Source organism: Apostichopus japonicus, chromosome 19 (genome assembly GCF_037975245.1).
Source record: "Apostichopus japonicus isolate 1M-3 chromosome 19, ASM3797524v1, whole genome shotgun sequence".
Classification (NCBI taxonomy): domain Eukaryota; kingdom Metazoa; phylum Echinodermata; class Holothuroidea; order Aspidochirotida; family Stichopodidae; genus Apostichopus; species Apostichopus japonicus.
Genome location: NC_092579.1, coordinates 32,009,843 through 32,142,665, shown reverse-complemented (window position 1 = coordinate 32,142,665; position 132,823 = coordinate 32,009,843). Strand labels below are relative to the sequence as shown.

Below are 132,823 nucleotides of genomic sequence, written 5' to 3'. Positions count from 1 at the left end.
TGCCTTGAATCAGCAATTGCAGTTTTTACCTAAGTACCCAGCTTATTATAATGTACCCTCATTAAGAATCCGGAGGGGCACAGCCACTATTTCGAGGGAGAGAATTAGAAATTGTCTTTGATTTTCATTGAGATAGCAGGGGCACTACGGCAACTTTGTAGTTTTAGTAGGAAAACAAGGCTATTTACATACACTTGTGAAAAGGCACCAAGGCGCATGGTTTCCAGAGTGAGAAAAAACAGGTAGAATTGACAGAATTTTAAGAGCAACTTTTTTTTCAGTGGTTTTTTGAAAACTGTACATCAAAACCTTAACATTTCCTGCAGCTGCTCAATATTTACTGGCTCTTGGCACAAATTTTGCTGGAGTTTTGGACAATCTTAGAGCCCTGACTTTGATGATAAAGTTGTAGGATGATCAAGAGAGCACCTAAGGCATTGAAAGGGTTAAAAGGCATACCGCAGTTGTTGCTATCAGTGATGGATGATTTTTAAGCTCATTACCGCAAGAGGTATTTTGCCATCCACCTGCTTCCTGACGTACATATTTTTACATTCATTGAGTGTGTTTGGTTTTTAGCTCATACCAGCATGCTGGTGTGAGCTATTGTTACAGTGCGGCGTCTATCACTCTATCCGTCAACAATTGGTAAAACCGCTCCCACTCGCACAACGTTTGATGGAATTTCATGAAAATTGGACACAAGGACCATTGGGTATAGGGCCATCAGAGATGGTCCGAAATATGGGGTCAAAGGTCACCTGTGGGCCGTAATGGGCCATTTTGTGGAAATACACAAAACGCTTCTTCTCCTACAGATTCCATGGTACAATGTTGAGGGTTTGTCACGATAGTACTATGGAAGTTTTACCTTCAGGGTGTTCATGAATTTCAGATCAAAGATCAACTAGGGGTCTTTTGTGTCCCGGGCCCCGGCCCAATATTTTCAAATTGCTCCTGTTCGTACAGTGTATGGCCAGTGATAGTGAAACTTGGTCACAACGTTCCTCGGGATAGGAGTTACGAGGAGTGTTTGGAAAATTGAGGTCAAGTGTCATTTAGGGGGTCATCGGGGGTCATTCTTTGTAATATTTTCAAATATCTCAATCTCCTCAAGATTTTGATGGATCATATTCAAAGTTGAACTGATGATTGTTGGATTGTGTATGAATAAGGTGATGCCTAATAATTTTTGGTCAAAAGTTAATTAATTACAATTAATCCCCATTGTTTAAAAAAATCTCCTTTAATTTGTCTCCCAGTATCTGCAGTGTTTGTTTACATTTGTGGTTAAGCTCTGCAGAGGCTGTTAGTGGAATTAAAGCAGGACTGGGAGTTGTTATTAACTGTTGAACTGTAAGCGTGAGAGCCCTACAGCCAATCAGCACTTGCCGATTCTTAGAAGTCTTTGAGCCTGAGGTATGTAGGCAGCTATGGCGGGCCATCAGTCTCAAATCATTGGAGATCGACTTATACCGATTTAAATCGACATATACCAGTTTCCTTCGACATATACCAGTTTCCTTCGACTTATACCAGTTTCATTCTACATATCATCGATTTAAATCGACATATACCAGCTTCATTCTACATATCATCGATTTAAATCGACATATACCAGTTTCATTCTACATATCATCGATTTATTTTACGTATCATCGATTTAAATCGATGATAAGTAAAATAAATCGATGATATGTCGATAGTAACTGGTATATGTCGATTTAAATCGATGATATGTGGAATGAAACTGGTATATGTCAATTTAAATCGACATATCATCGATTTATTCTACATATCATCGATTTATTTTACTTATCATCGATTTAAATCGATGATAAGTAAAATAAATCGATGATATGTCGAAGGAAACTGGTATATGTCGATTTAAATCGATGATATGTAGAATGAAACTGGTATATGTCAATTTAAATCGACATATCATCGATTTATTCTACCTATCATCGATTTATATTACTTATCATCGATTTAAATCGATGATATGTAAAATAAATCGATGATATGTCCATTTAAATCGACATCTACCAGTTTAAATCGATGATATGTCGAATTAAATCGGTAGAAGTCAATTTCCGTGGACTTATACCAGTTTCTAGCGTCTCAAATTGACATATACCTATTTAAATCGACATATCATCGATTTAGCTCATTAACATATTCCAAATTAAATCGATGATAAGTAAAATAAATCGATGATATGAAGAATGAAACTGGTATATGTCGATTTAAATCGATGATATGTAGAATGAAACTGGTATATGTCGATTTAAATCGATGATATGTAGAATGAAACTGGTATAAGTCGAAGGAAACTGGTATATGTCGAAGGAAACTGGTATATGTCGATTTAAATCGGTATAAGTCGATCTCCAATGATTTGAGACTGATGGCCCGCCATAGGCAGCCAGCCAAAATGTTGGCAAGGTGTGCTTCAGGTCTGCTCAGGTAGAGGGGAGAAAGTTTAATAGGGTAGGTCAGTGGTATTGTTTGAGAGAGTTGGTAAAATAGGATTTAAAGGGGGAAAATAGGAATTATAGCCAGTGGTGTGGCCAGGATTCTGCTAACGGAGGGAGGGGGGGGGGGTTATCCCTCATGGGCCCAAAATTGGTGGAATCTGAAAAATGGCCTGAAATTTGGTGGGCCATAAAGTTTTGTGGGCCCTACATTTTTAAGCTCGAAAAGGAATGAGCTTCTGCACCATTGGTGCTCTAGTTTCTTCTTTCACCCTCTGTCTGTCTACATTGTTGGTTCTCTTTTCTTTCATCTTCCGCTGCAGTTTATTCTCCCAACAAAAGGTCGCTATAGAAAATTTAGGAGATACGGCTCAGTCCGAGTACAAGCATGGCTCATCTCTGAACACGGAGTCCAGTGGTAGCGATAGTTACAGGGACATTTTAACCAGTCATAAGTAAGTTTCACTCTCTAAACATGTTTTATTTTAAGCAAGGTTTTGTCAGCTGGCAACATATTATCTATGTTTTATTCTTTTGTAAAACAATTCAAAAATAAGAAACTGACTGGGAAAAGTAAATGCAATGTATTGAGACAAGTTATTGGATAATCCCAAACCGAATGTTTACTTACCATAAATGTAACTGGTTGAAAGGTAACGCTGTATCTTGGTAACGATATTTTAAACTATCTCAAGTTGTAAAGGATTGGGAAGGTAAATAGAAGTCAATTTGGGGTGGGGGTGAGTGGAGGAGGGGTGGGCAGCTAAAACAAGCTGCTTAAACGATATGATTTTTAAATTTACACTCTAAACAGTTGACTGTACTGAAAACTGCACAGTGCATTTTAAAGTAGACCACTATCTATTTCTTGCTGTAAAGCAGAACTGTTTGTAACCTTGTGTTGAGTTTGTTTTGATCTCATCTCCCTTCATGTAATGAATAGGGAGATGAGATAATGTACTTCACTCCACATCAAAAATGTGAGTGAGTGAGTGTGCGTGTCCGTGTGTGCGTGAGTGAGTGAGCAAAATTAAGTATGTCGCAGACTCCTCCTAGACCCCAAGTCCTGTCGAGTTCAAACTTGGTGGGTGGGAGCCTGACCATATTACAGGTAACTCATGCCTGCGCGATTGATGACGTCAAAGAGGTTGAAGGTCAAGAAATCTAAAAATTAGTTTTTAGCCATTTTCTGCATGCCAACTTGTTGGACAAAGGCATTAAACCACATTATATGTAGAGAATGAAGAGACAAAGTTTAAAGCAAGACAGATTTAGCTGTTTAGGCTTGTAGTTAATGGGTCAATTGAGTTAAAGTTAAAATTGGTCTAAATTGTGCAAAAGAGTGTGTCCTAGACTGTTAGTCCGATCAGGTTCAAACTTGGTGGGTAGGTGCCTGACCATGTACTGTAAACTTGATCTTTGGTGATTGTCTAAATGTCATAGGTGAAAGGTCAAATACCCAGAAAGTGTAGCCATTTTCTGCTTGTCAGCATGTTGGAAAAAGTCATTAAACCACAGATATGTTGACTATAATGAGACAAATTTTAAATTAGAACTTATGCAGTTGTTTAGGGTCAAGGTCAAAGTTCATTGTAGATCCATTCCATCATAAAAGAGATGAGTACCATAGATTGCCATCTTGTCTTATGTTTTAATCTTAATAGATGCTAAGATCCCATAACAAGGGAGTTTATTAGGCAAGTTTCAGGAGAGATATGATTGATAAAGATGGCTACCTTCAAGGTATGCAAGGAATTAAGATGACTAATGAAGCAATCCATGGCAGAATGAAGGTGAGATGACAAAACTATTAATTAATGGATCATTCAACTGTCAATTTGAGTATAGTTTCATTACTTTAATGTATGTTTAATTGCTTTGTTCAAGGGCTGTCCTAACATGTTAGTGTTTGATATCATGAGATGCAAGGTTAAATTGCGACTAACATGCAACATCATGTAACATGTTGAAAATTTCAAGTTTCAGTGCTTACACTACATTTCATGTTTAATAGAATGTTGAGTGAAACTACCCACTGCTGTAGGGGAGGAAACATTTGGTGTTTAATCCACAAGCTCCAGCTCATTCATTGGCGCTTAAATTTCAACTCCTACCCAGATCCCAACGAAAAGAGTAAGTGACGTCTGCTCTGTAACGCGACAATAGCATAAGAGACGGTGGTATGAACAGACCTTATGGGGAAAAATTTAACACGTCATTTAACGAAAGTGAAAATACAGTATTCCCCATCTTGGTGGGGTGGAATTCATTTCCCCCGTGGGTTGTATAACAAAAGAGAAATCTGTAAGCAACGATGATTATTAATGCATCTTTGCGTGATTGATTACTAATCCATCTTTGCGTGATTGATTATTAATCCATATTTGCATGATTGATTATTATACAAATATTGAATGGTTATGAGTGCAATAGTGCAAATATTTCATGAGTTGAAAGATGGAATGTTCCATTCAACGGGCGCAGCAGAGTTGAATGGAACAAATTACATCTTTCAACGAATGAAATATTTGCACTATTGCACGAATGGAAACCATTCATTGTTTGTTTTATGCAACATATTATATTAAGACGGGTAAAATGCACTCATGCAACCGATTGTTTTGAACAGACAGGTTTCTCTGCTCTCTTACCATTGAAAAAGTGCTACCAAAAAAGTATAACTCATGGTTCTATTTCATAGAGTGGAATAGAGCGGATTTTGCATGCAATCAACAAGCAATTGACCAATCAAATGACCAGACTACAATTAGGTGTTGTATAATAATCCATATTTGCATGATTGATTATTAATCCATCTTCTTTCTGCTTAGACGTTGAAGGACAGCGTAGTAAAATCAGAGGATTCCGTGAAGAGACTGTTAGCAGAGATCAAGATGTTAGGTCAAAGGGTCGTTCAGTCTCATAAAGCCATACAGAAGGAGGAAGAGCCAGGTACATTTTCAAGTTTCTTCCTTTTGGGTTTGGTACGTTGAGAGTACAAGATGGATATGATGCTCGCATTGTATAAAATTATTGGTAGCAGTATGCTGGAGACAGTGGGTTGTAGGACTATTGTTTGCGAGCGGGTCACAGATATGGTCATGTGCGAAGAAAGTTGGAATGAATTTCAAAACTAACCAATGAGTCGGTCTTGCGTACAAAGATTTACTTCGCTGCTAAATAAACCCGAGCGCGTTTAACAGGATCATGTCAAGCATAAATCAGGGACGTTTAAATTTGGTGAAAATGTTCTATTTATGGTAGTTCACAAGCGAGAATGTTACCTAACTTATATGGAATTGATGCCAAGTTTTTGTATTGAATGAGTGCAGTTGTTAAATTTTTTGTCTCCGCCATCCCCACCCCACCCCCGGAAAGAAGTATCCCTAACCATGATGGAATATCACTTAGTAATATTCAGTCTTACCGAAGGCGATGGAGTACAACAGAGTTGAGGAGAGTGGAATTTTCCGAAGGTTAAAGTGTCACTGTTCCCCTGACCAACACGGGAATGATGCTAACTTTGTTAATTTAGGCGAGGATAACAGCTAGGTACTTGACTCCATAAAGAACTCTGACATGTGGGTGTATAGAACAGAAAAATATATTGATACAATTACCGACTGAAACACCCGTTCATATAGAACGCGGACATGTGGGTGTATAGAACAGAAAAATATAGTGATACAATTACCGACTGAAACACCCGTTCATATAGAACTCGAACATGTGGGTGTATAGAACAGAAAAATATAGTGATACAATTACCGACTGAAACACCCCTTCATGAAATTACACCCTTCATATAAATCACAAATTAGGGAATGATTGAATTATAGCATTAGGAAATTCTAGAAATTAAGAAACTTGATCTCTTTTCACATCTTCAAATGACAATTTCAATCCAAAAGTTTGGTAACCTTCAGGTCGCTGTCACTGTTTCACCAGCTCCCGTCTTTTGGGCTACTTTCTCTTTAGGCCAGCACCCCTTGTCTCTCTTGCTCCGCTGATTGTCGAGAACTGCAGGGTACAAAATACGTTAACTAGTATTTTGTCTAAATACATGCTCTGGAATTATCCCGAGGGTATTTGTAAGACGAACCCTAACCACAGTGAACCTTCCTGCAGATGTGAATTTCCCTTTGGGATATTGAAAACGCATAACACATAACAACATAAATAATTACATAAACCCACCACCAAGTCCTAAATTATCACAAGGCTCCCAATTCTATAATGCCCCCACTAACTGCTCCAATACAACACTTACTATATGCATACTATCTCTACCCCTAGGGCAGCTTCAATGGCCAGGATTATTCTAGAACATAATCTCTGTATCTGAAATATCATGCCATACCCCAAGACACAATGCTCCTCTCTAAAGTGATCCCTGATTGCATAATCTTGTAACACATATTACTAAGTATTATTGACATATCCCCTAGGCTAGAGCCAAAGTTGCCTAGGTCGGGATACAAACCCCCACAACAACAGTGACACTTCAATAAACAAAATGTCACTGTTCACCTGTCCCCACATGTTCTTAACAAGGATAAATAATGTGACTTACTTCACTGGGCTTTGACTTGCTCTCCAGGTACAGACTGGCACCACGATACATCCACACAGAACCGGTTACTGGTCAAATTAACTCAGGTGGTGACAATAAGTAATATATGTTTTTTTGCATATAAAATGTTGGCCTCGCAGGCTAAGCTTCAAGCATCTCAACAAGCCTGAATACAACTTAGTGCCCTCACAGGGTCTTACCACAACAGCAATAATAACCAACACACCACGCCCACAAATGACACAGCCAGTCTTGTACAACTGTACCTTTCAAACCCTGGGAGTCAAGTGAGGAATATTCTCCAACTCTGAAATGAATGCATACCATGTACTGCTCAAAACAATACATAACACAAAACAAGACACAAACAAGACAAATATACAGGACACAAAGGGATAAAGCTACTTCCTTCAAGTCAGGTACAATCTAGCTTGTGCCATTCAGAGTCACTCAAGTGATACATAAGGCAATACATAACATAAAGAATACATCAAGTTTATGTACTTCGTCCTCAGATTTAGTGTAAAGTATTTTTTTGGGGTGAATATTGTAAGGATAACAAGCTCGTTCCTTTTTTCCTAGAACTGAATAAGTATTCACGCAAAGCAAATTGCTCTTTTACCCATCATCAAAGTAGCTGTGCAGTTACTAGTGTATTGGAAACAATATTATACCTGCCATAAGTTTTGCCATATGGTACTGTGCATTATTTTTTTTTGGGGGGGGGGGTTTCCCTTAAATTGTATGCGCATTGTGTCACGTTTGTTTTGACAAATAAGGCTTTGTTCTGTGCAGTGATAATCTTTCCCTATAATCCCAGAGATATAAATATAAATATATTTAGAGGAAACTCTTGAAAAAGTTTGTAACAAAATTAACGCCGAGTCAGATCAGATCTTTCTGGAAACCCTACACGTAATGAGACTAGGAGAGAATTGGTCTGGGAGGATGGGAGGGGGGGGGCGGGTTTTAGTGGAATATTTAGGAACATTGCAGTTATTGTGTGTTGTTCTCCATCTCAATTAAAGACCTGTTATTTATGTGTAAATTAACACCTAGTTACTTAGTATTTTGCTGTTTGGATGCAGCCAGGGGTGGGACCTAGATTCCCCATCTCTTTAATAGATTTTGTCTGTAACCCCACCAAAACACATATCCAGTACCACTAAACCCACTCCGAACTCTGTTGCTCCATTTACCCGAGCAAATCTTGCTATGAAATTGACTGACTTGCTACACAAATGCAAAGATATTGGGCATTTTTTTTTTCCATTAACAGAAACTCTAGTGTTATCATCAATATAATGATAAACAAAATGGAGAAACTTTCAGCACATGTATTCAAAATAGTAAACACTTACTTATTGCCTCCACTCCACCCTCCAGTTTAATATTCTGGCTTTGCTTTCTGATTATGTGCAGGTTTGAGATGTAGTACATTTCTCCGTCCGTGTTATTGTCAGATAATGAAATGAGAATAAGAATTAATAAAATTGTAAAAGAAAGTTTCCTTCCTCGACAGCATGACTTCATATCCATCACTTCTTCAGTATCTACCTAAATGACAAATGTAGGCTGAATTTTAGACACAATAATGTCGTAGTCCACCAGAACAAGGTTAATTGCTGATCCAGTTCCAAGCTATTTACCGTTAAAATATGCTAAACCTCCGGTATGTTCCTTTAAAGGCTAACTTGATGATGTTATCAGCTCTTCTAGAACAGGCTTTAATGTTAATGTTAACCCATTGCTTTACATTCTAATAACTCACTCAACCAAAGCATGTTCCTTAAACTTGATATTAAAACAACAACACCCTTGCACCCATTGAAAGAAAATTAGACACCATCTATCCAAAAGTTGACAAATTTGTACTACCACTGTAAACATGTCATTTGAGACAGGTAAATATCTTTTTTGTGATTTTGTGCTGGATCTGAGGAACTCAGCTAAATGGTTAAAGTATTAGACTAAATAGTCTTGTCACTCTAAACCGATGAACCTCGGCAAATTAATGGGTCGTTCCCTTACAAATTAAAAGTGGCAAAAAAAATCCAGCCTGGCCTAATAACGCTGTTTTTCAACCGTTCACAACAAATTAACTGAGGTTTGTTAAGCTTTGTTTCTAAAGTCATCTTTTTTATGAATTTTTCCTTCATGTCTTTCCATTGTAATATAGCTTGTAAATCTATTGCAATCAAAAAATTTTACATTTTTTTTTACATTTTATAATAATATTCTGTAACTACTGTAGTTGATACAACAATACTAGACATTTCACTAGTAGATGGGTTATAAATAAAATTTAAAAAATTGACATTTCTGACATTACATAAGTTAGGGAAATCATTAAATGTTCTTAGATCTCTGTCTGTGGCTCTGACTCCCTCCCACCAAGAAAGTGTTAATCCCCCACCCCCTCCTATTACCCAAAGCAATCCGTTTTTGCCCTTAAAATTATTGGCTATCGTTGACTCATTTGAGTCTTCAAATGTAACATGCATGATCTACACTTTATGCAGAGTTCTTACGTCTACATGGCTTGTGTATTCCTATCTAGTAATTTTCTTTCATACTCTTTTATCGACAGAACCACCTATGGTGTCCAACATGGAACAGCTCCCAGAGAGACCTCCAGAAGACTTAAATTTGTAAGAGACTTGGGAAGATGACGAAACATCAGACAGAGACAATAAATTGGAATCCCAAGCCCCTGTAGCCGATTCAGATCCTCACTCTAGTCTCATTATGGACATGAAAGCCTCCATCTTACCTCCGAGTTAAGTACAGTCTAACTTATACCAGATCAGGAAAGGCTTACAAGACGATAACCTCCTGAAGGCAGAAGAAGACAGAAAAGTTTGTTCCAATTCTGGTAGCGACGTGCCGAACGCTTCATCAATCCAAAATGACAAGCTGATGGAAGTTTCCCCCGAAGGGATTAGAAATGGGACTAAAGTTGAAGAAGAATCGGAAAGTGATTCGATCCAGCTACCAGATAGTCCTGCCGGTCTCAAACTTTCAGGATCACAAACTTTTGAGCCACCGATGTTGCAGCTTCTTAAAAGATATATTTATTATTATTATTTGTTTCATCACATAGTATTTCAAGGTGAACAAGACAATATAAGTACAAATAAGTAAAAAATGTGAAAGGAAGTCAACTAAGAAACCCTTTTGGGCTTAATCGAATTGAGTACTCCCTATCTATATGTACATGTATATATTTATATATATATATATATATATATATATATATATATATATATATATATATATATATATATATATATACATACATATATATATATATATATATATACATATATATGTATAAACTGTATATATGTAAGCTTTTCTACTTCTTTATTTTGTATCACCATGTGTGTAAATATTGAAGCACTAAGATATGCAGTTTTTTTCCTTGAAATAGCAAGAGATATAATAGAGAACACTGTTATGAAAGCTGTACTTAAAACACTTGAAAAACTGCTCTCCTAAATTTTAAGGAATAGTTTGGCAGAATTTTTTTCTGGGGAACTCTACCTTTATTTCATGCATAGTCTTGAATACTTCTGCAATACCATAAGACCATCTCTGCCCTGCACCTAAAAATACTGGGTTTTTTATTCTCTCTTGCATGTTTTCAAAAGTGCCCTTCTCAAGGGTATCATGTTGAAAATTTTCTCATATTTACAGATGGAAATTATGAAGTTATGTCAATTGAGGTCATCAGCGGCCAAAATACAAAAACCTTGTAGTCTAGTTTAGTGAATATCTGTAGCATCGGTAAAATGTCATAATTAGGTGGTAGGTCCCCCTCACTGAGCATTACACTTTGAGCAGTTCTGTTAAGAGGTCAAATGTAAATTGGAGTCATCAGCTGCCAAAAGCCTGAAATCCTTGTCGACATCAAAATCAAAGCTGCGATTATCCTCATGCTCAGAAATGTACAAGAACTGAATGTTCTATGAAGAGGTCAAAGGTCACTTAAGGTCAAATTCTGACCACCTTGATCAGGCGCGTATCCAGGGGGGGAACGCGTATCTAGGGGGGGCGTTGGGGGCGTGCGCCCCCCAGGTAAGAAATAGAGGAGAGAAAAAAAGAGAGAAGAAAAAAGGGGAAAAAGAGGGGAAAGAAGGGGAGGAAGGAAGGGAAAAGAAAAAGAAGAAATAGAGGAAAAGGAGAAAAGGAGGGAGTAGAAAAAAGGGCAAGCAACTGGGAAGAGAAAAAAGAACAGTGACATAATTACAGGGCTGATCCCTATTATACACATAGGGTAGCCAGTGACGGATCGATGATTTTGGAATGGGTGTGCGCCTCACCCTACCCCTTCCACCGACAACTCCATTTTGACGTTTTCATATTTCCTCTCTCACTAATATATATATATATATATATATATATATATATATATATATATATATATATATATATATATATATATATATATCGAAGGACATATGTCTAGTGCAGTTCGCATATAGATCCTGGTCTAATACTGAAAATGCATCATGTCTCGGTCGAGTTCGAGACCAGCCACAGTTGGTTTCATAGCACAATTGTACAATTGTTTATATGTATATATATATATATATATATATTTATATATATGTATATATATATATATATATATATATATATATATATATATACATATATATATGTATATATATATATGTGTATATATATATATATACATATATACATATATATATATACATATAAACAATTGTACAATTGTGCTATGAAACCAACTGTGGCTGGTCTCGAACTCGACCGAGTCGTCGGGAACATGATGCATTTTCAGTATTAGATCAGGATCTATATGCGAACTGCACTAGACATATGTCCTTCGATGCAACACTGCCATCCAGAGATAAAATGTTATACTCTGACCTGAATGCTAATTGTTACCCTAAACCTCGTACCGTAACTCATACAATGAATCTAAAAATAAATTCCGCATGTGATTAGAGAATTGAGCACTTCTCCTGTGAATATCATGTAGTGCATGGGGGGGGGGGGGGGACAGGCGGACGCACCTATCACTTCTTGAGATTGTTCCAATCTGCGTGAAAATGCCCCACCACCCACCCCCACAACCCCTACGCCCAACCCCTCTTATCGCTTCCCAATGGGTTACAAAACTTAAACAATAACCTTCGCCCGTAGTACTAAAACCTTGACAAAATCCGGCAACACACCACTTCATCGATAGATAACGAGTCTAGTGATCGGGCTGTGTATATATATATATATATATATATATATATATATATATATATATATATAGAGAGAGAGAGAGAGAGATCGTGCATATGGCAAGCCGTTTTAACATTTACTTCGCAATTAGACTTCAGTCGAATACATTTTACTTTATTGGAATACATTCTACTTAAGTGAAATGTTATTCCACTTAAGTGGAAATGTATTCCACTTAAGTGGAGTTCAATTTCCCTAAAGTAGAATTCCATTCCACTTAAGTGGAAATGGACATTTCTATTTCACTTAAGTGGAAATGCCTCCCACTTAAGTGGAATTGTATTTCACTTTAGTGGAAATACATTCCACTTAAGTGGAATTGTAATTTACTTAAGTGGAATACATTTCCACTTTAGTGGAATAACATTTCACTTAAGCTAAATAGTCCATGTATTTCACTTAAGTGGAATACAATTCCACTCAAGTGAACTGCTTTTCCACTTAAGTGAAATACAATTCCAGTTGAGTGGAATGCATTTCCACTTAAGTGGAATTGTATTCCACTTAAGTGGAATACAATTTCATTTAAGTGGAATAATATCTTTTGGGTGTCAATTTCACTTATGTGGAATTCTATTCTGCTTAAAAATACAATTCCACTTAAGTGGAATTGTATTCTACTTAAGTGGAATACAATTACACTTTAGTGGAATAATATCTTTTGGGCGTCAATTTCACTTAAGTGGAATTCTATTCTGCTTAAGTAAAATACAATTCCACTTAAGTGGAAATGTTGATATGTGGCTTATATATAAATACAATTTAGGGTAATGTTCGTCGTAACGCATTCAATTGCTCATCACATATGATGATGTAGTCGATCCTCGTTGCACGTGTACATTATGGCTATGGCTAATCATTCACATCTAACATTGCTGGAATGCGATCAAATAATTGTTGTTGTTACAGACACAATTCGAAGTGTTGTTTTCTCACTTGCACAGGGGAACAATCAGTATGATGCACAACAGAGGCGGCTTACATCTTGTTTAAGTAACATAGGCAGAATTCGTAACTTTTTAGATAGTGAAACTTTTGACGAAGTAAAAGATTCCATCCAAAATAAAAAAAAAGTAATACGTTCTCTAGCCCTTGTCAATGCGTTTTCGGCTGTAGCTCCAACCACTTGTAATGTATTTGCCATGGCTTTATTTTGGTAATCGTATTCGTCAGGTACCAGGTCAGGTACGTACGTACTCACCTTGCACAAATGTTAAGTGCTAGCTGGATCCAGATGGACAGCCGATATTCATTGTGCACATATCGACACCACGTACGTACACGTATCGCGGCAAGTTGTTTATAATGGCGCGCAAAGGCATGGGCAAAGTTTGGCGTTGAATGAACTAGCCAATCACATTCCATTTAAGTGGAATACACTAGCCAATCACATTCCACTTAAGTGAAATAGACTATCCAATCACATTTCACTTAAGTGGAATTGTATTCCACTTAAGTGTAATTGTATTCCACTTAAGTGAAATAGACAGGACATTCCACTTAAGTGGAATTGTATTCCACTTAAGTAGAATACAATTCCACTTAAGTGAAATGCATTTCCTAAGTGAAATACAATTCCACTTAAGTGAAATAGATTTAGCTTAAGTAAGATGCAGTGACAAGTTGATGAATTCAGCTTAAGTAAAATACAATTAAGCTTAAGTGGAATGGTATTCCACTTAAGTGAAATAGAATTCCACTCAAGTTAAATAGTATTCTGCTTAAGTGAAATTGAATTCCACTTAAGTGAAATGTATTCGACTTAAGTCGAATTGCGAGGTAAATGTTAAAACGGCTTGCCATACGTGCACTGACCTAAATGGAGTGTAACCACTCCCGATTTTGCAATTTCCCAAGATCAGGCCCGAAAAATCCCAAGAAATACCAAGAACACTGTGCTGTATGGATTTCTAGCAATATCCAGCGATATCTAGGGATGAATATCCCAAGATCTTACCTAAACTGAAGGCAGATAGAGAATCGAAACCTTCAGTGAACTGAACTTGAAACTGTGCGTCTTTCGAAATGAAAAGAATGTGGGGAATTGCACAATAAACAGATCAAAGTTATATATTTCAGTCTCATTTCAATTATTCGAATTTGTTAAGCAAACAGCAGATATCACATCATATCAGTGAGCATGAAAATGGCGTTCCAGGATGAACAGCCTTCAAACCATGGGCGCAGATCCTGGTGGGGACAGCAGGACGCGTCCCCATCAACTTTTTTTCAGTAGTGGGGACATAATATACCGTGTCCCCACCAATTTTTCTTGACCAATAGCTGCATTTCAAGTTCCCCTGTATTGAACTTTGGCGCAGTTAGATCCAGCCCAGCCCCTCGGTTCCTACGCCCTTGCTAACCACTGCGTCACTGCAACTGTTGAGAAATAATGCTAATTTTTCTTCAAAATGGAACGGAGGGTGATGTTCAAATGCTGTACAGGATAACTCAAAACGTACACCTTTATTGAACTTCATATTTCAAATGGTCTCAAAATTGGCATTATTTTCAGTGATTTATACTACATGACTCTAGGTTTGGCAGTAACTTGTGAAAATGTTTCATAGTGAAAATAAAACAATGTCATGTTACTCATTAATTATTAAAGGGTTGGCAGAGCTGCTTTTCTTGCTCAAATTGATCAAAGAATATGTCCATGTGCTCATACATAGAGCATCTGTATGTCTTTATATCACATAGGAAGACTGTTCTCTCTGGGTATTGAAACATTTTGGAATATATATTCTACATTTTGAGTCCTTAAAAGATCTTAATTCTTTTGATTGCCTTGTTGCTAAAGTAATGGTCAAGACAACGTTTCCTGAATCTGCATAGCTCATGTCGCGGAGCGGTTGAAAACTATTAATATACAACAACCAGTTAAAACAACAGTATCAGGCAGTATTTTATCACCCTCCGTTCCATTTTTGAAGAAAAAATTACGATTAAAACATTGAACACTTCTATCGCTTAGCATACAATTTCCGAGGAAACAACACCGTGAAACTGGAGAACATTTATGAATAAGAAAGGTTTGATTTGACTGCGTTGAAATAACTGGCAAGATGCGTGGAGCGCTCTCTATCGGCCTCTTTTTTGGTCAGTTTGCAACTTCAGAGGAACAATAGAAACCCGAAAAAACTTTTAAAACGAACAAAGGATTCACAAACCTTTGTTCTGCCTAAAAGATAAGCAGAGGCCAAAAGAGGCCTAAAAGATAAGCAGAATGAAACTGTTAGCAAACTGCTTATCCACTAGAGAGCCTGTGTAATAGAATGTGTAAAAGTTTCGATCCTAGCAAGATCTTCTTCAGAGGCTTAAAAAATAAGATCAGCAGAAAGTTTGGTTTATTGTAGATTTGTGTGCGCGGAATTAGCCCGATTGATACGGGGAAAGGTGATTAATTTGCTCTAGGTGGGATCTGGTGCGGTTATCTATAATTCTTTCGGAAATCTTACATACGGCTGGGAGGAGACTATTGGTCGATAGTTTTGAATTTTGGTGCGGTCTTTACTTAGTTTCGGTATTAAAATCTTTTTGGCGGATTTCCATGGGGCTGGGAAATAACCCAGTCTAAGGAGTTCGTTAAATAGTGGGAAAATATGAGAGTTAATGAATATCGGAGGGGAGTTTTTAGGCATTTGGTCATTTATGTTGTCAGGACCAGTGGAGGATGCATTTTTTAGTGGCACTATACCAATTGTTTATATCTATTTTATTGAGCAGAGGGATGTTTTTTGTTGAGACATCCTAATGGGTTGGTGTTAAAGCTGGTTGCATTTCTGATAATTGTACGGTCTATTTCGTGTTTACAGCTGATATCGTATCGGGGGCCATCGTAGATATTGAATATACTTTTAAAGTACGATTCAATTAGCTTTATTTGGTCTTGAGTTTTTGTGATGAGGTTACCTACGTTATCTCTAAGGCCTTGGTCTGTTTTACCTGTGTTTGGGGTTGTAATGGGGTTAATGATTTTTTTAAATTTTCCAAAAGTGTTTCGGGTTTTTATCATTACTTATTAAATCGCAGTTGTTTGGGACGCGGTTTTGTTCATCCGCCAATATTTGTCTGTTTATTGCTATTTAAGTTGGTTAATTTGGGTTTTTAGAGTTAGGTCTCGGGAGATGATATAGGTTCTACGTAGGCGACGTCTGAGTTTCATAAGTGTAAGGATTTTCTTATTTAGTTTTCGTTTTCTGTTTTGTTTTTAAATGACAGTGTCTTTTGAAAGTATTGAAGATATGATTGATGGGCAACGCTGTCACAGTAATTGTCGATGTAATTTAGCCAGGCGCGGCGGAACGGGAAAATTATTGGGGTGCTAATGTGTTAAGATTATCTAAGCGGAGCGCCACCATGGGTTGATGCGGAGCGTACAAGACAATTTTGGGGTTTTCAAACCCCCAGATGCCCGGAAACGGCACTTGCCGAGTGTTTTATGCTGCGAATACCTAGCCCTAAGATATGGGTCTCAAGCCTGCAATTTCTCAGATTGCACCAAAAAATCTGTAAAAGCATTGTAATTTGTATATTCGAGGGTGTTTTAAGAGAGTAGCTATTACTCGTAGTGTACTCGCAAAGACGTTTTTGAGTGTAGTAAATTACTACTTGCAATTAAATGCAATAATTAAATAAATGTCCTAAGAAAAAACAGAAAGCATTTCTTAATGTCAACAAATGGGTAATTCCAAACCATGTGCAGTTGCCAACAAATTTCTATGAACCAAGCACAGTCACGAATGCATGTACCCTATACAGTACAGGTGAAATGCTAATATTGTGTTTTTGTTCGTTTAATAATTAATTGCGCACATAGAGTCATGTTCCACGCCTTGCGTGTACTCGTAGTGTAAACGCAAATTTTGATGAGTGTATAGCGTTTAGCTGATTACACTCTTATTTAAAACACTAATATTCGATGAGGCATGATAGAGACAATCAATTATCATATCGTTTGAATGCTCTGGCTGCAATGCTCCGCACCTACCCTCCCCCCCCCCCATGTCCCTGAAGGATATATCCATGGGAAATGTGCTACCATTGGAAGGATATATCTTTCAGGGGATGTTGGAGAACTGGCTGAAATGAGGCAAATCATTGGCCTAAGACGTAGTTGTGTTGCGCTTACCCCCCCCCCCCCCGGTTCCGCCGCCACTGAATTTAGCTCGTTGTTTTGGTTGTTGTATTTTGGGAGTCTGTTTTATTGTAATTATACGTCACTTCGTTATTTGGTATGCGGTTGAGGTTTATGTCTAGCTCAAAAACGAGTGGAAAAATTGTCACTGATTTAGTCATCTTCTAGGATTTGTATCGAATGTGTTTAAGTTGCGAGGTGATTTGAGGTTACATGGGTAGTCAAGTAGTTCTGTAATATTGTTTATTGGGTTTATCCTAGGATTGGTACTTTGGCTAATTATCGTTAAGTTGTATTTATCACATATTTCTAAGAGATTTGCCTTTTTCAGAAAAAATAATGTGGGCAATTACTAGGAGTTTTGTATTTTTATTAGAACATATATATGCTATGCTGGATATGGGCTCATTTGGGGGACTATAATCATACCACGAAAGTGTCCATTAGGTATAGGTTGCATTGAGGGTGTGTTATTCTTTCGTCAAATGGCGTACCATGGGGGAGGGGGTGGTCTATCTGGCAGTGGCGGAGCGTCCATACAGTCAGGGGGCGGATACCCCCCCCCCCTGACGGACTCAAATAGACTGCTGGCGCCTTTTTTTAGCTTTTTACCACTTTATATGCTATTATTGACGTTTTTATTGCGCTCTCATCTACCTATTGACATTTATCCTTTATCTGCAAATTAGCAAGGCCCGGAAAGTGTCATTTCCGCCGATCTAAGGAGCATCTTTATTCAAAATTTTCGGTACGCTCCGCGCCAAACCCGTGGTGGCGCTCCGCTTAGATAGTTTCGAAAGCGCCCCTACAGACCGTTCTCGCCCCCCTCGACCAATACCCTTAGCTCCGCCACTGCAAATGACCCGATAGAAATACGTGTTCTTTATAAGTGCACAATTTTGAAAAACCCCTCTTTTCAGCCCCCTCTTGTCCTCTCTGAAACACCCATCGACATTAAAATTAGACGTGGAATAGAAGACACCCTTGTCTTTGTTATACACTAATTTCGTGTAATTATCTGACCGGGAAAGGCTTTTTGTTTATATGATTTCTATTTTTTTCATAAATCACAAATCATTTTTTTCCCCTGCACGCCCCCACACAGCACCCAATTCCAAAATAAACTTCAGATTCGTAATCAGCGTGTCGCGAACTACCAGAAAAGATACACATTTATCGCCTTTGCGACAAAAAGTTTTTTCACCTTTAAAAACCGTAAGCAGTTTTTTCCAAAATTTATGCCAAAATTTGACCCATTTATTCATAAATGTCAAGATAAAACTCAAGATGACAAACAAAGGTTTGATTTGACTGCTTTGAAATCACGTATCACTGGCAAGATGCGTCGAGCGCCCTTTTATTTCGCTCAGTTTGCAACTTTTCAGAGGAACAATAGAAAACGGAAAAACTTTTAGGGGCAACAAAAGATTTTAATCCTTTGTTCGTCGTAAAAGTTTTTCGGTCTTACTTTTTCAAGTTTGAGGTGCAAAAACTTGTTGTCGCAAATTCGATAAATGTGTATCTTTTCTGGTAGTTCGCGACACGCTGATTACGAATCTGAAGTTTATTTTGGAATTGGGTATCAAAAAGAAGTACTTTTTAAACTTTTCAGACAAAAAACCTATTTTTGTCGCAAATAAAAATTGCCAAAAATTGACCCCAAATCGATTTCGCCCATATGACGTGACAGGGGGTAACCGATGCTCAGGAGCCCAAATCTGCAACTCCCAGGTCCATATCTGCTTCCGTTCGGGAGATACGTGGTCTCAAAGGACCCGATAGAAATACGTGTTCTTTTTAAGTGCACAATTTGGAAAACCCCCTCTTTTAAGGCCCCTCTCTTGTCCTCTCTGAAGCACCCATCGAAATTAAAATTAGACGTGGAGTAGAAGACACCCTTGTCTTTGTTATACACTTATTTCGTGTAATTATCTGACCGAGTGACCGGAAAAGGCTTTTTGTTTATATGATTTCTATTTTTTTCATAAGTCATAAATCTGGACTTTGAAGTTTAAATATTAGAAACGAGCATTAATTCTCAACAGTTCTAGTGGAGCAGTTGGTAGTGCTCTGGACTGACAAAGTCCGTGTCTCAGGTTCGATTCCCAGACAGAGCATTTTGATTTTTTTCTCTTTTCCTTCTTCCATTCTGGACTTTGAAGTTTAAATATTAGAAACGAGCATTAATTCTCAACAGTTCTAGTGGCGCAGTTGGTAGTGCTCTGGACTCACAAACTCCGTGTCTCAGGTTCGATTCCCAGACACAGCATTTTGATTTTTTTCTCTTTTCCTTCTTCCATTCTGGACTTTGAAGTTTAAATATTAGAAACGAGCATTAATTCTCAACAGTTCTAGTGGCGCAGTTGGTAGTGCTCTGGACTCACAAACTCCATGTCTCAGGTTCGATTCCCAGAGAGAGCATTTTGATTTTCTTTTCTTTTCCTTCTTCCATTCTGGACTTTGAAGTTTAAATATTAGAAACGAGCATTAATTCTCAACAGTTCTAGTGGCGCAGTTGGTAGTGCTCTGGACTCACAAACTCCGTGTCTCAGGTTCGATTCCCAGACACAGCATTTTGATTTTTTCTCTTTTCCTTCTTCCATTCTGGACTTTGAAGTTTAAATATTAGAAACGAGCATTAATTCTCAACAGTTCTAGTGGCGCAGTTGGTAGTGCTCTGGACTCACAAACTCCATGTCTCAGGTTCGATTCCCAGAGAGAGCATTTTGATTTTTTTCTCTTTTCCTTCTTCCATTCTGGACTTTGAAGTTTAAATATTAGAAACGAGCATTAATTCTCAACAGTTCTAGTGGCGCAGTTGGTAGTGCTCTGGACTCACAAACTCCGTGTCTCAGGTTCGATTCCCAGACACAGCATTTTGATTTTTTCTCTTTTCCTTCTTCCATTCTGGACTTTGAAGTTTAAATATTAGAAACGAGCATTAATTCTCAACAGTTCTAGTGGCGCAGTTGGTAGTGCTCTGGACTCACAAACTCCATGTCTCAGGTTCGATTCCCAGAGAGAGCATTTTGATTTTCTTTTCTTTTCCTTCTTCCATTCTGGACTTTGAAGTTTAAATATTAGAAACGAGCATTAATTCTCAACAGTTCTAGTGGCGCAGTTGGTAGTGCTCTGGACTGGAGAGACACCGACAAACTCCATGTCTCCGGTTCGATTCCCAGACAGAGCATCATGTCTGCGGTTAATGTCTAGACAGAGCCTTTTACTTTTCTGTTCTTTGGAGGGAGTGGAAGTATAAATATAAGAAACGAAGTTTTTCCAGAGGGAACCGAAATGGTGTAATTGGTTATTCCATCGTTCAGTAAGCGATTGGTTTGGATTGCATCGGTTCAAGCCCCAGGTGAGTATTCACAAAAGGAGTTCTGACAAGTGGATAAGGTGAATCCCGAAGGCGGGCGGTCCCCCTCCTCCTGGCAGGTGGACAAGGTGAGCACCGAGGCTGAGAGGGGGGAGGATGAGAGGGGGTGAGGGTGCGGACAAGGTGAGGTCACCGCCCCCTCCCCCTGACAAGGTAAAGGCGCGGACAAGTGGAGTTCGCCGCCACCCCTCCCCCTGACAAGGTTCAACGCGGACAAGGTGAGTTCGCCGCCACCCCTCCCCCTGACTAGCTAATCGGGGGTGAGGGAGTAGTGGAGAAAATGTTTTTACAAAAAAAGACTAAGTCCAAACTGCAGGATCTTTAAATATTTGTAAAGCTTTAGAAACCAGAGGCCCACCTAATGGTCTAGTGGTAAAGACTTTTGCTTTTGCATCTCAAGGTCCCTGGCTCAAACTCAATCTTTGCTTTTCCTTTTACAATACTCATGTAAAAGGAAGAAAAAAAGGAACAAAAAGAATGATACTTTGAAATAACTTCTTCTTTTTAATGACAAATCAGTTCATGGACAGGATATACCTTCATCCCTCCCACCATAGTTAATACCCTTCAACTACCTGTCCAGAAACAGGTTATCCCTCATCAAATTATTATGCAAATACTAATCAAAACATGCAATACATATTTCATAAACATTCTTAGTGATACCTGCATCTACTATTGAGATGGTTGGGTGACAACAGACAGTTTCTATAATGTTTCTATTATTTATAATATCAGCCTGGAGGGCAGTTATTTAATGATACTAAGCAGTCACATGTACATATGGGATAAGCCTATGGCCTTTTTACGTCACACCAGGTGGCTATCCAATTCACACCAGTACATTCTTTTTGGACATTTTTTTTTAAACATTTGGAAGACCATTTCAACATGAGGGGAAAAAGAATTGATTTCTCCTAGATAAAAATAATAACCCCATCTTACTTTAGCCAGATAGGGCTTGAATCCATAGGTTTGCTTGACGACAAGTTCCCAACAAAAAGGAGTTGGCCTTCCATGGCTGATTGCTGATTCAGTTTACAATACCATGGCGCCCCTGCTACCATCAATAAAATTGTCTTTAACTTTCATTTATTAACTAAACCTGATTTTGAATTAATTTTAGATAACTCAATTTTTACATTTTTTGCCCTCAAGTTTGAAAAAGGAAACGTTACTACCATAGCACAAACAACATATATGTGGAAAGGTTGCTCCCTTTCATTGCTGTCTCAATCACCCCCCCCCCCCCCCCGGCTCCGACTACCACACCCCAAATTATATACACGAAGAGTGCATTATTGAAAGTTTCTTTAAATATAGCCTTATCATGCAGCAAACCTGTGCTACTGCAAACTGAAAATTCAATTCAAAGATTCTCCCTCTTCACTTTCATTTCTCCTTCTCTATCCTTCGCCTCACCACCCCCCACCCCACCCCTGGTCCTTCCAACTACCATCCATAACTCCTGCCAATACTAAATTCAGTCACCTTATCATGCCCCCATAAAGTGTCAGTCAGTCAAGCACCACAATGTTTGTAGACCAAGAAATCAACAACCGAAACCCATTTTTAAAACTTTAAAGCCCCATCAAATAAAGATGCTGTTTTTTTCTTCTTTTTCTCTAAACAAGATAAACAAGATAAACACACAAACACCAAATCCAAAATATATAAAATTCCAATTCCCATTTTGAATATTCTTCAAATTTTGTTTGCCAAGCCAGGTTAAAAAAGTGAGTGTTATTCTTTTTGGCCTTCCTTTGTTGCAATGCAAACACAGAGGTGTTTGCATTGCAACAAGGTGTAGTTTTCTATACTAAAAAACAAATAAAATCAAATAAAACTTAAATAAAAGATGATTATAGCACATGCAGGAGAAGAGTGAGAGCCCTCCCAAATACTACCGGCTTATGTATACAAAAGACCTTTTTCCGAAATCCTTTTTCCGACATCGTGGCAAATCGAGAGTTACTTTTCACCCCCGCTCCACCATCCACGCAGGAACCCACCCAGACCCCCCTGCGGGGACGATTTATTCTGTTCCAGTTTCTCATCCAAGGAGGGTAACTCTATATGGTTCAGAGCTATGTCAAAGAAGAGCGGTTTGCACGGTGACGGCTTAAAGTCCAGTGGAAATGTGGTGAAGTTGGGCTTGGCGGCCAGGTCCGGCTGGTTGGCGTTGTACCGGTCAAGCCATTCCGCCAGCGGTCGATTGTCCTTCAGACCGAGTTGCGCCATTCCTTTGCTGATGAAAGGTTCATTGGAATCTGAAAAATGAACGCAGAGAGGTTCTTGGTAAGCCATGGTTTTTTTTATGTATTCTTGGGTGGAGGGTATTTTCTATGGGTGAGGATAATCTGGAGGGTGGGGGAAGTCAATTCAATTAACTGTGAGAAATGTCATTGAATTAGGAACCACCTAAGGCCTATTCTCATCTTTGTAGTAAGTTTGTCACCTTGAGCTACGTGACAGTTCATAAGTAGGGGGGGGGGGTATATTCGAGTGGAATTTGGGATTCAAATCCCTGAATAGAGAAAGTTTACAAAAACTTGTTAATTTGCAGTCATTTTTTGTTATTGCTGTCACAAACAGAAATGGATACCCACTTTCTATTATTTGTAGATGACAGAGACTGGTTCAATCGCAGTCTACAAGGCCAGATAAACTCTTTATATTTTGGCTTTCAATTTCTTTATTCTGACAAATTTCGATAGTACAAAAGACGGCAGTTTTGATCAGGCTTTTGATACTTCCTTGTGATCCCTGAACATCATACATTCAGCTACAAGCAAAAATAACTGTTGTCTGTCCTGTCCACCACAATAATCCTATTGTAATATTTTCAGACCCTAAGGGCTAATAGGTCTCTTCCCCCCCCCCCCCCCCCCCAAAAAAAAAGGTGTGAAAAGGGGCGGTGCTGCTTCCAACCGAATGAATCTTTTCACTCATTGTTTAACCAAAGAGAAAAATTTGGGAAAGAAAACAACAGATTATTAATATAAAGGCCATATTTCTCTGAATCATTGTCTATGCTCTGATGGAATACATTTGTTCCAGTAGCAGGGTTCAATTCCAAGGTTCCAAATGGACACGGCAGTTTAATCTGCATTTTCCTGACGATCAGACCCAAAAGAGAACATCGATATGTCTCTCCACTGTTATCCCAAAGAAGAAACCTTTCAGAAACTCAAGGGTACTAAAGGATTTCTTCCTTTTAAATTAACCAGTGTCCTACACAAAATTAACAGGGTAGTAACATGATGGTCTCTGCCTGATTCCCCCTCCCCCCCACCCAATTTCTTTTCTTAAAGTTTTGGTATTCATCCTTTCATATATAGTCCATCTTGCATTTTGCCTTTTGAAAAACAAGAATCCTTAATCTTCATCCAAAGCAGCAAAAAGTTTCTTTCCAAACACAGTACATTGATTATTATTATTATTATATTATTATTAAGTACATACCTAGAATGGAGGCCGCCTGAGCAGAGTACTTCAAGTCGTTGATATCTTGCGCAAGAGTGTCCAATTCCTCTACCTATTGATTAAATGAAACCAAAATCTAATCATGATGTCTTTAGGGAGTTTAGAGTTTAGGGAGTTTTTAGGGAGTGTCACTACCCGACAAGCCCTATAGGGTTTTTTAATACACTTCCTTTCACAAGTTTTGTTTCTTATCTCCTTCTATGTCATATGTCATACTTATGTCATACTTATGTTAAAATAGAACAAAAATCAATAAATGAAATGAAATAAATGAAATTAGTTACCTTTTTTTTTTAATTCGAGTAAAAGGTTTGTCTTTGTTGTTGTTGATATCAAATCAAAAGGAGTTTAACCCCTGGTCGACCTGGCGAGAGGTCCTACGGGGGATAATAAGTTTGTTTTTATAGAATAGACATTTTTTTTTTTTTTCTTGGAAAGGTTGTCTATGTTCAGTCAGGGAATTGCTGGTAAATGAAGTCTTATATATTTATATTGGACAGGATAGCCATAATCATACCCGAGGTCAGAGTCAAAGAGTCACTTAGGGAGGGATTTCTAAAGGAGAGGAATTTTTTAAGTACTGAGAATTGTGGAGACGGAGTGGTTTCTATTGTTTGGGTAGGGAGTGGTTGTGGTTTCTATTGTTTGGTAACAATATAATCTGTATATATAAGTATACTTGGGCCTAGAACCATTTAGGAAAGGATTTTTTTAATGGAATGAGACTTTAAGTAGTAACAATTGTGAATACAGAAAGGGTTTGGTTTTGGGGTAGTGAGTTGTTGCGACTTTGTATTTCAGGGGGAGGTCTTCAATCAAAGGGTCGTTCTCGAGGTTGTTTTTGTATAACTTGGTGTTGAATTCTTCAAGTCGGGTGAAAGTAGATTTTGTGTTTCCTGCACGGAGAACGTACAAAGTAGCAATATAGGTAGGGATTTTGAGTGCGAGTCGATAAGCTGTGGTGTGGATTCTGTTTAAAATTTGTTTATTGGGATTAGAGATGGTAAGCAGGGAGATGCTCCCGTAACTGAGAATCATTTTTACTTTGGATTTATAGATTTGGATAATGGTTTTCGGAGGGAAGTTATATTTGTGTGAGAGGATTTGAATGGATTTAAGTTGGAACCAGCAGCGTCCTGCAGTTCTGTTACAAAGTAGATTAAACAATAATTTGCTATCGAAAGTGGTACCAAGGAAGGTTGCATTAGGAGTAGCAGTGATTGAGGTGTTGAAAAGATTCATTTTGGCAATATGGTTATGGTATTTTGAGTTTATTATGGAGAAATTGGCTAGGTTAGATATTGAGGGATATATTTTTGTTCTCCACATCGAGCACCACTTTTCGAGATGTGTAATTGCTCTTTTAATATTTAGTTCCGTCATATAGATATTTTTACTGGTGCTCCAAATGGCTATGTCGTCAGTGTACTGACTATAGCTGCATTTAGATAGAGGGGGGATGTTCAAATCATTAACATATAGGGTGCAGGGGAGGGGGCTGAAAACAGCGCCCTGTGGAGTCCCTGCACCAAGTGGAAAAGGTTTTGATTGTTGGTTTTTGTAGCATATTTTGGCATTGCGCTCACTAAGGAAAGAGGAAAGAAGTCTGGTGTAATTGGAGGGGAGATTAAAGTTAAGTAGTTAAATTCTTATGCCGTTGTGCCAAGTTTTGTCGAACTCCTTTTTGGCATCAAGGAAGAGGGCAGTGGTATCATGTTTTTTTATGAAGCCGATGCGAATTTATTTGGAAAGGTGGAAAGTTTGGTTTATTGTAGATTTGTGTGCCCGGAATTAGCCTGATTGATACGGGCAAAGTGATTAATTTGCTCAAGGTGGTTTCTGGTGCGGTTATCTATAATTCTTTCGAAAATCTTACCTAAGGCTGGTAGGAGACTAATTGGTTGATAGTTTTGAATTTTGGTGTGTCTTTACTTAGTTTCGGTATTAAAATCATTTTGGCGGATGTCCACAGGGTTGGGAAATGACCCAGTCTAAGGAGTTTGTTAAATAATGGGAAAATATGAGAGTTAATGAATATCGGAGGCCCACGGAGGGGAATCTTTTAGCATTAGGTCATTTATGTTGTCAAGACCAGGGGAGGAGGCATTTTTGCATATTCAGTGGCACTATACCAATCATTTATATCTATTTCTTTGAGTAGAGGGATGTTTTTGTTGAGACATCCTTAGAAGTTGGGGATAAAGCTGGTTGCATTACAGATAATTGTACGGTTTATTTTGTGTTGGAATCTGTTATCGTATGGAGGGCCATCTAAGATATTGAATATAGTTTTCAAGTATGATTCACTAAGCTTTATTTGGTCTTAAGTTTTTGTGATGAGGTTACCTACTTTATCTCTAAGGCATTCGTCTGTATTACCTGTGTTTGGGTTGTAATGGGTTTTCGATATTTCTTTAATTTTTCCAAAAGTGTTTTGGGTTTTTGTCATTAATGATTGAATCGCATTTGTTTTGGACTCGGTTTTGGTCGACCGCCGATATTTGTGTATTTATTTGTTTTTCAAGTTGGTTAATTTAGGGCTTTAGAGTTGGATCTGGGGAGATCATATAGGTTCTATGTAGTCGACGTCTGATCTATTTAGTGTAAGAATATTCCTATTTAGTTTTGGATTCCTGTTTTGTTTTTAAGGGGCAGTGTTTTTTGAAGGTATTAAAGATATGTTGGGCAATGCTGTCACAATATATGCCGATGTAATTTAGCTTGTTGTTGTGGTAATTGGCAATAGTGTTGTTTGTTATGATCCCTTTTTAAATGATGTCCAGTCTGCTTTATTGTAATTATACGTTAATTCGTTATTTTGGATGCGACTGAGGTTTATGTCTAGCTCAAAAAGGAGTGGAAAATGGTCACTGATTAGGTCATCTTCTAGGATTTGAATCGAATGAGTTTTAGTTGCAAGGTGGTTTGAGGTTATGGCGTAGTCAAGTAGTTCAGTATTATTGTTTATTGGGTTTATCCTAGTTTTGGTATTTTGGTTAATTATTGTTAAGTTGTGTTTATCACATATTTCTAAGAGGGATATGCCTTTTTCAGATATTTTGGTGCTACCAAAAATGATGTGGTGGGCATTTAAATCTCCTAGTAGTATTGTATTTTTATTAGAACTGTTTTTGATTGTGGATATGGGCTCATTTGGGGACTATAATAGCTAATAATGTGGAGAGATTTATTGTCTCTTTCGAGTACAATTTCAATTGTTTGGGTTTGTTTGGGAGGAGGGTGGCTTTGAGGTTGTTTTTTTCAGCAATAAGTACTCAAACCATATATCGAGAGATATCATGTCTGAAAGTTTGGTAACCAGGGATGCTAAGGTGGGAATTTGTATTTAGTTTAGTTTAAAGAAATGATATCCGGGGAGTGGTTGGCGAATATACTAAGTAGGAGGCTTAATTTTGGAAGGATACTGTTGATATTTAGGTGGAGGAACTTGACCGAAGGAGGGAGTGTGCTTGTCATGTAGGTGATTGAGGAGGGCTAAATATTGAAGGATGGTGGAGACGTTCCATAATTACAGTTTCTGGGATATTTAAGTTTAGGTGTTTTAGTGCTAACACGGTGGCGTAACTGGCAAGGTCGTCAGATTTAATATTAATGTTGGCTGTTTGGAAGGTGTATTGTACTAATTCAATTACAAAGGTTGGGATATTAAGTTTTTTTTCAGTGACGATTTTATTTGTTATTTCAATTTTAGGGGTAAAATTGGTTACATTCGCGTAGGTTCTTTGTTCTTGTTGTTTGTTATTAGCTTCAGTTTTAGCTTCTTTAAATTTTGGGCATCCTTTGTAAAGGGCGACATGAGTCCCTGAGCAATTGGCACATTTTGGGTTTTCTTTTGGTTTGGGACAGTCTTTAACTCTGTGGTTTTTGCCACATCTGAGACATCTGGTTTGATTTTTGCAAGTATGGGGGGTGTGTCCAAAGAGTTGACATTTGAAACATTGAGTGATTTGGGGGGGTTCGTGGTATTCTTCTGTTTTGTGTTTAGAGTATCCTAAGTAGAAACCTTGTTTGATTAGGGGTTGTTGAGGCTCTTGTTCTTCAAACGTCATTTTTACTTTCCAAGCTGTATTGTTTGTGGCATGACTAATGAGTCTTTTAGCTTGTATTGGGGTGTATTCTTGGTCTTTGAGTTCTTGTTCAATATCTTTGATTTGAATTTCAGGGTTTATGCCACAGGCTACTACGGAGAAGTTTCTTTGTCATACTTTTTTGGGGATTCTTGGTTTGGGGTTGCCTAGTTAAGTCTTTTGATTCCATGGTTTCAGGAGGATATTTGCAGTTTTAGGGTCATGGGGGGTGATTAGGATGTTGTTACTACGAAGACGGTTTATATTTGAGATCATGGCATTTGGTTTTTCTTCATTGATTAGTTTAGCAAGTGTTTATTGGGTTTTTTGATAGTTCTGGTAAGATTCCTGATACAATGATTGTTTGAGCGGACTTTTTGGTGGTTGGTTTGGAGTTTGGAGATGGGTTTATTTCAACGTATATTGGACGTTGTCTTTTTCTGCTATTTTTGTACAGGGATCCAGTCATTAATGTCTATGTCAAAATCAGAGAGGTTTAGGTTTTCGACTAAGGGGGCGGTTATAGGTGGGTAAGGGGTTGTCATATTGGCAAAACAGCCCCTCCCTACGGGTTTTAAATGGCTTTTATACAATGAAATTGATCATAAACTTTACTTACTAGAAAGAATTAGTCTCCAGCCTAAGACGGCGGACGGAAAGAATAGGAACTCCTTTTGAAGAGACACACTATGAATCGAAAGTGTACTCTGCAGCGTTGTGTTGGTATCCAAGGAGGCGTACGTTTTGTAAATGGCGGGTAAGTCATAGAGTGAAGGATGATGGGGTGGCGCTATGTCAAAAAGCTAACTGTTGATCAATATAGTCCACAGAACCCTAAGGAAAGGAGAGGAATGCACAAGAAATAGCCAGTTTTCTTCAAAGTAAGTCTCGTACATTTAGCACAAAACATAAAAAACTAATTAGCAACTAATTCCAACAAAGTTTAGACTGTGATTGAAACTTTACTGGTGGAAACATAATTAAATATGTATTTTTATGAACCTTTCTTTCTTATGACTAACCTTGACTGTATATTGCAGCTTTCCAGCTTAGCTGGTGTTTTTCCTTCAAATGAGTTTTCTTGAGTCATCTTCGAGTTTTCTGATCTTGACAACAATCAACTGTCTTTTTAATTTACCACAACCCAGACCACATTAATTGGCAACTCTTTCCAACAATATAAGGCAACAATCATCAATTTAAGACAACCAAATTACTAATTACAAAATGATTCCAACAAACTAAGGCACCGGGTCTCATTAATTTAGCACAAAACAGACCACACTAGTTAGCAAATCATATCAATAAACTAAGGCAAAACTTATAAATTTAATACAAACACACCACACTAACTACCAACAAATTATCACAGTACTCCTCTTCAATTTAGCACAAATAGACCACACTAATTAGCTACTCATTCCACCAAACTAAGGCACAATGTCTCTTTAATTTATCACGAAACAGACCACACCAAAGTACCGACTGGTTCCAACAGGCTAAGGCACCATGTCTCGAACATTTAGCACTGATCTTTACAAGCAACTGTTGAGAGGACAAGACTGATGTTCATGATACTGGCTTACAATGATGTTTCCCTTGAAACTTAATTTTTCTCCAATTTCTGTTAAATCACCTCCAGATAGCACTTCCAGATCTCTCTGTAGAGGACAAGCTTGAAGGATCTTCTCGTATTTGGTGGAGTTGAGATCTTTACCAAACAGAACGTTTCCTCTCACGGTATCATTTTGGATCCAAGCTTGTTGAGCAACATAGGCCAGAGATCTCTGATGAAAGGAGAGGAATACAAAACAAATTAGTCATTTTTCTTCAAAGTAACAGCAAAAGTAAAAAAGTCAAACCCTGTTAACAACCAAACTGTCAGCCGTGAGACAAAACATGTATACTCTTCTAGAGGGGCAATTTGTGAAAGAAATGAAATTTTATGGTCAGATCAAAGTTATTGGACACTGGTTTGAACAACTCTCAAAAAAGACCTCACTAAATACCAACTCGTTCCATCAAACTAGGTACAATGTCTTATTAATTTTAGACAACAAAAATACTTATTACAAATTCATTCCAACAAACTAAGGCAACAGGTTTCATTAATTTAGCACAAAACAGACCACACTAATTAGCAACTCATATCAATAAACTAAGGCAGAACTTATCAATTTAATACAAACACACCACACCAATTACTGACTGGTTCCAATAGGCTAAGGCTGAGGTCTTATACATTTAGCACAAAAATGTCTCCTACATTTCTAATTAAAAACTAATACCAATAAACTAAGGCACCATGTCTCAATAATTTAGCACAAAAACAGACTACATCTCATGCCAATAAACTAAGAAACCAATTAGGTTCATTTTGATGTTGTCATGGTTGCTTGGAATGAGTGGAATGTGTCACTCTGTTCAAACTATATCATGGAATTTGTTCAGCCTTTCTGTAAGAATAGTAGTTTAGCACACAAAAAACATCAAATACCAACTGGTTCCAACAGGCTAAGGCACCATGTCTCATACATTTAGCACAAAAACAAGAACACACCAAATACCCACTGGTTCCAACAGGCTAAGGCACCGTGTCTCGTACCTTTAGCACAAAAACTGACCACACCAAATACCAACTGGTTCCAACAGGCTAAGGCACCGTGTCTCGTACATTTAGCACAAAAACTGACCACACCAAATACCAACTAATTCCAACAGCCTAAGGCACCGTGTCTCATTCAATTAGCACAAAAACACACCACACCAATTACCGACTATTTTCAATAGGCTAAGGCACCGTGTCTCGTACATTTAGCACAAAAACAGACCACACCAAATACTGACTGGTTCCAACAGGCTAAGGCACCGTGTCTCCTACATTTAGAAATGATCTTGACAACAATCAACTGTTGAGAGGACAAGACTGATGTTCATGATACTGGCTCACACTGATGTTTTCCTTGAATCTTACTTTTTCTCCAATTTCTATTAAATCACCTCCAGATAACACTTCCAGATCTCTCTGTAGAGGACAGGCTTGAAGGATCTTCTCGTATTTGGTGGAGTTTATGATCTTTCAACCACTTGTTCTAAACCTGATCCAGCTTCATTACAGACATCCAAGACTCACAATTTTCCTTCAATTTTCTTCATCTTCTTCTTTCACCTGAGACAGTATTGTAAAAGATAAGAAGATTTCATATATTGGAAAGCAGATAGACATTGCAACTAGACTCATTTTTATACACTCCCTTCCTCCCCTCCCTCCCCCTGACTACCTAAACAACCCTGACTGCTGCCTCATTGATATAACAATATATAAACAAATGTATATGATTGTGGTTTAATGGCAGAAATAAACGAAACAAATACCAGAGCTTAAATATTTCTGTGTTACTATAGTAAACTGCATACCCAAACGGAAGCATTACAGAATCTTCAATGTCTCAGACCTCCAGCAGGATGTTACAGTCACAGTTCATGGAGTCTCCTTGTGAATCAGTGTGGCCAATGCAATGCTGTAAAGACAAATATCAAAGCAATATGTACAGTATATATATATATACCTTTGGTGTGACATAAATTTAAGTATTTTTTTTAAAGTAGTTTTACATAAGATCATCTTCCTGTTTGCATATGCAGATACCTTTTTGATGAATGTTTACAAACATGAATAAACTGTACCTCTATTTGTTACTAAGTGCCTGTTTATTTTTAATACTTGCAATATGACTCTTTAATAAACCTTACTAGACATTGCTATCAAACCTATGGAGTACTTCGTAAAATGCCAAAACTTCCTTTGATGTATATTGTTCACTATAATGGTCAAGCTGATTGAAAGGAATGGATTCAACACAATTTGAGAACATTTCATCAGTCAAACAATTTGGAGAGCATGTACTAGTTTAAACAAACTTAGCAAGCACATTCATGAGGAACTGGAAAATTGAAAAATGTCTGAAATAAACATCATTCTTGAAACGAGAAACTTGACAAGTGAAATAAGGACCGACACTTAAGCTACAACAAGTACACTTAGCAAAGATGAAAACTGGCTTTTCAGCCAACACACAAGTACCAACAACATATTAGTATATTCATGGTAAACCATCATGTGCTTCCATGACTTCTAGCACCTGTGTAATAATATTCTATATCAACAAGGACAGAGATACTATATATTGTACTTATCTCTCAATACTCTTAATATGTGTTTACCATGAGTTGTGTTCCTCACAGCTTTCAATCAATGTTTTCAAATTGAAAACCAAATCAAAGACAATTACTCAACAATGAGAGGTCGACTTAGCAAAGTTTGAATTCGGTTTAATAATAATCAAAGTTTCAGTGAAACAGTTCTGCAGACCATAAAATCATGCCTTAGGCATCAAAGAAGGCTATGATCTGATAAAGATATGCCAAGAGTTGGACCAATACTGTTAAGCCTAGCTTCAGGTCAAAATTATGCTAGTTGATCAAATTAATACATGTATATCAATTTAGTTGCCTACGCTAGGTAACATCAGCTTTCATGGAGAGTTTTCTCCATACTTGAACCATCACTAACATCAATTAGACCACAGAGCTAGGCCTAATTGCTTGAGAATTTCATTTTACAAAGTACTGTTGCTTGTATAAGAAGCCTAGGATAGGCTAGTTAGTCCTCATCTCTATCTAGCCTTCGCTTTGGTAGGCTAGCCTAGGTTTCCCATTTTCATTTGGTGGTAGGCCTAGCCTGGGGCCATCTGTTCCCTCCCCTAACAACATTATTTTCCTCCCACTTAAAAGTTGAACAACTTACATTAACATTTTCAGGGGAGTTAACTAAGGTTTTTCATGGGAGGCATATTGGCTAGGCTATGTGGAAAGAATAGATGTTGTAAGTGGAATAACTGTAAGAAAAGATTTAAAGGGAGAAAGGTAAAGTTAAGGGTGAAAAATAACACGGTTAAGGAAACTAACATACTATTTTCAAGGGAGGAGACTGTTGTTCTGTAGGCTCTGACTGCATATTCTTGTAGAGTAAGCTAAAGAAAGTTGTGATAGTATGAAAATAGAAAATGTGACCAGGTATCTTCCTTGTGTAACTGTTCAGTGATTGGAAGATAAAAAAGTGTTTGTGAATAGGCCGGATTGTTTGCATAGGATTGTATGCGAACATGGGGTAATATACATGCGTGGAATTCATAGTGGTAATGGGTCGTTTGCTTGTAATGGCATTCATTGTGGGAATGAAATAACATAGAAAATTTAGCCTATAGGTATGCCCTCCTTGGTTCCTCTCCTTGTTTTCCTATTTACCAGTTTCTTCAATTACTACAGGTACAAGTGTCTCTTGAAATATGTTCCTTTCTTTCACCAAACTCTCCTAAATCACAAGACACATTTACTACGTGCAGTTGCTTCACTACCTAAATTAATTCTTTCCACAGCCAAGCCGTCTTTCTTTCCTCCCCTGAAAAACATTGGTTTCAACCCCTAAAAATAATTTCAGGGAGGAAACTATTGTTTTTATTCTTGGAAGTTGGAGAAGAAACCAACGGACTTGCCTGTCATGATGGAAAAAAAAAAAAGGAAAGAGAGCTTTCATCCTAAGCTAATTTGTCCGGCTGCGAGTTAGTTTCTTGTGGATGTGTTACTGTTATTGTTAAGTGCTAGATGGCATAGCCTAGGCTATGGTAGGCTACTCTGGTAGGAATTTAAAGACATTTAGGCCTAGGCTAATTAAGTTAGGCCTAGCCTAACTGTACTAGCCTTAACCAGAAAGTAATTAGGCCCAACCAGCTAGGTCTAGTATTTTGTCGGAAGATATAAAGTGACCTACTTTACTTACGTTAATTGTCTAGTGAATAATCATATTAGGCCTAGATTAGCATTCCAACTAGTATAGACGCCAGTGCCTACGTGAGCTAGCCTATCGTTAGGCCTAAGCTATACTATTATATGATAGGCTAGCGTAATTTCTCACGCTCGCTGACTCAAACAATGTGAAGTACTAACTTGCTCCATAAAACTAATACACAACCTTCGAGCTGGCGAATATATCTGCCATTCACATTCTTTGGCAGTTACCCCCCCCCCCCATACAGAATAGGCTACAAATTACAATTACGTATGAATTGTTAGCCAACGGCTGCCAGGAAGCGAACTGCACGTACTGCTCGTGTAACCTTTCGTGAGCTTTATATACAGATCATAATTCGCGCTCCGTTGCTTAACCTTTGACCACGACCGTGTGCGTCTATGGCAAGCCATGTGGGACAAACACCGCATAATATATCAACGTATTAATTGAAAAAAAATAAACTAGCAATGACATGCTAGATGCATATCCATTTGAAATCATTACATTTACAACGAAACAATTCAAATGTTCTCATAACATAGGCCTAAGGTCATTAAACATGTTGCATGGTCAAGATAATTTATTGAGTTCGCTGCGAATCTCGTCACAAAAGTTGTTTTAATGACCAATATATCATTACTCGAATGGGTTGGTCTGGCATTAGGCCTAGGCGGGACAGTAGGCGTACTGTCATGATCAACGCGGGGGGGGGGGGGGCGAGGGTGTAGGTCTGGCGTATCCATGGGACAGACATTCTAAAGATAATAATTTACACTTTTTGAGGGGGCCGGACTCTTGGGGCGAATCTTGACATAAAAATGTCAACCTAAAATTGTTTAGCTAGCTGCATGAACATTCTCAGATACAACAAATTTTGGCAAAAACTGCTTGAATTTTGTGATAAAATGTCACATTTGAGATTTTTTAGATAAACTGTCTGAATTTTTAACCCATTCCCCAATATAAATGAAGGTATTAAATGAAATTCACTGTTTCTCTGATCCATGTAGAGGTTTTGTTCTTAAAGTACAGTCTTACCTTTTTGTGCAGAGTTCTAGAGCATCTGTTCCTTATGCATGTCTTGAAGTAGAGGTTGGGTAATGGAGAGGTTTGCTAAATTTTAATAGAATCAAAAGTTATATCTACTTCAGTTGCTGTAACTGTATCTTAGGTGCCCCCCCCCCCTCCCTCTGCCAGCTAGGTTTCATCTAGGATGAACCACTGGTGCTGTGATCGAGTGGATAAAGGCAATGGCATTTGAAGCAATGAGGTTTGGCAATCAGGAGGTTCTATGTAAGGTGGGTTTATCATCCAAGAGCAGTCTACAGTTTTCCCATCTGAAATGAGTTTCTAAATTTTATATAAAATGTTGAATTGGAAGCCACCCGTAGTGTAAGTTGTGATCCATATGCCTGTGCGCGGGCTTCTCCCACATTTGTGTTTGGTTAAGCTTTGTAAAAATAACTGCTCATTATTATTATTACAAGGGCCGTGTAACCCCATTCTTATCTTTGGTATGGTTGGAGGGGGTATCTGCATTTGTTGGATGTGTAGTGCAATTGGACACCAAGATCGATTAAGAAACAGAAAACCACATTTACATAATGTTACAGCTCTGATATAAATCTTTGCTTTATAAGAAACTCAAAGGACAGCCATTTATTTTACCACTCCGTGGAAGCTGGAATCCTTTTTATTTATCAACAGCATACATACACACCATAAATGAATGATAATTAAACAGTAACATAAAAGATAAAAGTACTAAAACTGAAAACATGATAAGAAAATGACATCCCTTGATCAAAGTACAGTGAACTGGAGCCTCTGGAGAGAGATGTATACTAATACAAGCCTTTTAATTAGGTTGTGATATTGTGTGTTCAATCACATCTATAATAATCAACAATGTGGGTAATCATTAATAAGTACTCATTTGAGTGTGAAAATAAAGCCTACAGGTTGTCAAATAATTCATTGTTAACAGTTAGATCATATAGCAAACAGAACAAGTAGCTACAAAGGAACGTACTTCCTTCATAAAATATCGCCCCAAGTGTCTTGCAGCATATATTATGTAACTTAATTATACTCAACTATCAGAGTGAACAATAGAGTTAACAACTCTACAGTAAAGGCTACCATTTGAATACTGTACTATTGTTACGCCCTGGGTTGTTCGGGATGCGTGTACCCCGTATTTAGAATGCGCCCAGGGCTACTAAGAATATGTTTTCCCGTTTTGTTTGAATAATTTACCCTGCGATTTGTTGTCCATTCATTCACCATTCCATTTACTTTTGTTTTATTATGCAGGTCTCTTTCGCTCTCCCCGTCGTCTGCCATCACCAGCATTCCAGGCATTCGCTCTTTTATTACGCGAGTTGTTCTGTTTACCGTTTATCTATTGTACTTTCACTTGCTCTCTTTACCTTGTTTAATTAAGACGTTGTTTTTCTTATGTATTTTGTTTTGTGGACACTTAATTTATTTCGTTGAAGTTCGGGCAGAGAACTGGAGACCAGCGGTGAGCAGCACGGCAATTAGAGTATAGTATTATTTTAAAGGCAAGGTTCATTTATTTTAGAGAGCGGGTCCGGGAGTGAGGGCTGACTACCGGGCGCGATTCCTTTTGTATTGTACAACTAATAATTTCCCGTCCTGGTTGGCTTCTTTGCATGTTATAGACTCCGGAGGTAGGGTCAAATTAGGGCTCTCCCCGGAGGTATTGCAGAAGTTAATCGGGGCGGGACCACATTAGGCAGTATTTCTTTAGTCTGCCGTTGGCGCCACGTGTCAGGTATTCACTCTCGTGATTCTTAAGAGCCGTGCTGCCCACGCCCTGGTATGTAGTGTATTTGTTATTTATTTAAACTGAATCTCTGCCCGGAACGTTGTTTGCTTTTATATTTGTGTACGGCAGAAAGTCACTGCCTTATTTTTGTTAAGTGTATGTTTAAAGTTAATTAAGCTATTAAATTGTTGATTTGAGACCCAGTTCTCTTTAACTATATTCTTCTCTCTTTTTTGTGTATTGGTTCAAGCCCTGCTAGCATAAGTCTTCGCCTCCCCCCTTCCCCTGCCCTGACATCAGGTGGCCTCCAGCTGCCTGATTTCCCACGCTACCGCTCGGCCGGGGTACAAGGGCGTTACAGAAATTGGTGTCAGAAGTGGGATTATTTTTGTCACCCCACCTCCCTATTTCAAGTTTGCTGGCAGGGCTTTGGAGCCCCATGGTATTTTGACAATTTAATATCATACCAAGTTTCTTTACCTTTAAGTAAGCCTGGTTTCTGGAAGGAGGCGAGATGGCTGCACGACGAGAGAGCGAGGGGGACTCTGTGGAGAGGCTTATTGCCGAGATAGAGGCACTGGAGAGAGAAGCTGAGGTTTGTCAATTTAATCTTACCAGGGATAGGGATTGGTTATATAATAGGGGTACTTCGCCAGGCAGAGGGGTTCGTAATTCAAATGCCTTAGGTGACTCGTTCCGTAAACCTATTATTATGCCAGATAGTTATGATGGGAGAAGAAAGTGGGATCATTAGCTGACTCATTTTACAGTCTGTGCGGAGATTAATGGGTGGACGGAATTAGAAAAATCAAAAATCCTGGTAGCTAAGTTAACTGGGCACGCCCAGGAGGTATATATGGGACTATCATCTACAGACCGTGGTAGTTATGAGACCACTGTAAACGCACTTTCTAGATTTTTTGCTCCAGCAGCCCTGACTAGCGCTAGAAGGGCAAAATTAAGATCTAGAGTACGGGCAGAGGGTGAGACCTTACCTGGGCTGTGCTCTTCAATCCGTCGGGAAGTGATAGAGGCTTATCCCGGCCTTGATATGCGAGCACATGACGAGTTAGCTCTAGAGTCTTTTTTGGGTGCTTTACGTGACAGGGATGCTAGGATCAGTGGCGTAGGAAGGTACTTTTGAGTGGGGGGGCTGAAGATTGATGGCCGGCCTGGGGGAGGGGTCTAAGGGGAGGGGGACCGTTTGCATTTCCAGGTGGTCTCAGATGCAATTTGGTGCAATATAGCACACTTCAACACCCACTCCGTTTTGTAAACTTAATTTTGTATTTTCACCTGGCCTTAGATGCAATTTGATGCTCCAAATGAGATTTTTTTCTCATTTGGAAATGAAAAGGGGTTTTCTGACTTGCGAAGTGGGGGGGGGGGGCGGAATGATACTTCCGCCCCTCCACATTTTTCACTGGGGGCTGGCACCCCCCAGCCCCCCCCCCCCGGTTCCTACACCCTTGGCTAGGATTGTTGTTCGAAGGGGTAGACCCAAGACAATAGAAAATACTCTGCATCTTGCCCTTGAGGTGGAGGCTATTGACCAGGCAGAGGGAGTGATGAAACCCCGGCGTTCTGTCTATACTGTTTCGGCATCGTCGGATACGGTTGGCGGAATTACTGAAAGATTGGATAGGCTGGAAGTACAATTGGGAAAAGGTTTGGAGGACAATGCTAGGTTAAGTCAATTTGTTCAGCAAGGTCCGCCAGCGCCACCCCCTTTAACTGGGTCTGGGCCTGGTCCCATGCAGTGTTGGAGGTGTGGGCAGTTAGGTCACATTAGCCGGTACTGTCCCTCTAAGCCAAGTAGACAGGGATCGGGAAACTAGAGTCAGTCGGGGATGAGGGGTGCCCCTCGACTGAGCAAATTGAAGCCCTGCAACGTTTTGGAAATGGGGAGAAGGTCAAGTCAGGGGGAGCTTTGTGTGCAAATATATGTATCTCTAATACCGAGATTGCTTTTTTAGTAGATACTGGCGCTGGTACTACCATCATTAGTGTTCAGACATGGGAGCATTTATGCTCTGCAGGTAATTTGGCTCCACTTACTGAGACGGGAGCCAGTTTTGCCGATGTTGATGGTAGGCCACTCCAAGTAAAAGGTAAATGTAACTTAACCTTCAAATTTCACACCCTGAAGATTCCAGTGCAAGTCCTAGTTGGCGGTATCACTGCCCCTGGTTTACTTGGAATTGACTTTTGAGAACATGAATGTTTGATACAATTGGGAGGTGAACCCCTATTGTTTGTTGGTAGGACCCGCTTAGCTGTTCCTCTTTGTGAGACTCCGCTGGATCAGCCAGTTAGGGTAGCACTGGTTGAGACAGTCTTTATCCCTGCAGAGAGCGAGATTATGGTGTCAGGGGTGTTAGAATTGATGTATGGAGTGCCCCCGGGGAAGCTGAATGGGCCAGGCCTACTGGAAACTAAACCTGGAGTGCCTGAAAGCCGCCATGTTATGGTTGGACTTGCTTTAGTTGATACTTCTAGAAGGACTGTCCCTATTAGACTATTAAATGGTACTTCGAATCCTGTAACATTGTACAAAGGTACCCATGTAGGCATAGTTTCCCCCATTGCCAACGTTGTGGAGGTAGATGAGGTAGAGAACAATTATACCAGTGGGTTACCGGCCGAGATGGAAGATTTGCTCCATCGAAGTGGGGAGGGTGTACCCAATTGTGAGCGTATTCGTTTGAGGCAGTTTTTGCAGGATGACCGTAGTGTGTTCTCTTGCGAAGGTGACCCCTTAGGAAGGATTGGGTTGGTTAAGCATTGCATTGATATGGGTGATGCAACCCCAATCCGACAGCTCTCTAGGAGACTCCCCTTTCATAAACAGGTAGAAGCACAGGCCGAAGTGAATGAGATGTTGACGCAAGGCGTCATTTTTCCTTCTAAGAGTGCGTGGTCCTCCCCAGTGGTTCTAGTGAAAAAGAAAGCTGGCTCTTTATGGTTTTGTATAGACTATCGTAGGTAAAATGACGTTACTAATAAAGACGCCTTTCCATTGCCTAGGATAGATGATAGCTTAGATGCATTATCAGGGGCTAAGTGGTTTTCTACCCTTGATCTAAAAAGTGGGTACTGGCAAGTCGAAATGGACCGTAGAGACAGGGAGAAGACAGCCTTCTCAATGGGTAGTGGTCTTTATGAGTTTAATGTGTTACCTTTTGGATTGTGCAACGCCCCTGCCACTTTTCAGAGATTAATGGAGCAGGTACTTCGTGAGTTACATTGGCAAATATGTCTTATATATATCGATGATATCATAATATATGCCACCACGATAGAGGAGCATTTAGTACGCCTAGGAGAAGTTTTCGACCGATTAAGGGGGCAGGGTTGAAGCTTAAGCCTTCCAAGTGTGACTTGCTCAAAAAGGAAGTCAAGTATTTAGGTCACATTGTCTCTGATCACGGGGTGGGTACCGATCCCAGTAAGATCGAAGTAATCACAGATTGGCCCCCTCCCACAACACGTACTGAAGCAACTAAGGGGATTTCTGGGACTGTGTTCCTATTACAGGAAATTTATTAGGAACTTTGCAGAAATTGCCAGTCCCCTACATGCACTAACAAAGAAAGGCCAAAGGTTTCTGTGGTCTGAGGAGTGTGAAGAACGATTTCAGACTCTGAAATCTAAACTGATGACAGCTCCCGCATTAGCCTACCCAAATTTTAGTCAGATGTTTATCCTTGATACTGATGCTAGCAATACAGCAATAGGGGCTGTGTTGTCTCAGACCATTCGGGGTGAAGAACATCCTGCGGCCTATGCCAGTCTTACGCTAAGCAGTAGTGAAAAGAAGTATTCCATAACACGTAGAGAAATTCTTGCTGTTGTAACTTTTATTAAGAATTTCCGCCACTACCTTTATGGCAGGAAATTTTTGTTACGCACGGATCATGGCTCCCTCCGTTGGTTGTATAACTTTAAATCCCCCGAGGGTCAGGTAGCTAGGTGGCTGGAAGTGCTGGGCACATATGATTTTCAGATAGAAACTAGGCCTGGCAGAGTGCATGCCAATGCAGACGCTTTGTCGAGAAGTGATCCCCCCATGGTGCATTCCGGAGCATTGCCTGCCAACCCTCCGAAAGAGACCCCAGGGTTATGTAACATAGTTACGGCGGACTCTAATTAGGTTGAGAGCTGTACCAAGGAGCAGCTCAGGGGGTACCAACTAAAGGATAGTAATATTGGGCCAGTGTTGAATTGGAAGGAGAGTGGTTCTCGTCCTCCCTGGGAGCAGATTAGTGGGTTAGATAGGGCGGCAAAAGCTTACTGGGGCCAATGGGACCTGTTAAGCACACTATCTTCTAAATGAATGGAAACAGTTAAAAAGATAGTTCATACTGTTCCAGTCTTTGATACACTGTGTATGAAACCGGTGGGGATTATAAAGGTAGGTTTTACACGCTTCACCATGATGTAAGAAATATAAGGGTAATAAAAGGAATATCATACCATCAAAGAATATATAACATTAACTCAAAGGTCACTGTACATCTTGTCCTTTGATGTTAAAGTCTCACTATGCATTCCATCTGGACGGTCTGAATAATAATGTTTTGGAGGTTTCTATTCTCGCTCGTTCTCTGAGATTCAGCCAAAATATTTGGCAAACAATGCACCTACAAGATTGTCTGCTTATTAACTACACAATGGTACCAAACTAGGGTTAGGGAACAGTTTGTTCGTGTTTATAATGGAAGGCATAATGGGGCTTTATACCTAAATATCACATGAAAGTAAGTACAAACAATGAAGGATATTCATCAGAACACAACTACGAGGCAAGTTATAAAACCAACCGATTTACTCAGTTTTGAAATGTAAGTAAAAACAGAGGAGCTGTGTGCTATTCATGACCAACATTTTTGTTTGTGTTTACGTCGTATGAAAAACTCAAAATACCCATATCCGAATGGATTTAAAGAAAAATTGATACCATAGAAAATAAGTTGAGTCGGGTCAAGTAGCTACTAGATAGTTCCCTAAAAACACTTTAAAGAGTTTTACTTCAGCACTGTCGAAATGGGTGCAATTAGTCTGTAAATATATGATGCTTGGCATGGCAAAACATGGATGGGACAGATATTGAGACTTTCATATTTAGAGAGGACAGAAACAAACAAACAAGCAGAGACTTAAAGTTGAATCCAGATGTCCTTTTATCACTGAATGGAGAATCGGTTGAGAGAGCATTTCAGAGACGAAGCCTGAATTGAAAGCTAAAAGATCAATCAATTTTGTGAAGTAGCATTTAACGTACTACACTTTTCATTCAATTCTAATTACCACCAGGTGAAGGCAATATTATGCAATATTTCTGTACGAAACCCTTGGTGTATTTCTCCCCCTCCGACCCACGCCCAAAGAGGTGCAACTTCACATGGCTAATTAGCCTGATCACCTCTGTCCCTTCTGCTATATGAAAAGTCAAGTAAGACATCTTGATCCTCTCTTACATTTGATCTTTCTGTGGTTTTAAGAATTTTGCATATTTTAAATATTCAGGGTGGCATTTAACCCCCCACTTCCCCACACCCATCACCCTTCACCACCAAGAAAAATGAAAATGGATGAAGTAAACAGGGTGAGAGAGAACTTCAGTTGCTACTGATGTTTGTTCTAATAATGTCCTCATAGATAATACAGAAACCTCAAGTCTGCAATATAAATCCACCGTGACAAAATGATGATATTTCGGTTGCTTTTATTCCCAAGATGCGCTATTGTCCTTGTTTTGTTATTAAATTTATTTCCTATTCCTGTTGGCCTGGTTACATACCGTCACGAGAATCCGACAGTGGCGCATCCTGGTCGACCGAGTGGGGAAGGAAACCAAAACTTGCAACAACATCAACGACAACGACAGAGTAAATACAGACTTGTGACACGTTGTGACAAGTTGTGACAACGTCACAGCAAAATCACATCATTGTAGCAAATGCCCAAAAAGATGGCTGAATTAAGAAAGAAAACAGTTTCTCCTTTCTCCCCTCTTTTTGGTCGAGGCAACATCGTAGTTTGGAGAGAAAGTCAAGCAATTTTGGGGGATCTAGTTTAAGGAGATTGAAGAATGACAGGGTTTAAAGGTGACATGCACTACTGTAATTTGACTAAAAGTGGAGCTATATTCCATGCAGGCAATTTAGATTAAAGGAGCACTTTTTTCCAAATTTTTTTTGTTTTAAACTGTTTGTTAGTCGAACACTAAAACTAGAAACAGTAAAAACATGGTAAAGACTAACGCTAACAGCTAATATGGACATAGTCGGAGGTTAAAACTTCCTCTTTGTGTAATTTCTATCATTTGCACATCGATTATGTTCGTATTTGATATGGAATACATGGTTTGGTGTTTTATTGAGATTTTTCAAGCTGAATGCTACTTTAACTGAACAATAAACATAGAGTCTGGCAGGATCAGAACCGATGCTTTCAGAAAATCTGGCAAATCTAAAATAATATTCTTTGAGAATCTCTTGGGTATTAATTCTCTAAACTATAGTTTCATTATGAAATTATCTTCTTGTATTTTTTTTCTTTCTGATGTTCAGCAAAGATACACACATTACCATAAAAACATTTTTTCATGCAAAAAAGGGTGAAAGTGAAGCTTACGAAAACAATATCACTTCAAAAATAAATTCAAAACAAAACACTCAATTGAAAAGTAAACAAAAGCTGCAGGCAAGTCTTTCAAACATGTGAGTCTAGTCAAACCGATCCGAAAACAACTGCAATTTGGGGGGTGGGGATAGGTGGGGGTAGAGGTTGGGTAGAACAGCACTGATCAAACCGAGTTCACCAACAAAAGTAAAGCAAAGCATTGATTTATGACTCACATAAAAGGTGACATGATTTCTACACTTAAAACCAATCACTTTGTGTAATCATTAATGAAGAATATCAAAACAAGCCATAACTGAAAGATATTTGTTTCCGAGTAAGCTGGCTTCAGTAAGTTGAGATTGATCAATTAATTCGATCTTATCAATGGAAGTTTGTTCAACCTATTGATTTTAACATGAAGTGCAACTCCAGTGGCATGTCCAATTACTAGCTTCAGTGTCAATTTACCCACACATTTTACTGGGTGGAGTGCAGGGGTGGTGGGAGGAGGGCTAATATCTCAACTTTTCCCTGTAGCTCATGTACTTTCTTGTGGTACATTCACTGATATTACTTACATAGAACCTAACGGCAGGAATGTGGAGACCATCCGTCATTTTCACCACACTTTAATAAGTACACATGAATCGTATCCTAACGACTGTCACACCAGGCACATTGATAAAACAAAATTGCCCCCCCCCCTTCCTTTTATTTTCTCTCTTTCTATTACTTAGTGCTTGTTTTGGATTAATGATGAAGATTTTTACAATTTTTCTAAGCAAGGATACTTAAGTCTTTGGCAGCCCATTGGTAGGTGCGGTCAAGATAATGCTTAATCAAATAACATAAAAATAAGTGTTGGGATTGGGGGATAGGCCAGCCAAGCTATTACCTAACTACAGACAGAAAAAAAAAGACTTTCTATTCTTAAGTAAACTGGTACCTTGATCAAACTTTACCATATTATTAGATCTTGATCAATGTTTACAATATTATTAGAGGGTCATCGGGCTGATACAAGTGGTTTACTCTCGAACCAGTGTAAAAGCTTCAATGAAACAGGACACTGTTGTGCTGGTATGAGACGCGTTAGAACACAACAGGTAGCGAGGGCGCTTTATTCTGTCCTTGTCTACAGTAGCATACCCGTACAACTGCTATATAACCCTACACCAACTTATTACGGTCTTGTCCATGAAACAAAAAGCCTTATCAGCTGACATACTACTGAACTTAGTCGGTATACTTTATACTAGTATGCAAATCATAAACAATCTATAAACAGAAATAGGTGGGTGGCTCTGCTCTTCATAATCTAAAACAAGAGATATCCTTTAAGAATGTGGACTTAATAGATAAATGCAGAGGGGGTGGGGGGTGGGGAGAAGAATGGAAGGTAGGGGGGCCAGAGACAAGGAAAATTCCAACGCACCTGTGTTCTGCAAGCATCTCCATAAGTTATACCTGCCAGAACTTCAGAGATGGGTCCAGGGTGTGTCTTATCCCCAAAACGCTCTTGCCTAATCTGAAATTCAAAGAGTAGACAACATCCTCGTTGGTAACATTATAACACTTCTATTCATAGTCTCTCTGCCATTAAGGATGAGGCATTAAAAATTCATGCCTTTTGCCACCGCGGTCCTGGCACCAGCTGCAAGGAGCATGTGGCATGAGTGCTAAATGCCTCGTTCTGTTGGATGCAGGTGTGACCTCATCAAATTTTCATTTCTGGGTAATATGGTTACGGAAACTTCACCGGCAGACACTCTTTGGGACATCTATCAAAGATGTCAGAATGACAGAACACATAACATAGCACTAAGAAGACACATAACATAACACTAAGAGGACATTGAAGAGTGATACTAAGGAGGAGAGATTTAAGAATGTTTAAAGTTCTCACAGCAAATTTTTGAGGCTGGCTAAGGGTCTGCTGTGTGTAAAATGATCCTGGGTGGGAAGGGGGTCGGGGGCGTGAGGAAATATACACCCACCCGCTTCAACCTACCATAAAAATACAAAAGTAGTAAATACCACATCTTAAAAAACTTTCTTGGGTGAACCCTCCCTACATGTGGAAATGGCTCCCTAAATGGGGAGTCCGCTCCCTCCAAGGGGAGAACCCTACCTACGTGCGGAGTCCGCTTCAACGAATCCAGGGCAACACCCACTGATACACTTTTACATTATCTTTTTTTTTTACCACTTTTTCTATAACATACCAGATACATCATTCACTCCTCGGAAGACCGAATTAGGGGAAAGGCGAAAAAATGGGAAAGAAGTGAGAGGAAGGAGAAAGTGGTGAAAAATAACAAAAATAAAACAATCAATTAGAAATAACAGTGTATAACGTCATCAACGTACAGTTTAACCTTCTTCTTGTACTCCTTATGACCTTGTCCCTGTCTTGCAAACTGTTGTGGATCGGTGATAGCGCCTGCATCACCACTCTTGGGGTCCTTGTCACCTACCCACTGTGAAAAATGTAACCAGAGAGAAGAGTTACTGGGTTTCCATTTGGCCTGTTTCCTACAAGATTTCTAACCGCAGGAGCGTAGCCAGGGGGCGAAGGGGGAGACCGCTCCCCCCCTCAATTTTTTTTTTGTATTTTTTTTTTATGATATGGAAGTTTTATAGTAGCTGTTATAAGAGGTTTTAATATCATTAACTGTGTCTGAATTTTCGAAACTTCCCTGACCAACATTCTTCATCATACTTCCCTCTACTCGTGCAATTTTGACAGGTCTGTTAGGGGTTGAAGGTTTTTTTTCTATATATTGGTTGTCCATAGATGATATTTTGTGCAACATTATGGGCATGTTTGAAGTGAATTTTTTATTCAAATTCTAAACAAATAATGGGCTTTAAAACCTTGAAAAGTGGGGCTGACGGGTATTTTGGGCCGTTACGTAGTATTACCTACAAAAGCAATGATCCACAGGAGATGCAATGAGGTCCAACATGATGTGTGACTGGTGTCAATCTTAAAATAGGTAATGGATGGAAAAAAAAACTATTTGGAAAAAACTTGGTTCTCAGGCAAAAGTGTACATCTGGTTGGTCATTTTCAAGCCTGAGAAGTGCCATTTTCGGTGATCTGGGGGCTATCAAAACCAGAAATTTTCTTGTACGCTGCTTGCCAACCGATGGTGGCGCTCCGCTTAGTTAGTAATATACAAAATATCACAAAGCGCGAGAACAATTTGGGGGATGAAAGTTGCTACGCACCTGCACCCAAGCAAATGTACCCCATCAATATTTGAAACAAATCACCGCCCCGGATCACATTAGATAGATATTTATAGATAGATATTTATTCAGCCAATCAAAGGATGACTAACATTGTCCAGAATGGTGACAATCCCGCCTCCCCCTCCCCCCAACAACCCTTCTATCCTTGTTCTCCCTCTGAAAAGATCAAACATTTGCTAAATAAATAGCAAACAAACAAAGGATGACTAACTTCTGATAATTCCATCTGTAGGACATTTTAGATTTATATTTTTTTGTTTCTGGAAAGTGCTAAAATCAAAACATTTTCATCACCTTGGCAAGTGCCTCTTTGATGTCTTGAATTGTCAAAGTCCCCAAATTGCCCAAAATTAAGGATTGTGTCGGGTGATTCTGTCAAACAGATGATGTGCCTACCACCAATTACATGTCACTACTACTCAGGTGTATCTTTGTCTTGTAGCCCTCGTCTTCCCCTTCCTCTCCCCAGTTGGCGTACTCTTGGGCTACCTTCACCTTGGAGTATGTGTTTGGCGTGTTCAGCCATTTCGTCTTCTCCTCTGCCTGCCTCCTGTTCAACATCTTGATCGGTGACTCGTATCTGCTCTTCTCAAATTTGTTGTCGTAGATGTAGATGAAGTTGGTGGAGGCGGCTGGGTAGGCGACGTCGCTCTTGGGCTTCAGTTCGTGTCTCACAAACGGCTGGCCGTACACGTTGCCTGTTATGTAACCCTGTAACAAATTAAAAAGTTCCTGTGATCAAATTTTTGTGCTGGTTGCAGATCTAAGTCACTCTTACATCTAACATCAGCAGCACAACATTCCTCCATCTTTGCTGTTTTACTTATGAAATGATTACATATCAAGTCTTCCACAAGTATCTCTTTGAAAATCTCACACATTCGCTGTCTTTGGTGCATTCAGGACAAACTAATTGGAACATTCCGTTTCTATGCCATTTCCATGAAATATTGCACAATTTTGGATGCAGGTGATCTTGAAAATAGTTTCAAAATGGGTGGGGTGTGCAACAGCTCACATGGGGGAGCTTCATGAAGTTCCCCAAACCGATAAAGTATCGATTATGTTCAATAGCGTATGAAACCATTCTGATTATTAAGTCAAGAGCTTGCCAATACTATATATTTATATATATATATATATATATATATATATATATATATATATATACATATATATATATATATATATATATATATATATATATATATATATAGTGAATCTAAGAGAGTATCAAGCTGTAACAATTAGAGTTTCAAGTAAGACACAAATCAAATCGAATGGTGTATCCAACCATCCTGATACGTCACAGCTGTTTACTTTGACTGAACGAAGCTACCTGCTTATCCACACTGACTTCCTACAACTCACTTCTCACTGAATTATCTCACTTAATAAAGCGTATTAGCTTGGTACACATATGATCAAAAACCTCATACGTTAACTAGCGACGCCATCGGTTGGCAATTAGCATAGTAAATGCTAGCTATGTTTGCCCAGATCTTTAAATGCAAATAAGGCTAGTTGGTCTGCTGCACAGACGTTGCAGGCCAAGTGAGTTGGAATTTTTGCATTTTGAAATCTTACCATATTGTCCAAATGTCTCATCATGGCTTCAAACTCCAGTTTACCGACCTTCAGTTTGTGTCCTGTCTCACTGACCCCACCTGCATCCTTGGCAGTTGCTTCGCCGACCTTGTCTCTGACTTCATCCGGTAGGTGGATGACACTATCCAGGCCTACGGCATGTATATGTCACGAATAATTAGCATACGGTAAAGCGTTTGAATGCAGTTTGTTGCTACATTATCGAACACAAGTCTTACGAGCGACTCTTTTAATCTCTCTTATTCCTCCTTTGTCGTTTCTCGTTGCCGACTTTGCTCTGCTGGTCCTAACACTACTAAGGAGATTCTTATATTTGTCATCTTGTATATGCCATCCGAAGAATGAAACTCAACAATTTCATATAAGAGGACGACAAAATCGTACATGATTTGCCGAAGAAACCATCCGTTTGGCATTTATGCTTCAAAAATACAAGACCCACTAAAGAGTCGTTTTTAGCTTAAATCTGGTTTGAAATTTCGTCCTTTTGATGAAACCTTTGAATCCTTCTCAATTGAAGCATTTTGTCTTCCATCTCTCTGTCAAGGGACAAAAGAGCTAAATACTGCCATTACAGAACAAGCACAGAAATGCACTTCTCCTTCAACAGGCAAATATTTGAGCCAACTGTCTGTCTGGGCAATAATACTTTATTTGTTCCTATCCAACAAAATTGTTTTGTCTGTCAACAAAACTGGACCAAACTTGGCTATTTGATTATTTGCTCTTTAATGAACAAAAAGATGTCAACTTCTCTATGGTGGATATAACCAATGCCTGGATTCTGCAAAGCACCTTGATAGCAAACAGGCAAAAGCATTATGTACAATATGTATGAGGTACAATAGAAGCATTGTAACACTATCAGGAAAACGGATGTTTGTGTTTATAAGCCTCTTCTCCAAACGATTTGATACAGAATCCTGTGGACGCCTGCGGGCACAAGCTGAGCTCATCAAACTTACAAAGACCCTCAGGAGCATCCCAGCTTTCCTTTCATGATGTTAGTGTCATCACATTAGTATTTATAATACGCTTTCTGGCCAAGGTGAAGTGCACAGGCACGGCAGTATTTGAATATACCGCGGAGGATTGAAAACTGAAGCCTTTCCAAAATCTCATCGATCATATTCATAGACTTACTGTTTTAGTATTCTGTGCTTAATACTCCCTTTTGAACAGATATTTATTCCTCTTGAATTTTATTCAACTTTTATTAGCAGATTGAATTTGAGTTCGCAGAAATAAATGTTTCAGTTTTTGAGTCGGACTAAATTTGTTCCAGTCCTTGCAGCCCGACTGAACTTTATTAACATTAGACTGAAACTTGGAAGAAAATAAATTTTATCCCACAGCGATAGGCCTAGGCCTAAATATCCAATAATGGATGTTCAGAACTTGCTGCAGTTATCCAAGAATATGGAAAATATTGTTGACCCATCGAAGAAGACCAAGCCTAAAAAATGTGTTATTTATTGGATGAAAGATCAACAAGTTAGTACAGAGTCGGTGATGGACAAAGAAAATGCAACTGAAAATGCAGTCTGCTTGATAAAGTGGAGAGGAAAGCGGCCGTATTCTAGAAAAATCATCAAAATAAGTGGTATGTTGACCTTTTTTCTGTTTCATTTCTATGTGTAATCATATGAAACTTTCTGACAGTGGCACAATAACCAAGATCAACTTCTAATTTTATCCTGTCTTGTGCAACGATAAACAGCATATTTGCAGTTAATAAAATTAATAATCAAATTAAAATAAGACAAGGCTACATGTGTAGAATATTTCTTGTTTAGGCCTAAACTTATAAGGTTACTACAGTTAAGCTTATTCTTATGGGTGCATGGGGCAATACCTATGTTTGGTAATTATTTGGACATTCAGTACTTGGATTAGTTTCCTAGTTTTACCTAGTCAAACTTCACGTTCAAGTCTGACGTTTCTCTTACCGTACTACAGAGATTTTACTTACCATTGAAATAGCGTTATAAAAATGCAAAACATTTGAGTGTTGGGCATGCAGGGTTTAATGTGATTACATTTCTGTTTTTCATATGTGGTTATATGCAATGGCCAAATTTTTTATCATTTTAATAATTATTACAGGGGGGGAGGGCTAGTAAGGTTATATATAAACTTTGTGACATGTTGTAAGACATGTGTAAACATGCTTGCTTGCAAAAAAAGTGGGGTCTAAAGCCACCCATCTCTCCCTCGCGTTGCGACGTCCATTATGCACTGAATATTATATATTATATTTTCCGTTTCTGGTGGGTGGTTATTGTGCCAATGTATATTTGTGCCCTATCATTATTAATTATTTCTATTTGTTTTATGTTCAGAGTACATTCACAGTACGTGTGGCAGAAACCAGTGGACAGAGCCACAGCCACAAGAGATGAACAAACGGTTTGCATACAAGTGCATGAATGCTACAAGAAAGATACATGAAATTGAAGAAGCTGTATTTTATTTTTGTTTTGTTTTGTAATTTTATAGTTGTTGCATAAAAAAGGAGACTTCAGAATTCTGGTTATTCTCATTATTTGTTTGGAGAGTTTTAATCAATAACTAGGACAACAAGCTGGCCAAATTCCTAACTCTCCTTACTTGGAACTGATTAGCATACAAGTATTCAATAAGTATTTGAGTAAGTATTCAGAAACCTGTTAAGCCTTCATAAAATAACTAATTAGCATACAAGTATTCGAATACTAGCGAATAAGTATTCGAGTAACTATAAGTATTCGTCAGAGCCAAATTATTTAAATGAGCGAATACTTATATGTAAATGAGCTAAGTATTCAAATAGCTATTCCAAATCTACTCGAATACCTATTCGAATACCTATTTGAATACCTATTTGAATACCTAACAGGTATTCGAATACTTCACTCATTTACATATTTTGGCTCTGAGGAAGGCTTATAGTTATTCATATTAGTATTGGAATACTTATTTTGTACTGTGTGTTATATGGTAAATTTTCTGAATACTGAGGAAATCTTTGAATACTTTTTGAATACTTATCGAATATATTTGTGTAAGGTAAGGGTGGCTTTATTAGAAAGCAGATAATCCGCTTTGTAACGACCATTATTTGTTACCCAGACTCGACAAAAAAAACCACACACACACCGATTGATAAAATTGTAGGTTGACAAAACCCAGACAACCAGCTCTTGATGCTGCAGGGAGAAGAGAGGACCAAGTACTCCCATTCCTGCCCATCAACACCCCCCACTTCCCCCACCACTTGTAATCCCAACCCACTAGTAAAGTGTGTTGCTGAACCTTCAAGACAAACAAATAGAAAACTCAATTATGACTTTCATAAAAGATCTCTAAGTGAGATTTTTCCCACAGTTTCAACTGGTAGCTTTTCTAAGGATTTACAGTAGCCAAAAGACCCTGGATTCCAAGGTCAATAATGAAACACATCTCCCAGGTGGGTAACCTTGCCCTTGGGGTCAGACATCAAAAGGAATATTATGGGAATTTTATCGATGAATGTCAACATTATTAGTGCCCATACATGTTAGAAAGCAAACATCTCCCTACTATGCCTTCATCTAAATCCATAAATCCGATTTGGAGTCGGCAAGTCGCATCAAGACTAGCAATTATTCCAGTCAAACATACTTCTTCAACCGCTGTTCTTTTCGTTTCATGGAGCAGGCTTTGCTATTGCAGGTGACTTTCTGCTGTTACTCAGAGCCTAGTTTGACTCGGAGAAAAGCAAACAAAAGTTTGTACAGAAGCAGAATCTTCAGAGGTGGAGAGAGTTAGAAGAGTGTAATGACTACATATTGATACAGAAGTAGACTACGCTAATGGCAAAATCAAGTTCCGTGTAGGCTAGGAGATACAATCATTCCCAAGACAATAAAAATTCCAAATTGATTATATTGTTTGGAAACAGTTTGAAAATTTCAGATAACTTTTCTCAGAGGAGAGGGTCATAACAAAGATTAACTCAATCCATACCATTTACTTTGTGTTTGGAGTTGACTAATCTTGTCCATTTTCATCCCTCAACCCCCTTACCCCATTCCCGGCTCTTTAGAAAACAGCTTAAAAAAGGAAAACTCTGTAAATTTCACAGGTCTCGAAAATATTCTGAAATGGAGGAGAATGAACAAACTGTAATATAACCAGAGAACATTTGGCCTCACACTGCTAAGTTTTACAAGCAATCCGACCACGTTGGACCAAGTCCAGCTAATTCTTTACCTGTATCTCGCATGCTGCTACACAGTTGAGGGATAGGAAGTACGCCTCCTCTATGGACCCACCACAGCAGACGATACCATGGTTATGCAAGAATAGGATCTTGTTTTTGATGATTTGATCCTCCTGTTCCTCCTCGACCATGATCCCCGTGAAGTCATAGTGTAGAGATCTCACCACAAATCAAGGCTTCTTGACTCATCGACAAAAGGCCACACTTCATAGTTGAGACCTGTCAAGATTCAAAGCAAAAAATTCAAAATCCTCCATATTCTATGACATCTTTGCTTTTAAAGATTTGCTTTGGTCAACAACTTGCAGGAAGGGTAATGCTAGGCAAACATATTGAATATTCAAAGAACATTTAAAAATCCTCCATAATCTATGACATCATTGCTTTTAAGGTAGTTTTTTTTTTTTTTGTGGTCAGCAAATTTATAAAGCCAACTGGGTATTAATCAAAACAAATCGAAATGTGACAAGTCAAGCTAAAGATGTTAAAGAAAATGATCAAAATCCAAGTAAAGAAAAAAGGAACCTGCTCTAAGAATCATGAAAGTAATTATAAAGGTGGATACTCACAGCAGCGGCTGCCGAAGTGTGCACATGTTAAATGCATTTAGTACCTGGTGTGGATTTATTATTACTATTGCTTTCGCAGACTTTTAACTTTGAACACTATCTATCAATATGTAGCAACTGCTTTGAAGTTGATGAGAAAAACATCTTTTGGCCGAGAAGCATCCAACATTGGGGTTATTCCACTCATCTCCAGAAGTTATCTGTTGATCCAAAAAAAATCCCTTAGTTCATTTTTGCCTTTAAATAAAACAGTGAGTGACTTAATTAATTAGATTACACAAAAGAAGGCAAAACTATATCAAGAAAGACAATTGATCAAGTTAGCCATTAGCTAGCATTTGAAAGCAGTAGAGAAGACCAGCATATGCAGAGAAGTCTCCTAGATAATTGAAACAAACACTGTTGTTCTATAACTCTATAAACACTACCTGGCAATTGATTGGACATTGTTTATATGTAAAGGATTGGGTGGTTAGAGGAGTCTGGTTGCGACATCCAAAGGGGGGGGGGGGGGGGGGAGATATAGTATGGCAAGGGAAGGCAGAACTCAGTTTTTCTCTTTAAGCGCTGGTATTTTGTTCCCCACTAGCAAGCTCTACATCAAAAAATAGGAGGAAAAGGAAAACAAATGTGTAATAAACAATGCTTGATAAAATCATAAACTAGCTTTTAAATGTTGGAACACTCCTTTAATGCTCAGAAAATATTAAAGAGTGAATGGCTTCTTTAATATTAAGGAGTAGAAGGCTCTTTTAAATGCTTATGCCATGCAACCCACAATGCTTCTCATGTCAAAAATTAACCTTCTATTCTAAAAATCATGGCTATAACCGACATATGATAAAAAAAAATAAGATATAAAATCTTAAATTTGTCCAAAATCCATAACTATCTAAAAAAATATTTGCTTTGTCAATAGATGATAGCTAAAGGGAATCAATACAGCTTATTTATTACAACTCTAAGTGTGCATATGACCAACTAATCCCAATGCCATGGAATACTATTATGTACCAACGCCAACAACAATATGAACACAACAGTTACCTTTATCATACACATGGACACGGCCATCTTATACTACAAAAACTTGTGATAAAACTGAGGGCGTACTGGCAAATACTGCAGAATATGTACAACCTATCTAGCCCTATGCTGTCTACCAACAGAAATCACCTACAACATAAAAATGAAATGCAAGCAAATATGAATACTTGTAACGTCTTCTGTCACATACTGAAATAATTATTGGATCTAGTACAGTAGTAGCAGGCATATCACATAATATAATACATGCTTGGACCTAAGATCTTTAAAAAGTGAGGAACAAACTTACCTGATTGTACCTGGTCTCCATAGCTGCCCTCAGCATACACTGCAAACGTACATTTTCTGCAACACCTAACTTCACGTCAAACTACAAAAAAAGCATCATATCAGTCAAAATCTTAGAAAAGTTACAAATGAAACATGTTATTACCTCATAGAGCTTTTGATGATAAACTGACGCAGGGAAAGTTAATTAAAAATAACAAATTTTTTGGGATATATACATAAATCTTAGGTTTCGTGTATAAACTACATTGTCAATGGTCCTGACCACAAACTTTTTCAGGTTCCTTACCCGCAACTTCCTGGAGTTTTGAAGGCTGAAATTGCAAATAAACTAGTGCATATCCCTACACCAGTTTGAAGGGTCACATTGCAAATAAATTAATGCATATCCCTACACTAGTTTGGAGGGCTGAAATTGCAAATAAACTAGTGCATATCCCTACACTAGTTTGGAGCGCTGAAATTGCAAATAAACTATTGCATATCCCTATAACTAGTTTGGAGTGCTGAAATTGCAATTAACTAGTGCATATCCCTACACTAGTTTGGAGGGCTGAAATTGCAATTAACTAGTGCATATCTCTACATATAAATAGACCTATCAAAAAGCCCAATCCTTGAGATCAATTTTAAGTTGGTCTGACTTCATTAAATCAAAAAATTGGATAACCAACCGTTATTGGATAACCAACCGTCAACCTGTTGACACTGTTCCTTGAGGAGCTCTTATATATTCTACTCTCTAATGATCTCCGAGGTTAAATAGAGTGTGGTTTTCACTACATCTTGCAAATTGTATTATTGGAGACACTAATTGAGACAACATTTAGCAGAAAATGTTATTTTGTTCCAATTTTGGAATACTTTTTCTGCTGGAGATCTCGGCAACGACGTCCTGCGACGTTCGTTAGCCTACAAGATTGTTAGTATGGATTCTGCGACAGTGGAGAAATTAAAGGAGTGTAGCATCAGAGTTGCCGACAGTTCATATAAAGATACTGAGATTTTGTATGCTATCATGAATGATGTTGGTAGAGATGGAATTGCAAGTTGTGTGAAATCTTTAGGATGCTGGATTATCACATTAAAAGCAAAGGAACAAGCTGATCTTACTGTATTTTGGACAGTGGACTCCTCATGAATGGGAATCAGTTTCTACTGGTGTCAACAGAACGTTCCTAACTGTTAGTGTTTTCGGAGTACCTTCATTCATACAGGGCGAAGATCTAACAGGAAAACTTTGTGAGTATGGGTGTAAAATAAGAGGCGAATGGAAAGGAAAGACCTTCCCCAGATTCCCAAATATCGGGAACGGAATACGATATGTACAGTTAAAACTACCTGAAGAACACAAGAGCTTGCCTTACGCAATTAGAATTAACGGGATTAATATGAACTTAACGCACAATGGTCAAACTAAAGTATGCAATTTGTGTTTGGAAAGCGATCACATCAGGAGAAACTGTCCTAACTACAAATGTTAAGTTTGCGATGTCCAAGGGCACCGGGAAGCTAATTGCCCAAAGGTCAGATGCTTTAAATGCCAAGAACGTTTGAAGAGTATCGCCATGACAACACAGACACTGGCTCGACCCTAGATACACATGAAAACGAAACACAATATCAGTCTGAGGGATAAGTCACTGGGTCGGTTGAACAGGACGATCACGCTATTCACGAGGTCAGGGCACAGAAATCCGAACAAAACACGGATTCAACAGCAAAGAAGAACAATAATGCGAAATCCAGACACCCGAGTAATCCTAACCAGGAGTTAAAGAAAACCCACCAACAACAGCGAACTGAACAAAAGACGACATTGCCAACACAAAAAGTAGTAGAACAACGGAGAACACAACCGGAGACTGGATCTCAGCAGATGGAGGGGGCAAGCACACAAGGGGGAAACATCCAACCCCACAAAAGGCAAATATCCCTAGACGAAGACGGCTTTCAAACTATCAGACTAAAGAAGAAATCATTTATTCCTAATCTCAGCAGAGCGAGAAATGTCAGAACAAAGGATTCTTCGGCCGAACCTATGCAAAGATGATGGCGTTCATGTTATACGGTACATTTATTTATTTATAGCGATGCAAGCTGCAAAATACCTTGAAACAGGGGAGGAAGCTATCGCATGCAATTACTACGATATTGATTCATACAACAAGATGTCTCGCGAACACATATTGTCTTTATTCCACCATAATAGTCGAAGCCTTAACAAAAACTTAGACGACATAACTACATTTACGTCTCTATTGAAGGATTTCTCTGTCATTGGATTTACCGAAACCTGGCTTACTGCAGATATATCCCCCTTAATCCATATCAATAACTATACGCTTGTTGAAAGACATCGTCCCGAAAGGAGAGGTGGTGGTGTTTGTTCATTTTTCAACAAAGATCTAAATTTCAAACTCAGAAACGATATAAGCATTTTCAATGATTCTGTCAATGTTCATAGAGGTTGACATAACATCAGCAATGAAAAATTATACCATAGGCGTAATTTATAGGCCTCCAAAAAGTTCACTGCATATTTTTCTGACACACGTAAACAAAATTTTAACCCAACTCTCCAATGAACGACATAGTGCGTACATTATGGGTGATTATAATATTGATCTTGCTGACAATATTAAATCTGCTGACTTTTTAAACTTACTATATGCCAGTGGATTTTTTCCTACTATTACCAAACCTACCTGTGTGGGTTGCACTTCTGCAACTGTTTTAGATAATGTTATAACCAATGATGACTGCAAACTAATAACTGGTATCTTTGTAAGCGATCTCAGTGACCATTATCCAATATTTCTCCAAACTGCCATACACAAAAGTAGACAAAGGGGCCCTATGTATGTAAGGAACTACTGCAAGACAAATGTACAGAATTTCTTCTCAACAATCCGAGATGCTTCTTGGGAAAATGTTTCATCCCAAACTGATGCACACATTGCCTATTCTATGTTTTATAACAATTTCAATGCCATATATAATCAATGCTTTCCTGAGCAATGTGTCACCAAATCTAAGAAACGTCGAAAGAGACACCCGTGGATTACTGCAGGTATTCTAGTTTCTATCAAAAGAAACGATAAGCTATTTAAAAGACATATTAAGAACCCGTCTGGTGTAAATAAAACTATTTATTCTCAATATCGTAATAAGCTCAATCATGTTATCAAATTTTCTAGAAAATTATATTTCAACAATAAATTTTATAATGCGAGGAGTAACCCAAAAGGCACATGGGATACCATTAACCAATTACTCCATAAAGGTCGTAAACAATCATCGTATCCCTCTTCTTTCAAGGATGGTGACAAAGAGATTAACACCGACCATGATATTGCTAATAAAATTTAATGACTTTTTCGTCAATCTGGGGCCATCACTGGCAAGTAAAATCAACCACAAACGTAAATCACAGGAATCTGTTAACATTGATGTTAACACTCATTCCATGTTTTCTCATCCTGTCAGTGAGGAGGAGTTGTTAAAAACAGCAACCTCTTGCATGAAACCTGATAAAGCAGCTGGATACGATGATTTTAAGCCTGGCATTGTAAGACAAGTTATCTTATTTATTACCAAACCATTAACCCATATTTGCAATTTGTCGTTCAGTACCGGTATTTTCCCTGATATGCTAAAAATTGCCAAGGTCATCCTTGTCTTTAAGAAAGGGGATTCAGAAAACTTTGAAAATTATCAACCTATATCACTATTATCATGTTTTTCCAAAATAGTTGAAAGGCTTCTGTATAATCGTATTTTTAACTTTATTTCAAAATATAACATTTTATGCCAGAAACAGTATGGATTCCGTCCTGAACACTCCACTGAGCTAGCACTAGCTGATGCCATTGACAATTTGTATAGTAATCTTGACAAGAATAGTACCTGTGTCAGGGTTTTCCTGGACCTCTCAAAGGCCTTTGACACAATAGACCACACAATTCTGCTTAATAAATTACACTGTTACGGCATAAGAGGAACCCCCCTAAAATGGATCGACAGTTACTTAGCAAACCGCTACCAATATACATCCTACAAAAATGCTCATTCCCAACCGGAGAGAATTCAATGTGGTGTGCCACAAGGCTCTATATTTGGTCCATTGCTTTTTATCCTATATGTTAATGACATTACCAATGTTTCTGATAAAGTTAAAGTTGTTTTGTTTGCTGACGACACAAATATTTTCTTCGTATCACAATCGAGAACTTTATTTCATATTTAAGTATCAACTGAATTAGACAAGTTCAGCGACTGGTTCGCTGACAACAAATTATCATTGAATATTGATAAAACAAACTATATAGTTTTTAATACTTATAAAAATTTTACATGGAATGCTGATATTACTATGGGTGGTAAAAGACTACAACAAGTCAATAGTACTAGATTTTTAGGCGTATATATAGATCATGAACTTAAATGGTGTGACCACATTACAACTGTCTGTAAAAAAGTTGCAAAAAACACCAGTGTTTTAGCTAAGCTTAAGCATTATCTGCCACACACATATTAAAGATTCTCTATCAGACATTAGTCCAGCCACATATTACGTATTGTTGTAACATATGGTCTGGTACTAGATATACCAATCTGAATCCCATTTGTATTACACAGAAGAAAGCAGTCCGCCATATAACACATGCCAAACCAGAGGGACCACACAAATCCTCTTTTTAAGCGTTCTAAGTTGTTAAAAGCTGATGACATTATTAGAGTTAACCTTGCTACATTTGCTTATAAGGCCTGGAATGAACTGTTACCAAATGCTTTTAATGACTACTTAATATGTAACAGTGATATTCATCATTACAATACCAGATCTTCAGGCAATGCACATTATAACAGGTATAATTCTACAATGGGGATGTTATCACTGAGGGCACGTACAATCAAAACTTGGAATTCTCTATCAGGCAATATTACAAATAAACCTTCTGCAAAATCATTCAGAAGAAACTTTATTCAAAAAATTATTGCGTCTTATTAATTGAACATGTTCATTTTTTCTTATATATTTAGTTCACTTTTTCCTTTTCTTAACAGGGAGTCCTCTACTTTGTTAAGCGATCTGAAGATTTTTTAGAGGACTTCCTATCACATTGTATATATTCACGTGATAAAACAAATAAATCAAATCAAATCAAATTTGTGAAAAGGACTGCATAATGCAATTTTAGCCTAGTATGTTAATTATTTAATGTCTATTCTCCTCAAGATGAGCTTCATTCTCAAAAGTTATACCTGAACTTACATTTTATGCCTATGTTTGCTAGCTGGGTCATCTACTTGGTTAATTTCAGTGGAACAGGTGCCCCCAATGTTTCTTCTCCTCTTTTCTGCTTGCATGTGTTCCTCTCATTCCTTAATTTGTCCATCAACTTCATGCTCCAGTACTCCTGTTTCAAAAGGAATTATAAATAATATCGAATGCTGTATGTTCACATACTAGGTAATCACCAATCACAATAAATCCCATTCCAACCCCATAGCTTCAAGCACACGCACATCTAATCAAATACAAGCACATGCTGTTTGAAAGCCGTTATTTCCTATTCACAGTTGGTTTGGTCTACCAAACACTCTGAAATTCTCTACAAAGACAACGATGCACAGAGCTGACCTTGGCAACCTAGCATAAGGAATTATATTTTACCCAGCCCAGACACAATAGCATGTGCATATCAACATTACTTACTACAGGATGAGCTCCAGGTATATGGCTGCCTTTCCCAGGAATGGGTACCCCCGCTGCCTCTGAGTAGTGGGCAGTTTAAGTGCAGCTCGTAGATTGCTCAACAGCATGTCCCTTCCCAGTCCTGCTGTCAGTGCACTACAACCAGTTTGTACCTACAGGTAATGAAAGAAATTAATGAAAAATAATATGGCACAAAAGAGGGGTATAATTAAGAAGACACTGCAACTGCGTGGCCTCTCCAAAGACTTTCCAATTCAGGCAGAATATGATCATATCACAACCCTATGAGTATAATGCAAGAAGTAAGACTCCATTTGCTCCAACAAGCCAATGCAGAGATGTAATAGTTGCGAATGTCACCATGGATACATTTGTTATTGATTACCATCACAGTAACAAGTTGTGCTTAATGGGTGAAATGAAAAGAAGAAGGGATCACAAGGTACAATGTCCAGGCAATGAGAGCTGTTCAGCAAAGATGCCCTATTTCGGAGATCATGAACAAAATGGTGGAAAGATTTGTGAATCCAAATTACTTACAGCTAAGAATCCACTAATGGTCAAGTGTCTCACAACTGATGCTGATGGCAAGGCATGTAAAGGGTTCAGTAGTACAATGGCTGTAACTACTCATTCTGAAAGTGAACTTAACCTGTTAGATCAAGTTCACCTACTCAAGTCACTCCGCAGAGCACTGACTATATTAAAGCAGTATTCTCCTCTATGTTCCTGCAAAAACTGTGACTAAGAAGCACTTGACAATCTTATAAATACCTGGGAGAAACCATCACTGATAAATTGGAGTGGGATGAACATGTAAAACGTACTCTAGCAAAAACTAATCAGCGTATGTTCCTATTACAGAAGCTTAATTTATTCAGACTAGACCAACTCTCATTTCTCTATTCTATATTAAAATCGGCAATCAAGACCACCATTACATTCTGTTTAGCAGCGTGGGGTGAAAATACTACTGCTAGAGACATGACCAAGTTAAATAGACTAGTTTCTAAAGCAAGGAAAGTTTGTCGGTCACATTACCTCAGTTCAGTAGATGAATTGCTTGTCAGAGTATCACAGAGTAATATGAAGTCAATCATGTCATCCCAACATCCTCTGGGGCATCGGGTAGATTACAGCAATCAAACGGGCAGACTAATTGTCATGAGATGCTGAACCGAGAGATACAGGCGTTCTTTCTTGCAAAGGGCTATTCTCAATCTTGCCAATGAATTATGTAGGAAATAGGCCAAATATATGTGTCAGAACATGGACTTAGTAGTCTTAATTTTTCGTTTTAAGAATCAGATTTTTATGTGTTTCGATGTATTTATGAATGTCAATTTTTATGGTCAATAAAGATCCTTATATCTTAAATATCAAAAGCACTTTATCAACATGTTTAGACTGCCTTGCAAAGTACTACAGTGGAAATCATTCACATTGCCCAAAGCATTCATTTGTATGCAAGAGGCCAGGAAGTACACATTTCCATGTATGCCAAATGCTACAAAGGGTTCTCTGCTAATATCGCACACTGACAGCAGGAAGCTAAACAAAATATCTGAGACACCCACCTGCAGCAAACATTATGGTCCACTCGTTTTGAGACTTAATTCCACTCAAATGTAGATACCGTCAATTAGGCTTTCACTGTGACCAATCCAAAACATAGTACCACATTTTCATGCAATGGTCAGTACAGGGACTACAGTTCCATACACATAACATATAATGTGCCTGGAGAGTCCATAGCCAGGAAGATGGAAGGTGCAGTATTAAAGGTGAGGTCAAATAGTCCATGTATCCAGACTCTGAAATAGATGCAAAGAAAACAGCAATGTGATGAATTACGTAAGAGAGGCAGCTAGAATATACAGAAGGAGGAGAGCACAACTCAGAGAGAGAAAGTACAAGCTACATGGTAGAACTATAAACATAAACCAGTCCAGTATCTATAAGAAAGATCAACTGATTCATGACCAGTTACTCTAGGATGAAAAACTACACTGATGATAAAGATGACAATATTTATCAGTGATGCCAGTAATTTGTAAACTGAGTCTATCCACACTCACTGTTATGAGTTTTCGTTTCGTTTCGTTTATTTCACTTTTTTTCTTTTTTACAATTACATTCACAATAATGTATAATACCAATGTCAAAGAAAGAAAAAAAGCATGGAAAATCTGAAAAAGCTACGCTTGTACACTCATAAAGTGCAGATTCACCATGAACAAATTAAATACAATACGCTAACTACCCCCCCCCCCCCCCACTTCCCGAACGGGAAGCACAAGTAGCATTATTAAATGTGATAACTTTAACGCATATATTACAAATCATTGTTTAACAAATATAGCTTCAGTTGCTTTATGAATATTGATAAGGTTGGTGATTTTTTAAGTTTGGGTTCGAGAGTATTCCAAAATGTGGCACCAGTAAATCTTACAGACTTAGTATTTAAAACTAATCGTGGGTAATCCAAATGAATGGCAGTTGAGTGTCTAGTGTTATAACTATGGAGTTGATTATTTAAATTAAAAAAAGACTTAAACGGAGGTGGAAGTAAATCATGAAGATATTTGAAAACAAAGCTTCCAAGTTGGAGTTGATATATGTCAAAAACTGTTAAGATACTTAAATTCTTAAAAATAGGAGTAGTATGACTAAGATAATCTGATTTGCTAATCAGTCGTATCAACTTCTTTTGGAGCACAAATAATCTATTCAGATGAACAGTATGCGCATTGCCCCAGAGAATATTACAGTACGAAAGATGAGGATAAACCAATGTATAATAAAGGGATAACAATACCTGATGAGGAACCTGAAACCTAATTTTATAAAGAATGCCAATCGTCTTAGACACTTTAGTACAAATATAATCAATGTGAGTTTTCCAGCTTAAGAGTGGGTCAAGTTGAACTCCAAGGAACTTAACGTTTTCTGTTTCATGTATAATTGTATTGTTCAAGATAAGTTTTAGTTTGGGTTTGGTGGAATGGTAAGTGTGAAAAACTATGAAGTTAGTTTTATTGACATTAAGAGACAACTTATTAGCACAAAACCAATCTGCAATAGCAGAAAGTTCATTATTTAAAATACGATTATATGCATTCAAATCATTATTCTTAAATAGTATGCTAGTGTCATCAGCAAAAAGACAAAATTTAAGAATACTTGAACAATTAGGGAGATCATTGATATAAATGAGAAAAAGGAGCGGTCCTAGAATAGATCCCTGAGGAACACCACAAGTTATATTACAATAAGCTGAAACGTGTTCACCAATAATAACACTCTGTTTACGATCTGATAGGTAATTTCGAAACAACTGTAACGCAAGTCCCCTAATCCCATAATGACTTAGTTTGTTTAATAATATATCATGATTGACCGTATCAAAAGCTTTTGATAGGTCTATAAATATTCCAAGGGTAGACTGCTTATTATTAAAACCAGTAGTAATAAAATCAATGACGTCAAGGCCAGCCATACTAGTTGAACGATTTTGACGAAAACCATACTGATTATCGGAAATTATGTTGTTGCTATTTAGAAAAGTTATAGTTCTGGAGTAGATAATTTTCTCAATTATTTTAGATAGAGAAGTGAGTACTGAAATTGGTCTATAATTTGACAATTCATCAGTTTTACCTGTCTTAAATATAGGTGTTACTCTAGCAAGTTTGGCAGAATTTGGGAATATACCAGTTGATAGTGAAATATTAAAAATATGAGATAATGGCCGGGCAATAACATGTGAAATAGATTGTAGAATGCGTACTGATATACCGTCAAACCCAGATGCAGAATTCCTCTTAAGTTTACTGATAATATTGATAATTTCTGAAGGATTACTAGGAGACAAAAATAAAGAATTTGTACAAGAGCCTCTTAGGAAATCATTAAACACCGCATTACAAGTAGGAATTTTCTCAGCCAGGGAAGGACCAATTAGTGTGAAGAAATCGTTAAATGCGTTTGCAATATCATTCTCATTAGTCAAAACGCTTCCATTGTGATTAATCTTTGAAATTTTGTGTAACTTAGAATTGTCTGTAATTAGTTTATTAATTATTTTCCATGTTTTATTCAAATTGTTTTTATTATTCTCAAACAAATTAAGGTAATATAATTCTTTAGCCTTCCTGGTAACACTGGTTGTTTGATTTCTGTAGACTGAATATTTGGCTTTATTTTCAGGAGTAGGATTTTTTATATAATTCTTAAATAAATTATTCTTATGTCGAATAGATTTCAAAACACCTCTTGTTAGCCACGGTGATGAAAGTCGTCTATTCTTAGAAGTAACTTTTTGTAAAGGGCAGTGCTTATTATAAATAAGTAAGAATGTGTTGATAAAACCATCATAAGATATGTCAACATCGTTTGTTGAATATAGCCATTCCCAATCTAGACAATCAAGTTCTGCAACTAGGTTAAACAAACTTGTAGGTGTAATTTTCCTTTTGTAAAATACAGAATGGTTATTGCCAGAGTTAGTAGGTTGATTTAAACTTTGAATGTAATAGACTGGTAAATGATCACTTATGTCAGAAAGTAAAATACCCGAAGTAAATGAACCGATTAAATTATTGCAAAAAATATTATCCAGCAAAGTTGCAGAATTTTCAGTAATGCGAGTGGGTTTTGTAATCAATGGTAAAAAAGTTAAAACAGTATCACTCATTCAGGGAAGTAGGCAATCAAGCTGATGACCATAAACTTGGCAAGTGCCATCAAACTTTCAAGGCTTTCTGCTGTGTTGCACTGCAAGATACTGTTGAGAGATGTGACATCTCTCTCCACATGTAGGCTGTTGTGGCATATGTAGGAGATGTCAAATGGTTTGGTCCTTAAGATTTCTTTACTTTGCACAATACTTTGAAGAGCATATATGTCAGAATGTGGACTCTGCTGTTAGCATTGTGAAAATAATGCCATATGCTGGTGCCCCTGGCTTACTGATGGTGTAGGCACCGTCCACATTCTGCATCCCTTTGTGTAACTTGCTGGGGCTAACGTATGTTTTGCCAACTTTTCATTTATGTCATCAGCCCATGCCATCCAATCTGAAATTGCAAAGGTGTGAGCTTTCCAGTTACATATTTCTAAATGTATATAGGCCTAAGCTTATTCTGAATGCAGCTTGGGGCTCAGTTCAGCTGATTCTTACACCACATTGAGTAGTAATATATGCTTTTAAACTTCTGACTGTCACTTTTGCTCTACTAGGTACACTGCACAGAGAAGGCTACTCACCAGATGAACAACTTCACTATCAAATAAGCTACATGTACTACTTAGTGAGTGTAAGTCTGTGATGGTATAAGCTCTGAGGTGATGGGTATTACTTTCACTTTTCCCCTTTGAGGTAGCTGAGAGGTTTTTCACACCTACCCATGCAATCATCCCATTCTTTATCATAAAGTTGAAATTTGATTTCTTCTTGAATATGAAACTTTTTCCTAATTTTAAGTTGCTAACTCTTCAAACTCAAAAACTTGTTTCTGATCTTTTATGGTGAGATCATAGATGTGAGGAGTTCATAAATACTGATTTAGTTTCAGAACCAATTCTACATGTTAATCTTCTTACAACTGTTTATTCAACATCTATGAGAAAAGGTTTCCTCATGTAAGTGAATGAGGTGTCAATGTTCCAAAAGTTTATTGAACCTCTCTGTCCAGCACATTTTCGGCATTTATATGTAAAATTCCACCTGTTTTCTGCCATACTTCCTCTGTTGGAAATGGTGTAGTGCAACCCTGCATTTCTGTACTGTAAAGAAAGAAAAAATAGATAACTAAAATCCTGGTTATCAGTACTGAAGGGCTCATTTATTAAAATTACAACTCATTATTCTTAATCGTAGTTCACCATAAACATAGATTGAAAAACAGATCTTGTCTCTTACTATTTTCATAACCAGAACTGCATGTGGATTCCTAACATAGTTAACGATCAGCTATCTGCAGTATTCTGTTCGTAAGGTGTTTGTGTAATGCGGCTGAGCAAGAGTCTTTCCAGTAAAGCTGTTGGAAAAGGGAAGATCACTAATGGAGTAAATGAAAAGAATTAAATGATACCTTAAATAACTGTTGACTAGCTGATAAACATATTTATATTCTTAAATGCAATTTCCCCAGATTAGTGATAGTAATATACCTAACATGTGTTCATCCGTGGGTGCGAAAGCAATTATTTACTCTGTCACTGTGAATTTCCCTCATGCAGTGGCATTGCTGGCACGACTCTTGCTCAACAGTGTTCGTGTTACATTTGCAAAGAAAAAGTTAAGCTTACCTTCTAAAAGGTTAAGTTAACCTTAAAAGTGCTAGTTCAAAAAGGTTAAGGAGATTGGCTTCTGCAATTGCGTAGGCCTAAGCACACATACTTTATGCTTGACCTTATTAGTTTAGATTAGTTTAGTAAAGAAAAAGGATCAGGAGGGACACTCAAGTCCCCATCAAAGACCCTATAGGAGAGGGAAGAAAACTGATGACACAAACGATCAGACCCGATTACAATGCTTAAAGTGCTTGTCCAAAGCATTCTTAAACCCATTCACACTACAGTACTTGCAAGTACAACTTTCTCAGGCGAGCCATTCCACTCATTCACAACCCTATTAGAAAAAAAGGTATGCCGAATATTAATACTACTTTGTGACTTGTGGGGTTTAAGACAATGACATCTGGTACAACCACTATTAGCAAACATGGAAAAGTCAGTGACTATCAAGATACTTAATCAAGATATCACTTTTATGAAACCTACGTTTGAGTTGAATCTTGGACTGCATAATCTAGATCTATGGGAAGACTGTCCATGAACTTGTGTTTGAGTTACTTTATTACTCTGAAATTTAGTGACTCTAGCCCTGACTCGTTGCATAACTGGTAATAGTTCCTGAAAACTCCACATGAATTGAATATGGACCACTGAATCAAGAACTACTGGAGACTAATAATTCTTCACATCCTTAGCTAGATGAAGTAATGGTTTCTAATACAAACGGTATACTTTATCAATCCCGTTCTTGAACCATTGACCCAAAATTGTGTCCTTTCTGGAGAGAAGTATTGAAGGAGAACCGGACGGATGGTGTGCTATTTATAATAATCCCTCTGCCTAATACAAATACCAAGGTATTTAATTAAAAAATAGTGAATTGCACATAAAGCACCTAAGGCGACACCTTTGTCGCCCTAGGCGAATTCATCTCTTTTCACAACACTTAGGACGACATAGCATAAACTCACCACTTAGGGCGACGATGGTGATTTAGTGTAATTTCGTCACACTGGACCATTGTTCTCCAGTATGTGCACTATTTATAATAATCCCTTTGCAAAGTACATATAGCAAAGAATACAATTAACTAGTTAATTAATTTCACATATACATGTCACCCTATGTGAAATTAACTCTTTCCACAACACTTTAAATAAATAAATTGAGAAAGACATAACACCAGAGATCTACAGTCAATATGAAAAGATGCCTGTATACAGTATTTAGAACTGCTCAATGGGATCATTACAACTCAAGCTGGACTCTAAACCTGAAAATTTTCAACGTATGAATTCTGGCCATTAACTTACATCACTAATAGTTTCAGAATTTGACTCCTGTTCATTTGTCAGTTTATTGAGTTATTGTAATGACAGGCTGTTAGCATTACACTCATAAACACACATACTGCTACTTCACAAAAATGCATTGTGTTACATATTGAAACAATTTTACATAACACAAAACAGCATGGAATGAAAACAATATGACAAAAACAGGGAGTTTGCAGGAACTCACCAGGACTCACAAAAGCCTTCAAGATCTTTGCAATCTAGACACACCTCAAGGTGCCCCTGCATACTCAAGCATGACATATAGCCCTTGTTACTAGGATATATCGGAATTACTGGATAGGAGTTTGCCCGACAGTGCCAAGTCTCATTGCAGGAAGTCCACTTCATCTCATTTGTTGTATGTAAGAAGTACCTGGAAAGGAAAAAATAAGTTACTCATTACAACAATGTTGCATTTCTATTGCAATTCCCATTTGTTCCTTTACCCTCTGGATTATCAGGTATAAATGAAAACTTTCATTCAGCTTTTACTTAAAATTATCAGAATTATTATTAAGAGCAACAAACTTATCAATCAGATACAGACTATCATCTAAACCCAGCCTTACAAAATGTGCATCCTCATTGTATTGATGCAAGTTTATCAGTCAGATCTAACTGGTGCCATAATACCTCTTTCAAAAATGACTAATTCCCTGCAAACCTAAGCAAATTCCCAATCAGTTTCAATGTTAAAGGTAGTCTGTATATGCCCCAAATTATAGGATGCTATAATTGCTAGAAGTTTTCAACAAGTTACTTTCATGGAGGCCCTTAGTCCAAATTGTTCTCAGACATTCTTAATGAACACACAAGATGACTGAATGTCCCCGTGAGGTAAATTTCATCAAAAGTGGTAATAAAAACAGTTTATAGAATTTTGACCAAAGGTGACCATATTTGAATATTTGCATATTTTGGGCCAACATGGCATAATTTTAAATAATATATTGAAAAGTTCACTTATTTTTGTTTGTGTTGCTTTGATGCTTTTCACAGAACGATCTATATCTCTTACTCATCTAAAAGTTTGCACTGGCTTTGGTTACAGGAAGTGCATGATGATGTGTAAACTGCACCAAGAAATTCTAATGCATCCTCCTGTGCAGTTGAATCAAACTCTGGAAGAATCTGTTTCAACCTTGCGAGACAGGAGGCCCATGAAGTTCAGGTTGAAATTGCGCGGAAGAGAGCTTTGATTACTTCCATTAATTCAGAGCTATGTCCATTATAGTGTCGAATGATGCTGCAAAGAAGCTAAAAAAAAAGAAGGAAAATTTAGATTTGTAGGAAATCTACATCTGACATGGGTGGCTCATCAATATAAGTGGAAAAGATTTGGGTTGCAACCTTCATTTTTATCTATTTTTTGTTAATGATTGCTTGATGTTTCAAAGCACTTTCTTGGAAGTCTGTCACTAGCTTCTGTAGCTGAAAAGTTACTCTCATCAAGTAAAATGATAAACACATCATATCTTAATAACCATTTGTTGGAATATGCTACTGGGAGAAAGGAGTAGAGGTATCATGAACTTGACAAAGAAGAGTGCCCATGTTGGAAAATCTAGTATATTTGGGGGATAATAAAACTTAAAACCCTTCATTGTTGAAGTGAAAATTATGATATTCTGCAATAAGTGCCAATCCTTGGGATGGGGTTGGAACATCACAAAATGCTCCTTGCAATTGTGCTGATATAGGTTGGGTTTTTCCCTTTACTTCTCCAGGCATAAGGTTTTGTCAAGGATATGGTCCTGGCACAGTAAAAGTCTTTCATTTTTCAACATTTCCAGGTGGGGAGGATCAAGTCACATGAAGTCTTGCACCTCCATAGCTTGCAATCCCTGCCTTAATGAATTATTTCTAAAGCTGCATGGGTTGTCTTAGGTTACTTACCTTTAATTTGAATTTGAAGGACCACTACATGCTTTTAAGACAAAATTGCAAACTGGACAAATTAAGAAATATGATGTCCTTTAAGTTGGCTGAATTGGGAAAAATTCATTCCAAAGTCATGACTTGTTTTCTGAACTTTCTCTGTTCTTTCAACTTCCCTGTACATATTGGTCAAATGGTTTAAAATGAGTTGTATGAATAGTTGATAAAGCTGATATATTCTGACAAGTTGTCAACCAGTTATTTCAATTGAATCATTTTTAATGAATTGTCTCACTGTAATTATTGATTGAGTGAGTGATCAGTCAATTAATTAAATCGTTAATTGAGTTAACGTTTAATTAAAATTAGTTAGGGGAATCAATTAAAAAAAGATGAAAATTAGATGACCTCTATGACTGAACTTTTCCTTTGAACTTGTTAGAGCAGTTTAAAACCTGTATGTGGTACTTCTAGCAACTGTCAAGTTGGAAAAAAAAAAAATTCTCTTTACATTTTGAATAGCAATTTGGATTTTAGAGGACAAATTATTCCTTGCAAATAAATGCTTTCTTGAGTTCATTCATTGCAATTAGATGGCATATTGTTAATTGTTGCTGACAATAAAATTCAGATTTCAACTGAATCAATTTGAGAAGCTATACAGTATTAAATTGATTTTCATATGTTGGATGGTTATTTGCTAAGAACCAATAAATGCAGATCTATACCAATAGCATGGGTACAGTCTTACAAGTATAGCTGGTACTGTAATAATTTTCAGTCATGTACCAACAAGTTATCAAGTTATCCCAACCACTGCAAATATTACCATTTTGGGGTGATATATGTTGAAAATATCTCATGCATGGAAATTATTGATTCAATATAGTTGCAAGCAAATTTGAAAACTCGAGTATACTTACACATTGCTTAATTACAACGTTTTTATCTGTAAAACATGGCACCATATAGCAAAGTTAATGAAGTGTGATGATTATGTCCTAAGAAACTGGCCAGCGTCACAATATCCCTGTATCTGTTACGTCCTGAGATATTGGCCACGTAACACAACATCTACTTCCATACTTGTATAATGCTGAGCTGCAGACACTGGCCTTTGTGGCAAGATCTTGAACACATATATTATGTATACTGTCTATCAAATATACTGTATGTATAAAATGTATCCTTATTTTTTTTTAAACTAACAGAAATTTAAGATGGTCAATATCAGTCCCTATTCTGGAACTGCCTCTATGAGGATTACTGTGATGATAGAATCAATGTTGATGAAAGAATAAATGTGACTTCATGCAGTGTTTTACAACCTGTATAAAATTAATACTCCAACCACACATGCAAAGTGCAATGTGGTTCCCAGCTACACCACTCTATGGGGAAATGGTAATTTGATGGCTGTTCTTCCTGCAAACTCAGTCTAGAGAGTGTGTTAGATTATCAACTCAACCAACTTTGTCCAAGTTCCTGATGTTGTCGGCTGCAAGCCAGGAATCTCATTGGGTTGCTGCCACCACCATGAAGATTTAAGCAGTATATCATTTCTCCTATAACAACAACATTGGAATAGTAAAGCAACATTACCGTAATGATGCTATATCGCAATTCCCTTTTGAATTAAGCAATATGTTAAGGGACATTTTCTTAATATTAGTTTGTTCAATATATGAAAAATCAACCAAGTTAAAATGCATTATGGTTTCCATGATGTAACATGAGTAATTTGTGTATGCGTTTGTTTGTGTGTGTGGGGGGAGGGGGGAGGGAAGGGGGGTTGCACACACTTAATAGTAATTAAGGTTCTACAAATATTAGAAAAAGCTAACAATGATGATTGAGATGCAACAAACATGGGCGAAAATGGAAAATATCTGCCAAGAAAATGAGACGGACTATTCCTGCAGGCTATGAGGTATCATTATGTTAAGTATCAACTCAAATGGAATAAATTTCTTCCGATTCTGTGTTTATAAGGAAATTTCAGCTGAGCCCTGTTTTGTCACACATCTCATCAATATGCAGCAAAATCAAAATAGCACTGAAAACATTGCATTGGGTAACCAACCTGCTCAGCCCAATAAACTTTAGTCATACCACATATGGTTGGTGAGCAATTGCAGATCAGGTTTTAATGTTAAGCCCTGCCCACTCATTTCGTTGCACGATATCTGCACCAAAAGCAATAACGACCCTCCTTAGCACGTCATTGCTGCAAGGATCACCTCAAACCAACCTACCATTCTTCAGATTGGAGCTAACAAGAGAACGTCAGCTAAAATCTATTTTGGTCCTATTTCTTCTTCAAAGGAAGGCCTGTGGAACTGTTAGTATGTGTGTACAGCCCTTTCTCATTCACAGCCTTGACTCCATACGGCTCAAGCCAAGAGTTTCGAACTTCCCTCCTCTTCGGGCATCCTTTCCTGCATTCTGGACGAGAACACTAGAACCAACTTTGAAGGTCTGAATAAAACAAAATCCAGCAAATATACATAAACATCATAATACAATGTATATGTTGCCATTCATTTAACTACAGTCAGTTTTCAATGCACAACATAGCATTATGTAATAACCTGTTTTGATTGCTGCCTTTAGTCAAAATTCTTTTTCTTGCCGTTCTTGGGCTTTGCCAATATTTTCTTTCACAAAACCTTTGATTATGTCCTGCGACTGTGACATGAGTTGTAAAACCCTCTCCCTCTGTGCATCGCTGCAGCAAGAGATTCTGGTTGGACAATGGAGTCTTCAATGTCCACTGGTAACAATGGCTCTCTGGATATATGAAGATAAATTAACAATCAATTATTCCCAACACTTTGTTGACTGAAGAATATTTAATTTTTTTTATATTTTATTTTCGCTATTAAGACCCTGGAACCATAAATTTGAGTCACATCACATACTCAAACCAGCAGAAATATAAAACCAAAGTATATTCTGTGCTGTTATAGGTCCAAATTGCATACCAGCCCAAAATATGATATATAGTATATGAAAAACAAAACCAATGTCAGTGGCATTAATTGCATGTATCTTAATTAATTGGCATGCTTTTATAGTTTAATGAATGTTCATCTTTTGTACTTGCTGAAGAGTGTACCATATACAGAGTTAATCTGTTTATTTGTTTAGGTGTTGTAACTTACATAGGGTTATTGGTGGTCCTCTATTTAGCAGTTTTTCCCTGTACCTGGGATGTGTCGAATGAGATTTTATCCTATAGAGGATCAGTGTAGCTATGCAGGATTTGTCCAAACTCTCTTGTCCCTGATTGCTTTTCTCTGTACAGTATATGACCTTTACAAATGTAAACCTCTATTCAGCAATGGTAGGTTTGAATTATTACAAACCTTCCAAACATCACAACGAAAGGAGAAAGACCTGTTGAACCATGTTTTGCTGTACGGTACCCCATGAGAATGGAAGACAGTGTTTCATCCCAGTCATCTTGGTTTTGATTGACAACTTTGATGAGTGACATTTGCAGAGTTTGGTTGAATCTTTCATCCAGCCCATTGGTCTGTGGGTGGTAGCTGAAGGATACTCTGTGGCTCACCCCTGTCATGTCAAATAGGGACTTGTTCAGAGCATTAACAAATTCTCCTCTCTGGTCTGAGATGAAAATTTTCATGCACACAAATCTAAATAAATGGAAAATTAAACAAGTTGTTAAAGTACTGGTTAGAGTAATGCAGTAAACTATTGGCATCTTCAGAGTGGCTGCGTGGTTTAATCAGGAGATTCTTTTAGCACTGATTTCAAAACAAGTAAGTTAAGCACTGACATCACACCTGGTCTTGGATGCACTGACCGTTATCCCACTAACATTTTATTAACATTAACTTATAAAACAACTTCAAGAAATTTCTGTAACCATTTTGCCGCTTTCTGGGTCACAGGTAAAACTGAGAACAAATGCAGGTCTGCATAACTAACTTCAAAAGTATGTTATGTAAAGTAAAAACAAAGTACATGGATATATACCTGGCCATGGTTTCAAACAGAAAGTTTGCAACGGTTTATGCTGTTTCGTCTCTTACAGCAACAGCCTCTGGCAATTTTGAAAAATAGTCACATAGGGTTATGATGTACTTATTTCCATTGATGGTCTCTGCAAGGGGTCCAATCATATCCACACCCACCTAAAAAAAAAAGGAAAATAGCATTCAGAACCATACACAATCATACCAACAACATTCTTGTACAGAACAGAATGCTGTATCAAATTTCGCAAATACTTTTGATACTGGACAGTGAAGCTTTTTTAATTTCAATGATTTAAATTGCATGATTTTGGCTTTTCTTGATTTAAAACTATTACTGCTCACACTTTTCAGCACAAAGCTCGGTGGCTGTTTATTGCTCCCGTTAGTCTAAACTCTTCGATCTTTTCCGTATCGATCTTTTTACATTTAATGTTGAATTTTCAGGGCACAGTCCTGACAAACGATATTTTCCAATGATACTGTACTCTTCATCGGTATCCAGCTCAGGAGAAGTCATCTTGTAATATCAGATCGGGCTAAGTAAGTTAACGGTCTCAACTCCTAATGCTTAACCGAGGCCAGAACAGTGCGTGCAAATATGCAACTACTAAGAATTTTGTGTGCCTGCGTGTTACACATTGAAATGTATTGCTTAGTATTAACAAGCATGGCCTGTGTTTAATAAATTTATGTCTTGTTGATCACTTTTCTTTGTTTCGAACTTGGAACCTATTAAGAGTTTATATATCTTTTTTAGTAAGGTTATCAATTAATAACATGTTTGTTTACTCATTATTATTGCCTTTAAATGAACAATATATGTTTTATTACTAAGTATTAGGTTATATTAGGTAAAGCATTGGTGGTGATGTCTGAAACAAGATCTATTTGGATAGGTGATGTTCGGAACAAGAGTCATGACAAAAAAATCTGAGAGGACATTACCCAAAACTGTCAGCTTTTGGTTAATATATATATGCTTATGTTGTGGTTTGATTTTATGGTATTTTGTTTCAATTACTTTCAATTTTGCTCTTTAAAGAGAAAAGTGTAATTCAGGAAAAATTGTGATTTTTCTCACGATACTCTAATTTTTCTTTGATAACATCATCAATATCATTGAAAACTTGTCTGATTATAGTAAATTTTATGTTAATAAAGGAACTAACGACAGAATTCCCAAAATGTAGCAGTAATGGAGTGGCACCACCATTAAGAAAAGAACCACTTTTGGAAAATTTATAGATTGTCACACTTTTCTACCATCTTGAATATAATTTCCGGAATAGTTTAAGGTCTGGTCAATTCTAATTCATAAATTGCAGATATTAATTATGTTTTTTTTTATTTAGAATAGAAGTTCTGTACTGTAATTTGAAAATTTGCTACCTTTGGCAACCGTGAAACATGAACAGACCCAATTTCCAAAATGCTGATGTCAAACTCAAAGGTATAACAAACTTTTGTAAAATGTTGAAGACTTGCAGTGAGAGTTGTACAGTAAACCGCGAGAGTTGGCAGGCCTGCAAAACCCTACAGTAGCAATAGTCATCGACTTTTGTTGTAAACGATTTTTGCTGATGTACTGCATGAGCCTAGTCTAAGTCTTAACCCTATTGTTTTAAACTCTAGCCAGTGGCAGAAGGCCAAATTGTATTGGCCTAATGGAATTTTTGGCTGAAACTGTAACTGTGTAAAGCCTAGCTAATTTAGAACTAGCCGTATGGCTGATAAGTCTGTTATCAAATCTTCAATCAAAGCGTTGTTGCATAGCATGCTAGGTGCTTACCCTAGGAGTATCTTAGGCTAAGCCATTACAATCTTCCATATACTTATTGCAATACCACCTGACTCCCCTGTCATTGGCCAAAAAAGGGGATATTGAATATCTACCCCATTTGGTAATGCTAGGCATACTTAATGCTCCTCTGCACAAATTCATGAATAATTAAGCACACAGAGTATTTTTTCATAGGGCAAGCCAAACATGTCTTCATGCACAGGAAAGTAGTGCTGGCCATTAGATTTAGAGCACTTATGTTTACAACCATACATGTTGACTGGTGAATTAATTAGGTGAGCTCAAGGATGAATCCTAGTGGCAGTATTGGGGGTAGTTTATGCTATCAAGTAACAAGTTCTTAATGCTCGAGTGAATTTGAGTAGGACTGTTTATCTATAGACAGTCTTGGCCTTCATGCATAGCATTAGACCTAGTATTGCTATGCCCATAGTAGTAGTAGGCTACTTCTTATGGCCATATTCAACTTCAATTCCTATGATCGAGATACACAGCATATAGGTCCATTAGGCCTAACTCAGTCCAGCTACAGTCAGGGTTGCACTGGCATAACTAGGTCTAGGCTAGGCTTGTTATAACTCAGTCGTAGGCCTAGATTAAGCAAGGCATAGGCCTATGCTTGTTTGCTTTGATCTCAAATAAGTAGTAAGCCAAGCCTAAAATGGAACTGAACAGGAAATCCTGGACTTTATGACCAAAACATGCCGATCTACTCTTACCGTCGTAATACTAGTTGTTGAAGCCTAGCCTAGTACCGAGTAGTAGTACTAGTAGTGCCTATGGCCCTATGCCTATCCCCACCTCACACAGCTTGGTAGGCCTCTAGACCGTCATGCAATTGAAATTTTGTCTCCCAAATCTTTCGTCTTTGTACTTTGGTAGGCAAACCAAAAAAAACGAACTCTATCTCCATTATGCTGGCTACATTAGGCCGCACAGCAAGGCAAGATATTTTCTTTAAAACAATACAAAACCATTTTTAGCCTAGCCTACACACGTTTTATACAAAATATGTGTTTGTATGCCAGTGTCGTCTGCACATTGCAAAAACTTAAAAGTTTTTGATTTAGGGTGGCATACTCCTATTAGAGTCTATATCAATCCGCTCGATTGTTCTCCTATCTCAGGAAAAGTGCCAAAAAGCAGCGGGAGAACATCTTTTGTGACCTGTTATCGATCATAATCTAGATTTTTGTGGCTTGCATGTTGAAGAGCATGAATGGAAGTACATATGGTGAGAAAATTTGGTCAATTGAGGCAATTTTAGACCTTTAGGCCTCCCGGGAGCAGCGTAGGAAATTTGTTTACCACTGAGTGAAGAGGTTTGTTTACAAGTGACGAAAACTTCCGGCTCGGATAGCAAAAAATCTACACGGTCATGGTACGGAAAATTGATGGTGCCATGAAAGGCCAACTTGTCAGCTATCCGGTGATGGGTAGCGTTTAGCTAGTGAAAACTTCTATCTAGACTTAAGAGACCACATTACTTTTGTGATTTAGTGTGTAAGTCAATGGGGCTTTTAATGGGCGTATGCTACCTTAGGGTGCAGGTGGCATACTCCTATTAGAATTAATATCTATCCGCCCGATTGTTATTCAATCTCAGGAAAAGTTCCAAAAAGCAGCAGGAGAACATCTCTTTTTGACCCGTTATCAATCATGATCTGGGTTTTTCTGTGGCTTGCATGTTGAAGAGCATAAATGAACATACATATTGAGCAAAAATTGGGTCAATTTAAAGGCATTGAAGAGTCGCCCCAAACCGCGTGCGGCCATCTGAAACAGTTAACTTTCCGTGGCTTGCAAGTGACGATTTGTTCGTGTCGCTACAAAATGCAGACAGTACAGTACTGAAATGTGTTAACGTGTTATATAAGATGTCCAGCGCTGTATTGTCTGTACGCTATGCTGTAGGTATTGACCGCAGCTGTATGTACTGACTGTACACTAGTGTCTAATTACCGATGGTAGCAAGCTGTGTGTATTTTCTGGGATCGATAGTGGTGTCTAACACTTTTGTTACATCTCATTCGAAACTAGGTCATGTTACCGGCATTATACGTTTCTTTTTGCGCGAGTCTTCACACCCTTTAAGTCCCCTCTAGGCCAAGAGAGGAGATGCTTATCCAACCAATTTTACATAACTCTCTCTTACGCGAAGAGAACGGTGAAACTGTTTTTAACAGTATTTTTATTGATGAGGATATTATTATGGTTGGCGACCTTATATATGAGGTCATCCCAACACAAATGCCATCAGAAACCGTTCATGAATGTATAACACTTACTATTCCCGAAAATCCCATTTCCTTGAATGAAGTATACAGACGATTATTTCTATGGTAATGAATGTATTACCCTAGAACTGGTTGACAGAGATCTATTCATCCGACAGAGTGGTATCTAGACAATCCGACTTATTCGTGTAGGTCATTTAGAAAATGTTATATTAAAGAAACAATTGCATCATATTAATTAAAATATCATATAATTGATTTATTGTCGAAACGTTTAATTTGATCTTTAATTTTTTCTTCTCTTTTCTTTCTTCAGGGAGTCTTCTACATTGTTAAGCTATTGTATGCTTTATAGAAGACTTCCTTTCACCTTGTATATTTGCACGTGAAAAAACAAAATAAATCAAATCAAATCAAATATATATATTTCATATAATATTTCATTCATATAATATTTCATATAATATTTCATATAAAATTATATATATATATATTTCAAAATTTCCAAATATATATATATGGTCTATCATAACGCGCGTGTGCGTATGGACGCCTTAAACAATTGTACAAGTGTGCTATGAAACCAACTACTATGGACGCACCCATCACTTCTTGAGATTGTTCCCATCTGCATGAAAACGCGCGCCCCACAACCCTACGCCACACCCGGCCTCTAATCGCTACCCGATGAGTTACGAAACTTAATTAGAGACCCCCCCCCCCAGTACCAAAACCTTGACAAAATCCGACAACACACAACTTAATCGATAAAAGGTGATCGGGTTGCGTATGAGCCACGTCTAGAGGTCATCCTCTGACCTACATGGAGTGTGACCACTCCCGATTTTGCTATTTCCAAGAACAGGGTCCAAAAATTCCCAAGAAATCCCAAGGACACTGTACTTTATGGATATATAGCAATATCTAGCGATATCTAGGTATGGATTTTTGAATCCTGGGATCGAGACCAGGCCGCCGCAGTTTGCTTTTGCCACGATCTTATACGGTCTCTGGAACTTTAAGTATTAGAAACGAACATAGATTTATATCAACTGCTGTCGTGGCGCGGTTGGTGGTGCTCTGTACCTTGAGAGGCGTGACGTATTTTGGATCGCGGGCTCGAGACCAGGCCAGCGCAGTTTGCTTTTGCCGCGATCTCATACGATCTCTTGAACTTTAAGTATTAGAAACGAACATAGATTTATATCAACTGCTGTCGTGGCGCGGTTGGTTGCTCTGTACATCGAGAGCGTGACGTATTTTGGATCGAGGGCTCGAGACCAGGTTGGGGCAGTTTGCTTTTGCCGCGATCTCATACGGTCTCTGGGAACTTTAAGTATTAGAAACGAACATAGATTTATATCAACTGCTGTCGTGGCGCGGTTGGTTGCTCTGTACCTCGAGAGCGTGACGTATTTTGGATCGCGGGCTCGAGACCAGGTGGGGGCAGTTTGCTTTTGCCGCGATCTCATACGGTCTCTGGGAACTTTAAGTATTAGAAACGAACATAGATTTATATCAACTGCTGTCGTGGCGCGGTTGGTTGCTCTGTACCTCGAGAGCGTGACGTATTTTGGAACGCGGGCTCGAGACCAGGTGGGGGCAGTTTGCTTTTGCCGCGATCTTATACGGTCTCTGGGAACTTTAAGTATTAGAAACGAACATAGATTTATATCAACTGCTGTCGTGGCGCGGTTGGTTGCTCTGTACATCGAGAGCGTGACGTATTTTGGATCGCGGGCTCGAGACCAGGTGGGCGCAGTTTGCTTTTGCCGCGATCTCATACGGTCTCTTGGAACTTTAAGTATTAGAAACGAACATAGATTTATATCAACTGCTGTCGTGGCGCGGTTGGTTGCTCTGTACCTCGAGAGCGTTACGTATTTTGGATCGCGGGTTCGAGACCAGGTGGGGGCAGTTTGCTTTTGCCGCGATCTCATACGGTCTCTGGAACTTTAAGTATTAGAAACGAACATAGATTTATATCAACTGCTGTCGTGGCGCGGTTGGTTGCTCTGTACCTCGAGAGCGTGACGTATTTTGGATCGCGGACTCGAGACCAGGTGAGGGCAGTTTGCTTTTGCCGCGATCTGGTACGGTCTCTGGAACTTTAAATATTAGAAACGAACATAGATTTATATCAACTGCTGTCGTGGCGCGGTTGGTTGCTCTGTACCTCGAGAGCGTGACGTATTTTGGATCGCGGGCTCGAGACCAGGTGGGGGCAGTTTGCTTTTGCCGCGACCTTATACGGTCTCTGGGAACTTTAAGTATTAGAAACGAACATAGATTTATATCAACTGCTGTCGTGGCGCGGTTGGTTGCTCTGTACCTCGAGAGCGTGACGTATTTTGGATCGCGGGCTCGAGACCAGGTGGGGGCAGTTTGCTTTTGCCGCGATCTTATACGGCCCCTGGAACTTTAAGTATTAGAAACGAACATAGATTTATATCAACTGCTGTCGTGGCGCGGTTGGTTGCTCTGTACCTCGAGAGCGTGACGTATTTTGGATCGCGGGCTCGAGACCAGGTGGGGGCAGTTTGCTTTTGCCGCGATCTCATACGGTCTCTGGGAACTTTAAGTATTAGAAACGAACATAGATTTATATCAACTGCTGTCGTGGCGCGGTTGGTTGCTCTGTACCTCGAGAGCGTGACGTATTTTGGATCGCGGACTCGAGACCAGGTGGGGGCAGTTTGCTTTTGCCGCGATCTCATACGGTCTCTGGGAACTTTAAGTATAAGAAACGAACATAGATTTATATCAACTGCTGTCGTGGCGCGGTTGGTTGCTCTGTACCTCGAGAGCGTGACGTATTTTGGATCGCGGACTCGAGACCAGGTGGGGGCAGTTTGCTTTTGCCGCGATCTGGTACGGTCTCTGGAACTTTAAATATTAGAAACGAACATAGATTTATATCAACTGCTGTCGTGGCGCGGTTGGTTGCTCTGTACCTCGAGAGCGTGACGTATTTTGGATCGCGGGCTCGAGACCAGGTGGGGGCAGTTTGCTTTTGCCGCGATCTTATACGGTCTCTGGGAACTTTAAGTATTAGAAACGAACATAGATTTATATCAACTGCTGTCGTGGCGCGGTTGGTTGCTCTGTACCTCGAGAGCGTGACGTATTTTGGATCGCGGGCTCGAGACCAGGTGGGGGCAGTTTGCTTTTGCCGCGATCTTATACGGCCCCTGGAACTTTAAGTATTAGAAACGAACATAGATTTATATCAACTGCTGTCGTGGCGCGGTTGGTTGCTCTGTACCTCGAGAGCGTGACGTATTTTGGATCGCGGGCTCGAGACCAGGTGGGGGCAGTTTGCTTTTGCCGCGATCTCATACGGTCTCTGGGAACTTTAAGTATTAGAAACGAACATAGATTTATATCAACTGCTGTCGTGGCGCGGTTGGTTGCTCTGTACCTCGAGAGCGTGACGTATTTTGGATCGCGGACTCGAGACCAGGTGGGGGCAGTTTGCTTTTGCCGCGATCTCATACGGTCTCTGGGAACTTTAAGTATAAGAAAAGAACATAGATTTATATCAACTGCTGTCGTGGCGCGGTTGGTTGCTCTGTACATCGAGAGCGTGACGTATTTTGGATCGCGGGCTCGAGACCAGGTGGGGGCAGTTTGCTTTTGCCGCGATCTCATACGGTCTCTGGGAACTTTAAGTATTAGAAACGAACATAGATTTATATCAACTGCTGTCGTGGCGCGGTTGGTTGCTCTGTACCTCGAGAGCGTGACGTATTTTGGATCGCGGGTTCGAGACCAGGTGGGGGCAGTTTGCTTTTGCCGCGATCTCATACGGTCTCTGGAACTTTAAGTATTAGAAACGAACATAGATTTATATCAACTGCTGTCGTGGCGCGGTTGGTTGCTCTGTACCTCGAGAGCGTGACGTATTTTGGATCGCGGGCTCGAGACCAGGTGGGGGCAGTTTGCTTTTGCCGCGATCTTATACGGTCTCTGGGAACTTTAAGTATTAGAAACGAACATAGATTTATATCAACTGCTGTCGTGGCGCGGTTGGTTGCTCTGTACCTCGAGAGCGTGACGTATTTTGGATCGCGGGCTCGAGACCAGGTGGGGGCAGTTTGCTTTTGCCGCGATCTTATACGGTCTCTGGGAACTTTAAGTATTAGAAACGAACATAGATTTATATCAGCTGCTGTCGTGTCGCGGTTGGTTGCTCTGTACCTCGAGAGCGTGACGTATTTTGGATCGCGGGTTCGAGACCAGGTGGGGGCAGTTTGCTTTTGCCGCGATCTTATACGGTCTCTGGAACTTTAAGTATTAGAAACGAACATAGATTTATATCAACTGCTGTCGTGGCGCGGTTGGTTGCTCTGTACCTCGAGAGCGTGACGTATTTTGGATCGCGGGCTCGAGACCAGGTGGGGGCAGTTTGCTTTTGCCGCGATCTCATACGGTCTCTGGGAACTTTAAGTATTAGAAACGAACATAGATTTATATCAACTGCTGTCGTGGCGCGGTTGGTTGCTCTGTACCTCGAGAGCGTGACGTATTTTGGATCGCGGGCTCGAGACCAGGTGGGGGCAGTTTGCTTTTGCTGCGATCTTATACGGTCTCTGGAACTTTAAGTATTAGAAACGAACATAGATTTATATCAACTGCTGTCGTGGCGCGGTTGGTTGCTCTGTACCTCGAGAGCGTGACGTATTTTGGATCGCGGGCTCGAGACCAGGTGGGGGCAGTTTGCTTTTGCCGCGATCTTATACGGTCTCTGGGAACTTTAAGTATTAGAAACGAACATAGATTTATATCAACTGCTGTCGTGGCGCGGTTGGTTGCTCTGTACATCGAGAGCGTGACGTATTTTGGATCGCGGGCTCGAGACCAGCTGGGGGCAGTTTGCTTTTGCCGCGATCTTATACGGTTTCTGGGAACTTTAAGTATTAGAAACGAACACAGATTTATATCAACTGCTGTCGTGGCGCGGTTGGTTGCTCTGTACCTCGAGAGCGTGACGTATTTTGGATCGCGGGCTCGAGACCAGGTGGGGGCAGTTTGCTTTTGCCGCGATCTCATACGGTCTCTGGGAACTTTAAGTATTAGAAACGAACATAGATTTATATCAGCTGCTGTCGTGGCGCGGTTGGTTGCTCTGTACCTCGAGAGCGTGACGTATTTTGGATCGCGGGCTCGAGACCAGGTGGGGGCAGTTTGCTTTTGCCGCGATCTTATACGGTCTCTGGAACTTTAAGTATTAGAAACGAACATAGATTTATATCAACTGCTGTCGTGGCGCGGTTGGTTGCTCTGTACCTCGAGAGCGTGACGTATTTTGGATCGCGGGCTCGAGACCAGGTGGGGGCAGTTTGCTTTTGCCGCGATCTCATACGGTCTCTGGGAACTTTAAGTATTAGAAACGAACATAGATTTATATCAACTGCTGTCGTGGCGCGGTTGGTTGCTCTGTACCTCGAGAGCGTGACGTATTTTGGATCGCGGACTCGAGACCAGGTGGGGGCAGTTTGCTTTTGCCGCGATCTCATACGGTCTCTGGGAACTTTAAGTATAAGAAACGAACATAGATTTATATCAACTGCTGTCGTGGCGCGGTTGGTTGCTCTGTACATCGAGAGCGTGACGTATTTTGGATCGCGGGCTCGAGACCAGGTGGGGGCAGTTTGCTTTTGCCGCGATCTCATACGGTCTCTGGGAACTTTAAGTATTAGAAACGAACATAGATTTATATCAACTGCTGTCGTGGCGCGGTTGGTTGCTCTGTACCTCGAGAGCGTGACGTATTTTGGATCGCGGGTTCGAGACCAGGTGGGGGCAGTTTGCTTTTGCCGCGATCTCATACGGTCTCTGGAACTTTAAGTATTAGAAACGAACATAGATTTATATCAACTGCTGTCGTGGCGCGGTTGGTTGCTCTGTACCTCGAGAGCGTGACGTATTTTGGATCGCGGGCTCGAGACCAGGTGGGGGCAGTTTGCTTTTGCCGCGATCTTTTACGGTCTCTGGGAACTTTAAGTATTAGAAACGAACATAGATTTATATCAACTGCTGTCGTGGCGCGGTTGGTTGCTCTGTACCTCGAGAGCGTGACGTATTTTGGATCGCGGGCTCGAGACCAGGTGGGGGCAGTTTGATTTTGCCGCGATCTCATACGGTCTCTGGGAACTTTAAGTATTAGAAACGAACATAGATTTATATCAACTGCTGTCGTGGCGCGGTTGGTTGCTCTGTACCTCGAGAGCGTGACGTATTTTGGATCGCGGTCTCGAGACCAGGTGGGGGCAGTTTGCTTTTGCCGCGATATGGTACGGTCTCTGGGAACTTTAAGTATTAGAAACGAACATAGATTTATATCAACTGCTGTCGTGGCGCGGTTGGTTGCTCTGTACCTCGAGAGCGTGACGTATTTTGGATCGCGGGTTCGAGACCAGGTGGGGGCAGTTTGCTTTTGCCGCGATCTCATACGGTCTCTGGAACTTTAAGTATTAGAAACGAACATAGATTTATATCAACTGCTGTCGTGGCGCGGTTGGTTGCTCTGTACCTCGAGAGATTGACGTATTTTGGATCGCGGGCTCGAGACCAGGTGGGGGCAGTTTGCTTTTGCCGCGATCTTATACGGTCTCTGGAACTTTAAGTATTAGAAACGAACATAGATTTATATCAACTGCTGTCGTGGCGCGGTTGGTTGCTCTGTACCTCGAGAGCGTGACGTATTTTGGATCGCGGGCTCGAGACCAGGTGGGGGCAGTTTGCTTTTGCCGCGATCTTATACGGTCTCTGGGAACTTTAAGTATTAGAAACGAACATAGATTTATATCAACTGCTGTCGTGGCGCGGTTGGTTGCTCTGTACCTCGAGAGCGTGACGTATTTTGGATCGCGGGCTCGAGACCAGGTGGGGGCAGTTTGCTTTTGCCGCGATCTTATACGGCCCCTGGAACTTTAAGTATTAGAAACGAACATAGATTTATATCAACTGCTGTCGTGGCGCGGTTGGTTGCTCTGTACCTCGAGCGCGTGACGTATTTTGGATCGCGGGCTCGAGACCAGGTGGGGGCAGTTTGCTTTTGCCGCGATCTCATACGGTCTCTGGGAACTTTAAGTATTAGAAACGAACATAGATTTATATCAACTGCTGTCGTGGCGCGGTTGGTTGCTCTGTACCTGGAGAGCGTGACGTATTTTGGATCGCGGGCTCGAGACCAGGTGGGGGCAGTTTGCTTTTGCCGCGATCTTATACGGTCTCTGGGAACTTTAAGTTTTAGAAACGAACATAGATTTATATCAACTGCTGTCGTGGCGCGGTTGGTTGCTCTGTACCTCGAGAGCGTGACGTATTTTGGATCGCGGGCTCGAGACCAGGTGGGGCAGATTGCTTTTGCCGCGATCTCATACGGTCTCTGGGAACTTTAAGTATTAGAAACGAACATAGATTTATATCAACTGCTGTCGTGGCGCGGTTGGTTGCTCTGTACCTCGAGAGCGTGACGTATTTTGGATCGCGGGTTCGAGACCAGGTGGGGGCAGTTTGCTTTTGCCGCGATCTCATACGGTCTCTGGAACTTTAAGTATTAGAAACGAACATAGATTTATATCAACTGCTGTCGTGGCGCGGTTGGTTGCTCTGTACCTCGAGAGCGTGACGTATTTTGGATCGCGGGCTCGAGACCAGGTGGGGGCAGTTTGCTTTTGCCGCGATATGGTACGGTCTCTGGGAACTTTAAGTATTAGAAACGAACATAGATCTATATCAACTGCTGTCGTGGCGCGGTTGGTTGCTCTGTACCTCGAGAGCGTGACGTATTTTGGATCGCGGGCTCGAGACCAGGTGGGGGCAGTTTGCTTTTGCCGCGATCTCGTACGGTCTCTGGAACTTTAAGTATTAGAAACGAACATAGATTTATATCAACTGCTGTCGTGGCGCGGTTGGTTGCTCTGTACCTCGAGAGCGTGACGTATTTTGGATCGCGGGCTCGAGACCAGGTGGGGGCAGTTTGCTTTTGCCGCGATCTCATACGGTCTCTGGGAACTTTAAGTATTAGAAACGAACCTAGATTTATATCAACTGCTGTCGTGGTGCGGTTGGTTGCTCTGTACCTGGAGAGCGTGACGTATTTTGGATCGCGGGCTCGAGACCAGGTGGGCGCAGTTTGCTTTTGCCGCGATCTCATACGGTCTCTGGGAACTTTAAGTTTTAGAAACGAACCTAGATTTATATCAACTGCTGTCGTGGCGCGGTTGGTTGCTCTGTACCTGGAGAGCGTGACGTATTTTGGATCGCGGGCTCGAGACCAGGTGGGCGCAGTTAGCTTTTGCCGCGATCTCATACGGTCTCTGGGAATTTTAAGTTTTAGAAACGAACCTAGATTTATATCAACTGCTGTCGTGGCGCGGTTGGTTGCTCTGTACCTGGAGAGCGTGACGTATTTTGGATCGCGGTCTCGAGACCAGGTGGGGGCAGTTTGCTTTTGCCGCGATCTTATACGGTCTCTGGGAACTTTAAGTTTTAGAAACGAACATAGATTTATATCAACTGCTGTCGTGGCGCGGTTGGTTGCTCTGTACCTCGAGAGCGTGACGTATTTTGGATCGCGGGCTCGAGACCAGGTGGGGGCAGTTTGCTTTTGCCGCGATCTCATACGGTCTCTGGGAACTTTAAGTATTAGAAACGAACATAGATTTATATCAACTGCTGTCGTGGCGCGGTTGGTTGCTCTGTACCTCGAGAGCGTGACGTATTTTGGATCGCGGGCTCGAGACCAGGTGGGGGCAGTTTGCTTTTGCCGCGATCTCATACGGTCTCTGGGAACTTTAAGTACTAGAAACGAACATAGATTTATATCAACTGCTGTCGTGGCGCGGTTGGTTGCTCTGTACCTCGAGAGCGTGACGTATTTTGGAACGCGGGCTCGAGACCAGGTGGGGGCAGTTTGCTTTTGCCGCGATCCTATACGGTCTCTGGGAACTTTAAGTATTAGAAACGAACATAGATTTATATCAACTGCTGTCGTGGCGCGGTTGGTTGCTCTGTACCTCGAGAGCGTGACGTATTTTGGATCGCGGGCTCGAGACCAGGTGGGGGCAGTTTGCTTTTGCCGCGATCTCATACGGTCTCTGGGAACTTTAAGTATTAGAAACGAACATAGATTTATATCAACTGCTGTCGTGGCGCGGTTGGTTGCTCTGTACCTCGAGAGCGTGACGTATTTTGGATCGCGGGCTCGAGACCAGGTGGGCGCAGTTAGCTTTTGCCGCGATCTCATCCGGTCTCTGGGAACTTTAAGTATTAGAAACGAACATAGATTTATATCAACTGCTGTCGTGGCGCGGTTGGTTGCTCTGTACCTCGAGAGCGTGACGTATTTTGGATCGCGGGCTCGAGACCAGGTAGGGGCAATTTGCTTTTGCCGTGATCTCATACGGCCCCTGGAACTTTAAGTATTAGAAACGAACATAGATTTATATCAACTGCTGTCGTGGCGCGGTTGGTTGCTCTGTACCTCGAGAGCGTGACGTATTTTGGATCGCGGGCTCGAGACCAGGTGGGGGCAGTTTGCTTTTGCCGCGATCTCATACGGTCTCTGGGAACTTTAAGTATTAGAAACGAACATAGATTTATATCAACTGCTGTCGTGACGCGGTTGGTTGCTCTGTACCTCGAGAGCGTGACGTATTTTGGATCGCGGGCTCGAGACCAGGTGGGGGCAGTTTGCTTTTGCCGCGATCTCATACAGTCTCTGGGAAATTTAAGTATTAGAAACGAACATAGATTTATATCAACTTCTGTCGTGACGCGGTTGGTTGCTCTGTACCTCGAGAGCGTGACGTATTTTGGATCGCGGGCTCGAGACCAGGTGGGGGCAGTTTGCTTTTGCCGCGATCTCATACGGTCTCTGGAACTTTAAGTATAAGAAACGAACATAGATTTATATCAACTGCTGTCGTGGCGCGGTTGGTTGCTCTGTACTGCGAGAGCGTGACGTATTTTGGATCGCGGGCTCGAGACCAGGTGGGGGCAGTTTGCCTTTTCCGCGATCTTATACGGTCTCTGGGAACTTTAAGTATTAGAAACGAACATAGATTTATATCAACTGCTGTCGTGGCGCGGTTGGTTGCTCTGTACCTCGAGAGCGTGACGTATTTTGGATCGCGGACTCGAGACCAGGTGGGGGCAGTTTGCTTTTGCCGCGATCTCATCCGGTCTCTGGGAACTTTAAGTATTAGAAACGAACATAGATTTATATCAACTGCTGTCGTGGCGCGGTTGGTTGCTCTGTACCTCGAGAGCGTGACGTATTTTGGATCGCGGGCTCGAGACCAGGTAGGGGCAATTTGCTTTTGCCGTGATCTCATACGGCCCCTGGAACTTTAAGTATTAGAAACGAACATAGATTTATATCAACTGCTGTCGTGGCGCGGTTGGTTGCTCTGTACCTCGAGAGCGTGACGTATTTTGGATCGCGGGCTCGAGACCAGGTGGGGGCAGTTTGCTTTTGCCGCGATCTCATACGGTCTCTGGGAACTTTAAGTATTAGAAACGAACATAGATTTATATCAACTGCTGTCGTGACGCGGTTGGTTGCTCTGTACCTCGAGAGCGTGACGTATTTTGGATCGCGGGCTCGAGACCAGGTGGGGGCAGTTTGCTTTTGCCGCGATCTCATACAGTCTCTGGGAACTTTAAGTATTAGAAACGAACATAGATTTATATCAACTGCTGTCGTGACGCGGTTGGTTGCTCTGTACCTCGAGAGCGTGACGTATTTTGGATCGCGGGCTCGAGACCAGGTGGGGGCAGTTTGCTTTTGCCGCGATCTCATACGGTCTCTGGAACTTTAAGTATAAGAAACGAACATAGATTTATATCAACTGCTGTCGTGGCGCGGTTGGTTGCTCTGTACTGCGAGAGCGTGACGTATTTTGGATCGCGGGCTCGAGACCAGGTGGGGGCAGTTTGCCTTTTCCGCGATCTTATACGGTCTCTGGGAACTTTAAGTATTAGAAACGAACATAGATTTATATCAACTGCTGTCGTGGCGCGGTTGGTTGCTCTGTACCTCGAGAGCGTGACGTATTTTGGATCGCGGGCTCGAGACCAGGTGGGGGCAGTTTGCTTTTGCCGCGATCTCATACGGTCTCTGGAACTTTAAGTATTAGAAACGAACATAGATTTATATCAACTGCTGTCGTGGCGCGGTTGGTTGCTCTGTACCTCGAGAGCGTGACGTATTTTGGATCGCGGGTTCGAGACCAGGTGGGGGCAGTTTGCTTTTGCCGCGATCTTATACGGCTCTGGAACTTTAAGTATTAGAAACGAACATAGATTTATATCAACTGCTGTCGTGGCGCGGTTGGTTGCTCTGTACCTCGAGAGCGTGACGTATTTTGAATCGCGGGCTCGAGTCCAGGTGGGGGCAGTTTGCTTTTGCCGCGATCTTATACGGTCTCTGGGAACTTTAAGTATTAGAAACGAACATAGATTTATATCAACTGCTGTCGTGGCGCAGTTGGTTGCTTTGTACCTCGAGAGCGTGACGTATTTTGGATCGCGGGCTCGAGACCAGGTGGGGGCAGTTTGCTTTTGCCGCGATCTTATACGGTCTCTGGAACTTTAAGTATTAGAAACGAACATAGATTTATATCAACTGCTGTCGTGGCGCGGTTGGTTGCTCTGTACCTCGAGAGCGTGACGTATTTTGGATCGCGGGTTCGAGACCAGGTGGGTCCAGTTTGCTTTTGCCGCGATCTTATACGGCTCTGGAACTTTAAGTATTAGAAACGAACATAGATTTATATCAACTGCTGTCGTGGCGCGGTTGGTTGCTCTGTACCTCGAGAGCGTGACGTATTTTGGATCGCGGGCTCGAGACCAGGTGGGGGCAGTTTGCTTTTGCCGCGATCTTATACGGCTCTGGAACTTTAAGTATTAGAAACGAACATAGATTTATATCAACTGCTGTCGTGACGCGGTTGGTTGCTCTGTACCTCGAGAGCGTGACGTATTTAGGATCGCTGGCTCGAGACCAGGTGGGGGCAGTTTGCTTTTGCCGCGATCTCATACGGTCTCTGGGAACTTTAAGAATTAGAAACGAACATAGATCTATATCTACTGCTGTCGTGGCGCGGTTGGTTGCTCTGTACCTCGAGAGCGTGACGTATTTTGGATCGCGGGCTCGAGACCAGGTGGGGGCAGTTTGCTTTTGCCACGATCTCGTACGGTCTCTGGAACTTTAAGTATTAGAAACGAACATAGATTTATATCAACTGCTGTCGTGGCGCGGTTGGTTGCTCTGTACCTCGAGAGCGTGACGTATTTTGGATCGCGGGCTCGAGACCAGGTGGGGGCAGTTTGCTTTTGCCACGATCTGGTACGGTCTCTGGAACTTTAAGTATGAGAAACGAACCTAGATTTATATCAACTGCTGTCGTGGCGCGGTTGGTTGCTCTGTACCTCGAGAGCGTGACGTATTTTGGATCGCGGGCTCGAGACCAGGTGGGGGCAGTTTGCTTTTGCCGCGATCTGGTACGGTCTCTGGAACTTTAAGTATTAGAAACGAACATAGATTTATATCAACTGCTGTCGTGGCGCGGTTGGTTGCTCTGTACCTCGAGAGCGTGACGTATTTTGGATCGCGGGCTCGAGACCAGGTGGGGGCAGTTTGCTTTTGCCGCGATCTCATACGGTCTCTGGAACTTTAAGTATTAGAAACGAACATAGATTTATATCAACTGCTGTCGTGGCGCGGTTGGTTGCTCTGTACCTGGAGAGCGTGACGTATTTTGGATCGCGGGCTCGAGACCAGCTGGGGGCAGTTTGCTTTTGCCGCGATCTTATACGGTCTCTGGAACTTTAAGTATTAGAAACGAACATAGATTTATATCAACTGCTGTCGTGGCGCGGTTGGTTGCTCTGTACCTCGAGAGCGTGACGTATTTTGGATTGCGGGCTCGAGGCCAGGTGGGGGCAGTTTGCTTTTGCCGCGATCTTGTACGGTCTCTGGGAACTTTAAGTATTAGAAACGAACATAGATTTATATCAACTGCTGTCGTGGCGCGGTTGGTTGCTCTGTACCTGGAGAGCGTGACGTGTTTTGGATCGCGGGCTCGAGACCAGGTGGGGGCAGTTTGCTTTTGCCGCGATCTCATACGGTCTCTGGGAACTTTAAGTATTTGAAACGAACATAGATTTATATCAACTGCTGTCGTGGCGCGGTTGGTTGCTCTGTACCTCGAGAGCGTGACGTATTTTGGATCGCGGGCTCGAGATCAGGTGGGGGCAGTTTGCTTTTGCCGCGATCTCATACGGTCTCTGGGAACTTTAAGTATTAGAAACGAACATAGATTTATATCAACTGCTGTCGTGGTGCGGTTGGTTGCTCTGTACCTGGAGAGCGTGACGTATTTTGGATCGCGGGCTCGAGACCAGGTGGGCGCAGTTTGCTTTTGCCGCGATCTCATATGGTCTCTGGGAACTTTAAGTTTTAGAAACGAACCTAGATTTATATCAACTGCTGTCGTGGCGCGGTTGGTTGCTCTGTACCTGGAGAGCGTGACGTATTTTGGATCGCGGGCTCGAGACCAGGTGGGCGCAGTTAGCTTTTGCCGCGATCTCATACGGTCTCTGGGAATTTTAAGTTTTAGAAACGAACCTAGATTTATATCAACTGCTGTCGTGGCGCGGTTGGTTGCTCTGTACCTGGAGAGCGTGACGTATTTTGGATCGCGGGCTCGAGACCAGGTGGGGGCAGTTTGCTTTTGCCGCGATCTTATACGGTCTCTGGGAACTTTAAGTTTTAGAAACGAACATAGATTTATATCAACTGCTGTCGTGGCGCGGTTGGTTGCTCTGTACCTCGAGAGCGTGACGTATTTTGGATCGCGGGCTCGAGACCAGGTGGGGGCAGTTTGCTTTTGCCGCGATCTCATACGGTCTCTGGGAACTTTAAGTATTAGAAACGAACATAGATTTATATCAACTGCTGTCGTGGCGCGGTTGGTTGCTCTGTACCTCGAGAGCGTGACGTATTTTGGATCGCGGGCTCGAGACCAGGTGGGGGCAGTTTGCTTTTGCCGCGATCTCATACGGTCTCTGGGAACTTTAAGTATTAGAAACGAACATAGATTTATATCAACTGCTGTCGTGGCGCGGTTGGTTGCTCTGTACCTCGAGAGCGTGACGTATTTTGGAACGCGGGCTCGAGACCAGGTGGGGGCAGTTTGCTTTTGCCGCGATCCTATACGGTCTCTGGGAACTTTAAGTATTAGAAACGAACATAGATTTATATCAACTGCTGTCGTGGCGCGGTTGGTTGCTCTGTACCTCGAGAGCGTGACGTATTTTGGATCGCGGGCTCGAGACCAGGTGGGGGCAGTTTGCTTTTGCCGCGATCTCATACGGTCTCTGGGAACTTTAAGTATTAGAAACGAACATAGATTTATATCAACTGCTGTCGTGGCGCGGTTGGTTGCTCTGTACCTCGAGAGCGTGACGTATTTTGGATCGCGGACTCGAGACCAGGTGGGCGCAGTTAGCTTTTGCCGCGATCTCATCCGGTCTCTGGGAACTTTAAGTATTAGAAACGAACATAGATTTATATCAACTGCTGTCGTGGCGCGGTTGGTTGCTCTGTACCTCGAGAGCGTGACGTATTTTGGATCGCGGGCTCGAGACCAGGTAGGGGCAATTTGCTTTTGCCGTGATCTCATACGGCCCCTGGAACTTTAAGTATTAGAAACGAACATAGATTTATATCAACTGCTGTCGTGGCGCGGTTGGTTGCTCTGTACCTCGAGAGCGTGACGTATTTTGGATCGCGGGCTCGAGACCAGGTGGGGGCAGTTTGCTTTTGCCGCGATCTCATACGGTCTCTGGGAACTTTAAGTATTAGAAACGAACATAGATTTATATCAACTGCTGTCGTGACGCGGTTGGTTGCTCTGTACCTCGAGAGCGTGACGTATTTTGGATCGCGGGCTCGAGACCAGGTGGGGGCAGTTTGCTTTTGCCGCGATCTCATACAGTCTCTGGGAACTTTAAGTATTAGAAACGAACATAGATTTATATCAACTGCTGTCGTGACGCGGTTGGTTGCTCTGTACCTCGAGAGCGTGACGTATTTTGGATCGCGGGCTCGAGACCAGGTGGGGGCAGTTTGCTTTTGCCGCGATCTCATACGGTCTCTGGAACTTTAAGTATAAGAAACGAACATAGATTTATATCAACTGCTGTCGTGGCGCGGTTGGTTGCTCTGTACTGCGAGAGCGTGACGTATTTTGGATCGCGGGCTCGAGACCAGCTGGGGGCAGTTTGCCTTTTCCGCGATCTTATACGGTCTCTGGGAACTTTAAGTATTAGAAACGAACATAGATTTATATCAACTGCTGTCGTGGCGCGGTTGGTTGCTCTGTACCTCGAGAGCGTGACGTATTTTGGATCGCGGACTCGAGACCAGGTGGGGGCAGTTTGCTTTTGCCGCGATCTCATCCGGTCTGTGGGAACTTTAAGTATTAGAAACGAACATAGATTTATATCAACTGCTGTCGTGGCGCGGTTGGTTGCTCTGTACCTCGAGAGCGTGACGTATTTTGGATCGCGGGCTCGAGACCAGGTAGGGGCAATTTGCTTTTGCCGTGATCTCATACGGCCCCTGGAACTTTAAGTATTAGAAACGAACATAGATTTATATCAACTGCTGTCGTGGCGCGGTTGGTTGCTCTGTACCTCGAGAGCGTGACGTATTTTGGATCGCGGGCTCGAGACCAGGTGGGGGCAGTTTGCTTTTGCCGCGATCTCATACGGTCTCTGGGAACTTTAAGTATTAGAAACGAACATAGATTTATATCAACTGCTGTCGTGACGCGGTTGGTTGCTCTGTACCTCGAGAGCGTGACGTATTTTGGATCGCGGGCTCGAGACCAGGTGGGGGCAGTTTGCTTTTGCCGCGATCTCATACAGTCTCTGGGAACTTTAAGTATTAGAAACGAACATAGATTTATATCAACTGCTGTCGTGACGCGGTTGGTTGCTCTGTACCTCGAGAGCGTGACGTATTTTGGATCGCGGGCTCGAGACCAGGTGGGGGCAGTTTGCTTTTGCCGCGATCTCATACGGTCTCTGGAACTTTAAGTATAAGAAACGAACATAGATTTATATCAACTGCTGTCGTGGCGCGGTTGGTTGCTCTGTACTGCGAGAGCGTGACGTATTTTGGATCGCGGGCTCGAGACCAGGTGGGGGCAGTTTGCCTTTTCCGCGATCTTATACGGTCTCTGGGAACTTTAAGTATTAGAAACGAACATAGATTTATATCAACTGCTGTCGTGGCGCGCTTGGTTGCTCTGTACCTCGAGAGCGTGACGTATTTTGGATCGCGGGCTCGAGACCAGGTGGGGGCAGTTTGCTTTTGCCGCGATCTCATACGGTCTCTGGAACTTTAAGTATTAGAAACGAACATAGATTTATATCAACTGCTGTCGTGGCGCGGTTGGTTGCTCTGTACCTCGAGAGCGTGACGTATTTTGGATCGCGGGTTCGAGACCAGGTGGGGGCAGTTTGCTTTTGCCGCGATCTTATACGGCTCTGGAACTTTAAGTATTAGAAACGAACATAGATTTATATCAACTGCTGTCGTGGCGCGGTTGGTTGCTCTGTACCTCGAGAGCGTGACGTATTTTGAATCGCGGGCTCGAGTCCAGGTGGGGGCAGTTTGCTTTTGCCGCGATCTTATACGGCTCTGGAACTTTAAGTATTAGAAACGAACATAGATTTATATCAACTGCTGACGTGGCGCGGTTGGTTGCTCTGTACCTCGAGAGCGTGACGTATTTTGGATCGCGGGTTCGAGACCAGGTGGGGGCAGTTTGCTTTTGCCGCGATCTTATACGGCTCTGGAACTTTAAGTATTAGAAACGAACATAGATTTATATCAACTGCTGTCGTGACGCGGTTGGTTGCTCTGTACCTCGAGAGCGTGACGTATTTAGGATCGCTGGCTCGAGACCAGGTGGGGGCAGTTTGCTTTTGCCGCGATCTCATACGGTCTCTGGGAACTTTAAGAATTAGAAACGAACATAGATCTATATCTACTGCTGTCGTGGCGCGGTTGGTTGCTCTGTACCTCGAGAGCGTGACGTATTTTGGATCGCGGGCTCGAGACCAGGTGGGGGCAGTTTGCTTTTGCCACGATCTCGTACGGTCTCTGGAACTTTAAGTATTAGAAACGAACATAGATCTATATCTACTGCTGTCGTGGCGCGGTTGGTTGCTCTGTACCTCGAGAGCGTGACGTATTTTGGATCGCGGGCTCGAGACCAGGTGGGGGCAGTTTGCTTTTGCCACGATCTCGTACGGTCTCTGGAACTTTAAGTATTAGAAACGAACATAGATTTATATCAACTGCTGTCGTGGCGCGGTTGGTTGCTCTGTACCTCGAGAGCGTGACGTATTTTGGATCGCGGGCTCGAGACCAGGTGGGGGCAGTTTGCTTTTGCCACGATCTGGTACGGTCTCTGGAACTTTAAGTATGAGAAACGAACCTAGATTTATATCAACTGCTGTCGTGGCGCGGTTGGTTGCTCTGTACCTCGAGAGCGTGACGTATTTTGGATCGCGGGCTCGAGACCAGGTGGGGGCAGTTTGCTTTTGCCGCGATCTCATACGGTCTCTGGAACTTTAAGTATTAGAAACGAACATAGATTTATATCAACTGCTGTCGTGGCGCGGTTGGTTGCTCTGTACCTCGAGAGCGTGACGTATTTTGGATCGCGGGCTCGAGACCAGGTGGGGGCAGTTTGCTTTTGCCGCGATCTCATACGGTCTCTGGAACTTTAAGTATTAGAAACGAACATAGATTTATATCAACTGCTGTCGTGGCGCGGTTGGTTGCTCTGTACTGCGAGAGCGTGACGTATTTTGGATCGCGGGCTCGAGACCAGGTGGGGGCAGTTTGCCTTTTCCGCGATCTTATACGGTCTCTGGGAACTTTAAGTATTAGAAACGAACATAGATTTATATCAACTGCTGTCGTGGCGCGGTTGGTTGCTCTGTACCTGGAGAGCGTGACGTATTTTGGATCGCGGGCTCGAGACAAGGTGGGGGCAGTTTGCTTTTGCCGCGATCTCATACGGTCTCTGGAACTTTAAGTATTAGAAACGAACATAGATTTATATCAACTGCTGTCGTGGCGCGGTTGGTTGCTCTGTACCTCGAGAGCGTGACGTATTTTGGATCGCGGGCTCGAGACCAGGTGGGGGCAGTTTGCTTTTGCCGCGATCTTATACGGTCTCTGGAACTTTAAGTATTAGAAACGAACATAGATTTATATCAACTGCTGTCGTGGCGCGGTTGGTTGCTCTGTACCTCGAGAGCGTGACGTATTTTGAATCGCGGGCTCGAGACCAGGTGGGGGCAGTTTGCTTTTGCCGCGATCTTATACGGCTCTGGGAACTTTAAGTATTAGAAACGAACATAGATTTATATCAACTGCTGTCGTGGCGCGGTTGGTTGCTCTGTACCTCGAGAGCGTGACGTATTTTGAATCGCGGGCTCGAGACCAGGTGGGGGCAGTTTGCTTTTGCCGCGATCTCATACGGTCTCTGGGAACTTTAAGTATTAGAAACGAACATAGATCTATATCAACTGCTGTCGTGGCGCGGTTGGTTGCTCTGTACCTCGAGAGCGTGACGTATTTTGGATCGCGGGCTCGAGACCAGGTGGGGGCAGTTTGCTTTTGCCGCGATCTTATACGGTCTCTGGGAACTTTAAGTATTAGAAACGAACATAGATTTATATCAACTGCTGTCGTGGCGCGGTTGGTTGCTCTGTACCTCGAGAGCGTGACGTATTTTGGATCGCGGGCTCGAGACCAGGTGGGGGCAGTTTGCTTTTGCCGCGATCTCATACGGTCTCTGGAACTTTAAGTATTAGAAACGAACATAGATTTATATCAACTGCTGTCGTGGCGCGGTTGGTTGCTCTGTACCTCGAGAGCGTGACGTATTTTGGATCGCGGGCTCGAGACCAGGTGGGGGCAGGTTGCTTTTGCCGCGATCTCATACGGTCTCTGGGAACTTTAAGTATTAGAAACGAACATAGATCTATATCAACTGCTGTCGTGGCGCGGTTGGTTGCTCTGTACCTCGAGAGCGTGACGTATTTTGGATCGCGGGCTCGAGACCAGGTGGGGGCAGTTTGCTTTTGCCACGATCTCGTACGGTCTCTGGAACTTTAAGTATTAGAAACGAACATAGATCTATATCAACTGCTGTCGTGGCGCGGTTGGTTGCTCTGTACCTCGAGAGCGTGACGTATTTTGGATCGCGGGCTCGAGACCAGGTGGGGGCAGTTTGCTTTTGCCACGATCTGGTACGGTCTCTGGAACTTTAAGTATGAGAAACGAACCTAGATTTATATCAACTGCTGTCGTGGCGCGGTTGGTTGCTCTGTACCTCGAGAGCGTGACGTATTTTGGATCGCGGGCTCGAGACCAGGTGGGGCAGTTTGCTTTTGCCGCGATCTCATACGGTCTCTGGAACTTTAAGTATTAGAAACGAACATAGATTTATATCAACGGCTGTCGTGGCGCGGTTGGTTGCTCTGTACTGCGAGAGCGTGACGTATTTTGGATCGCGGGCTCGAGACCAGGTGGGGGCAGTTTGCCTTTTCCGCGATCTTATACGGTCTCTGGGAACTTTAAGTATTAGAAACGAACATAGATTTATATCAACTGCTGTCGTGGCGCGGTTGGTTGCTCTGTACCTCGAGAGCGTGACGTATTTTGGATCGCGGGCTCGAGACCAGGTGGGGGCAGTTTGCTTTTGCCGCGATATGGTACGGTCTCTGGGAACTTTAAGTATTAGAAACGAACATAGATTTATATCAACTGCTGTCGTGGCGCGGTTGGTTGCTCTGTACCTCGAGAGCGTGACGTATTTTGGATCGCGGGCTCGAGACCAGGTGGGGGCAGTTTGCTTTTGCCGCGATCTCATACGGTCTCTGGGAACTTTAAGTATTAGAAACGAACATAGATTTATATCAACTGCTGTCGTGACGCGGTTGGTTGCTCTGTACCTCGAGAGCGTGACGTATTTTGGATCGCGGGCTCGAGACCAGGTGGGGGCAGTTTGCTTTTGCCGCGATCTCATACGGCCCCTGGAACTTTAAGTATTAGAAACGAACATAGATTTATATCAACTGCTGTCGTGGCGCGGTTGGTTGCTCTGTACCTCGAGAGCGTGACGTATTTTGGATCGCGGGCTCGAGACCAGGTGGGGGCAGTTTGCTTTTGCCGCGATCTCATACGGTCTCTGGGAACTTTAAGTATTAGAAACGAACATAGATTTATATCAACTGCTGTCGTGACGCGGTTGGTTGCTCTGTACCTCGAGAGCGTGACGTATTTTGGATCGCGGGCTCGAGACCAGGTGGGGGCAGTTTGCTTTTGCCGCGATCTCATACGGTCTCTGGGAACTTTAAGTATTAGAAACGAACATAGATTTATATCAACTGCTGTCGTGACGCGGTTGGTTGCTCTGTACCTCGAGAGCGTGACGTATTTTGGATCGCGGGCTCGAGACCAGGTGGGGGCAGTTTGCTTTTGCCGCGATCTGGTACGGTCTCTGGAACTTTAAGTATAAGAAACGAACATAGATTTATATCAACTGCTGTCGTGGCGCGGTTGGTTGCTCTGTACATCCAGAGCGTGACGTATTTTGGATCGCGGGCTCGAGACCAGGTGTGGGCAGTTTGCTTTTGCCGCGATCTCATACGGTCTCTGGGAACTTTAAGTATTATAAACGAACATAGATTTATATCAACTGCTGTCGTGGCGCGGTTGGTTGCTCTGTACCTCGAGAGCGTGACGTATTTTGGATCGCGGGCTCGAAACCAGGTGGGGGCAGTTTGCTTTTGCCGCGATCTTATACGGTCTCTGGAACTTTAAGTATTAGAAACGAACATAGATTTATATCAACTGCTGTCGTGGCGCGGTTGGTTGCTCTGTACCTCGAGAGCGTGACGTATTTTGGATCGCGGGCTCGAGACCAGGTGGGGGCAGTTTGCTTTTGCCGCGATCTGGTACGGTCTCTGGAACTTTAAGTATTAGAAACGAACATAGATCTATATCAACTGCTGTCGTGGCGCGGTTGGTTGCTCTGTACCTCGAGAGCGTGACGTATTTTGGATCGCGGGCTCGAGACCAGGTGGGGGCAGTTTGCTTTTGCCACGATCTCGTACGGTCTCTGGAACTTTAAGTATTAGAAACGAACATAGATTTATATCAACTGCTGTCGTGGCGCGGTTGGTTGCTTTGTACCTCGAGAGCGTGACGTATTTTGGATCGCGGGCTCGAGACCAGGTGGGGGCAGTTTGCTTTTGCCGCGATCTTATACGGTCTCTGGAACTTTAAGTATTAGAAACGAACATAGATTTATATCAACTGCTGTCGTGGCGCGGTTGGTTGCTCTGTACCTCGAGAGCGTGACGTATTTTGGATCGCGGGTTCGAGACCAGGTGGGGGCAGTTTGCTTTTGCCGCGATCTTATACGGCTCTGGAACTTTAAGTATTAGAAACGAACATAGATTTATATCAACTGCTGTCGTGGCGCGGTTGGTTGCTCTGTACCTCGAGAGCGTGACGTATTTTGGATCGCGGGCTCGAGACCAGGTGGGGGCAGTTTGCTTTTGCCGCGATCTCATACGGTCTCTGGGAACTTTAAGTATTAGAAACGAACATAGATTTATATCAACTGCTGTCGTGGCGCGGTTGGTTGCTCTGTACCTCGAGAGCGTGACGTATTTTGGATCGCGGGCTCGAGACCAGGTGGGGGCAGTTTGCTTTTGCCGCGATCTTATACGGTCTCTGGAACTTTAAGTATTAGAAACGAACATAGATTTATATCAACTGCTGTCGTGGCGCGGTTGGTTGCTCTGTACCTCGAGAGCGTGACGTATTTTGGATGCGGGCTCGAGACCAGGTGGGGGCAGTTTGCTTTTGCCGCGATCTGGTACGGTCTCTGGAACTTTAAGTATTAGAAACGAACATAGATCTATATCAACTGCTGTCGTGGCGCGGTTGGTTGCTCTGTACCTCGAGAGCGTGACGTATTTTGGATCGCGGGCTCGAGACCAGGTGGGGGCAGTTTGCTTTTGCCGCGATCTTATACGGTCTCTGGAACTTTAAGTATTAGAAACGAACATAGATTTATATCAACTGCTGTCGTGGCGCGGTTGGTTGCTCTGTACCTCGAGAGCGTGACGTATTTTGGATCGCGGGTTCGAGACCAGGTGGGGGCAGTTTGCTTTTGCCGCGATCTTATACGGCTCTGGAACTTTAAGTATTAGAAACGAACATAGATTTATATCAACTGCTGTCGTGGCGCGGTTGGTTGCTCTGTACCTCGAGAGCGTGACGTATTTTGGATCGCGGGCTCGAGACCAGGTGGGGGCAGTTTGCTTTTGCCGCGATCTCATACGGTCTCTGGGAACTTTAAGTATTAGAAACGAACATAGATTTATATCAACTGCTGTCGTGGCGCGGTTGGTTGCTCTGTACCTCGAGAGCGTGACGTATTTTGGATCGCGGGCTCGAGACCAGGTGGGGGCAGTTTGCTTTTGCCGCGATCTTATACGGTCTCTGGAACTTTAAGTATTAGAAACGAACATAGATTTATATCAACTGCTGTCGTGGCGCGGTTGGTTGCTCTGTACCTCGAGAGCGTGACGTATTTTGGATCGCGGGCTCGAGACCAGGTGGGGGCAGTTTGCTTTTGCCACGATCTCGTACGGTCTCTGGAACTTTAAGTATTAGAAACGAACATAGATCTATATCAACTGCTGTCGTGGCGCGGTTGGTTGCTCTGTACCTCGAGAGCGTGACGTATTTTGGATCGCGGGCTCGAGACCAGGTGGGGGCAGTTTGCTTTTGCCACGATCTGGTACGGTCTCTGGAACTTTAAGTATGAGAAACGAACCTAGATTTATATCAACTGCTGTCGTGGCGCGGTTGGTTGCTCTGTACCTCGAGAGCGTGACGTATTTTGGATCGCGGGCTCGAGACCAGGTGGGGCAGTTTGCTTTTGCCGCGATCTCATACGGTCTCTGGAACTTTAAGTATTAGAAACGAACATAGATTTATATCAACGGCTGTCGTGGCGCGGTTGGTTGCTCTGTACTGCGAGAGCGTGACGTATTTTGGATCGCGGGCTCGAGACCAGGTGGGGGAAGTTTGCCTTTTCCGCGATCTTATACGGTCTCTGGGAACTTTAAGTATTAGAAACGAACATAGATTTATATCAACTGCTGTCGTGGCGCGGTTGGTTGCTCTGTACCTCGAGAGCGTGACGTATTTTGGATCGCGGGCTCGAGACCAGGTGGGGGCAGTTTGCTTTTGCCGCGATCTCATACGGTCTCTGGGAACTTTAAGTATTAGAAACGAACATAGATTTATATCAACTGCTGTCGTGGCGCGGTTGGTTGCTCTGTACCTCGAGAGCGTGACGTATTTTGGATCGCGGGCTCGAGACCAGGTGGGGGCAGTTTGCTTTTGCCGCGATCTCATACGGTCTCTGGGAACTTTAAGTATTAGAAACGAACATAGATTTATATCAACTGCTGTCGTGGCGCGGTTGGTTGCTCTGTACCTCGAGAGCGTGACGTATTTTGGATCGCGGGCTCGAGACCAGGTGGGGGCAGTTTGCTTTTGCCGCGATCTCATACGGCCCCTGGAACTTTAAGTATTAGAAACGAACATAGATTTATATCAACTGCTGTCGTGGCGCGGTTGGTTGCTCTGTACCTCGAGAGCGTGACGTATTTTGGATCGCGGGCTCGAGACCAGGTGGGGGCAGTTTGCTTTTGCCGCGATCTCATACGGTCTCTGGGAACTTTAAGTATTAGAAACGAACATAGATTTATATCAACTGCTGTCGTGACGCGGTTGGTTGCTCTGTACCTCGAGAGCGTGACGTATTTTGGATCGCGGGCTCGAGACCAGGTGGGGGCAGTTTGCTTTTGCCGCGATCTCATACGGTCTCTGGGAACTTTAAGTATTAGAAACGAACATAGATTTATATCAACTGCTGTCGTGACGCGGTTGGTTGCTCTGTACCTCGAGAGCGTGACGTATTTTGGATCGCGGGCTCGAGACCAGGTGGGGGCAGTTTGCTTTTGCCGCGATCTGGTACGGTCTCTGGAACTTTAAGTATAAGAAACGAACATAGATTTATATCAACTGCTGTCGTGGCGCGGTTGGTTGCTCTGTACATCCAGAGCGTGACGTATTTTGGATCGCGGGCTCGAGACCAGGTGTGGGCAGTTTGCTTTTGCCGCGATCTCATACGGTCTCTGGGAACTTTAAGTATTATAAACGAACATAGATTTATATCAACTGCTGTCGTGGCGCGGTTGGTTGCTCTGTACCTCGAGAGCGTGACGTATTTTGGATCGCGGGCTCGAGACCAGGTGGGGGCAGTTTGCTTTTGCCGCGATCTTATACGGTCTCTGGAACTTTAAGTATTAGAAACGAACATAGATTTATATCAACTGCTGTCGTGGCGCGGTTGGTTGCTCTGTACCTCGAGAGCGTGACGTATTTTGGATCGCGGGCTCGAGACCAGGTGGGGGCAGTTTGCTTTTGCCGCGATCTGGTACGGTCTCTGGAACTTTAAGTATTAGAAACGAACATAGATCTATATCAACTGCTGTCGTGGCGCGGTTGGTTGCTCTGTACCTCGAGAGCGTGACGTATTTTGGATCGCGGGCTCGAGACCAGGTGGGGGCAGTTTGCTTTTGCCACGATCTCGTACGGTCTCTGGAACTTTAAGTATTAGAAACGAACATAGATTTATATCAACTGCTGTCGTGGCGCGGTTGGTTGCTTTGTACCTCGAGAGCGTGACGTATTTTGGATCGCGGGCTCGAGACCAGGTGGGGGCAGTTTGCTTTTGCCGCGATCTTATACGGTCTCTGGAACTTTAAGTATTAGAAACGAACATAGATTTATATCAACTGCTGTCGTGGCGCGGTTGGTTGCTCTGTACCTCGAGAGCGTGACGTATTTTGGATCGCGGGTTCGAGACCAGGTGGGGGCAGTTTGCTTTTGCCGCGATCTTATACGGCTCTGGAACTTTAAGTATTAGAAACGAACATAGATTTATATCAACTGCTGTCGTGGCGCGGTTGGTTGCTCTGTACCTCGAGAGCGTGACGTATTTTGGATCGCGGGCTCGAGACCAGGTGGGGGCAGTTTGCTTTTGCCGCGATCTCATACGGTCTCTGGGAACTTTAAGTATTAGAAACGAACATAGATTTATATCAACTGCTGTCGTGGCGCGGTTGGTTGCTCTGTACCTCGAGAGCGTGACGTATTTTGGATCGCGGGCTCGAGACCAGGTGGGGGCAGTTTGCTTTTGCCGCGATCTTATACGGTCTCTGGAACTTTAAGTATTAGAAACGAACATAGATTTATATCAACTGCTGTCGTGGCGCGGTTGGTTGCTCTGTACCTCGAGAGCGTGACGTATTTTGGATGCGGGCTCGAGACCAGGTGGGGGCAGTTTGCTTTTGCCGCGATCTGGTACGGTCTCTGGAACTTTAAGTATTAGAAACGAACATAGATCTATATCAACTGCTGTCGTGGCGCGGTTGGTTGCTCTGTACCTCGAGAGCGTGACGTATTTTGGATCGCGGGCTCGAGACCAGGTGGGGGCAGTTTGCTTTTGCCGCGATCTTATACGGTCTCTGGAACTTTAAGTATTAGAAACGAACATAGATTTATATCAACTGCTGTCGTGGCGCGGTTGGTTGCTCTGTACCTCGAGAGCGTGACGTATTTTGGATCGCGGGTTCGAGACCAGGTGGGGGCAGTTTGCTTTTGCCGCGATCTTATACGGCTCTGGAACTTTAAGTATTAGAAACGAACATAGATTTATATCAACTGCTGTCGTGGCGCGGTTGGTTGCTCTGTACCTCGAGAGCGTGACGTATTTTGGATCGCGGGCTCGAGACCAGGTGGGGGCAGTTTGCTTTTGCCGCGATCTCATACGGTCTCTGGGAACTTTAAGTATTAGAAACGAACATAGATTTATATCAACTGCTGTCGTGGCGCGGTTGGTTGCTCTGTACCTCGAGAGCGTGACGTATTTTGGATCGCGGGCTCGAGACCAGGTGGGGGCAGTTTGCTTTTGCCGCGATCTTATACGGTCTCTGGAACTTTAAGTATTAGAAACGAACATAGATTTATATCAACTGCTGTCGTGGCGCGGTTGGTTGCTCTGTACCTCGAGAGCGTGACGTATTTTGGATCGCGGGCTCGAGACCAGGTGGGGGCAGTTTGCTTTTGCCGCGATCTCATACGGTCTCTGGGAACTTTAAGTATTAGAAACGAACATAGATTTATATCAACTGCTGTCGTGGCGCGGTTGGTTGCTCTGTACCTCGAGACCGTGACGTATTTTGGATCGCGGGCTCGAGACCAGGTGGGGGCAGTTTGCTTTTGCCGCGATCTTATACGGTCTCTGGAACTTTAAGTATTAGAAACGAACATAGATTTATATCAACTGCTGTCGTGGCGCGGTTGGTTGCTCTGTACCTCGAGAGCGTGACGTATTTTGGATGCGGGCTCGAGACCAGGTGGGGGCAGTTTGCTTTTGCCGCGATCTGGTACGGTCTCTGGAACTTTAAGTATTAGAAACGAACATAGATCTATATCAACTGCTGTCGTGGCGCGGTTGGTTGCTCTGTACCTCGAGAGCGTGACGTATTTTGGATCGCGGGCTCGAGACCAGGTGGGGGCAGTTTGCTTTTGCCGCGATCTCATACGGTCTCTGGAACTTTAAGTATTAGAAACGAACATAGATTTATATCAACTGCTGTCGTGGCGCGGTTGGTTGCTCTGTACCTCGAGAGCGTGACGTATTTTGGATCGCGGGTTCGAGACCAGGTGGGGGCAGTTTGCTTTTGCCGCGATCTTATACGGCTCTGGAACTTTAAGTATTAGAAACGAACATAGATTTATATCAACTGCTGTCGTGGCGCGGTTGGTTGCTCTGTACCTCGAGAGCGTGACGTATTTTGGATCGCGGGCTCGAGACCAGGTGGGGGCAGTTTGCTTTTGCCGCGATCTCATACGGTCTCTGGGAACTTTAAGTATTAGAAACGAACATAGATTTATATCAACTGCTGTCGTGGCGCGGTTGGTTGCTCTGTACCTCGAGAGCGTGACGTATTTTGGATCGCGGGCTCGAGACCAGGTGGGGGCAGTTTGCTTTTGCCGCGATCTTATACGGTCTCTGGAACTTTAAGTATTAGAAACGAACATAGATTTATATCAACTGCTGTCGTGGCGCGGTTGGTTGCTCTGTACCTCGAGAGCGTGACGTATTTTGGATCGCGGGCTCGAGACCAGGTGGGGGCAGTTTGCTTTTGCCGCGATCTCATACGGTCTCTGGGAACTTTAAGTATTAGAAACGAACATAGATTTATATCAACTGCTGTCGAGACGCGGTTGGTTGCTCTGTACCTCGAGAGCGTGACGTATTTTGGATCGCGGGCTCGAGACCAGGTGGGGGCAGTTTGCTTTTGCCGCGATCTCATACGGTCTCTGGGAACTTTAAGTATTAGAAACGAACATAGATTTATATCAACTGCTGTCGTGACGCGGTTGGTTGCTCTGTACCTCGAGAGCGTGACGTATTTTGGATCGCGGGCTCGAGACCAGGTGGGGGCAGTTTGCTTTTGCCGCGATCTGGTACGGTCTCTGGGAACTTTAAGTATAAGAAACGAACATAGATTTATATCAACTGCTGTCGTGGCGCGGTTGGTTGCTCTGTACATCCAGAGCGTGACGTATTTTGGATCGCGGGCTCGAGACCAGGTGGGGGCAGTTTGCTTTTGCCGCGATCTCACACGGTCTCTGGGAACTTTAAGTATTAGAAACGAACATAGATTTATATCAACTGCTGTCGTGGCGCGGTTGGTTGCTCTGTACCTCGAGAGCGTGACGTATTTTGGATCGCGGGCTCGAGACCAGGTGGGGGCAGTTTGCTTTTGCCGCGATCTTATACGGTCTCTGGAACTTTAAGTATTAGAAACGAACATAGATTTATATCAACTGCTGTCGTGGCCCGGTTGGTTGCTCTGTACCTCGAGAGCGTGAAGTATTTTGGATCGCGGGTTCGAGACCAGGTGGGGGCAGTTTGCTTTTGCCGCGATCTTATACGGTCTCTGAAACTTTAAGTATTAGAAACGAACATAGATTTATATCAACTGCTCTCGTGGCGCGGTTGGTTGCTCTGTACATCCAGAGCGTGACGTATTTTGGATCGCGGGCTCGAGACCAGGTGTGGGCAGTTTGCTTTTGCCGCGATCTTATACGGTCTCTGGGAACTTTAAGTATTATAAACGAACATAGATTTATATCAACTGCTGTCGTGGCGCGGTTGGTTGCTCTGTACCTCGAGAGCGTGACGTATTTTGGATCGCGGGCTCGAGACCAGGTGGGGGCAGTTTGCTTTTGCCGCGATCTTATACGGTCTCTGGAACTTTAAGTATTAGAAACGAACATAGATTTATATCAACTGCTGTCGTGGCGCGGTTGGTTGCTCTGTACCTCGAGAGCGTGACGTATTTTGGATCGCGGGCTCGAGACCAGGTGGGGGCAGTTTGCTTTTGCCGCGATCTGGTACGGTCTCTGGAACTTTAAGTATTAGAAACGAACATAGATCTATATCAACTGCTGTCGTGGCGCGGTTGGTTGCTCTGTACCTCGAGAGCGTGACGTATTTTGGATCGCGGGCTCGAGACCAGGTGGGGGCAGTTTGCTTTTGCCACGATCTCGTACGGTCTCTGGAACTTTAAGTATTAGAAACGAACATAGATTTATATCAACTGCTGTCGTGGCGCGGTTGGTTGCTTTGTACCTCGAGAGCGTGACGTATTTTGGATCGCGGGCTCGAGACCAGGTGGGGGCAGTTTGCTTTTGCCGCGATCTTATACGGTCTCTGGAACTTTAAGTATTAGAAACGAACATAGATTTATATCAACTGCTGTCGTGGCGCGGTTGGTTGCTCTGTACCTCGAGAGCGTGACGTATTTTGGATCGCGGGTTCGAGACCAGGTGGGGGCAGTTTGCTTTTGCCGCGATCTTATACGGCTCTGGAACTTTAAGTATTAGAAACGAACATAGATTTATATCAACTGCTGTCGTGGCGCGGTTGGTTGCTCTGTACCTCGAGAGCGTGACGTATTTTGGATCGCGAGCTCGAGACCAGGTGGGGGCAGTTTGCTTTTGCCGCGATCTCATACGGTCTCTGGGAACTTTAAGTATTAGAAACGAACATAGATTTATATCAACTGCTGTCGTGGCGCGGTTGGTTGCTCTGTACCTCGAGAGCGTGACGTATTTTGGATCGCGGGCTCGAGACCAGGTGGGGGCAGTTTGCTTTTGCCGCGATCTTATACGGTCTCTGGAACTTTAAGTATTAGAAACGAACATAGATTTATATCAACTGCTGTCGTGGCGCGGTTGGTTGCTCTGTACCTCGAGAGCGTGACGTATTTTGGATCGCGGGCTCGAGACCAGGTGGGGGCAGTTTGCTTTTGCCGCGATCTTATACGGTCTCTGGAACTTTAAGTATTAGAAACGAACATAGATTTATATCAACTGCTGTCGTGGCGCGGTTGGTTGCTCTGTACCTCGAGAGCGTGACGTATTTTGGATCGCGGGCTCGAGACCAGGTGGGGGCAGTTTGCTTTTGCCACGATCTCGTACGGTCTCTGGAACTTTAAGTATTAGAAACGAACATAGATTTATATCAACTGCTGTCGTGGCGCGGTTGGTTGCTTTGTACCTCGAGAGCGTGACGTATTTTGGATCGCGGGCTCGAGACCAGGTGGGGGCAGTTTGCTTTTGCCGCGATCTCATACGGTCTCTGGGAACTTTAAGTATTAGAAACGAACATAGATTTATATCAACTGCTGTCGTGGCGCGGTTGGTTGCTCTGTATCTCGAGAGCGTGACGTATTTTGGATCGCGGGCTCGAGACCAGGTGGGGGCAGTTTGCTTTTGCCGCGATCTTATACGGTCTCTGGAACTTTAAGTATTAGAAACGAACATAGATTTATATCAACTGCTGTCGTGGCGCGGTTGGTTGCTCTGTACCTCGAGAGCGTGACGTATTTTGGATCGCGGGCTCGAGACCAGGTGGGGGCAGTTTGCTTTTGCCGCGATCTCATACGGTCTCTGGGAACTTTAAGTATTAGAAACGAACATAGATTTATATCAACTGCTGTCGTGACGCGGTTGGTTGCTCTGTACCTCGAGAGCGTGACGTATTTTGGATCGCGGGCTCGAGACCAGGTGGGGGCAGTTTGCTTTTGCCGCGATCTCATACGGTCTCTGGGAACTTTAAGTATTAGAAACGAACATAGATTTATATCAACTGCTGTCGTGACGCGGTTGGTTGCTCTGTACCTCGAGAGCGTGACGTATTTTGGATCGCGGGCTCGAGACCAGGTGGGGGCAGTTTGCTTTTGCCGCGATCTGGTACGGTCTCTGGGAACTTTAAGTATAAGAAACGAACATAGATTTATATCAACTGCTGTCGTGGCGCGGTTGGTTGCTCTGTACATCCAGAGCGTGACGTATTTTGGATCGCGGGCTCGAGACCAGGTGGGGGCAGTTTGCTTTTGCCGCGATCTCACACGGTCTCTGGGAACTTTAAGTATTAGAAACGAACATAGATTTATATCAACTGCTGTCGTGGCGCGGTTGGTTGCTCTGTACCTCGAGAGCGTGACGTATTTTGGATCGCGGGCTCGAGACCAGGTGGGGGCAGTTTGCTTTTGCCGCGATCTTATACGGTCTCTGGAACTTTAAGTATTAGAAACGAACATAGATTTATATCAACTGCTGTCGTGGCCCGGTTGGTTGCTCTGTACCTCGAGAGCGTGACGTATTTTGGATCGCGGGTTCGAGACCAGGTGGGGGCAGTTTGCTTTTGCCGCGATCTTATACGGTCTCTGAAACTTTAAGTATTAGAAACGAACATAGATTTATATCAACTGCTGTCGTGGCGCGGTTGGTTGCTCTGTACCTCGAGAGCGTGACGTATTTTGGATCGCGGGCTCGAGACCAGGTGGGGGCAGTTTGCTTTTGCCACGATCTCGTACGGTCTCTGGAACTTTAAGTATTAGAAACGAACATAGATTTATATCAACTGCTGTCGTGGCGCTGTTGGTTGCTCTGTACCTCGAGAGCGTGACGTATTTTGGATCGCGGGCTCGAGACCAGGTGGGGGCAGTTTGCTTTTGCCACGATCTGGTACGGTCTCTGGAACTTTAAGTATGAGAAACGAACATAGATTTATATCAACTGCTGTCGTGGCGCGGTTGGTTGCTCTGTACATCCAGAGCGTGACGTATTTTGGATCGCGGGCTCGAGACCAGGTGGGGGCAGTTTGCTTTTGCCGCGATCTCATACGGTCTCTGGAACTTTAAGTATTAGAAACGAACATAGATTTATATCAACTGCTGTCGTGGCGCGGTTGGTTGCTCTGTACCTCGAGAGCGTGACGTATTTTGGATCGCGGGCTCGAGACCAGGTGGGGGCAGTTTGCTTTTGCCGCGATCTCATACGGTCTCTGGGAACTTTAAGTATTAGAAACGAACATAGATTTATATCAACTGCTGTCGTGGCGCGGTTGGTTGCTCTGTACCTCGAGAGCGTGACGTATTTTGGATCGCGGGCTCGAGACCAGGTGGGGGCAGTTTGCTTTTGCCGCGATCTTCTACGGTCTCGGGAACTTTAAGTATTAGAAACGAACATAGATTTATATCAACTGCTGTCGTGGCGCGGTTGGTTGCTCTGTACCTCGAGAGCGTGACGTATTTTGGATCGCGGGCTCGAGACCAGGTGGGGGCAGTTTGCTTTTGCCGCGATCTTATACGGTCTCTGGAACTTTAAGTATTAGAAACGAACATAGATTTATATCAACTGCTGTCGTGGCGCGGTTGGTTGCTCTGTACCTCGAGAGCGTGACGTATTTTGGATCGCGGGCTCGAGACCAGGTGGGGGCAGTTTGCTTTTGCCGCGATCTCATACGGTCTCTGGAACTTTAAGTATTAGAAACGAACATAGATTTATATCAACTGCTGTCGTGGCGCGGTTGGTTGCTCTGTACCTCGAGAGCGTGACGTATTTTGGATCGCGGGCTCGAGACCAGGTGGGGGCAGTTTGCTTTTGCCGCGATCTCATACGGTCTCTGGGAACTTTAAGTATTAGAAACGAACATAGATTTATATCAACTGCTGTCGTGGCGCGGTTGGTTGCTCTGTACCTCGAGAGCGTGACGTATTTTGGATCGCGGGCTCGAGACCAGGTGGGGGCAGTTTGCTTTTGCCGCGATCTCATACGGTCTCTGGGAACTTTAAGTATTAGAAACGAACATAGATTTATATCAACTGCTGTCGTGGCGCGGTTGGTTGCTCTGTACATCCAGAGCGTGACGTATTTTGGATCGCGGGCTCGAGACCAGGTGGGGGCAGTTTGCTTTTGCCGCGATCTCATACGGTCTCTGGGAACTTTAAGTATTAGAAACGAACATAGATTTATATCAACTGCTGTCGTGGCGCGGTTGGTTGCTCTGTACCTCGAGAGCGTGACGTATTTTGGATCGCGGGCTCGAGACCATGAGGTGGCAGTTTGCTTTTGCCGCGATCTTATACGGTCTCTGGGAACTTTAAGTATTAGAAACGAACATAGATTTATATCAACTGCTGTCGTGGCGCGGTTGGTTGCTCTGTACCTCGAGAGCGTGACGTATTTTGGATCGCGGGCTCGAGACCAGGTGGGGGCAGTTTGCTTTTGCCGCGATCTCATACGGTCTCTGGGAACTTTAAGTATTAGAAACGAACATAGATTTATATCAACTGCTGTCGTGGCGCGGTTGGTTGCTCTGTACCTCGAGAGCGTGACGTATTTTGGATCGCGAGCTCGAGACCAGGTGGGGGCAGTTTGCTTTTGCCGCGATCTCATACGGTCTCTGGGAACTTTAAGTATTAGAAACGAACATAGATTTATATCAACTGCTGTCGTGGCGCGGTTGGTTGCTCTGTACCTCGAGAGCGTGACGTATTTTGGATCGCGGGCTCGAGACCAGGTGGGGGCAGTTTGCTTTTGCCGCGATCTCATACGGTCTCGGGAACTTTAAGTATTAGAAACGAACATAGATTTATATCAACTGCTGTCGTGGCGCGGTTGGTTGCTCTGTACCTCGAGAGCGTGACGTATTTTGGATCGCGGGCTCGAGACCAGGTGGGGGCAGTTTGCTTTTGCCGCGATCTCATACGGTCTCTGGAACTTTAAGTATTAGAAACGAACATAGATTTATATCAACGGCTGTCGTGGCGCGGTTGGTTGCTCTGTACCTCGAGAGCGTGACGTATTTTGGATCGCGGGCTCGAGACCAGGTGGGGGCAGTTTGCTTTTGCCGCGATCTTATACGGTCTCTGGAACTTTAAGTATTAGAAACGAACATAGATTTATATCAACGGCTGTCGTGGCGCGGTTGGTTGCTCTGTACCTCGAGAGCGTGACGTATTTTGGATCGCGGGCTCGAGACCAGGTGGGGGCAGTTTGCTTTTGCCACGATCTCATAAGGTCTCTGGAAACTTTAAGTATTAGAAACGAACATAGATTTATATCAACTGCTGTCGTGGCGCGGTTGGTTGCTCTGTACCTCGAGAGCGTGACGTATTTTGGATCGCGGGCTCGAGACCAGGTGGGGGCAGTTTGCTTTTGCCGCGATCTCATACGGTCTCTGGGAACTTTAAGTATTAGAAACGAACATAGATTTATATCAACGGCTGTCGTGGCGCGGTTGGTTGCTCTGTACCTCGAGAGCGTGACGTATTTTGGATCGCGGGCTCGAGACCAGGTGGGGGCAGTTTGCTTTTGCCGCGATCTCATACGGTCTCTGGGAACTTTAAGTATTAGAAACGAACATAGATTTATATCAACTGCTGTCGTGGCGCGGTTGGTTGCTCTGTACATCCAGAGCGTGACGTATTTTGGATCGCGGGCTCGAGACCAGGTGGGGGCAGTTTGCTTTTGCCGCGATCTCATACGGTCTCTGGGAACTTTAAGTATTAGAAACGAACATAGATTTATATCAACTGCTGTCGTGGCGCGGTTGGTTGCTCTGTACCTCGAGAGCGTGACGTATTTTGGATCGCGGGCTCGAGACCATGAGGTGGCAGTTTGCTTTTGCCGCGATCTTATACGGTCTCTGGGAACTTTAAGTATTAGAAACGAACATAGATTTATATCAACTGCTGTCGTGGCGCGGTTGGTTGCTCTGTACCTCGAGAGCGTGACGTATTTTGGATCGCGGGCTCGAGACCAGGTGGGGGCAGTTTGCTTTTGCCGCGATCTCATACGGTCTCTGGGAACTTTAAGTATTAGAAACGAACATAGATTTATATCAACTGCTGTCGTGGCGCGGTTGGTTGCTCTGTACCTCGAGAGCGTGACGTATTTTGGATCGCGAGCTCGAGACCAGGTGGGGGCAGTTTGCTTTTGCCGCGATCTCATACGGTCTCTGGGAACTTTAAGTATTAGAAACGAACATAGATTTATATCAACTGCTGTCGTGGCGCGGTTGGTTGCTCTGTACCTCGAGAGCGTGACGTATTTTGGATCGCGGGCTCGAGACCAGGTGGGGGCAGTTTGCTTTTGCCGCGATCTCATACGGTCTCGGGAACTTTAAGTATTAGAAACGAACATAGATTTATATCAACTGCTGTCGTGGCGCGGTTGGTTGCTCTGTACCTCGAGAGCGTGACGTATTTTGGATCGCGGGCTCGAGACCAGGTGGGGGCAGTTTGCTTTTGCCGCGATCTCATACGGTCTCTGGAACTTTAAGTATTAGAAACGAACATAGATTTATATCAACGGCTGTCGTGGCGCGGTTGGTTGCTCTGTACCTCGAGAGCGTGACGTATTTTGGATCGCGGGCTCGAGACCAGGTGGGGGCAGTTTGCTTTTGCCGCGATCTTATACGGTCTCTGGAACTTTAAGTATTAGAAACGAACATAGATTTATATCAACGGCTGTCGTGGCGCGGTTGGTTGCTCTGTACCTCGAGAGCGTGACGTATTTTGGATCGCGGGCTCGAGACCAGGTGGGGGCAGTTTGCTTTTGCCACGATCTCATAAGGTCTCTGGAAACTTTAAGTATTAGAAACGAACATAGATTTATATCAACTGCTGTCGTGGCGCGGTTGGTTGCTCTGTACCTCGAGAGCGTGACGTATTTTGGATCGCGGGCTCGAGACCAGGTGGGGGCAGTTTGCTTTTGCCGCGATCTCATACGGTCTCTGGGAACTTTAAGTATTAGAAACGAACATAGATTTATATCAACGGCTGTCGTGGCGCGGTTGGTTGCTCTGTACCTCGAGAGCGTGACGTATTTTGGATCGCGGGCTCGAGACCAGGTGGGGGCAGTTTGCTTTTGCCGCGATCTCATACTGCCCCTGGAACTTTAAGTATTAGAAACGAACATAGATTTATATCAACTGCTGTCGTGGCGCGGTTGGTTGCTCTGTACCTCGAGAGCGTGACGTATTTTGGATCGCGGGCTCGAGACCAGGTGGGGGCAGTTTGCTTTTGCCGCGATCTCTTACGGCCCCTGAAACTTTAAGTATTAGAAACGAACATAGATTTATATCAACTGCCGACGTGGCGCGGTTGGTTGCTCTGTACCTCGAGAGCGTGACATATTTTGGATCGCGGGCTCGAGACCAGGTGGGGGCAGTTTGCTTTTGCCGCGATCTCATACGGTCTCTGGGAACTTTAAGTATTAGAAACGAACATAGATTTATATCAACTGCTGTCGTGGCGCGGTTGGTTGCTCTGTACCTCGAGAGCGTGACGTATTTTGAATCGCGGGCTCGAGACCAGGTGGGGGCAGTTTGCTTTTGCCGCGATCTCATACGGTCTCTGGGAACTTTAAGTATTAGAAACGAACATAGATTTATATCAACTGCTGTCGTGGCGCGGTTGGTTGCTCTGTACCTCGAGAGCGTGACGTATTTTGGATCGCGGGCTCGAGACCAGGTGGGGGCAGTTTGCTTTTGCCGCGATCTCATACGGTCTCTGGAAACTTTAAGTATTAGAAACGAACATAGATTTATATCAACTGCTGTCGTGGCGCGGTTGGTTGCTCTGTACCTGGAGAGCGTGACGTATTTTGGATCGCGGGCTCGAGACCAGGTGGGGGCAGTTTGCTTTTGCCGCGATCTCATACGGTCTCTGGGAACTTTAAGTATTAGAAACGAACATAGATTTATATCAACTGCTGTCGTGGCGCGGTTGGTTGCTCTGTACCTCGAGAGCGTGACGTATTTTGGATCGCGGGCTCGAGACCAGGTGGGGCAGTTTGCTTTTGCCGCGATCTCATACGGTCTCTGGGAACTTTAAGTATTAGAAACGAACATAGATTTATATCAACTGCTGTCGTGGCGCGGTTGGTTGCTCTGTACCTCGAGAGCGTGACGTATTTTGGATCGCGGGCTCGAGACCAGGTGGGGGCAGTTTGCTTTTGCCGCGATCTTATACGGTCTCTGGAACTTTAAGTATTAGAAACGAACATAGATTTATATCAACGGCTGTCGTGGCGCGGTTGGTTGCTCTGTACCTCGAGAGCGTGACGTATTTTGGATCGCGGGCTCGAGACCAGGTGGGGGCAGTTTGCTTTTGCCGCGATCTCATACGGTCTCTGGGAACTTTAAGTATTAGAAACGAACATAGATTTATATCAACTGCTGTCGTGGCGCGGTTGGTTGCTCTGTACATCCAGAGCGTGACGTATTTTGGATCGCGGGCTCGAGACCAGGTGGGGGCAGTTTGCTTTTGCCGCGATCTCATACGGTCTCTGGGAACTTTAAGTATTAGAAACGAACATAGATTTATATCAACTGCTGTCGTGGCGCGGTTGGTTGCTCTGTACCTCGAGAGCGTGACGTATTTTGGATCGCGGGCTCGAGACCATGAGGTGGCAGTTTGCTTTTGCCGCGATCTTATACGGTCTCTGGGAACTTTAAGTATTAGAAACGAACATAGATTTATATCAACTGCTGTCGTGGCGCGGTTGGTTGCTCTGTACCTCGAGAGCGTGACGTATTTTGGATCGCGGGCTCGAGACCAGGTGGGGGCAGTTTGCTTTTGCCGCGATCTCATACGGTCTCTGGGAACTTTAAGTATTAGAAACGAACATAGATTTATATCAACTGCTGTCGTGGCGCGGTTGGTTGCTCTGTACCTCGAGAGCGTGACGTATTTTGGATCGCGAGCTCGAGACCAGGTGGGGGCAGTTTGCTTTTGCCGCGATCTCATACGGTCTCTGGGAACTTTAAGTATTAGAAACGAACATAGATTTATATCAACTGCTGTCGTGGCGCGGTTGGTTGCTCTGTACCTCGAGAGCGTGACGTATTTTGGATCGCGGGCTCGAGACCAGGTGGGGGCAGTTTGCTTTTGCCGCGATCTCATACGGTCTCGGGAACTTTAAGTATTAGAAACGAACATAGATTTATATCAACTGCTGTCGTGGCGCGGTTGGTTGCTCTGTACCTCGAGAGCGTGACGTATTTTGGATCGCGGGCTCGAGACCAGGTGGGGGCAGTTTGCTTTTGCCGCGATCTCATACGGTCTCTGGAACTTTAAGTATTAGAAACGAACATAGATTTATATCAACGGCTGTCGTGGCGCGGTTGGTTGCTCTGTACCTCGAGAGCGTGACGTATTTTGGATCGCGGGCTCGAGACCAGGTGGGGGCAGTTTGCTTTTGCCGCGATCTTATACGGTCTCTGGAACTTTAAGTATTAGAAACGAACATAGATTTATATCAACGGCTGTCGTGGCGCGGTTGGTTGCTCTGTACCTCGAGAGCGTGACGTATTTTGGATCGCGGGCTCGAGACCAGGTGGGGGCAGTTTGCTTTTGCCACGATCTCATAAGGTCTCTGGAAACTTTAAGTATTAGAAACGAACATAGATTTATATCAACTGCTGTCGTGGCGCGGTTGGTTGCTCTGTACCTCGAGAGCGTGACGTATTTTGGATCGCGGGCTCGAGACCAGGTGGGGGCAGTTTGCTTTTGCCGCGATCTCATACGGTCTCTGGGAACTTTAAGTATTAGAAACGAACATAGATTTATATCAACGGCTGTCGTGGCGCGGTTGGTTGCTCTGTACCTCGAGAGCGTGACGTATTTTGGATCGCGGGCTCGAGACCAGGTGGGGGCAGTTTGCTTTTGCCGCGATCTCATACTGCCCCTGGAACTTTAAGTATTAGAAACGAACATAGATTTATATCAACTGCTGTCGTGGCGCGGTTGGTTGCTCTGTACCTCGAGAGCGTGACGTATTTTGGATCGCGGGCTCGAGACCAGGTGGGGGCAGTTTGCTTTTGCCGCGATCTCTTACGGCCCCTGAAACTTTAAGTATTAGAAACGAACATAGATTTATATCAACTGCCGTCGTGGCGCGGTTGGTTGCTCTGTACCTCGAGAGCGTGACATATTTTGGATCGCGGGCTCGAGACCAGGTGGGGGCAGTTTGCTTTTGCCGCGATCTCATACGGTCTCTGGGAACTTTAAGTATTAGAAACGAACATAGATTTATATCAACTGCTGTCGTGGCGCGGTTGGTTGCTCTGTACCTCGAGAGCGTGACGTATTTTGAATCGCGGGCTCGAGACCAGGTGGGGGCAGTTTGCTTTTGCCGCGATCTCATACGGTCTCTGGGAACTTTAAGTATTAGAAACGAACATAGATTTATATCAACTGCTGTCGTGGCGCGGTTGGTTGCTCTGTACCTCGAGAGCGTGACGTATTTTGGATCGCGGGCTCGAGACCAGGTGGGGGCAGTTTGCTTTTGCCGCGATCTCATACGGTCTCTGGAAACTTTAAGTATTAGAAACGAACATAGATTTATATCAACTGCTGTCGTGGCGCGGTTGGTTGCTCTGTACCTGGAGAGCGTGACGTATTTTGGATCGCGGGCTCGAGACCAGGTGGGGGCAGTTTGCTTTTGCCGCGATCTCATACGGTCTCTGGGAACTTTAAGTATTAGAAACGAACATAGATTTATATCAACTGCTGTCGTGGCGCGGTTGGTTGCTCTGTACCTCGAGAGCGTGACGTATTTTGGATCGCGGGCTCGAGACCAGGTGGGGCAGTTTGCTTTTGCCGCGATCTCATACGGTCTCTGGGAACTTTAAGTATTAGAAACGAACATAGATTTATATCAACTGCTGTCGTGGCGCGGTTGGTTGCTCTGTACCTCGAGAGCGTGACGTATTTTGGATCGCGGGCTCGAGACCAGGTGGGGGCAGTTTGCTTTTGCCGCGATCTTATACGGTCTCTGGAACTTTAAGTATTAGAAACGAACATAGATTTATATCAACTGCTGTCGTGGCGCGGTTGGTTGCTCTGTACCTCGAGAGCGTGACGTATTTTGGATCGCGGGCTCGAGACCAGGTGGGGGCAGTTTGCTTTTGCCGCGATCTCATACGGTCTCTGGAACTTTAAGTAATAGAAACGAACATAGATTTATATCAACTGCTCTCGTGGCGCGGTTGGTTGCTCTGTACCTCGAGAGCGTGACGTATTTTGGATCGCGGGCTCGAGACCAGGTGGGGGCAGTTTGCTTTTTCCGCGATCTCATACGGTCTCTGGAACTTTAAGTATTAGAAACGAACATAGATTTATATCAACGGCTGTCGTGGCGCGGTTGGTTGCTCTGTACCTCGAGAGCGTGACGTATTTTGGATCGCGGGCTCGAGACCAGGTGGGGGCAGTTTGCTTTTGCCACGACCTCATAAGGTCTCTGGAACTTTAAGTATTAGAAACGAACATAGATTTATATCAACGGCTGTCGTGGCGCGGTTGGTTGCTCTGTACCTCGAGAGCGTGACGTATTTTGGATCGCGGGCTCGAGACCAGGTGGGGGCAGTTTGCTTTTGCCGCGATCTGGTACGGTCTCTGGAACTTTAAGTATTAGAAACGAACATAGATTTATATCAACTGCTGTCGTGGCGCGGTTGGTTGCTCTGTACCTCGAGAGCGTGACGTATTTTGGATCGCGGGCTCGAGACCAGGTGGGGGCAGTTTGCTTTTGCCGCGATCTCATACGGTCTCTGGAACTTTAAGTATTAGAAACGAACATAGATTTATATCAACGGCTGTCGTGGCGCGGTTGGTTGCTCTGTACCTCGAGAGCGTGACGTATTTTGGATCGCGGGCTCGAGACCAGGTGGGGGCAGTTTGCTTTTGCCACGACCTCATAAGGTCTCTGGAAACTTTAAGTATTAGAAACGAACATAGATTTATATCAACTGCTGTCGTGGCGCGGTTGGTTGCTCTGTACCTCGAGAGCGTGACGTATTTTGGATCGCGGGCTCGAGACCAGGTGGGGGCAGTTTGCTTTTGCCGCGATCTCATACGGTCTCTGGGAACTTTAAGTATTAGAAACGAACATAGATTTATATCAACGGCTGTCGTGGCGCGGTTGGTTGCTCTGTACCTCGAGAGCGTGACGTATTTTGGATCGCGGGCTCGAGACCAGGTGGGGGCAGTTTGCTTTTGCCGCGATCTCATACGGCCCCTGGAACTTTAAGTATTAGAAACGAACATAGATTTATATCAACTGCTGTCGTGGCGCGGTTGGTTGCTCTGTACCTCGAGAGCGTGACGTATTTTGGATCGCGGGCTCGAGACCAGGTGGGGGCAGTTTGCTTTTGCCGCGATCTCTTACGGCCCCTGAAACTTTAAGTATTAGAAACGAACATAGATTTATATCAACTGCTGTCGTGGCGCGGTTGCTTGCTCTGTACCTCGAGAGCGTGACGTATTTTGGATCGCGGGCTCGAGACCAGGTGGGGGCAGTTTGCTTTTGCCGCGATCTCATACGGTCTCTGGAAACTTTAAGTATTAGAAACGAACATAGATTTATATCAACTGCTGTCGTGGCGCGGTTGGTTGCTCTGTACCTGGAGAGCGTGACGTATTTTGTATCGCGGGCTCGAGACCAGGTTGGGGCAGTTTGCTTTTGCCGCGATCTCATACGGTCTCTGGGAACTTTAAGTATTAGAAACGAACATAGATTTATATCAACTGCTGTCGTGGCGCGGTTGGTTGCTCTGTACCTCGAGAGCGTGACGTATTTTGGATCGCGGGCTCGAGACCAGGTGGGGGCAGTTTGCTTTTGCCGCGATCTCATACGGTCTCTGGGAACTTTAAGTATTAGAAACGAACATAGATTTATATCAACTGCTGTCGTGGCGCGGTTGGTTGCTCTGTACCTCGAGAGCGTGACGTATTTTGGATCGCGGGCTCGAGACCAGGTGGGGGCAGTTTGCTTTTGCCGCGATCTTATACGGTCTCTGGAACTTTAAGTATTAGAAACGAACATAGATTTATATCAACTGCTGTCGTGGCGCGGTTGGTTGCTCTGTACCTCGAGAGCGTGACGTATTTTGGATCGCGGGCTCGAGACCAGGTGGGGGCAGTTTGCTTTTGCCGCGATCTCATACGGTCTCTGGAACTTTAAGTAATAGAAACGAACATAGATTTATATCAACTGCTGTCGTGGCGCGGTTGGTTGCTCTGTACCTCGAGAGCGTGACGTATTTTGGATCGCGGGCTCGAGACCAGGTGGGGGCAGTTTGCTTTTGCCGCGATCTCATACTGCCCCTGGAACTTTAAGTATTAGAAACGAACATAGATTTATATCAACTGCTGTCGTGGCGCGGTTGGTTGCTCTGTACCTCAAGAGCGTGACGTATTTTGGATCGCGGGCTTGAGACCAGGTGGGGGCAGTTTGCTTTTGCCGCGATCTCATACGGTCTCTGGGAACTTTAAGTATTAGAAACGAACATAGATTTATATCAACTGCTGTCGTGGCGCGGTTGGTTGCTCTGTACCTCGAGAGCGTGACGTATTTTGGATCGCGGGCTCGAGACCAGGTGGGGCAGTTTGCTTTTGCCGCGATCTCATACGGTCTCTGGGAACTTTAAGTATTAGAAACGAACATAGATTTATATCAACTGCTGTCGTGGCGCGGTTGGTTGCTCTGTACCTCGAGAGCGTGACGTATTTTGGATCGCGGGCTCGAGACCAGGTGGGGGCAGTTTGCTTTTGCCGCGATCTTATACGGTCTCTGGAACTTTAAGTATTAGAAACGAACATAGATTTATATCAACTGCTGTCGTGGCGCGGTTGGTTGCTCTGTACCTCGAGAGCGTGACGTATTTTGGATCGCGGGCTCGAGACCAGGTGGGGGCAGTTTGCTTTTGCCGCGATCTCATACGGTCTCTGGAACTTTAAGTAATAGAAACGAACATAGATTTATATCAACTGCTGTCGTGGCGCGGTTGGTTGCTCTGTACCTCGAGAGCGTGACGTATTTTGGATCGCGGGCTCGAGACCAGGTGGGGGCAGTTTGCTTTTTCCGCGATCTCATACGGTCTCTGGAACTTTAAGTATTAGAAACGAACATAGATTTATATCAACGGCTGTCGTGGCGCGGTTGGTTGCTCTGTACCTCGAGAGCGTGACGTATTTTGGATCGCGGGCTCGAGACCAGGTGGGGGCAGTTTGCTTTTGCCGCGATCTTATACGGTCTCTGGAACTTTAAGTATTAGAAACGAACATAGATTTATATCAACGGCTGTCGTGGCGCGGTTGGTTGCTCTGTACCTCGAGAGCGTGACGTATTTTGGATCGCGGGCTCGAGACCAGGTGGGGGCAGTTTGCTTTTGCCGCGACCTCATAAGGTCTCTGGAAACTTTAAGTATTAGAAACGAACATAGATTTATATCAACTGCTGTCGTGGCGCGGTTGGTTGCTCTGTACTTCGAGAGCGTGACGTATTTTGGATCGCGGGCTCGAGACCAGGTGGGGGCAGTTTGCTTTTGCCGCGATCTCATACGGTCTCTGGGAACTTTAAGTATTAGAAACGAACATAGATTTATATCAACGGCTGTCGTGGCGCGGTTGGTTGCTCTGTACCTCGAGAGCGTGACGTATTTTGGATCGCGGGCTCGAGACCAGGTGGGGGCAGTTTGCTTTTGCCGCGATCTCATACTGCCCCTGGAACTTTAAGTATTAGAAACGAACATAGATTTATATCAACTGCTGTCGTGGCGCGGTTGGTTGCTCTGTACCTCGAGAGCGTGACGTATTTTGGATCGCGGGCTCGAGACCAGGTGGGGGCAGTTTGCTTTTGCCGCGATCTCTTACGGCCCCTGAAACTTTAAGTATTAGAAACGAACATAGATTTATATCAACTGCTGTCGTGGCGCGGTTGGTTGCTCTGTACCTCGAGAGCGTGACGTATTTTGGATCGCGGGCTCGAGACCAGGTGGGGGCAGTTTGCTTTTGCCGCGATCTCATACGGTCTCTGGGAACTTTAAGTATTAGAAACGAACATAGATTTATATCAACTGCTGTCGTGGCGCGGTTGGTTGCTCTGTACCTCGAGAGCGTGACGTATTTTGAATCGCGGGCTCGAGACCAGGTGGGGGCAGTTTGCTTTTGCCGCGATCTCATACGGTCTCTGGGAACTTTAAGTATTAGAAACGAACATAGATTTATATCAACTGCTGTCGTGGCGCGGTTGGTTGCTCTGTACCTCGAGAGCGTGACGTATTTTGGATCGCGGGCTCGAGACCAGGTGGGGGCAGTTTGCTTTTGCCGCGATCTTATACGGTCTCTGGAACTTTAAGTATTAGAAACGAACATAGATTTATATCAACTGCTGTCGTGGCGCGGTTGGTTGCTCTGTACCTCGAGAGCGTGACGTATTTTGGATCGCGGGCTCGAGACCAGGTGGGGGCAGTTTGCTTTTGCCGCGATCTCATACGGTCTCTGGAACTTTAAGTATTAGAAACGAACATAGATATATATATCAACTGCTGTCGTGGCGCGGTTGGTTGCTCTGTACCTCGAGAGCGTGACGTATTTTGGATCGCGGGCTCGAGACCAGGTGGGGGCAGTTTGCTTTTGCCGCGATCTCATACTGCCCCTGGAACTTTAAGTATTAGAAACGAACATAGATTTATATCAACTGCTGTCGTGGCGCGGTTGGTTGCTCTGTACCTCGAGAGCGTGACGTATTTTGGATCGCGGGCTCGAGACCAGGTGGGGGCAGTTTGCTTTTGCCGCGATCTCATTCGGCCCCTGAAACTTTAAGTATTAGAAACGAACATAGATTTATATCAACTGCTGTCGTGGCGCGGTTGGTTGCTCTGTACCTCGAGAGCGTGACGTATTTTGGATCGCGGGCTCGAGACCAGGTGGGGGCAGTTTGCTTTTGCCGCGATCTCATACGGTCTCTGGAAACTTTAAGTATTAGAAACGAACATAGATTTATATCAACTGCTGTCGTGGCGCGGTTGGTTGCTCTGTACCTGGAGAGCGTGACGTATTTTGTATCGCGGGCTCGAGACCAGGTTGGGGCAGTTTGCTTTTGCCGCGATCTCATACGGTCTCTGGGAACTTTAAGTATTAGAAACGAACATAGATTTATATCAACTGCTGTCGTGGCGCGGTTGGTTGCTCTGTACCTCGAGAGCGTGACGTATTTTGGATCGCGGGCTCGAGACCAGGTGGGGGCAGTTTGCTTTTGCCGCGATCTCATACGGTCTCTGGGAACTTTAAGTATTAGAAACGAACATAGATTTATATCAACTGCTGTCGTGGCGCGGTTGGTTGCTCTGTACCTCGAGAGCGTGACGTATTTTGGATCGCGGGCTCGAGACCAGGTGGGGGCAGTTTGCTTTTGCCGCGATCTCATACGGTCTCTGGAACTTTAAGTATTAGAAACGAACATAGATTTATATCAACTGCTGTCGTGGCGCGGTTGGTTGCTCTGTACCTCGAGAGCGTGACGTATTTTGGATCGCGGGCTCGAGACCAGGTGGGGGCAGTTTGCTTTTGCCGCGATCTCATACGGTCTCTGGAACTTTAAGTAATAGAAACGAACATAGATTTATATCAACTGCTGTCGTGGCGCGGTTGGTTGCTCTGTACCTCGAGAGCGTGACGTATTTTGGATCGCGGGCTCGAGACCAGGTGGGGGCAGTTTGCTTTTGCCGCGATCTCATACTGCCCCTGGAACTTTAAGTATTAGAAACGAACATAGATTTATATCAACTGCTGTCGTGGCGCGGTTGGTTGCTCTGTACCTCGAGAGCGTGACGTATTTTGGATCGCGGGCTCGAGACCAGGTGGGGGCAGTTTGCTTTTGCCGCGATCTCATACGGCCCCTGAAACTTTAAGTATTAGAAACGAACATAGATTTATATCAACTGCTGTCGTGGCGCGGTTGGTTGCTCTGTACCTCGAGAGCGTGACGTATTTTGGATCGCGGGCTCGAGACCAGGTGGGGGCAGTTTGCTTTTGCCGCGATCTCATACGGTCTCTGGGAACTTTAAGTATTAGAAACGAACATAGATTTATATCAACTGCTGTCGTGGCGCGGTTGGTTGCTCTGTACTTCGAGAGCGTGACGTATTTTGGATCGCGGGCTCGAGACCAGGTGAGGGCAGTTTGCTTTTGCCGCGATCTCATACGGTCTCTGGGAACTTTAAGTATTAGAAACGAACATAGATTTATATCAACTGCTGTCGTGGCGCGGTTGGTTGCTCTGTACTTCGAGAGCGTGACGTATTTTGGATCGCGGGCTCGAGACCAGGTGGGGGCAGTTTGCTTTTGCCGCGATCTTATACGGTCTCTGGGAACTTTAAGTATTAGAAACGAACATAGATTTATATCAACTGCTGTCGTGGCGCGGTTGGTTGCTCTGTACCTCGAGAGCGTGACGTATTTTGGATCGCGGGCTCGAGACCAGGTGGGGGCAGTTTGCTTTTGCCGCGATCTTATACGGTCTCTGGGAACTTTAAGTATTAGAAACGAACATAGATTTATATCAACTGCTGTCGTGGCGCGGTTGGTTGCTCTGTACCTCGAGAGCGTGACGTATTTTGGATCGCGGGCTCGAGACCATGAGGTGGCAGTTTGCTTTTGCCGCGATCTCATACGGTCTCTGGGAACTTTAAGTATTAGAAACGAACATAGATTTATATCAACTGCTGTCGTGGCGCGGTTGGTTGCTCTGTACCTCGAGAGCGTGACGTATTTTGGATCGCGGGCTCGAGACCAGGTGGGGGCAGTTTGCTTTTGCCGCGATCTCATACGGTCTCTGGGAACTTTAAGTATTAGAAACGAACATAGATTTATATCAACTGCTGTCGTGGCGCGGTTGGTTGCTCTGTACCTCGAGAGCGTGACGTATTTTGGATCGCGGGCTCGAGACCAGGTGGGGGCAGTTTGCTTTTGCCGCGATCTCATACGGTCTCTGGAAACTTTAAGTATTAGAAACGAACATAGATTTATATCAACTGCTGTCGTGGCGCGGTTGGTTGCTCTGTTACCTCGAGAGCGTGACGTATTTTGGATCGCGGGCTCGAGACCAGGTGGGGGCAGTTTGCTTTTGCCGCGATCTCATACGGTCTCTGGAACTTTAAATATTAGAAACGAACATAGATTGATATCAACTGCTGTCGTGGCGCGGTTGGTTGCTCTGTACCTCGAGAGCGTGACGTATTTTGGATCGCGGGCTCGAGACCAGGTGGGGGCAGTTTGCTTTTGCCGCGATCTCATACGGTCTCTGGAACTTTAAGTATTAGAAACGAACATAGATTTATATCAACTGCTGTCGTGGCGCGGTTGGTTGCTCTGTACCTCGAGAGCGTGACGTATTTTGGATCGCGGGCTCGAGACCAGGTGGGGGCAGTTTGCTTTTGCCGCGATCTCATACGGTCTCTGGAACTTTAAGTATTAGAAACGAACATAGATTTATATCAACTGCTGTCGTGGCGCGGTTGGTTGCTCTGTACCTCGAGAGCGTGACGTATTTTGGATCGCGGGCTCGAGACCATGAGGTGGCAGTTTGCTTTTGCCGCGATCTTATACGGTCTCTGGGAACTTTAAGTATTAGAAACGAACATAGATTTATATCAACTGCTGTCGTGGCGCGGTTGGTTGCTCTGTACCTCGAGAGCGTGACGTATTTTGGATCGCGGGCTCGAGACCAGGTGGGGGCAGTTTGCTTTTGCCGCGATCTCATACGGTCTCTGGAAACTTTAAGTATTAGAAACGAACATAGATTTATATCAACTGCTGTCGTGGCGCGGTTGGTTGCTCTGTACCTCGAGAGCGTGACGTATTTTGGATCGCGGGCTCGAGACCAGGTGGGGGCAGTTTGCTTTTGCCGCGATCTCATACGGTCTCTGGAACTTTAAATATTAGAAACGAACATAGATTGATATCAACTGCTGTCGTGGCGCGGTTGGTTGCTCTGTACCTCGAGAGCGTGACGTATTTTGGATCGCGGGCTCGAGACCAGGTGGGGGCAGTTTGCTTTTGCCGCGATCTCATACGGTCTCTTGGAACTTTAAGTATTAGAAACGAACATAGATTTATATCAACTGCTGTCGTGGCGCGGTTGGTTGCTCTGTACCTCGAGAGCGTGACGTATTTTGGATCGCGGGCTCGAGACCAGGTGGGGGCAGTTTGCTTTTGCCGCGATCTCATACGGTCTCTGGAAACTTTAAGTATTAGAAACGAACATAGATTTATATCAACTGCTGTCGTGGCGCGGTTGGTTGCTCTGTACCTCGAGAGCGTGACGTATTTTGGATCGCGGGCTCGAGACCAGGTGGGGGCAGTTTGCTTTTGCCGCGATCTCATACGGTCTCTGGAAACTTTAAGTATTAGAAACGAACATAGATTTATATCAACTGCTGTCGTGGCGCGGTTGGTTGCTCTGTACCTCGAGAGCGTGACGTATTTTGGATCGCGGGCTCGAGACCAGGTGGGGGCAGTTTGCTTTTGCCGCGATCTTATACGGTCTCTGGGAACTTTAAGTATTAGAAACGAACATAGATTTATATCAACTGCTGTCGTGGCGCGGTTGGTTGCTCTGTACCTCGAGAGCGTGACGTATTTTGGATCGCGGGCTCGAGACCAGGTGGGGGCAGTTTGCTTTTGCCGCGATCTCATACGGTCTCTGGGAACTTTAAGTATTAGAAACGAACATAGATTTATATCAACTGCTGTCGTGGCGCGGTTGGTTGCTCTGTACCTCGAGAGCGTGACGTATTTTGGATCGCGGGCTCGAGATCAGGTGGGGGCAGTTTGCTTTTGCCGCGATCTCATACGGTCTCTGGAACTTTAAGTATTAGAAACGAACATAGATTTATATCAACTGCTGTCGTGGCGCGGTTGGTTGCTCTGTACCTCGAGAGCGTGACGTATTTTGGATCGCGGGCTCGAGACCAGGTGGGGGCAGTTTGCTTTTGCCGCGATCTCATACGGTCTCTGTGAACTTTAAGTATTAGAAACGAACATAGATTTATATCAACTGCTGTCGTGGCGCGGTTGGTTGCTCTGTACCTCGAGAGCGTGACGTATTTTGGATCGCGGGCTCGAGACCAGGTGGGGGCAGTTTGCTTTTGCCGCGATCTCATACGGTCTCTGTGAACTTTAAGTATTAGAAACGAACATAGATTTATATCAACTGCTGTCGTGGCGCGGTTGGTTGCTCTGTACCTCGAGAGCGTGACGTATTTTGGATCGCGGGCTCGAGACCAGGTGGGGGCAGTTTGCTTTTGCCGCGATCTCATACGGTCTCTGGGAACTTTAAGTATTAGAAACGAACATAGATTTATATCAACTGCTGTCGTGGCGCGGTTGGTTGCTCTGTACCTCGAGAGCGTGACGTATTTTGGATCGCGGGCTCGAGACCAGGTGGGGGCAGTTTGCTTTTGCCGCGATCTCATACGGTCTCTGGGAACTTTAAGTATTAGAAACGAACATAGATTTATATCAACTGCTGTCGTGGCGCGGTTGGTTGCTCTGTACCTCGAGAGCGTGACGTATTTTGGATCGCGGGCTCGAGACCAGGTGGGGGCAGTTTGCTTTTGCCGCGATCTCATACGGTCTCTGGGAACTTTAAGTATTAGAAACGAACATAGATTTATATCAACTGCTGTCGTGGCGCGGTTGGTTGCTCTGTACCTCGAGAGCGTGACGTATTTTGGATCGCGGGCTCGAGACCAGGTGGGGGCAGTTTGCTTTTGCCGCGATCTTATACGGTCTCTGGAACTTTAAGTATTAGAAACGAACATAGATTTATATCAACTCTTGTCGTGGCGCGGTTGGTTGCTCTGTACCTCGAGAGCGTGACGTATTTTGGATCGCGGGCTCGAGACCAGGTGGGGGCAGTTTGCTTTTGCCGCGATCTCATACGGTCTCTGGAACTTTAAGTATTAGAAACGAACATAGATTTATATCAACTGCTGTCGTGGCGCGGTTGGTTGCTCTGTACCTCGAGAGCGTGACGTATTTTGGATCGCGGGCTCGAGACCAGGTGGGGGCAGTTTGCTTTTGCCGCGATCTCATACGGTCTCTGGGAACTTTAAGTATTAGAAACGAACATAGATTTATATCAACTGCTGTCGTGGCGCGGTTGGTTGCTCTGTACCTCGAGAGCGTGACGTATTTTGGATCGCGGGCTCCAGACCAGGTGGGGGCAGTTTGCTTTTGCCGCGATCTCATACGGTCTCTGGGCACTTTAAGTATTAGAAACGAACATAGATTTATATCAACTGCTGTCGTGGCGCGGTTGGTTGCTCTGTACTTCGAGAGCGTGACGTATTTTGGATCGCGGGCTCGAGACCAGGTGGGGGCAGTTTGCTTTTGCCGCGATCTCATACGGTCTCTGGGAACTTTAAGTATTAGAAACGAACATAGATTTATATCAACTGCTGTCGTGGCGCGGTTGGTTGCTCTGTACTTCGAGAGCGTGACGTATTTTGGATCGCGGGCTCGAGACCAGGTGGGGGCAGTTTGCTTTTGCCGCGATCTCATACGGTCTCTGGGAACTTTAAGTATTAGAAACGAACATAGATTTATATCAACTGCTGTCGTGGCGCGGTTGGTTGCTCTGTACTTCGAGAGCGTGACGTATTTTGGATCGCGGGCTCGAGACCAGGTGGGGGCAGTTTGCTTTTGCCGCAATCTCATACGGTCTCTGGGAACTTTAAGTATTAGAAACGAACATAGATTTATATCAACTGCTGTCGTGGCGCGGTTGGTTGCTCTGTACCTCGAGAGCGTGACGTATTTTGGATCGCGGGCTCGAGACCAGGTGGGGGCAGTTTGCTTTTGCCGCGATCTTATACGGTCTCTGGGAACTTTAAGTATTAGAAACGAACGTAGATTTATATCAACTGCTGTCGTGGCGCGGTTGGTTGCTCTGTACCTCGAGAGCGTGACGTATTTTGGATCGCGGGCTCGAGACCAGGTGGGGGCAGTTTGCTTTTGCCGCGATCTCATACGGTCTCTGGGAACTTTAAGTATTAGAAACGAACATAGATTTATATCAACTGCTGTCGTGGCGCGGTTGGTTGCTCTGTACCTCGAGAGCGTGACGTATTTTGGATCGCGGGCTCGAGACCAGGTGGGGGCAGTTTGCTTTTGCCGCGATCTCATACGGTCTCTGGAACTTTAAATATTAGAAACGAACATAGATTTATATCAACTGCTGTCGTGGCGCGGTTGGTTGCTCTGTACCTCGAGAGCGTGACGTATTTTGGATCGCGGGCTCGAGACCAGGTGGGGGCAGTTTGCTTTTGCCGCGATCTTATACGGTCTCTGGAACTTTAAGTATTAGAAACGAACATAGATTTATATCAACTGCTGTCGTGGCGCGGTTGGTTGCTCTGTACCTCGAGAGCGTGACGTATTTTGGATCGCGGGCTCGAGACCAGGTGGGGGCAGTTTGCTTTTGCCGCGATCTCATACGGTCTCTGGGAACTTTCAGTATTAGAAACGAACATAGATTTATATCAACTGCTGTCGTGGCGCGGTTGGTTGCTCTGTACCTCGAGAGCGTGACGTATTTTGGATCGCGGGCTCGAGACCAGGTGGGGGCAGTTTGCTTTTGCCGCGATCTGATACGGTCTCTGGGAACTTTAAGTATTAGAAACGAACATAGATTTATATCAACTGCTGTCGTGGCGCGGTTGGTTGCTCTGTACCTCGAGAGCGTGACGTATTTTGGATCGCGGGCTCGAGACCAGGTGGGGGCAGTTTGCTTTTGCCGCGATCTCATACGGTCTCTGGAAACTTTAAGTATTAGAAACGAACATAGATTTATATCAACTGCTGTCGTGGCGCGGTTGGTTGCTCTGTACCTCGAGAGCGTGACGTATTTTGGATCGCGGGCTCGAGACCAGGTGGGGGCAGTTTGCTTTTGCCGCGATCTCATACGGTCTCTGGAAACTTTAAGTATTAGAAACGAACATAGATTTATATCAACTGCTGTCGTGGCGCGGTTGGTTGCTCTGTACCTCGAGAGCGTGACGTATTTTGGATCGCGGGCTCGAGACCAGGTGGGGGCAGTTTGCTTTTGCCGCGATCTCATACGGTCTCTGGGAACTTTAAGTATTAGAAACGAACATAGATTTATATCAACTGCTGTCGTGGCGCGGTTGGTTGCTCTGTACTTCGAGAGCGTGACGTATTTTGGATCGCGGGCTCGAGACCAGGTGGGGGCAGTTTGCTTTTGTCGCGATCTCATACGGTCTCTGGGAACTTTAAGTATTAGAAACGAACATAGATTTATATCAACTGCTGTCGTGGCGCGGTTGGTTGCTCTGTACCTCGAGAGCGTGACGTATTTTGGATCGCGGGCTCGAGATCAGGTGGGGGCAGTTTGCTTTTGCCGCGATCTCATACGGTCTCTGGAACTTTAAGTATTAGAAACGAACATAGATTTATATCAACTGCTGTCGTGGCGCGGTTGGTTGCTCTGTACCTCGAGAGCGTGACGTATTTTGGATCGCGGGCTCGAGACCAGGTGGGGGCAGTTTGCTTTTGCCGCGATCTCATACGGTCTCTGGGAACTTTAAGTATTAGAAACGAACATAGATTTATATCAACTGCTGTCGTGGCGCGGTTGGTTGCTCTGTACCTCGAGAGCGTGACGTATTTTGGATCGCGGGCTCGAGACCAGGTGGGGGCAGTTTGCTTTTGCCGCGATCTCATACGGTCTCTGGAACTTTAAATATTAGAAACGAACATAGATTTATATCAACTGCTGTCGTGGCGCGGTTGGTTGCTCTGTACCTCGAGAGCGTGACGTATTTTGGATCGCGGGCTCGAGACCAGGTGGGGGCAGTTTGCTTTTGCCGCGATCTTATACGGTCTCTGGAACTTTAAGTATTAGAAACGAACATAGATTTATATCAACTGCTGTCGTGGCGCGGTTGGTTGCTCTGTACCTCGAGAGCGTGACGTATTTTGGATCGCGGGCTCGAGACCAGGTGGGGGCAGTTTGCTTTTGCCGCGATCTCATACGGTCTCTGGGAACTTTCAGTATTAGAAACGAACATAGATTTATATCAACTGCTGTCGTGGCGCGGTTGGTTGCTCTGTACCTCGAGAGCGTGACGTATTTTGGATCGCGGGCTCGAGACCAGGTGGGGGCAGTTTGCTTTTGCCGCGATCTGATACGGTCTCTGGGATCTTTAAGTATTAGAAACGAACATAGATTTATATCAACTGCTGTCGTGGCGCGGTTGGTTGCTCTGTACCTCGAGAGCGTGACGTATTTTGGATCGCGGGCTCGAGACCAGGTGGGGGCAGTTTGCTTTTGCCGCGATCTCATACGGTCTCTGGAAACTTTAAGTATTAGAAACGAACATAGATTTATATCAACTGCTGTCGTGGCGCGGTTGGTTGCTCTGTACCTCGAGAGCGTGACGTATTTTGGATCGCGGGCTCGAGACCAGGTGGGGGCAGTTTGCTTTTGCCGCGATCTCATACGGTCTCTGGAAACTTTAACTATTAGAAACGAACATAGATTTATATCAACTGCTGTCGTGGCGCGGTTGGTTGCTCTGTACCTCGAGAGCGTGACGTATTTTGGATCGCGGGCTCGAGACCAGGTGGGGGCAGTTTGCTTTTGCCGCGATCTCATACGGTCTCTGGGAACTTTAAGTATTAGAAACGAACATAGATTTATATCAACTGCTGTCGTGGCGCGGTTGGTTGCTCTGTACTTCGAGAGCGTGACGTATTTTGGATCGCGGGCTCGAGACCAGGTGGGGGCAGTTTGCTTTTGTCGCGATCTCATACGGTCTCTGGGAACTTTAAGTATTAGAAACGAACATAGATTTATATCAACTGCTGTCGTGGCGCGGTTGGTTGCTCTGTACCTCGAGAGCGTGACGTATTTTGGATCGCGGGCTCGAGATCAGGTGGTGGCAGTTTGCTTTTGCCGCGATCTCATACGGTCTCTGGAACTTTAAGTATTAGAAACGAACATAGATTTATATCAACTGCTGTCGTGGCGCGGTTGGTTGCTCTGTACCTCGAGAGCGTGACGTATTTTGGATCGCGGGCTCGAGACCAGGTGGGGGCAGTTTGCTTTTGCCGCGATCTCATACGGTCTCTGGGAACTTTAAGTATTAGAAACGAACATAGATTTATATCAACTGCTGTCGTGGCGCGGTTGGTTGCTCTGTACCTCGAGAGCGTGACGTATTTTGGATCGCGGGCTCGAGACCAGGTGGGGGCAGTTTGCTTTTGCCTCGATCTCATACGGTCTCTGGGAACTTTAAGTATTAGAAACGAACATAGATTTATATCAACTGCTGTCGTGGCGCGGTTGGTTGCTCTGTACCTCGAGAGCGTGACGTATTTTGGATCGCGGGCTCGAGACCAGGTGGGGGCAGTTTGCTTTTGCCGCGATCTCATACGGTCTCTGGGAACTTTAAGTATTAGAAACGAACATAGATTTATATCAACTGCTGTCGTGGCGCGGTTGGTTGCTCTGTACCTCGAGAGCGTGACGTATTTTGGATCGCGGGCTCGAGACCAGGTGGGGGCAGTTTGCTTTTGCCGCGATCTGATACGGTCTCTGGGAACTTTAAGTATTAGAAACGAACATAGATTTATATCAACTGCTGTCGTGGCGCGGTTGGTTGCTCTGTACCTCGAGAGCGTGACGTATTTTGGATCGCGGGCTCGAGACCAGGTGGGGGCAGTTTGCTTTTGCCGCGATCTCATACGGTCTCTGTGAACTTTAAGTATTAGAAACGAACATAGATTTATATCAACTGCTGTCGTGGCGCGGTTGGTTGCTCTGTACTTCGAGAGCGTGACGTATTTTGGATCGCGGGCTCGAGACCAGGTGGGGGCAGTTTGCTTTTGCCGCGATCTCATACGGTCTCTGGGAACTTTAAGTATTAGAAACGAACATAGATTTATATCAACTGCTGTCGTGGCGCGGTTGGTTGCTCTGTACTTCGAGAGCGTGACGTATTTTGGATCGCGGGCTCGAGACCAGGTGGGGGCAGTTTGCTTTTGCCGCGATCTTATACGGTCTCTTGGAACTTTAAGTATTAGAAACGAACATAGATTTATATCAACTGCTGTCCTGGCGCGGTTGGTTGCTCTGTACCTCGAGAGCGTGACGTATTTTGGATCGCGGGCTCGAGACCAGGTGGGGGCAGTTTGCTTTTGCCGCGATCTTATACGGTCTCTGGGAACTTTAAGTATTAGAAACGAACATAGATTTATATCAACTGCTGTCGTGGCGCGGTTGCTTGCTCTGTACCTCGATAGCGTGACGTATTTTGGATCGCGGGCTCGAGACCAGTTGGGGGCAGTTTGCTTTTGCCGCGATCTCATACGGTCTCTGGGAACTTTAAGTATTAGAAACGAACATAGAT

The 132,823-nt window shown here is 42.9% G+C and overlaps 1 protein-coding gene across 6 annotated transcripts; it reads right to left on the bottom strand.

The window, feature by feature from the left end:
* Positions 1-21,805: 21,805 nt before the first annotated feature.
* LOC139959386 (gamma-adducin-like) lies at positions 21,806-76,776 on the bottom strand. Of its 6 annotated transcripts, XM_071956951.1 has the most exons (26): positions 76,537-76,776; positions 73,933-74,090; positions 73,299-73,589; positions 72,522-72,720; positions 72,186-72,408; positions 71,403-71,495; positions 69,071-69,309; positions 68,237-68,425; positions 66,339-66,456; positions 66,020-66,202; positions 61,993-62,229; positions 61,457-61,636; positions 60,416-60,567; positions 59,972-60,116; positions 54,695-54,775; positions 52,780-53,558; positions 48,526-48,677; positions 47,335-47,649; positions 46,051-46,160; positions 45,116-45,208; positions 31,823-31,926; positions 31,380-31,574; positions 30,042-30,192; positions 29,025-29,239; positions 24,297-24,369; positions 21,806-23,101 (listed from the first exon to the last, which is right to left on the bottom strand). In XM_071956951.1, the coding sequence occupies exons 16-18, from the start codon at positions 52,790-52,792 to the stop codon at positions 47,341-47,343; spliced, it is 474 nt and encodes a 157-aa protein (XP_071813052.1). In that variant the 5' UTR covers positions 52,793-53,558; positions 54,695-54,775; positions 59,972-60,116; positions 60,416-60,567; positions 61,457-61,636; positions 61,993-62,229; positions 66,020-66,202; positions 66,339-66,456; positions 68,237-68,425; positions 69,071-69,309; positions 71,403-71,495; positions 72,186-72,408; positions 72,522-72,720; positions 73,299-73,589; positions 73,933-74,090; positions 76,537-76,776; the 3' UTR covers positions 21,806-23,101; positions 24,297-24,369; positions 29,025-29,239; positions 30,042-30,192; positions 31,380-31,574; positions 31,823-31,926; positions 45,116-45,208; positions 46,051-46,160; positions 47,335-47,340. The 6 variants fall into 6 exon arrangements, 2 of the variants coding, with proteins under 2 accessions (XP_071813052.1, XP_071813053.1); XM_071956952.1 differs by lacking the exons at positions 48,526-48,677; positions 71,403-71,495 and having other exon boundaries at positions 52,780-53,008; positions 53,359-53,558; XR_011790080.1 differs by lacking the exons at positions 45,116-45,208; positions 46,051-46,160; positions 47,335-47,649; ... (15 more) ...; positions 73,933-74,090; positions 76,537-76,776 and adding an exon at positions 33,213-34,945.
* Positions 76,777-132,823: the final 56,047 nt, after the last annotated feature.

Coding starts and splice junctions, on each gene's coding strand:
- LOC139959386 (XM_071956951.1), bottom strand. Junction 47,650..48,525: donor TGAGACATTTGGACAATATG/GTAAGATTTCAA, acceptor AATTTGTTACAG/GGTTACATAACAGGCAACGT.